Consider the following 144,179-nt stretch of genomic DNA (forward strand, 5'->3'; position numbering starts at 1 on the left):
ATCAGTTTTGATGGAGGAGATGCTGGCTGAAAAGTTTTCCTTCACCTGATCCTGTTAACTCAAATAGCCAGTGTTCCAGGAAGGATGAGCAAAAAGCTACAAAGCTTTCCTTGTCAATGTTGCCACGCTTAAATGACTGGGAGGAGCTTATAGCATCATAGAGGTTTACAGCATAGAAACAGGACCTTCAGTCCATATTGTCTGTACACCCTTTTTTCTAACAATTAAGCAGTCCCACGTGCCTGCATTTGGCCCCTATATCCTCTACCCATGCAACTGAAGACAAAATTGTACCCACCTCTACTACTACTGGCAGCTTGTTCCAGACATTCACCATGCTGTGAAAAGAATTGCCCCTCTGGACCCTTTTGTGTAGCTCCCCTCTCACCTTAAACCTATGCCGTCTCGTTTTCGACTCCCCTAGCTTTGGGAAAAGATGTTGGTAACCTTATCTATGCACCTCATTATTTTATAGACTTTAAGCCTCCTATGCTGCAGGGAAAAGAGTCCAATCTATCCAGCCTCTCATAACTTAAACCATCAAGTCCCAGTAGCATCCTGGTAAATCTTTTCTGCACTCTTTCTAGTTTAATAATATCCTTTACACTTGGAATACTGTATACAGTATTCTAAGTGTGGCCTTCCCAATCTCTTGTATAACTTACAACAAGATGGCCCAACTCCTTAGTACCAAATGTTCAAAATGCTTATAACATGACACAGTAGCACAGTGGTTAGCACTGCTGCTTCAGTGTCAGGGACCTGGGTTTGATTCCTGGCTTGGGTCACTGTGTGGAGTTTGCACATTCTCCTCATGTCTGCATGGGTTTCCTCTAGGTGCTCCAGTTTCCTACCAGAGTCCAAAGATGTGCAGGTTAGGTTGATTGGCTATGCTAAAAATTACCCCTTAGTAGCCTGAGATGTGTAGGTTAGAGGGATTAGTGGGTAAAATATGTATGGATATGGGGGTAGGGCCTGGGTGGGATTGTGGCTGGTGCAGACTCGATGGGCTGAATGGCCTCTTTCTGTACTGTAGGGATTCTATGATAACTTGCTTTGAGTCACAATGTCTAATTACCTGATGGGCTATTCTGTGCCATGAAATCAAAGAGCTGTGGGCTGAGTGTTGACCTTGTCAATCTCAAGGCACACGTGGCAGAAATATATGACCAAGTAAGATCATCTCTGAATTGCAAAACAACTGATTTACTATTTGTATGCCTTTGGAACACTTGAATTTCCCTTGCAAGTTGCTTCTCATACTCTTGGTTCACTCATTTTCATTTTCACTGCCCCATTCACTTTCTAACCTGGTTCTCACTTTTATATTATCACCTTGATGTTTATATTAGGCTTCCTTTTTCTGCTTTATCTTATCCAGCAAGTTGCCCTATCTGCTTTATGACAATACCTGAACCCAAAATCCAAACCATCATTGTGTTAAGTTTTCCTGTCATTATTTCAGTCCAGTTTACCTAGAATAAATCTTGTCAACCCACTGAAATTTGCTCTCCTGCAGTAGTTATAGGTTTCTCCATTTTCCAAAATGGTCTCAAGCTTAATTGTAACAAAATAAAGTCAGGATTTCCATACATAGCTGGTGACTAGCTGTACATGTAAGAAAAAGATGAGGGGTGGAAGGGAAGGGTGTGGGAAATTGGAACAAAGCAACTGAGTATGATCTAGTTGGCCCTGTGATTCCTGGCATTGCATTTGTTAGGTGATCTGGTCCATCATTCATCTTTGCACCATACTTCTCCCCTCACTTAAGGATGAAGAAAATTGAGCATTCTTCAACTTATTAAATATGATCCTAATGAAACCTGACATGGTTTACCGAGGTCAGCAATTTACCGCACTGTGATTTGTCATTGCATTTGCTCAATTACTTTAAGAAAAGCTACATGGAAATCACAGCAATTGCACATTTATTACCTGACTGCATTCATGTTGTCGACTAGTCTGACGCTTCTCAAATGGAACTTTCAAAGTAGTTCGCTGTAAATTGTTCCCAATGTTTAAGGAACTTCAAGGACGTTAATGTGAATCTCAGATGTGTGGAGGAACGGACATGGTGAAACGCAATCAACATTTTGTGAGCTGGAATCAACCATCTACTTGTACAGATAACTACACTGGTAAACAATGCATAGATAGCTACACAGGCTCCTCTGCCAGAATACTGTGATGATCACAGGCAGCTTTGTTTTGAAACTCAGTGCAAGAGGCCAGCTCCTTGAAAGAGCTATCCAATTATCTCTGATCTTTTCCTGCAAATGTTTCCCCTTTGTGTAAAATTCCGTTTCTGTCTTAACTTACTGTGGAAACAGCTTCTGCTATTCTTCCAGGCAGTAGATTCTGGATCATAACCACCCCTCCTCTACATTTAAAAAACGAAACTTATCTCTCCCCTAAATCTTTGTTCCTTGGTTAACAACCCTCCAGCCACTGGGAAAGACTTCTCTCCACTTGTTTTGACTTTATTTGTTTGAGCCAAACTCAATTGCAGCAGACAAAATAATGGTCACGCCCTCAAAACGTAATGGGACTATGGAAGTATAAAAATGTAGCAAGCTGTAGTTTAAGCTGAAAGAATGCAGATGATGTTCAAGGGTTGTGGTGCTTGTCTCAAGCTAATTGGAAGTGAGTAATCTTAGTCTCAACATCACTAATTAATTTACTGAGATGTAAAAATAAACAGTGGGAGTGGCATGACATCGTAAGAACCTAAGAACTAGGAGTAGACCATCTGGCCTGCTCCGCCATTCAATAAGATCATGGCTGATCTTTTCATGGACTCAGCTCCCCTTACCCATCTGCTCACCATAACATTTAATTCCTTTACTGTTCAAAAATGTATCTATCCTTGCCTTAAAAACATTCAAGGTAGCCTCAACTGCTTCACTGGGCAGGGAATTCCACAGATTCACAACCCTTTAGGTGAAGAAGTTCCTTCTCAACAGGAACCCGGGTCCCTGGTGTTGTGAGACAGCAGTGCTAACCACCGTATGGTGTACTGGCCTTCATCAATTGAGGGATTGAGTTTAGGAGTCAGGAGATACCGTTGCAGCTTTATAAGACCCTAGTCAGACCTCTCGGAGTACTGTGCTCAGTTCTGGTCGCCTCATTACCGAAAGGACGTGGAAGCTATTGAAAGGGTGCAGAGGAGATTTACAAGGATGTTGCCTGGATTGGGTGGCATGCCTTATGAGGATAGGTTGAGGGAGCTCAGTCTTTTCTCCTTAGAGAGAGACGAAGGATGAGAGGTGACCTGATAGAAGTGTGTAAGATGTTGAGGTATAGATCAGGTGGATTCTCAGAGACTTTTTCCAAGGGCTGGAATGGTTGCTATGAGAGGACACAGGTTTAAGGTGCTGGGGAGTAGGTACAGAGGAGATATCAGGGGTAAGTTTTTTCGGTCAGAGTGGTGGGCGGCTGCTGTCAGTCGTGGTGGAGGCAAATTCAATAGGGTCTTTCAAGAGACTTCTGGATGAGTACATGGGACTTAATAGAATCGCGGGTTATAGATAAGCCTAGGTGTGGATATCATCGGTGCAACTTGTGGGCCGAAGGGCCTGTTTGTGCTATAGTTCTTCTATGTTCTATAAAGGAATCTATGCTAGTTCCCTCAATTACTCCCAGGTGACAGTGAATTTCACATTCGCAGCACTCTTGGGGTAAAGAAATTTCTTCTAAATTCCCTATTGATTAGTTAAGTCTTCTCAAAACTCTCTATAGCATGTGCGGTTGTGATAGCTGATCCGATCCAGCAGATGGAACTAGTCAGTTTTAAATCAGCAAGTTTGCAAATGGGTGGAATCTGAACAGAACTCCCACAATTATTACTGTCTACAGAAAACACTGGTTCAAAATTTACCGGTTACAAGGAGGATGTACCCTCACCCCAGTAATACTTTCTCATCAGACATACGCAATAAGATGCACAGCATTTCACAAAGCTTTTCTCTCGAGTTGCCTTAACCTGAGATTATTCACGAAAGATGCTGCAGCTGGCAAAATATTTAATACGCCCATCCCAGTCCAACCATCTCAAATAATTTCATTCCTTGGTATGTGCTCAGTCTGCAGCAATTACAATAACTCAGTAGTTGATGATTACAGGATGTATGTGTTCAATGTAACTAAAAGGATAGCTACTTTAAAAAAATTATCAGTGTCACAAGAAGGCTTACATTAACACTGCAATGAACTATCCCGTCGCCACATTCCAGCAGCATCTGTTTGGGTACACTGAGGGCAAATTTAACATAGTTAATGCTCTGTTCGTGAGTTTCAGACTGTGGGACGAAACCGGAGCACCCGGTGGAAACCCATGCAGACATGGGGAGAATGTGCAGACTCCTCACAGACAGTGAGCCACGCCAGGAATCGAGCACCTCGACTACTAGTGTCGTACGTTTCACATTCTCATCCCAATTTGGATAAATTTACTAATCTTGTTAATCTTTTATTTATGATTGCTAGTTTTGTATTGCACTGCCCTCACTGAAGCAGTTAAATCCCACTTCCTGGGTTGAATTTGCAATTTGTTTTACTTATTTGTTCATAGGATGCAGGGCTGGACAGGTTAGATGGTGAGATGGGGATCGGATGAAGCTAAGCAGTAATCCACTGGAGGGAGATGCAAGGAAATTCAAAATCTAAAATTAACGTCCACTTAAAACTCAGACTTCTGTGAAGATTTTAAAAGATTCTTAGTTTTAGATCAACTGGACCCCAACAAATGGTGCGATTAGCTGCAAGGGTAATTAGGGATGGGTAATAAATGTCAGTCTTACCAGTGAAACACAAGAAATGGAAGCAGGACAGACCACCAGGCTCTTCAAGTCTGCTCCACCATTCAGTGATCCATGCTGGCCTCAAATCCTTTTGTGCCATTCCTCCATAGCCGTCTATTCCTCGATCTATCAAACATTTATCCACCTCCACTTTAAATACTTATAATCCTGCCTCCACTACCCTTTGGGACAGGGAATTCCAAAGGTTCACTACCCTTAAGAAATCTCTACACACCTCAGTTTTAAAATGACCAGTTCTTTAACTTGTAGCTATATTCTCTTGTTCGATTCTCCCCAACTAGTGAAAACATCTCACCAGCTAACCTGTCAAGCCCTGCATCCTACGAACGAATAAGTAAAACAAATCATAGAACCCTACGGTGCAGAAAGAGGCCCTTCGGCCCATCAAGTCAGCACCAAACACAATCCCACCCAGGCCCTACCCCCCATTGCAAATTGCAGTGCTAACCATTGTACTACTGGATATATATGTGTTGTCAATGCTTTTAGAAAGGGCTTTCTTAATGCTGAACAGTAAACTTAAGTTTTAGAGTCTTTTTAATGTGATGGTTAGAAACTTTTTCAACAGTAAAATTTGAAATATGCAGTGGAGAGTTCTGCAGCATTTTATAATTCACTGTGACATGCTTATTTATGTAGTTTGGCTTCTCAACATGTTTTATAACAGTGCAGTGTGTTATAAATGACACGTGTCAGCCATCTGTAAATTGATGTGAGCTATCACTTCACTGATACTCAATAGTCCTATCACTGTAAAAGGTTGAGAGCATGAGGAGGGCACAGGGACCATCAGGACAGACTCAGGCAACACGTCCATTTGCTGAACGGTTTAGGAGGAGGTAACGGCCCCTTAGTGGGATTTAACTGCTTCATCCAGGGCAGTGCAATGCAAAACTAGCAGTCATAAATACAAGATTACCAAGATTGATAAATTTGCCCAAATTGGGATGAGAATGTGGAACCTACAATACTATAGTTGAGCTTGGATGCATTTAAGGGAAGCTTTCATAATATTAAAGGAATAGCAAGATGAACAGGTTGGGTTTAAGGGTGGCATGGCCCAAGCCAGCTGAAATTACATACTTATTTGGCCCAACTGTTCTGTGGTGAATACATAAAACATTAAAACATAAATCATAGGTACATAAAACATAAATCACAGTAATGATAGTGTTGGCAAATGAGTGAGCAAATTAAATGGAAGCTCAATAAACTGTGGGAAGCGACTGAGGGATTTAAATGGGAGAGTTGATATTGGATATTAAGTTTTATCACCAATCGGATGCAATACATTGTGTCTTCAGCAGCAAAAAAAAACAGCGCTAGCCAATCATTACAAACAAAGAACAAAAATTACAGCACAGGAACAGGCCCTTCAGCCCTCCAAGCCGGCACCAAACATGCTGCCTGACTTAACTAAAACCCCCTACGCTTCCAGGGACCATATCCTTCTATTCCATCTCATTCATGTACTTGTCAAGGTGCCCCTTAAAGTCACTACCGTATCCGCTTCCACTATCTCCCCCGGCAACGAGTTCCAAGCACACACCACTGTATAAAACATCTGCCTCGTACGTCTCTTAAAACTTGCCCCTTACACCTTAAACCTGTGCTCCCTAGTTAACTCTTCCACCCTGGGGAAAAGCTTCTGACCATCCAATTACAATTAAAGGTCCCCTCCCATATTTCACTACCCACCACCCCCGCCCCCCCCACTCCGATCCCTGTGCAAATCTGAACAAAAATGGTATGGCACATTGCTGCCTCACAGTGCCAGGGATCCAGGTTCAATTCCCAGCTTGGCTCACTGTTCGTGCAGAGTCTACACGTTGTCCCCCTTCTCTGTGGGTTTCCCCCCCACAGCCCAAAAGACATGCTGATTAAGTGCATTGGCCATGCTAAATTCTCCCTCAGTCTACCCAAATAGGCACTAGAGTGTGGCACGGGGGGATTTTCACAGTAACTTCATTGCAATGTTAACGTAAGCCTACTTGTGACACTAGTCAATAAACTAACTAGATAAATTCTGCACCTAGACAGTCAAATGGTTCTGTGCAAATACTGTGTGGATCAATCTTGTTTGGGGTGGGAAAGAAACAGTTTAAAGTGATTTCAAAGCAAAATTCAGATTTACTGTAATCCATTTTATTTCAATTTTTAACTGGATAGCTTTTATTGAATTACTATGTCCTTTCAAAAAGCAAGTTCCTTCACTTTGCAGAACTCAATTTTTTTTATACATTCCTTACATTTTCTTTTAAAGTGTCAGTATTGTATTAAAGCATAACCTATTATAGGATAGAAATAGGCAACACATGTTCCTCTGCTCCATTATGTACATTATACCCTCATATAAAAATATACACAGTATCTGCCAAATATATCGGCCATTAAATAGAGATGCTCTCAAATGAGAGTAAAGATTTGCAAAAAAAAGGAAAAATCTGTGATAGCATATTGTGAGCAAACATCACAAATCCCATGAATAATCTGTGGCTTAACAGACAGCAGTGAAAGACTAGAATCCAAGGAGTATTAATTCTATGCTTTGCAGCAATTACTCAGTGCCTTTTTCCCATCAGCTGCCATTAGCTTTGTCACTGGTTCAACACTGTCCCTGATCTTTGCATTCTTCTTGGCTTCTCTGCATGGAGAGAGAGAAAGGAATAGATGCAAATTATGTCCTTGTGTACTCCGCACTGATTATATCCAGTCAGCCACATAGTGCGTTACTCTTCAATTACCCACATTAATTGGTGCTACAGAACAGCTTACCGCCAGCCTGAGTTTTACACTTCAGCTATTTCAGTTTGGCAACAAGGCCTGGGATTCAAAGTCAAGGGGCAGGATTTTCCAGCCAAGCTCAGCCCAAGGCGAGCACGGTGGCACAGTGGTTAGCACTGCTGCCTCACAACGCCAGGGACTCAGGTTCGATTCCCGCTTGGGTCATTGTCTGTGTGGAGTTTGCACATTCTCCCCATGTCTGTGTGGGTTTCCTCAGTCCAAAGATGTGCGGTTTAGGTGGATTGGCCATGTTAAATTGCCCCTTAATATCAAGGGAACTATCTAGGGTAAATGCATGGGGTTATGGGGATAAGATCTGAGTGGGATTGTGGTCGGTGCAGACTTGATGGCCAAATGGCCTCCGTCTGCATTGTAGGATTCTACGATTCTATTCTAAGGTCAAAAATTCCCACCCGAAGTCAACAACTTTGCATGCTCCACCCAATTTGTCTCACCCACTATGATTCCTGTGGCAGGCAGGATAGGAAATTTCCACCCAAGATGATGTCGCAGCTTGGAATGGGCTGTGTTGTTGTTGATAAGTTTTTGCAGCTTGTCTGGTGACTTTTTTTCTCCTCTTGCCGAGGGGTAGCATTCAACCTCAATGCAAAAGAAGCCACCTGCATCTCACGACAAAGCCCCATTAAAAAATCTCAGGAAATTAGGGATGAACCGCTGACGTCAAGGGTCATTCAAATTGTAGCAAATCCCTCCATATCTCAATCCTCCTAATTAGCAGGTGAGTCAAGTCAGGAAAAAGTCAAGTTTCTCATTCCTGATTGCAGACAGGACAAGAATCACTGATCATCATTGCCCACTGGATTAGTGGAGCGTAGGGCCAATAGACCAAAAATACTTGTATCAGTGAATCTGAGGCCCTATTCAACACACACACTTCCATTTTGTAATCAGCGTGCAATTTAACAATTCCATTATCTTTGGCACTTTCTTCCAGGAAGAATGATTGTGAATATACATCTCAAAGCAGAAAGGCCTTCCCAACACACACAGATCAATATAACAGAGCGCTATCCAAAGGAGCATTGAGTACTCTCATTAACCAGACCTACAATCCTCTTAACCAACATCAGATTATCCGCTCATTTATTTGTTTTGTGGAACTTGTCATACAGTATGCCTGACATTAAATAAATCTCCAAAGTTATGTAGTGGGTTGTAAAGTACTTTCGAGTCTAGAGGCAGCAAAAAAGGTGCCATTTAAACATGCAAATTCTTCCTTTTTCTTTAAACTGTATACATTCCATTACCCACATAATTAAAAGGAGGTAGAATAGACCATTTCTGCTCAGTTTAGTGCCCCAGATCTCTATGACTAACAGTGACCTTACCTGGCCAAATGCAGAACTGCCTCCACCACATTGGTTCCATCTTTTGCACTTGTTTCACAAAACAATGCGTTGTAAGTCTAGAGAAAGATGAATCATAGGACAGTTACAGCACAGGGAGAGGCCAATCAGTTCATCAAGTCCACTTCAGGTCTCTACAAAAGCAATTCAGCTAGTCCCATTCATCTGCCCTTTCCCCTCAACCTTATAATATCTCCTCTCTTCAAGTGCTACCAGCTTGCTATTGAAAGCCACAGGCGAATCCACCTCCCCAACCCTCAGGAAATGGGTTCCAGACCCTAACCACATGCTGGAAAAAAAGTAGTTCCTTCACATCAACTTGGGCTTTTTTGACAACCATCTCGAACCGTCATTCTCTGGTTCTCGGCCCTTTTGCCAATGGAACATTTTCTTACTACACTCTTTAGGCCTCGCATTATTTTTGAACACCTCTATCGAATTTCCTCCTACTTGCCCTAAGGATTACAGCGCAGTGGCACAGTGGTTAACACTTCTGCCTCTCGGCACCAGGGACCCGGGTTCAAATCTGGCCTCGAGTGATCCTGTGTGGAGCTTGCATGACTCCCCCCAATGCATACGTGGGCTTCTTCCTGATGGTCCGATTTCCTCCCCAGTCTAAAAATGTGCAGGTTAGGTGGATTGACCATGCTAAATTGTCCCAAGATGTGTGCTTAGATGGATTAGCTATGGTAAAATGTATGGGGTTACAGGGATAGGTTTGGGGAAAGGCCTGGATAAGATGCTCTGTCAGAGAGACGCTGCAGACTCAATGGCCTGAATGGCCTCTTTCTGCGCTGCAGGGATTCCATGAAGGAAAACAGACTCGCAGCTTCTCCAAACTATCCTTGCAACTGAAGCTCCTTATCCCTGGAACCATTTTCTGATATCTTCTATGCCCCTTCCCTCATGCCTGGTTGAGGAGATTAAACTTTCCAACAGTTTTATATAGCTTCCCTAGTCCCTTGTGATGCTCAGAATGGGACACCGAGGTATGGTTTAACTGTGTTGATTTATGCACAGGTTAGTCTACAATTTACATGATAACCACCCTGATGGATTAACTAATAGGCTAACATCTTACAGACCAACCATAGCCATGGTTAATGTGAACTGCTTAAAAAAAGTTATTTACTTGTGTTGAGAGAAATGAGGAATACAGTTTATTACAATTATTTCTTAGGGCAAATAGCAAGTTTGGGTAATTAAGCAGTTTCTATAAAAGGTTAAATGTCTCACCACGAGGGACGAGGGAAGCTATATAAAACTGTTGGAAAGTTTAAGTTCCACAATCAGAGAAAAAGAACATGTTAATATAAACAAAGACTGTTTACATGGGTGAACAGCTGGCTAGTATGCCTATTGACCTCTGTACTACCTCCAGCTGGCAGTGCAAGGCTAAAAGGTTAAGACAAGATTCCTGGAGCAACAAAATCTGGTGTCCGTAAATTGTTTAACGTGAATCTAAAGTAGGCAATGCTAGAATTCAAAGCAATATACTGATTGCGTGATTTTTCTTTTACTATAAACATATGCAGCCTTCAAATAAACATCAGAGTCTGCTTCAGAGATCTTTGAAGCAGTGCTCATCCTGCATAAAGTGATCATAAAGTAAAGTAATCCGGAGTCACCTGTGATTAACTCGTAAGAAATCAGCAATAACAGCTGAAAATGGCACTATATTAATGGCACCTTCTTTACATAGTGCATTTATAGGAAGTTAGTTTTTAAAACTTTGACAGCATATATAGCGTGATGAATCTTACCATAGCTAGTTTCTCGCCATGGGCAGTCAGCACAGTGCCGCGCTTTGCATAAGGCATTTCGCTTCTTAAATCTATTTTATTCCCAATTAAGATAATTGGTATTGGGACGTCTGTAGAATTCTGAAAAAAAAATTGTTGATGTTACCATTTTACTGAACAAATGGTTTGTCTTGTTTTTAAAAGAACCATTTCTGATTGAACCGGAATACTGTTAACATTTGGGAGAGTTTTTTTTAAAATTTGGTTGTCCTTAATGTTTCAGGATAATGAGGCGTTATTTACCCAGAGTCCATAGCAGCAGAGAAAACACCCAATCCCACAGATAAAGCTGTTTCTGCACGGCTACGGAAGCTGGGGAAGAGTTCCCCAATCCACAGAAGGATTGGGGCAGCACGGTGGCACAGTGGTCAGCACTGCTGCTTCACAGGCTCCAGGGACCTGGGTTCAATTCCTGGCTCAGGTCACTGTGTGGAGTTTGCACATTCCCCTTGTGTCTGCATGGGTTTCCTCCGGGTGCTCCGGTCTCCTCCCACAGTCCAAAGATGTGAGGGTTAGGTTGATTGGCCATACCAAAATTGCTCCTTGGTGTCCTGAGATGCGCAAGTTAGAGGGATTAGTGGGATATATATAGGGATATGGAGTAGGGCCTGGATGGGTTTGTGGTCGGTACAGACTCGATGGGTTGAATGGCCTCTTTCTGTACTGTAGGGTTACTATGAGAAGGAATGTCTTTCACAGAAGCTCCCCCTCATGCTGACCTGCTTGGCCTGTGTCTTCAGCTGTAAAGTCCAAGTCATACATTGAAATCACAGACATTACAAATTATGCGTGGCCTCTTTGTATCTTTTACCACACACATCATTAGGGTGTCCCAGTAAGTATCCATTTATACAGATTTCACTGTAAAGGACGATTCCCTCTGATATTATGGTATTGATATTGTTCATAAAGAACAGATTTATAATTGTTTTCTTACACCTGGAGCAATGGCCTAGTGGTATTATCACTAGACCTATTCATTCAGAAACTCAGCTAAAGTTCTGGGGACCTGGGTTCGAATCCCACCACGACAGATGGTGAATAAAAGTAGATTACTGCAGATGCTGGAATCTGAAAGCAAAAGAGAAAATGCTGGAAAATCTCAGCAGGTCTGGCAGCATCTGTAAGGAGAGAAAAGAGCTGATGTTTTGAGTCCAGATGACCCTTTGGCAACAGATAACGGAATTTGATGTGGACATTTTTCCACAGATAGTGGAATTTGAACTCAGTAAAAAAGTATCTAGAATCAAGAGTCTACTTATGACCATGAAACCTTTTCAATTCTCACTAATGTCCTTTACAGAGGGAAATCTGCCATCCTTACTTGGTCTGGCCTACATGTGATTCCAGAGCCACAGCAAACGAAACTGCCTTTTGCAACTAGGAGTGGGCTGTAAATGCCCATGTCCCCCAGATGAATAAAAAAAGGGCAGAGGGTGTTGTCTTCTTGTGCTGACAATGACATTTTGAAAGGAAGTAATTCAAGCTCAGCATAGTGGAGTGCAGTGCTCCACACGTACATCAACACATTGGGCAAGAAATAGATGGGAAATCTCATTATATCTGCATCCTCAGGGCATTCTATAGCACTTCACACCTAATGGGTTACTTTTGCTACGTAGGCAAACTTTGCAACCAATTTGTGGAATGCAAAAATAATCAGATAAATGTAGCTTTTTAGCCTTGCGGATCAGTAATAACTCTTCCCAGAGCAAGAACGTTATGGGGTCAAACCTTACTTGAGCATGCAATCTAATCCAGCATGTGAGTTGGGACCCCACCTGCCCTCCAATTGGATATACAAAAAGGACCTGGTGGGAAGGTTATGAACCAGAGGACAGAAATTGAAAGTGATTGACAAAGAACCAAAGACCACATGAGGAAAAGTGTTTTTATACAGCCAGTGGTTAGTATTAGGAACGTGCTCCCGGTGGAAGCAGATTTGATTGTGGCCTTCAAAAGGAATAAGAACATAAGAAATAGGAGCAGGAGTAGGCCATCTAGCCCTTCGAGCCTGCCCCGCCATTCAATAAGATCATGGCTGATCTGAAGTGGATCAGTTCCACTTTCCGCTTTCTCCCCACAACCCTTAATTCCCCCGTCTATCAGAAATCTATCTACCCGTTACTCAAATATATTCAACGAGGTAGCCTCCACCACTTCAATGGGCAGAAAATTCCAGAGATTCACCACTCTTTGAGTGATGAAGTTCCCCCTCAACTCCGTTCTAAACTACTCCCCCCCCTCTTATTTTGAGGCTGTGCCCTGAATAATTGAATAAATACCCGAAGGCAAAGGAATTTGCAAGACTATAGGGAAAGGGAGTTCCACTCCACAGCATTCCGCACTGCTTTTGTAGCCACAACATTTATATAACTATTCCAGTTTGGCTTCTGCTCAATGGTAACGCACGCACCCCCCACCCCCCTCCCCCCTCCCCCAGGATGTTGTTAGTTGGGAATTCAGCAACGGTAACGCCATTGAATTTCATGGGGAGATGGTCTTTGCCTGACACTTGCGTGGTGTGGGGTGAATTTAACTTGCCATTCATCAGCCCCCAACCTGAATGTAATCCAGGTCTTGCTGCATATGGGCCTGTACTACCTTAGTGTTTGAGGAGTTGCAAATAGTGTTGGATACTGTGCAACCGTCAGTGAACAACCCTACTTCTGAACTTACAATGGAGGGAAAGTAATGGAAGCAGCTGAAGATGGTTGGGCGTAGGACAGTACCCTGAGGAGCTCCTGCAGTGACCTGGAACTCGGGTGAATGACTTCCAACAACCACAACAATCTTCCTTCGTGCCAGGTTTGGTTCCAACTTGCCCTTCTACATTAAAACGTTTGCACATATACCCCCAGATCGCTCTTTGGAATTACAATTTATTTTCTATTGTTTGTCTTCATCCTTGCTATAAAAATCCATTATTTTGCTCCATTAAATTTTATCTGCCAAATGTCCACCAGCCTGCATATGCTCCCTTGAAATCTCTCAGCTCATCATACTCAGAAAATTTTACATTTGCAAATTTTGAGATTATTCCTGGTACACTCAAGACTAGGTAATTATTACATCAAGAAAAGCAGTGGCCCTGGTTCCAGCTGTTGCAGAACCCCTGAAACTGAATGGCAGGGCAGACTCAAAAAGGACCAAATGGCCTCCTCCAGCTCTCAAATCCTATAGGAAGGTCACCTTTTAGACTCTGCACAAGTCTAGACATTCTCTCACTGTCTCGGACAACATATATTAATAGAATATAGATAGAACACAGCAGCACAAACAGGCCCTTCGGCCTACAAACTGCGCCAATCATATCCCTACCTACCAGGCCTATCTATAACCTTCAATCCCATTAAATCCCATGTACTCATCCAGAAGTCTCTTAAAAGACCCCAGCGAGTTTGCCTCTACCACCACCGACAGCAGCCGATTCCACTCACTCACCACCCTCTGAGTGAAAAACTTACCCCTGACATCTCTGTATATATTCTGACATATCCCTCAATCAACATCATTTAAAAACAGGTTAGCTGGTCATTTATCTGACTGCTGTTTGGTCAGATCTTGCAACTATTTTTGTGGTGCGGTGGGTAGCATCCCTGCCTCTGAGCCAGGGACTCCGGATTCCATCCCTTGATGGCCAAGGAAGATGCATTCGTAACACGGTCAAACGTGTCAATCTGCAAACACTGCCTGCCATTGGTGTGTTTGGAAGGAAGAGCGGAAGAGACTCCTGGTCAGCCATGTTTGATGTGGAGCACCACCCCTCAAAACATAAAGCCCGCTGGCGAAAGAATAGCGGCCTGTTCCTGGAATTACTAGCTATGGAGACAGACAAAAGTCTGCCTTAGATGTGGACAAAGAATTGGTTAAAACAAATTGTTCAAAAAGCTACAATTTCATTCATTAACTGTGACATCCCAAAGATCTGACAGGCACAATATAAATGCAAGCCCTTTCCTCTCTTTGGGATGTCCAATAATTGGTTTTTACAATATTGGATCATCTGTAAAATAGCAGCTACTGCAAGTGAAGCAGAACTGAATGGAAATGGATTCAATATTTGTTGGATGGTTTAGGAGATGCTTTACAACTGAAACTAAGAAGAAAAAAATTCAACTCCAGATGAAATCAGTTTGATTATTCTCTGCCTGTAATGCATTGTTTGGACAATTCTATTCTACGTCATGCATTATGTTTAAATTCTGTGTTTTTATGCCCCTTATCGTATACATTACCCTACTCCCCTGCTGTCAGGGTGCAGTCCAGAATGATAAGCTCTGAGGAAACTACATTTAACATAACATTGGACGCTGTGTCTTGTCACCTGGTCCCCCAAACCATGGAGACACCTTTGTGGCACAGCACAGTGGCACAGTGCTGCCTCACAGTTCCAGGGGCCTGGGTCCAACTCCAGCTTTGGGTGACTGTCTGTGTGGAGTTTGCACATTCTCCCAGTATCTGTTTCCTCCAAAGATATGCAAGTTAGGTGGATTGGTCATGCTAATATTACACTTTGGCGTCCCAAGTTGAGTAGATAGATTAGCCGTGGTAAATATGTGGGATTTACAGGGATAGGGCCTGAGTAAGATTCTCGATGGGCTGAATGGCCTATTCTGCACTGTAGGGATTCTATGATCTTTTGCATGATAGTATTCCATGAGATAATCTCAGGAAATGCTGTCAGCATTTTCAGAAAGGCAAGGTTTTATGGTCTTCAGCCTCAAGAAGAGTAAAGTTTTGTGCACTAAAAAGCACATTATGTGAAAGAAATTGAGAAACACGCAGGAGGGAAAATTCCCTGACATAACGGAGACAAGGTCAAGAATTAGCCAACTACAGATAAAATGTTATCCGAGAGGGAGCCAGATCACCACCAACACGGTTCAAGTGAAGGGCCGCGTGAACTGGAAAGTGTACAATGCCAGATGAACCCATTGAGAAGCACAATAAACCACTGACAAGGTTGAGCGAGCTGGGTTAAGCCAACAAGATGATTTGTACCTTAATTTCATCAATCCACTCTCGGACATTCAGAAAACTATTCTCTGAAGTCACATCATACAGTAATAACACACCGTGAGCTTTTCGGAAATAGGACTTGGCAATACTGCGGAACCTACAAGAAGGAAAAAAAGATATGCTGTTGTCATTAATGAGCATTAGAACTGTTTATTTGGAAATAAGGGGAGGTGATGGCCTAGTGCTCGACTATTAATCCAGAAACTCAGCTAATGTTCTGGGGACCTGGGTTCAAACTCGCCACGGTAGATGGTGGAATTTGAATTCAATTAAAAATATCTGGAATTAAGAATCTACTGACGACCATGAAACCATTGTCAATTGTTGGAAAAACTCAGCTGGTTCACTATTGTCCTTTAGGGAGGGAAATCTGCCATCTTGCCTGGTCTGGCCTAAATGCGACTCCACAGCCATGTTAACTCACAACTGCCCTGCAAGGGAAACTAAGGATGGGCAATAAATGCTGGACAGCCAGCGACACCCATGTCCCACAAATGAATAAAAATAATGAGAAAAGAATTGCACAGTTTGAACACAAATTCTAAACATTAATCCAACTTATCCATGTGTGCTAAGAGATACTGTTATAAAAATGAAGTTAAGATTATGTCTTTTTGGGGACTGTCTCTTTAATTCAAGGTAAGATAATGGAATAAAGGTATCGTGCGTCTTGCGCTGGATTCTGCCTGATAACAAAGCTTTGGTTGTTGTAGGTTAGAAGGTGGCCTAGGTCGATTTACTGGGAAGATAATGCAAGATTTGCCTCAGAGACAACTTTTGAACAGAGAGCAAATTTCTTTACGAATGCAGATTTAAAAAGATGCACCTTAACAGAACAGGAGGCCATTCAGCCCATTGAATCTGCACTGAATCTCTGCCAGAGCATTTTACCCAGGCTCACCCCATGCCCTGTCCCCATAATCCCATGTATTTGCCTCACTAATCCCCCTAACCAGCATGTTGGGCTGTGCAAGGAGATTGGAGCACCCAGAGGAAACCCACGCAACACAGGGAGAACATGCAGACTCTGCACAGACAGTGACCCCAAGACAGAGTTGAACCCAGGTCCTTGGTGCTAACCACTGTGTTATCTGGAAGGCAGGGATGCAATTTTCACCTTTGACACCTGGGCACTCAAACATTAGTGAGCGGAATCACTCACATTCCAGGACAGTAACTTAGTGTGGTTTTAACTCCCATTTATTGCCTCTGATGGAAGACCCCATGGTTCTGGGTTGTGTCAGAAGTATTGTGAATCACAATTCATAGAATCATAGAAACAGTGCAGAAAGAGGCTATTTGGCCCATCAAGTCTGCACCTAACACAATCCCAGCCAGGCCCTATCCCCATATCCCTACATATTTACCCACTAATCCCTTTAACCTACGCATCTCAAAGGGGCAATTTTAGCATGGTCAATCAACCTAACCTACACATCTTTGGAATGTGGAGGAAACTGGAGCACCTGGAGGAAACCCATGCAGACATGAGGAGAACGTGCAAACCCCACATAGTCAGTGACCCACACAATTATTTGGAACAAGCTGGAACCAGTATTCTCTTGTCATTTCCTGTACATGTTATAAAAAAATTACATGCATCTCCAATAAAGTTTTTCATTGCATCAACCCTTTGACAGGTCACAAATACCCTGCTTTCATGGAGCTAAAGTCAATACTGTCAGTGTAATTAACACTAAATCACACCATGGAGTAAGGTTCTGGGCAGGAACGCATGTTTCACATTCCAGACCATACAAAATATATAGAGTAAACAGCAGCTTTATCATTTTAAACAGTCACCTTTACCTCTCCTGCCCAGCAGTGTCCCAAATCTGTAACGTGGCACTCTCACCATCCACCAATAGTTTCTTCATTTGAAAATCAACTCCTAGACACAAACAGATTGCATTCAGCACTGGGAGTTCACGAGGATCATTACATTTGAAAAACGAGGATAATTAAAAAGTTAGCTAAAGATAGATGTGTGGGTTAGGTGGATTGGCCATGCTAAATTGATCCTAGTTTCAGGGGGATTAGCAGGGTAAATATGTGGGGTTATGGGAATAGGGCCTAGATGGGATAGTGGTCAGTGCAGACTCGATGGGCCAAATGGCCTCCTGCGCTGTAGGGATTCTATGTGGTCGTTAACACGGTCCATCAATAGAATCATCCATTGACTCCATCTACATTTCACATTACCTCGGGAAAAGTAGCCAGCATAATTAAGGATCCCACACACCCTGGGCATTCTCTCTTCCACTGGGAAAAAAGATACAGAAGTCTGAGATCACATACCAACTGACTCAATAACAGCTTCTTCCCTGCTGCTATCAGACTTTTGAATGGACCTACCTTATATTAAGATGATCTTCCTCAACACCCTAGCTATGACTGCAGCACTATATTCTGCACCCTCTCTTTTCCTTCTCCTCTATGTACTCTTTGAACGGTATGCTTTATCGCACACAAGAAACAATGCTTTTCATTGCATTCTAATACATGTGACAATAATAAATCAAATAATGAAATCACATATAGAATCATACAATGCAGAAGAGACCCTTTGGCCCATTAAGACTGTACTGACAACATTAATTATAATTGGGTAAACATTATTTTTGCATTTTGAGGTGACGGCATAATGTTATTGTCACTGGACTAGTAATCCAGAGATCTAGACGAATGCTCTGTGAAAAATGAATTCATTAAAAAATATATTTCTGGAATGAAGAATCTACTCGTGACCATGGAAATATTGTCGTAAAATCCAGCTGGTTCATTAATCTCCGTTTGGGAAGGAAATCAGTCTTCCTTACCTAATCTAGCCTACATGTGACTCCAGACCCACAGCAACTCTTGAACGCCCTCTGAAGTAGCCTAACAAGCCAATAGGTTCAAAGGCAATTAGGGATGGGCAATAAATCCTGGCCCAGCCAGTGACACCCAGATCCCATCAACAAAATAAATGGAAAGTGTATTCATACTCTTGAGGGTGTGATCAGCAAATTTGCTGATGACACTAAGATGGTTGGATTGGCGGGTACTGAGAAGCAGTGCCTGGCAATGCAACAGGACATAGACAGGCTGGTAGATTGGGCAGATAGATGGCAAATGGAATTCAATCCGGAGAAATGCGAGGTGATGCACTTTGGCCGGAATAATGTGGAGGGGAGTTATACGATAAAAGGTAGAACTATCCGGAGTACAGATACGCAGAGAGACCTGGGGGTGCAAGTGCACAAGTCCCTGAAGGTGTCGGTGCAGGTGCAGAATGTGATGAGGAAAGCGTATGGTATGTTAGCCTTCATAGGAAGGGGTATAGAATATAAGAGTAGGAGTCTGATGTTGCAGTTGTATAGAACGTTGGTTAGGCCTCACTTGGAGTACCGCGTCCAGTTCTGGTCGCCGTACTACCGGAAGGATGTAGAGATCCTGGAGAGAGTGCAGAGGAGATTTACCAGGATGCTGCCTGGTATGGAAGGGCTGTCTTACGAGGAAAGATTGAACGAACTTGGGCTGTTTTCCCTTGAGAGACGTCGGCTGAGGGGGGATCTAATAGAGGTTTATAAGATTATGAAGGGGATAGATAGAGTAAATGGTGGTAAGCTTTTTCCGCTATTAGAAATGGATAGAACGAGGGGTCACGGGCTTAGGGTGAGGGGGGCTAGGTATAAGACAAATATTAGAGGGCAGTTTTTCACGCAAAGGGTAGTGGGGGTGTGGAATGCACTGCCGAGTAAGGTGGTGGAAGCAGACACGCTAGGGTTGTTTAAGAGTCACTTAGACAGCCACATGAGCGGGCTACACATAGGGGGATATAGCAGGCCTTACTAAACATTATAGGCTTGGGATTACGTTTTTGCCTCAGGGATGTTACAGTCTTTGCCTGTTTAATAATGAATTTTTTTTCTCTCACACAGGCATTTAAGTCCAGCTAGGGGCATGCATGCGGCAGGTTGTGGTGGGCTGCTCTTGGACGTTGCTTCGGGAGTTGCCTATTGCTTCATGTCGTTAGTGTGCTTAAACTGGACCATCTCGAGGGCAACATGACAGCTCAGAGACTATCTCTGTCGCTGTGCGGACACATGGATTTGGGCCTGTGTCTGTGGGAGTTTGCACGTTCTCCCCGTGGTTGCGTGGGTTTCCTCCGGGTACTCCGGTTTCCTCCCACATCCCAAAGATGTGCTTTTAGGCTGATTGATTGGGTACTAAATTATCCCTATATTGGACCTCCCTGATTAGGCGTAGACTAAAATCATGAATAGGTCACTGAGACAGTGGGACGGCGGCGCGGGCTCGTTGGGCCGAAGGGCCTGTTTCCCGTGCTGTGTTGTTCTTTGTACTCAGGAACTTTCGAGGCCAGCATACAGGCAGAGCTATGGATAGTGTAGAAGGTTGTCAGAGGAAAAGGTTCAGCTGCAGATATGGGCGGAGAAATGACAGATGGAGTTGAATCCAGGAAAGTGAGAGATCCTTTGAGAGATCAAATGTTAAGGCTAAGTATAGAGTTAACAACAGGACCTTGAATAGTTTTGAACTGAGGGATCTTGGGGTTCAAGTCCATAGTTCCCTGAAAGTGGCCACAGATGAAGGCGGCATCCTACCTTGATTGGTCGCAGCATTGAGTAGGCAGCTTCATAAAACTCCGGTTAGACCACACTTAGAGTATGCATTCAATTCTGGTCACCACATGAAAGGAAGGAAGTGGAGGCTTTGGAAAGGGTGCAGAGGAGGTTGACCAGGATTAGAGGGTCTGAGCTATAAGGAGAGGCTGGACAAACTAACGTTTTCTCTGGAGTAGCAAAGGCTGAGGGGAGACCTGATAGAAATCTATAAAATTGAGGGGCATAGATAAGGTTGACAGTCAGAATCTCTTTCCCCCAGAGTTGAAATACCTAATACTTGGGGACAGACACTTAAAAGGGGAGAGAGAGAGAGAAGTTCAAAGGAGATATGAGGAGCAATTTTATTTTTAAACAGAGTGGTAGGTGTCTGGAATGTGCTTTCAGGAGTGGTGATATAGGCAGATGTGAAATGGGCATTTAGATGAGCCATGAATGTGCAAGGAATAGAGAGATATGGACCAAGGGAAGGCAGAAGGAATTAGTTTAATATGGCATCATGTTCGACACAACATCATGGGCCGAAGGGCCTGTTCCTCTATTGTTCGATGTTCTAGAGCAGGGGTCTCCAAACTACGGCCCCGGGCCACATCCGGATCGGAGTTTGGACACCGCTGTTCTAGCCCATTCCAGGTAATCACAAGGTGGTGGTGAATGTACTTCTAGAGCCACTTTTAAAGAGCCACAGTGGCTTTGTTAAGGGTGACGTTTTAAGAGTTGTATAGGGCTGGAGTCCCATGTGGGTCAGGCACGCAAGAAAGGTTTTCTCTGTCAAAAGAGTTCTGTTTTTCGTTTCAACAACAATAGATTCATGGTTAATGTTACTGATGGCAGCTTTCTCCATGAAAAACAAACTTTATATTCACACAGGGATTTAGAATCGTGTTCTGCTGCTTGTGTGCTGTGGTTATGGAACAACACTCCAATGTCCAAGTAAAACACACATGGTGGGGATCCACTTCTCTATTTTTGTCCCTCTTGTGACTGAATCCAGTCCACCCCTCTGGTGTTTCTAACTCTCAGTTCACTTGGAACATAGTCTGGATGCCGGATTTATTTGAGAGAGGTAACTCATCCCATTATCACACTGTACCCGCACTCCTTCACATCAGCAGAATGATCACTCGGGGCTTAGCCCTTTTGAGCAAAAAAAACTCTCAAAGCTGGTGGCCATTCAGCTTGTTCACAAAGTAGGACCATTGTACAGGCCTGAACTAAGTCAAGCAGCATTTTATATAGATCATAGAACCCTACAGTGCAGAAAGAGGCCCATCGAGTCTGCACCAAACAAACACAGTCCCACCCAGGCCCTATCCCCATACCCCTACATATTATACCCACTAATCCCCTCTAACCTACGCATCCCTGGACACTTAAGGGGCAATTTCTTAGCATGGCCAATCAACGTAACCCACACATCTTTGGACTGTGGGAGGAAACCCACGCAGACACGAGGAGAATGTGCAAACTCCACACAGACAGTGATCCGAGCTGGGAATCGAACCCAGGACCCTGGAGCTGTGAAGCAGCAGTGCTAACCACTGTGCTACCGTGCCTCCCTTTGTAAACTACTTAAACTATATAAAACACTTTCAGACTGGCAAAACATTCAGAAAGTAGCAGAGTAGAACACAACAGGAAGGCTGAATGTCCCAATTTCTAGCCTCGAGTTCATGATCGCCAGGAGCGGAGTGTGAATCTGAAGAGGTTCTCATTTCTCCGCTGAGAAGTGGAGGAGTTTGGGGTGACATTCTCCACTTTGTGCCTGGGATATGCTGATTCCCCAGCAGGGGGCAACAAGTCCTTCTTGATCACTTGCATTTTGACATTGAGGGGAGGTCAGGCATTTTCTTCCAGGACCCCAGGAAGCTGGTTAATGTTACAATAAGCAGCAGGGTGGCACCAAACCAGCTGCCTCTTTCCCCATTCTTCTCTGGTTGCAAAGGCTCTTTGCCTGCAACCAGCTTACCTCAAGCAGAGGATCAGAAAATAAGCTGGCAGCAAACTTGTGCAGACATTGTAGAGGGTGGCACATGGCACAGTGGTTAGTTTAAAGTTTATTTATTAGTGTCACGAGCGGGCTTATATCAACACTGCAATGAAGTTACTGTGAAAATCCCCTAGGCGCCACACTCTGGTGCCTGTTTGAATACACTGAGGGAGAATTTAGCATGGCCAATGCACCTAACCAGCACGTCTTTTTGGACTGAGGGGAGTCCAAAGCACCCGGAGGAAACCCATGCAGACACAGGGACTACATGCCGGCTCTGCAAGGTGATGCAAGCCAGGAATCAAACCCAGGTCCTGGCGCTGTGAGGCAGCAGTGCAAACCACTATTCCACCATGTCACCCTAACACTGATGCCTCATAGTGCCAAGGACCTGTGTACAATTCCAGCCTTGGGTGCCTATCTGTATGTTCGTCCCATGACTGCATGGGTTTCCTCCAGATGCTCCAGTCCCTCCCACACTCAGAAGATGATGTGAGGGTCAAGTTGATTGGCTGAAATTACCCCTTAGTGTCAGAGAAATTGGCAGGGTAAGTACATGGGGTTATGGGGATAGGGCCTGGGTGGGATTTTTGTCAGAGCATGCTCGATGGGCCAAATGGCCTCCTTCCGCACTGTCAGGATTCTATATTTAGAAAAATAGGTGACTGACCTTCCATCAGCACTAGGACAATCACCAGAGCTCTCTTGCTTTAGACTGCAGGGAAAAAGGTTCCAAAATAGGCAGCAATTTGATTTGGGCAAGAGTCTTTACTGCACTTTTAGCAACGTACGGTCTTTATAAAGCAGAAATTATTGATTGGTTCCAGTATCTTTGGGCACAGTATGTTCCGGATGTGCTCTACCCTACTTGTACTGTGGCTGGGGAAGAAGTTGAAAGGAAAACTGGCCCCAATATATTTGTGATCAGATGAACACGCTGAAGGCAAGCCCACTTCTGAATGTGCGGACAAGTGGGTAGGTAGCGTGGGATAATTATCTTACCCAACGTAGTCGGAATGTGTCCTTTGAACTCGTTCATACACAGGCGCAGTAAAAAACTGGACTTCCCTGAACCAGCATCTCCTGCCAGGACAAGTCTATAGAGTGGTCCATCTGCCTGGGAGTTGATCCCTGTAACGCTCATGTTCTGAAAAGTAAAAAAAAATTGATAAACCCATTAACATGGAATAAGTAACAACGTTAAAACTCAATTTAGTTCCAATCACAGTGAAATTGCCTTTCAAAAAGAAAGCTAGAATTTTAATGAGATTGATAGACTAAAGATTAGGTTGGGCATTTAATCATAGAATCCCTACAGTGCAGGAGGAGATCATTTGGCCCATCAAGTTTGCACCAACCACAATCCCATCCAAGCCCTATCAGCATAACCCGAGATAGTCCCTCTGACACTCAGGGTCAATTTAGCATGGCCAATCCACCTAACCCACAAATATTTGGAGTGTGGGAGGAAACCAGAGCACCTGGAGGAAACCCATGCAGACAATGCGCAAACTCCAAAGACAGGTGACCCAAGCCAGGAATCAAATGCAAGTCCCTGGCGTTGTGAGGCAGCAGTGTTAACCACTGTGCCACCCAGCAACCAGCACAGTGACCTACTGGGCCAGCAGGGATGTACTTCTGGGGCTATACAGGGCTCTGGTCTGACCTGATTTGGAGTATTGGGAGCAGTTTTAGGCTCTACATTAAGGAAGGACGTGCTGGCCTTGGAAAGGGCTCAGGGCAGGTTCACAAGAATTATCCTTGGAATGACGAGCTTGTCATATGAGGAACGGTTGAGGACTCTGGGTCTGTACTTGTTGGAGTTTAATAGGATTTTTGGTGGGGGGGGGGGGGGGGGTGGTGGGTGGTGGTGGTGGTGGTGGTGGTGGTGGTGGAGGAGGGGGGGCGGTGTGGAGAATCTTACTGAAACTTACAGGATACTATGAGGCCTGGATAGAGTGGACGTGGAGAGGATGTTTCCACTAGTAGGAAAAACTAGAACCTAGGGCACAACCTCAGGCTAAACACAGATGAGGAGGAATTTCTTCAGCCACACAGTGGTGAAACTGCGTAACTTTTTAACCATAGAGGCTATGGAAGCTAGGTCATTGAGTGTCTTTAAGACAGAGATAGGTAAGTTCTTGATTAATAATGGGATCAGGGGTTATGGGGAAAAGATAGGAGAATGGGGATGAGAGAGAAAAAAAAAAGCCATGATTGAATGGTGGAGCAGACTCGATGGGCTGAGTGGCCTGATTCTGCTCCTAAGTTTTATGGTCTAAAGCTACTTTCTCCAATTCATCTGGATCCCAAATCAAATCAGCATGGGTTACAAAGATATATGGACATGCCATGGGTTATGCATTGTGTGTTATGCTGGGATATAGGTGTGATGTGGAGATGCTGGCGTTGCACTGGGGTAAGCACAGTAAGAAGTCCAACAGGTTTATTTGGCAGCACAGGCTTTCAGAGTCCTGCTCCTTCACCAGGTGAGTGAGGACTTGTGTTCTTGTGAATAAAAGTCCTCACTCGCCTGACGGAGTGACACTCTGAAAGTTTGTGCTACCAAATAAACCTGTTGGACTTGAACCTGGTGTTGAGAGCCTTCTCACTGGGATATAGGTACACAGTGGCTGAAGATGCTTTCAGGATATTTTACAGTAAGCCTATATAGTGTCTTACATGTTTTTGATTTATTAGTCACATGTATTAGTATACAGTGAAAAGTATTGTTTCTTGCATGCTATATAGACAAAGCATAACGTTCATGGAGAAGGAAATGAGAGAGTGCAGAATGTAGTGTTACAGTCATAGCTAAGGTGTAGAGAAAGGTCAATTTAATTGGAGGTAAGTCCATTCAAAAATCTGATGGCAGCAGGGAAAAAGCTATTCTTGAGTTGGTTGGCACGTGACCTCAGACTTTTGTATCTTTACCCCGAAGGAAGAAGGCGGAAGAACGAATGTCCGGAGTGGGCAAGGTCCTTAATTTTGCTGGCTGCTATTCCGAGGCAACAGGGATGGAATTGTAGAGCTTCGTTCATCCTAAAACCATAAAATCCCGCCCAGGGTCTACGGTCCTTCCCATTATCCACCACTCGCCTGCTCCGATTCCCGTGGCGGGCCAGGCAGTAAAATTCTGGCGAATAAGCCCATTTCTACTGTGTCTTTAACATCGTAAGCATGTTCCAGGGTTTCAGACAAAATTTCACACAGCTGCATTATGACAGGCAACCAAAAGCTTGGTCAAAGAATTAAGTTTTGAAGGAATAAATTCTAAGAAAGTGATGGAGGATAATGTTTCACTGAGCAGCTGTGAGGCAGCTGTGCTGAGCACTGAAGATTCTACACCTAATTTCAATTCAAATCACTACAGGGTAGATTTTACAATTTACCATTCCCTGTGTACAGCTGCATTGAAGACTATATTATCTTCAAAATCAGAGGTTTGCACATCATAACAATTCTCTGTCCACTGAAATGAGTATTGACAAAATAATTAATCTTAAAAACAGTTCTCTGGAAGCTTATTTTGCACCAGAAGTGCTATGTCACATAATCAATATGTTTATTCTGTTTAACAGAAGTCAACTTAGAACGAGAAGATAACTTAAAATTGACATTGAGGCCCTTTTCAGTACCCATGCTTCAAGGTAACACTTGACCTAAGGTGAACTGGAAAGCAAACAAAGTGCTGAAAGGTCTCACTGCTCCATATAAGCCCAAACATAAACAACATTCCTGTAGACCTTAAGACTATTCACAGGGACATCTTGTGATGCAGTGATAACACTCCTATCTCTGGGCCAAAAACTTCCACTTCTGGACTTCGATGGCCATGTTCACAGAATGGCCAAACAGGTTAATTATCAGCTTGTAAATCCTCCCAACACACCCGATGGCAAGTGCCAAGGAGCAGGAGAGTCTCCTGGTCTGCCATACTGCAGAAGGTAATGGCAAACCACTGCAGTACTTTCACCAAACAAAATCACGATCCAATTGAATGGAAATCCACGGTCCTGAAGACGACGGAGATTCAAATAGTTGGATCTTTCAATACTGGGATAGGGAGTGGTCAGTAAATGGAAGAGCAAATTGAATGGTGAAGCAGGATTGATGGGCCGAACGGCACCTCCCCCGCTCTGTATATACCGATTGTACATCAGGCTGATCCTTCTCTATGCCCTAGCTCTGACTGCAACACTGTATTCTGCACTCTCCTCTCCTACTCAATGAACAGCATGGATTTGTTTATAAGGCACAAGAAACAGCCCTTTTCACAATGTAAGGGACAATAATAAAATCAAAAGATAAACTATTTGCAAGCTCCATACCAATGAGCACAAACCACACCTTCCTTTGCCACCCCTGTCCCACCTCAATTATACACACTTCTCATCGTGACATTTTCTTTCCCCTTTTTGATTCGGTCACAGTCGTTTCTTGTGTTCTACTCAGGATGTCCCCCAGCAATGATTCTTGGACAAAAGAAGAAACTGTCTAATTAACTGGAATTCCCCCAGATTTGTTTTCTTCCCACCTAAGTAGCCTTGGATTTAAAAACAAAAATCTGGTGTTCCTGTCTGGGTTTGATAAGGTATAGAAACAAGGAGTGGGTGTAGGCCATTCGGCCCTCCTAGTCTGCTCTATCTCAATGCCGTAATCCCGCTTTCTCCCCTTGATGCTGTTAAAAACAATTATCAATCTCTCTCTCGGATACGTTCAGTGTCTTTGCCTCCACAGGTTCACTTCCCTTTGAGCGAAGAATTTTTTTCCCCTCATCTCAGTCACAGAATCAGAGAATCCCCACAATGCAGGAGGCGGCCATTCGGCCCATCGAGTCTGCACCGACCACAATCCCAAACAGGCCCTAGTCCAGTAATCCCACACATTTACTCTGCTAATCCCGACAGAAGCAGTGGTGGACTAACTGCCACCCGGATCCCTAGGGTGAGCTTTAGTAAGGCCCCCTGACCTTGCCCGCTGCCGTAACCTTCATTGAATAAGGTGACGATAGATAACTTATATCGTTCTACTATGTATAATATCAAAGTTATATGAATCAGTTACAGCCCTTTCATTTATTCTTCATTTTCTTTACATTTGTTCTTTAAAAAGCTTCCGTGTTTTTTAGTTTACGTGGGATGACAATAAATACAAAATAAATGCAATAGAGTTTATTTGCATGGGGCTGAATCTCCTCTATTTATAGGTATTATTAATTCACCCACGGGGAATAGTTATGAAAATTTATTCACCCTTAAAAAGGGTTAAACCAATTTCTTTTTGCTTTTGGGTCCCCCTCCCTTCTAGCCCCTAGGCTTAAGTCTCCTCAGCCTAATGGTTAATCCGCCACTGGACAGTCGGGTCAATTTAGCATGGCCAATCGACCTAACCCACACACCTTTGGACTGTGGCAGGAAACCTGAGCGCCTGGAGGAAACTCATATAGACACAGGGAGAACGTGCAAACTCCACACAGTGAACCGAGGTTGGAATTGAACCCGGGTCCCTGGCGTTGTGAAGCAGCAGTGCTAAGCACCGTACCACCCCAAATGGTCCTAAATGGTCTAACCCATATTCTGAGACAGTCTTCCCCTGGTTTTAGATTCCACAATCAGAGAAGACACCCTTCCCTGCATCTAATCTGTCCAGCCCTGTTAGAATCTTACGTTTTAATCAGATTTCCCCTCAGTTTTCTGAATTCTAGTGAATACTGGCCCAGTCAAACCAATCTCTCCTCGTAGGACAGTCCCACCAACCCCAGCGTCAGCCTGGTGAACATCTATAGCAAGTGTATCCTTTCTCAGGTAGGGAGACCAAAACTGCATTCTGTGGAAAGATGGGTCTTTCCCTGTCGGTCGGTTGTTCGTGTGTTACCTTTGCCGGGAACGCGGGCAGACGCCTCCTGGAAGATGCTGTGGAGCTGCAGCGACTGACAGGCCGCGATGGTCTCCGGTTCCCGTACACTCCTTCCACGTCCAATCTCAACTCCGGCATCTAATAGAAACACAGCCATGTAAATTCCCTGCTTTTCTCCAATCCAAGACCACACCAAGTGGACAGTAATTAATACATCCATTGACAGCAGAACAGAGGAGATACGTTTTTGTAAAAGCAAATTACTGCGGATGCTGGAATCTGAAACCAAAAGAGGAAATGCTGGAAAATCTCAGCAGGTCTGGCAGCATCTGTAAAAGGAGAGAAAAGAGCTGATGTTTCAAGCCCAGATGTCAAAGCAGGAGGAGATACATTTATCAAGATCACAGGCGTATTTTCTGGTCACACTCACCCCAAACCCCACCCGAGTTCAATGGATCTTTGCATGGTCTACTCCCAACCCGCTACGATTCCCATGGTGAGCAGGATGGGAAAATTACCTCCCCACATTTTTTCCTGACAGATAGAACATTAACTCCACTGTTTTCCCTGACAGTTCTTTGTCTCCTTCAACCAAAGAATTCCTGGTTAAATTATTCAGAATTAAATGTTCAATAAAAACCGACGTTTACAACACCACCTTCAAAGGTTGTAAAAATGACAAACTGCTCAACACGTGTGGAACAAGGGCCAAACCTAAATGTATAATTACAAAGTAAAAAAGCCAAACGATACAACTTTGTTTAAAATTGCAGGTTTCAGTTACCTGCAAGTGTTCTTCACCCTGTGCTCAGTTCACCTGAACAATAAAGAGCAATTGCTCATTATAACCAGGTCCCACAAATGCAAACTGATCACAAATCTGACCTATAGCTGGCAGTACACCCTACGTTATTGGCACCTTTGCTGAGCCAGTTTACATGGATACTATTGTATTATTCATTTTATGGTTTGCGGTTGCTAGGTTTGGACCTCGGACGTGTGTTATGAAATTTTACAGAAAGGGGAATGTGGAACAACAAGTTTTAATCTCGAAGTGATTAGATGATTTGGAAATGCCAAAGCAGGCAACTAACGATATAAAAGCAGCAGATTGACCTTTCATTTGCATCAAATGTCACCCAGACTGAGAGATTCAATGAAAAAAATGTTAATATTTCCTGACAGAATCAATCTACAGAAAATAAAATTCAAATCTAGGTTCCAAAAATTAGATTAACTAGTACATAGCAACAGTCCGCAATTTGCCCAAATGTCGGAGCATCAGATCTGTGCAGCTTATGGCTACTAATGATTTTTAAAATTAATTCCTAGGGTGTGTTGCTGGTTGGGCCAATATTTATTGCCCATCCCTGACGGCATTTAAGTGAAAGACACGATAGAAAATTCTGAACAGGCTTTGTATGAAAGCTGCTGGCTGCATATTGGATGATTCATTTACTGGAGTGGGACACCTCAAGACAAGTCCAATTAGTTAGCCTTTTTCCCATTCCCTTCAGTTGATTTTATTTTTGACCCTGTTTAGTTGCAGTAGCTAAAAAAAAGCATCATAGACCTTGCTAAATAACGGGACAGAATGTTACTTTGTAAGAGAGGATTTTGAATAACAAAAAAACCTGAGAAAGAGGATAAATTAACAGGAATTAATTCAATGTCAAACCAGATGTGGGAAGAGAAATAAGTTGGGAAAGAAATATTGGACCAAGAGATAGAAAACAAGACTTCATGTAGCGAATTGGCCTAGAAAGTGGGCAATTAATGTGCAAATCCAGCAACCTCAAAGCTCACAGGGAGATTAAATGCGAGATTACACTTTCCTAAAGGTAATGATGGGATTACAAAAATTTGGCACAGTAGTTAACACTACTGCCTCAAAGCGCCAGGGACCGAGGTTCGATTCTGGCCTCAGGTGACTCTACATGTTCTCCCCACATCACGTGGGTTCCTCCAGGCTCTCCAGTTTCTTCCCACAGATGAAAGATGTGCACGTTAGATGAATTGGCCATGTTAAATTGCGCAGAGTTATGGGGAGAAGGCAAGATGCTAATTCCTGTTGTATACATATTCTATAACTAAAGTTTTACTACATTAAAAATGCGCTACAACTCCAAACTGTTGTTTGACCCATTTATTTTGGAACTCATTTGAAGGAATTAAATGGCCTTCCCTTTGTACGATGTGGAGATCTTAGCATTGGATTGGGGTGGACAGAGTAAGTTCCCTTCCCTTTGTAAATCAGGAGCAACTGCTATGAATTATTTTGCAGTGGTCAGCTAACATTTTATGGGAGATATTGGAAATGAACTTAAGGTGACAGACAGTGGAAGCTACGTGGAATTGGAAGGGGACTAGATAGATCAACACCCGAACAGAATCAATGTGCGATTCACCAAAACATCTAAGTTTGGTCATCTAAAAACAAAGTTTAACAATCCAATAGCTAGCTAACTTCAGTAAATTAACTGAGCCCTGGTAGAATGGCATTGCCACATATAACAAATTTCCTTCCACCGTTCACAGTAACATACATTGTTCAAAGCCCATTATTTAACCATGAAGGTGCCATTAGCTGAGCGTTAAAAACATGCCACAAATCTTTGGGAGGACATCATGACACCTCGAGCACATTTACCGTGACACACTGGGAAACAGCAAGGAATAGAAAAAGAAGCTAAAAGTTGTTTTTCATAGAATCTAACATTGGATGAAAAGATTCCATTGAAGAATTTCAGGAAGGCGAATGGGATGCTGGCCTTCATAGCGAGGGGGATTGAATATAAAAGTAGGGAGGTCTTGCTGCAGCTGTATAGGGCATTGGTGAGGCCGCAGCTGGAGTACTGTGTGCAGTTTTGGGCGCCGCACCTACGCAAGGATATTTTGGCCCTGGAGGGAGTGCAGAGGAGGTTTACTAGGCTGATACCGGAGTTGAGGGGATTGAGCTATGAGGAGAGGCTGAATAAACTAGGCTTGTACTCGTTAGAGTTTAGAAGAATGAGGGGAGATCTCATTGAGACGTATAAGATGATGAATGGGATGGATAGGATAGAGGTGGAGAGACTCTTCCCGCTCAAAAAAGACAGTAGGACTAGGGGGCACAGCCTCAAGATAAAGGGGAGGCGGTTTAGAACGGAGTTGAGGAGGAACTTCTTCACTCAAAGGGTGGTGAATCTCTGGAATTCTCTGCCCGTTGAAGTGGTGGAGGCTGCCTCGCTAAATATTTTTAAGACGCGGGTTGATGGGTTTTTTGATAAGAGAGGGGATTAAGGGTTATGGGGAGAGGGCGGGAAAGTGGAACTGAGCCACAACAGATCAGCCATGATCTTATTGAATGGCGGGGCAGGCTCGAAGGGCTAGATGGCCTACTCCTGCTCCTATTTCTTATGTTCTTATGTTCTAACACTCACTTTCTGGGTCCAAGTGATAATTGTAAATTAAAAGACTCATTCTCACAACTGACATCATTTGGAAGCAGCTAGATTATGAAACCTTGTCAAAGTTACCCCAGACTGGCCTGCTATACTCCAGAAACCGTCTCTAAATGAACTCACCTCAGCGTCTGATGCCACATTTGAATAGCTGTAATGCATTGTTTCACGAGAATCATCACTTCCTTCACTGTTGTAATCATCTGAGGAATAATACACCATGTCTTGAGACACGGATACTCCGCTGTCCAGGTATCGGTCTGCCCAGTTTGCCACGTCAGATATTCTCTGCCTGGATTTATGAGCATAAATGCATTTACCATTTCAAACTGTACAATTATAAATAATATACAGCGCAGAAACAAGCATTAGTTCACCCAGCCTAATACGCAATCTCAGTCTCCGTCCATTTAACCTACCTCACTTCATTCTTTCAGCCTATCCTTTTATCCCTTTTTCTCACACTTACTCATCTTGGGGATGGTTCTCCCATCCTGAGCTACAACTTTTCTGGCAGGTCGGGGTGGGAGATGCGTGCCACCGGCCTCGTTCCGGGATTTGTACACGTGCCGGGAACGCACGCGCATCTCTCGGAAGCAGAGAGCAGTCGGAGACCAGGCCACACTGGAAACCGGCAGGAAGTCAGGCAAGTAATTTGAATCTATTTTTAAATGTCATTATTGGGAACTTGCCAGTTCCAACTGAACCTCCCACCCCAACTGGAGTACCTCATTCTGGCAAAGTTTGGAGGAGCTCCCCACGTTCAGGGAGCTGGCAGGAGACCCTGCCAGAATGAAGGGGGGGGGTCAATCGGGGGCCTCTAGGGGGTTGGGTGGCAGCTGTTGCCCCCTGGGCACAGGCACCCTGGCAGTGCCAGCCTGTGCCCCCAGCACTGCACAAGGGGCAAAGTCACAATGCCCAGGGGACACCTTGGTATTGCCCACCAGGCATCGGAAAGTGCCAAGTGGGTGGGACCTAGGGACGAACAGTCGGGGTGGGGGGGTCCCACGGCCAATCTGCATGACAATCAATCAATCTGGAATGGAGGGAGGGCAGTGACAGGGGCAGGCTGGGCATTGGGGCGCTCCAGGACACAGTGGGGACGGCGGGGGGTGGGGGTTCAGGGCTGGCCCAGGAATTGGTGTGGTTGGGGGGGGGGGGGGGGGGGGGGGGGGGCGTCTGGAGGGGCAGCACTGCAGAGGTCCCTCGGGCTGGCTAGTGATCGAGCTGGCCAGCAAATGGGGAGACCGACAGATCGGAGCCATTGCGCATGTGCAGAATTCCAAAACTGTCAGACTCCAATGTGACTAGGCCCCGCCTTCCTGGGACCTTTTGCAGTGCACCAAGTGCGGAGATTCAAGTGAGAAGTTGATCTGAGAAAACAGTCGTGATCTAGAACAGTTTTCCCACCAATTTGGCACTTTTGGGAGAATCGCCCCTCTAGTTTCCACTAAGAAAACATCTAAACCAATTGTCTCAACCACTTCCTGTGTCAGTCAGTTCCACAGTCGAATCACACACACACACTGAATCCCTACAGTGCAGAAGGAGGCCATTCAACCCAGTAAGTCTGCACCAACCACAACTCACCCAGGTCCTATCCCACTAACCCCATGTATGTATCCTGTTAGTCCCCCCAACGCTATGGGCCTTTTACCATGGCCAATCAACCTAACACTGAGTAAGCAAATTTATCCCCCTTCCTGCACACTCCCCCCAACTCTTTATTGGATCTCTTCACATTTTTATTTATGTGTGTCACAAGTAGGCTTACATTGACACTGCAATGAAGTTACTGTGAAAATCCCCTAGTAGCCACGGTCCGGCACCTGTTCGGGTACACTGAGGGAGAATTCAGCATGGCCAATGCACCTAACCCGCAAGCCATTGGACTGTGGGTGGAAACTGGAGCACCCAGAGGAAACCCACACAGACATGGGGAGAATGTGCGCTCTCCGCACAGACAGTGACCCAACGCTGGAATCGAACCTGGGTCCCTGGTGCTGTGAGGCAGCAGTGCTAACCATTGTGCCACCAAGTGGCTTGCTGGGGTGACATTTTGCATCGTGTGCCAACAACTATATAAAGAAGTTCACTGCTCATTCACCCTTTCACCTTTTAAACTTCATTCCGTATCGCAGTCTGCAAAGAGACTTGCTTATCTTTCAGTTCTGAAGGAGGATAAGCCCCAGGTCATTAACCCATTTCTTTTTGAATGAAGGTTGACAGTGCTGTTGTGGCTGGTCCAATATTCTCATTGAGATAGTGCCGATCCCTGCAGCGTACCTGTTGTAGCCAGGTATTCCATTTTGTACTTCTGACTTCACTCCTCTTTCTGGGACCAATCCATTTAAGGTATACTGTAATCACAAAGATATGTTTGAGAAAACATTTCTTATTGAGGTGCCCGTCACCCAGCAATAAACAGTTTTCAATATTTAGACAAAGATGCAGTTATTCTTTTCTCCCAGCCTTTAGATAAATTGTACCGACTGCCAGAATTTTAATGCTCCAACACCCACTGTCAGGTTTGGGGGGTGGTCTGCAGTGGGGTGAAGGAGCGTGAAACTGGGTTCGCACAGGGCTCCCGCCTGCCCTGCAGCCATTTTACACTGAGCTGGGCAGGGTCATTTATATAAATAGTAAACAGTTGCGATCCCAGCACTGATCCCTGTGGCACACCACTCATTACATCTTGCCAAGCAGAAAAAAAACACCATTTATGTGTACTCTGATTCCTGCCAGCTAACCAATCTTCCATCTATGCCAATGTGTTACCCTCTACACCATCAGATTTTATTTTCTGCAATAACCTTTGATGTGGCATTTTATCAAATGCCTTCTGGAAATCCAAATATAGCTGGTTCCCCTTCACACATGGCACCTGTTACTCGCAAGAATCCAATAAATTGGTTGAACACAGGAAGAAGTCTCACAACACCAGGTTAAAGTCAAACAGGTTTATTTGGTAGCACGAGTTTTCAGAACACTGACCCTTCATTAGGTGAATCAGCTGAGGGGCAGTGCCCACCCCAGTCCAATGCCAGCATCTGCATATCTTGGTTAAAGATGATTTCCCTTTGACAGAACCATGTTTGCTCTATCTTGGATTTATCCAAGTGTCTTTAAAAATAGCTTCTACCATTTTCTCTTTGACAGATGTTAGACTAACTGGCCTGTAGTTTCCTGCCACCCTCCCATTTTGAATAAAAGGGTGTTACATTGACTATTTTCCAACCTAATGGAACCTTCCCTGAATTTAAAGAATTTTGGAAAATTAAAACCCAACTATCACACCATCCACTTCAATTAAAATGAAGTCCACTGGGGAAGCAGTGGTGTGTTCGTCTCATCACTGGACTAGCAACCCCAAAACCCAGGGTAATGCTCTGGGGGACCCGGGTTCGAATCCCACAGCAGATGGTGAAATTTGAATTCTATAAAAATACCTGGAATTTAAAACTAACCACAAAACTATTGTCAACTGTTGTCAAAACCCATCTGGTTCACTAGTTTCCTTAAAAAGGCAGCATGGTGGTTAGCACTGCTGCCTCACAGCTTCTGGGTTCGATTCCCAGCTTGGGTCACTGTGGGTGTATTTTGCACATTCTCCCCGTGTCTGCATGGGTTTCCTCTAGGTGCTATGATTTCCTCCCACAATCCAAAGATGAGCTGGTTAGTTGTATTGGCCATGCTAAATTACCCCTTAGTGTCCCAGGATGCATAGGTTAGGCGGACTAATGGGGTAAACATGCAGGATTATGGGGGTAGGACCTGGGTGGGATTGTTGGTGCAGACTCAACGGGCCGAATGGCCTCTTTCTGCACTGTAGGATTTCTACAGGTTTCTAAATCTTACCCGGTCTGGCCTACACGTGACTCCAGACTCTCAGCAATGTGGCTGACTCTCAAATGCCCTCTGGGATGGAGGATGGTAAATGCTGGCTCAGCCAGTGGTTCCCACATCCCGTAAAAATGCTTTTTTTTGAAAAAAAGGACCGAGGACTTGTTAGCCCAAAGCTCCAACAAGTTGCTCAGTACCATTTCCATGGTGATTGTAATTCTCTGGAATTCCTTCTTCCTCACCATTTCCTGGTTGACATACCTGGGATATTACTGGCATCCTCTGTGGCGAAGACCGATAATCTGCTAACAAAGTGACTACTGGCTCAGAACAAAATCTCATCTGATTTCCCTTCCATTGAAATGCATGATCCAACCAAAAATCAGCCTTTATTTTATATTTTTTCTTTGACATCTTATCACATATTTGCCATGTTATTGTTGGTATTCCTGATTAATTATTCTGATTTAAAGAGTTTGAACATTCTGCAGTGATTGAAATCAGGAGGGGTGGCCATTGTTACCCAGAGACAGAGCCATTTGCCAGTCGCAAATTTCTTTCTTCAAAAAAACTTACCTTGCTTTTATTTGAGTTGTGATTCCTTTCCAGAGCAGTTCTCAGTCCATTATTGCTATCGTAAAGAGCCTTATTGGCTTCTCTAAGAATGAAAAAGGAAGGGAAAGTTAACAATGGACCATTCAAATCTTAGTAATTTACTAATCCATTCTAAAAAAATTACTTCAGAACCCCGGGAACAACAGCATGCATTTATATCAATTCTGAGTTATCTATTCACTTAATTAAAACCCTAAAATGAAGTCCATAGGGGAAGCAGTGGTGTATTCATCTTATCACTGGACTAGCAACCCAAAGACCCGGGGTAATGTTGCTCCCGCATCCATAGACGTTAGCTGACCCTGCTGACTATTTCCAGAATTTTCTATTACGTAGGAACACAAGAAACAGGAACAAGAGTAGGCCATTTGACCCCTCAAGCCACTCAACCAGATCATAGTTGATCAAGGCCATTTCCCCCAAACTATCCACATATTCCTTGATATCTTTAGCATCCTGTAGGATATCATAGAATCCCTACCATGCAGAGGAGGCCATTCAGCCTGTTGAATCCGTACTGACTCTTAGCTAGGTCCTATCCCCATAACCACCCCCCCATCTATATATTTGGGGGCACTAAGGGGCAATTTAGCATCAACCTAACCTGCACATCTTTGGACTATGGGAGGAATCCGGATCTATCGATCTCTGACTGAAACATACTTAAATCATGGCGCCTCCACAGCCCTGTGGGTAGAGAATTCCAAAGATTCACCACTCTGTGAAGAAATGTCTCATCTCAGTCACAATGGCTGACCCCTTATTCTGAGACTGTGACTTCTGGTATTAGACCACCTCCAGCTAGATGGAACATCCTTCCTGCATCTATCCTGTGGGTATGCTTCACATGACATCAACTCATTTGTCTAAACTCTGGAGGACACAGGTCCAGTCTCTTCAAAGGACAATCCAGCCATCCCGATAGCACCTTTAGTAGTGAGGCGCCTCAAGGTGTTTCATTGGAAGATTGTGAAATAAAATTTGATATCAGCCACATAAGGAAGTACAGGGAGAGGTGACAACATTTGGACAAAGTGGTCAGTTCTGAAGAGCATCTTGAGCAAAAATGTGCAGGTTAGGTGGATTGGCCATGCTAAATTGCCCCTTAGGTGTCAGGGGGACTAGCTAGGGTAAACAAGTAGGGTTGAGGGGATAGAGCTTGGGTGGGATTGTGGTCGGTGCAGACTCGATGGGCCAAATGACCTCTTTCTGCACTGTGGGGATTTATTCTATGAAGAGAGAATGAGGGGCTTCAGGAAGAAATCCCTGAGCTTAGCTTTGACAGCTGAAGGTGGAGCGATGAAAATTAGGGATGCATAACATTTTGTTGGGAGATTCAACTCGCCTGTGACCCTATTTAGCCTGTCCCAATTGGAGCAGATTTTACTTTTAGTAGCAAAACAGTGCTAGAAATTTTTTTTTAAGTGATGTAAGTTGAACAGCAGGATTAACGTCTACACGTTATTAAGCAGTCACCTCCACATCATGAAGCAATGTCTATTGCATCAATACAGAGTAATGGCCATAGATTAACAGGGATGCACAATGTGATTGGAGGCTGGGGGGCCGGGGAGTGCAGGAATTTAATAGAACACAACAGCACAGTTTACAAGGGAGGAATAACTTTCATCTTTCATGAAAAAAGAACATTTTTCAATGCGCAGTATGACCCAGTATACAGTAACTCGCCAACTCTCATTAGATAGCATCTTTCATACCTGTGACTGTTACCATCCAGAAGGACAAGGGTCGCAGATACATGGGAACACCATCACCGCCTGCAAGTTCCCCTCCAAGTCACTCGTCATCCTGACTTGGAAACGAAGGCCAGGAGTTTACCGCCCTGCCTGCCGTGGGAATCGGAGCGAGCGAGGGGCGGAGAAATTAAAGGTCGGTTGACTTCGGGTGGGATTTTACAGTTTTGGGAAAAGCGAGGCCATAAAACCCCATCCACAGTCTTCATTCCTTCAGTGTCGCTGGATCAAAACCTTGGAACTCCCTCCTTAACAGTCCAGTGGGTGTCCCTACACCAGATAGACTAACAGTTCAGGAAAGCAGCTCCACACCACCTTCTCAAGGACAACTCAGGATAGGCAATACATGCTGGCCTAGTCAGTGATGCCCACATCCCAGCATTGAACTTTTAGACTGAAAATCATTTTTAAATACGTAAAGATAACCTACTGAAGCATCTGTATCTGATTGGTAGAAATTTCATTCTCTTCAGTTAGTTTCTTTATGGCATCCTTTGCCCTATTTGAAAGAAATGGAATTATTAAAGCAAAGCTTCTTAGACTACCTTTATCCTGCAAAACACATGCACATGCACACGCGCACACAATCCAGGGGCAAGGTTTCAGAGACAGCTGACTCCCACACCTTGTGATTCCGGCTCTCATCTCCTGCTAGTCGGGTGACAGATCAGCATGTCTGCTGAGTGGACAATTGTGGAAGAAGTAGTTCTTAATGCAGTTTAACACCGACATCATAGAAACCCTACAGTACAAAAAGAAGCCATTCAGCCCATCAAGTCTGCACCAACTATAATCCCACCCGGGCCATACCCCCCCATATCTCTACATATTTACCCACTAATCCGTCTAATCTACGCATCTCAGGACACTAAGGGCAATTTTTAGCATGGCCAATCTAACCCGCACATCTTTGGACTGTGGGAGGAAACTGGAGTACCCGGTGGAAACCCTCGCAGACACGAGGAGAACGTGCAAACTCCACAGACAGTGGCCCAAGCAGGGAATCGAACCCAGGTCCCTGGAGCTGTGAAACAACCACTCTGCTACTGTGCTGCCCTGTACATGTTGGCATGACTTCTGTGAATATAAATGTATTCTATTCCTGATGTGATTCGCAATGATACACACCAATATCCTTTTTAAAAAAAAAACACATTCAATTTGCGAGTCCTAGTTCTGGATTCTGTTAAGGTTAAGGTGCAGGGTCAGTCAGCAGTTAGGAAGGCAAATGCAATGTTAACATTCATGTCGAGAGGACTGGAGTGTAAAAGCAGGGATGTACTGCTGAGGCTGTATAAGGTTCTAGTCAGGTCCCATTTGGAAAACAGCAATTTTGGGCTCTATATCTAAGGAAGGACGTGCTACTCTTGGAGAGGGTCCAGAGGAGGTTCAAGGGAATGATCCTGGGAATGAATGGCTTGATGTATGAGGAGCATTTGAGGACTCTAGGTCTGTACTCAATGGAGTTTAGAAGGGTAAGGAGGGGGATCTCATTGAAACTTACCAAGTACTGAAAGGCCTGGGTAGAGTGGACGTGGGGGAAGATGTTTCCATTAGTTGGAGAGACTAGGATCCCAGGGCTCAGAGTAACTGAGACAGAGGAATTTCTTCAGCTAGCAGGTGGTGAATCCATGGATTCATTGCCATAGAAGGCTGTGGAGGCTGGGTCATTGAATGTCTTTAAGACAGAGATGGATAGGTTCTTGATTGGTAAGGGGATCAAACGTCACAGGAAAAAAGTGGGAGAATGGGGTTGAGAAATTTACCAACCATTATCAAATGGTGAAGCAGACTCAATGGGCTGAATGGCCCAATTCTGTTCTTATATCTTGTGGTCTCAATTTATACAAAGTAAGGCTTTTAGCAGTAGGTTAACTTATCTAGAATATAAAAGCAGGGCTGTACCGCTGAGGCTAAGGGCTCTAGTTAGACTCCATTTGGGGACATTTTGTGCATTTTATAATGCCCTGATTTTGACAGCAAACAGAAGGATACTTCCTATTAAAAAGGAGAATGGTAAGGCAAATACAAGTAAAAACAACATTCGACAACCTGCATTTTAGTAAAATTTCCCCGAGACAATGTAGTGATTCCATGATTACGTAGAAAGGGTGAGGCTAGGTGTTGGGTCCATTCATTCGTTTGAATGGACGAGGTGATAGCATTGATACAAGTTTTAAAATTGTTTTCTTTTATCGAACAGAACTTAAAATATTAACATGACAGAAGCAAAAAGAAAAAGTGAGTTGGAGACTGACTTTTCCTGCCAGCCCCTGTACTGAACTTGAACGCACGGAACTGGAAACAAACTGAAAAAACACACACTAAAATCGAAACTATATTTTAACCGTTATCGGAACTGTTTTTCGCAGTCTGCCTCCAGCTTAGAAAAGTTATCCTCACAGCTGCGGATATGCTGTTGTTTGCCTGCATTGTGTACCCTTCGGGAATGCAGTCAATTTTTAGCTCATCTTTAGCCTTCTGATTTGACATACAGGCAAGTTAGCAATTGATTGTTAAGCTTAGCCAAGCTGGTTGCATAGATAGAAATATCTTAAAATGAAGTCCTTGCATAAACTGAAGCAAACAGGGCTAAGCGTACCTAGAATCTCTTATTAGGCCATGAAGGCATCAGTTTCAGAATTTGAAAGTTGAGGTATTGCTGGACTGGGGGCCCCAATATAGGCCATGGGTCACAGGGAGACAGGATAGAGGCAGCAGGGTTTTGGATAAGCTTGTGTTTGTGTAGCATGATTAAATGCTAAAATAAAAAGGTGTCATGAATGTGCCAGCAGGTCCAAAGTCACCAGTGTTTCAAATGGTATTTTCACAGGATCTGAATCCAAATAACGAGATTAGCGTTGTACACAGACTGTAAGGAACACAGCGCCCTGCTAATAGGAAACACTTTGGGATGGATGATTGCACAATCCAGGGAAGACATACATCTGTTAATCTGAGAACTAAAAAGCCAAGGGACAAACAGCCAAATACACAGACAGAATCTTCAAAAGGGAAAAATAATTATCAATTTTTTCATGGAAGGAGGAGGCAGATTCCATCTCGCGGCCTGTAAGCCAGTTCTAATCAGCAGACAAGAGTGCAGAAACCTTTGTGGAGACAGTTAAAACCCATCTCTTTACAGAATCAAGAAGAGACATTTCTCAGAATAACTATTCAATCATATACATGTACATATGTAGGCATATATGGTAGCTATAAAGTAAAGTTGTCATTGTCCCAGATGACCACAGGCCTCTTTCATATGCTTTGAGGAAGAGCGCTGACTTGTAGTGATTTAACCTGAGGATCACACAGGTGAGTGGCAAGATTGAGAAGGCAGGGCCTTCGCGAGTAACCGGAGGAATTGAATGGGAATTGAACCCATGCTGTTGGCGTCACTTTGCATCATCAACTAGCCCTCCTGCCAACAGAGCTAACCGACTCAACTAGAAGCTGGCCTTTATTTATAGGCCTATTGGATATTGTTTGGAAAGTCCTGGAAGAGTTCTGATGTTGGAAAGGGTAATTCCTACTTAAACTAGGAGTGTGTGGGTTTAGTAATCTTGTACATAACTATCTTGGATAGTTAGAGTCCTGTTCATGTACATGTTGTACTACGAGGGGGCTGGTTACTGTTCTCACTGGATATCACATGTGGTTCCTTACACAGTTCCTGTAGACAAAACCATACACCATCATGAAGCAGTGTTTCCAAGTCAGGACACCCTCACAGATAAAATCAGCTGCTTTTGTGTCAATAGAGGTGGTCTAAAATATTACAAATCAGAGCAGATAATTCCAACAGTAGTTTTGAGGGTCAACTCTCCAAGTCAAATATGAAGATTGGACAGAAAAATATATTGTAATTCAGATGTCAGAATGTTTATTTGGTAGAAGGGTTGCTTATTTACCGTTCCTGGTCAAGTTGGTGGTCAGCGAGTTCATTTTTGTACTTGTCTAGTCTGGCTTCGAGAATGGAAATCTCCGTCTGGCTCTCAAGGAGGGAACTTCTCAAATGCTCGTTCTCCTGCAAAAAAAAACAAACATAACGCAACATTAAAAACAGAAATACCCAAGAGTTGCCTGTCAGAAGGCTACAGATTCACTCCAGCCATTGAGCACATAGGCTGACATTTCACGATGTTGTGGACGGAGTGCTGCACTGTCAGAGGGGCTGTCTTTCAGATTAAGCGACAATCAGGAGGTCAGTTTAGTTCAGTTGGCTGGTTAGCGATCAAGAGCGACACCAACAGCCGGCCAGATCTCAATTTGAAATCTTCCCCACTACCCCCACCCCGCTCAGTTATTTCTTTGCACCGTAAAGTAGGCTAGAAATGTGGCATCTAAAATTATTAATTATGGGTTTTACCAGGAAGAAAAGCTGAGTCTTAATTCAGGACATTCAGCTTATCACACCCGGGGCCAGTTATCAGAAAGAGCCATCCGATTTAGTTCTGCTCTCCAACTCTTAACCCACGAACCCTGACAATCTAAGCACAAATCCAATTCCCTTCTGCAAATTAACCTGCTTGTTCCGACCTTGCAGATCATCGTAACTAATTGTATAAAACTGATTCTCCCCCCGTTCCCTCATAACATTACCAGCGTACAAGTTATTCCAGATTCATAAGCCTCATTGCTAATGTGAAGCCGGCAAGCCTAGTTTACATTGGCTCCTGGCCAATGACAAGCTCTGCGAACTTGTTCTAATCAAATATTGGTTTTGTTCTTCACGGTGTGAAATAGCTCCTCCAGGGACTGCAACAATAGACTCGCCACAAAACACGCTCACACATTCTTCCTCCATTTATCCCTCGGGTTCAAAGAATTTTAGAAATCCAAAGAGGTTGCCAAGGCAACAGAATATCAATGCAAAGACACCAGAGTGTTAACAGACTAATTCCCATTTGCTCAGGAGAGGAATGAACACTCCAGATCATTGTTTGGATAACATTCACTTCAAAAAAATAAAAATCAATAAGGTTTGCAGCACCCACACATACCCGAGTCAATTCATCCAGTTGCTCCTTCAGTGCCGAGATATCTCCTTTGGAATTTGAATTCCACAGCTCTTCATTAAGCTGGAGAAACACAGCAATGATAGACTTTAGTGCGTAATCAATATCGGCAACTAGAAGCTCCCACAATGTTTCCCCAGCTAGCGAGGGATTATTACAACTTAAAACAGTATCAGGCAATTCAACAAAAACATTTCATGGAACGTGGGCATCGCTGGCTAGACCAGCGTTCATTGCCCATCGAGAAGGGTGGCGGTGAGCTGGCTTCCTGAACCGCTGAAGTCCATGTGGTGTAGGTACACCCCCGATGCTGTTAGGGAGCGCATTTCAGGATTTTGACCCAGTGACAGTGAAGGAACGGCCGATACATTTCCAAGGCGAGTGGCTTGGAGGGGAACTTCCAGGTGGTGGTGTTCCCAAATATTTGCTGCCCTTGTCCTTCTAGATGGTGGTGACCATGGGTTTGGAAAGTGCTGTCCTTGGTAAGTTCCTTGAGCTTTAAAGAATCTCCGCAATGTGTACTTCCCCTTTTGGACATTCCTGAGGTCATGAGAGGTTGGAGAAACGCAGTTCAAGAGGCCATTCAGCACCACATCCCAGTGCTGGCTATAGGGGAAAGCATTCCAAATAGTCTCACTTCCCTGCTCTTTCTCCATTACCTTGTAATTTCTCTCCCTTCTAGTATTTATCCAATTCCCTTTTGAAAGTTACTATTGATTCTATTCCTACTATCTTTGAGCATAGATTGTCAGAACACAAGTGAAAAAAATTCTTATCTCCGCTCTAACTTTTCAGCAAATTATTTAAACCCATGTTCTCTCGTTACTGACCCTCCCATCAGTCAAACAGGTTCTCATTATTTACATATCAAATGCCCTGCTGTTTACCACTTCCACTGCACTGGTGGAGAACAATCCCAGCTTTAGTCTCTTCACATAATTTGAGTCCATATCCCTGATGCTAACCTAGTAAAATGTCCTCTGCACCATCGGAAAGTGCAGAGTCCAAAGTCAGATCCAATACTCCAGCTCAAAACAATCCAGTGGTCGATAAAGATTCTTTTCAGATATGGAAACATAACTGGTCAGAGTTGAGTAATGCCTTGAAATGTTAAGGTTGCCATTGTGGGATTTGGGGAGTGGGAGAAAGAAGTCAGCTAGGTGTTTGGAAGTCTGGAGTTGTAGTTACTCCCTCCCTACTGGTCCCTCCACCTCCTTCGTGTACCATGCCCTAAGAGGGCATTGGCAATCATGAACTTCTATTGGATTGGTCCACGATTATGCTCAAAGTACTGCAGTGATTTGCCATTGCCTCCTGCAGTGTGGCTGGCCAGGAAACACTCACACTCTTTAGCACCTGCTATTGGGTGTATTGGATGGGCTTACAGGCTGATGATCAACCTGTTTGACCACATTACCTGGGCACCAAGTCCTGAAGTGGGACTTGAACCCACAGCTTCTGGCCCAGAGGTAGGAATGCTACCCACTGCACCTCAAGATCTCCCAGTGTCAACTTGTATGTATTCTGCACGAGCGGAGAGCAATCCCACCTCTTTAGTCTCTTAACAAGTCCACATCCCTGATACTAATCTAGTAAAAGATCCTCTGCACTGTTGGGAAATGCCAAGTCCAAAATTAGACCCAATACTCCAGCTCAAACCAAACCAATTGTTGATAAAGATTCTTTATCGATAAAGCAAGCTGTTTTGTCTTGCTTGCAAACCAACAATGCCAAGATAGAATGGGGAGAAGGTATTTGTGTAACAGTATAAATGACTGATTTAAAGTCTTCCCACAGGATGATGGAACACATTGTCCTGATATAATTCTGAATTAATTTTGATGTACACTTTGTCAAGGTAGAAAGTTGCACGAATGCAATGGCAAGATTGTATAACAGAACTTGTTTTAATTTGACAGAGGTTCGCTATTGATGGGGTGACATGACTTTTTTTGTACAATTCCACGTGCCTCAAGCTTGGAGCTGTAAAACTTGGGAGGGTGAAGGCACTCAAGAATTGACACTGTAGAAATTTGTGCATCGTCGCAGTAACAACTAAGAAAATTTGGGTTGAATTTAGGAATGCTGAAATAGGCCACACTAATTAAAAAGTGTGTGTAGATTAACTTTTTAGATGTGCCTTCCAGAAGTTAAACAGTATTATGTCGGCACAGGAAAAATAGTACTAAAGTACGTTGATTAGCTGATACTATTGTGTTTTATAAAAAAAAAGGTATTTTTGTAGAATCTCTACAGTGCAGAAGGCCACTCAGCCCATTGAGCCTGCACCAACAACAAACCTACCCATGTCTGATCCCAAAAACCCCCTTATTTACTGTGCTAATCCCCGACATTAAGGGTCAATTTAGCATGGCCAATCAACCTAACCTGCACATCTTTGGAGTGCGGGAGGAAACCCACGCAGACATGGGGAAAACGTCAGTGGAGTCTGTACAGTCACCCAAGGCCTGAATTGAACCTGGATCCCTGGTGCGGTGAGGCAGCAGGGCTAACCACTGCACCACCCAACATTATTTCAGTTCAAGCAGCGAAAGATCATTCCCTCGCTTTCATTTTACTGCTGCCTTCTTTTAAGATCCCCCCCCCCCACCAAAAAAAAGGATTTTCAACATAAATAAGGTTTATTTTTAATTCTTCAGGAGCGAAAAAGCCTTTAAACCAGGCTTAACCGATAACAATTTTTTTTTGAAACTTGATGGTTTTAAATACCTTTTTCATTCGGTCGATGACAGCCTGTAGATCCGCTACCTCGGTTTCATGTCGTTTCTGCATTTCTGCCACTTTCGCCTCAAGTTTCGACTGTTCCTGGAATGGATGAAACTTGAACAGTGAGCTTTTGTTCACCAGGGTGAACAAGCAACCTTTGTCGTCAAAAAGACCCGTTTTGCAGCACACTGCACCGCGCAACTACAATAGAAAGAGCAACCTATTGAGCTACTGAAGAAACTTGACACTGTCTTCAAACTGGAGCAGTACAGGACTCAATATCTTCAGGACAATTTATGGCCAAGTTCCATCTCCTAAACAGTTCAACAACAACAAAGCAGCATTTCTGTTTCAGATTTAACATGGAATTTACTTGTTTTAAATGCTAACTTGGCCCAACGAGGGCTGGAATTAACTTCATTTCATTTTGAAACAAAAGTTGAAACAAACAATAACTCAGGTTCTCTCTCCACAGTTGCTGCCTGACCCGCTGAGCATTTCCAACACTTTCAATTTCAGATTTCCTAGCATCCACTGTATTTTGCCCTTCTTGACAAAGTTCTGCTTTGCTCTCAGACAGATTTTCCATACGTCTTCCACCCCTCTAACAATATTTCGGCACTTGCTTACAAACTTTGCCTCTCCAGACAACTTCAGTTGTCACACGAGAGGTTGAGCTTTGGGTTTCCACCAGGTCTAGAATCAGAAGTGGGCAGGAGTGAAAAATAGCCCCACCAACTATCATGCCAATTCTCCAGCTTCTCCCTGTCTCGAGGTGGGAGCAAGGATCTGTAGGGCAATCTATTCACATGTGGTGATAGCCAGTCACGTTACAAGCTTAATTGAAAAATATCTTTTGAAAAAAGAGACCTGGAATTTTGCAGCTGTTTACAAGGTTACTTCCAATGGCAGGGAGGATTTAGGTACTGGTTGTGAGAATGGGTACAAGGGCAGTCATAGTCTACCCTATAAAGGGGATCTTGCCACCCCTCCACTCCCCGTCTCCCGCTCTGCCAGGTTCATTTACAGCAAGCTGTGGTTGCAAATTTCCAAGATCACAACCTACTGAAACATCGGTTCCCATAGGAATTAAATATTAAAAACAGAAAATGCTGGATAAACTCAACTGGTCTGTGGAGGGAAACAGAGTTAATGTTTCAGATCTGAATGATCCCTCTCCAGAAAGTTCTGTTGGGCCTTCCTTTTTTAGAAAAAATAAAATATTAAAACATTAGGAAGCTCTCGCTAAATTCCTATTGATGGCTGGAACAATTTGAGAAATACATGTATTGTAGTTCAGCACTCCTGCACCATCGGGACATCCATTTCCACAACGTTGGAGTTCTGACTTTGATCAGTGTTGGAACTTGAACGGGAAGCTGTAGACCAGAACTGAACATGTGACATTTTCTCAGGCTGTGTCAAGTGAGCCATTATGGAGCTACTATCCTACCACTAAAATGACATCTCGGAGTTGGAGTTTCAGTGAGAGGGGTAGATGGTAAGCCACAACTCGGAGGCTGGGAAGCTGGTCCCAAAATGGCACCAATGGGGCCACGTGGGAAATGACACCTTGCAACACTCAATGGGATTACAGGACGCAGTCACTCACCAAAAAAGTGGAACATGTTGAACAGGGCAATAATATAAAAGCAAAATACTGCGGATGTTGGAATCTGAAACAAAAACAGAAAATGCTGGAAAATATCGGCAGATCTGACAGCATCTGTGGGGAGAGAATAGAGCCAACATGTCGACTCTAGATGACCCTTTGTCAGAGCTGAACAGAACAACATTAACAAGGAATGTTGGCCATTAGGCACGTGGAAATAATGTTCAATTTTCTTCAAAAGGTCATAATCAGCAAGTGCAATGATGAAACTGTGCTGTAAAATGAGATTTTGCAAAGATATGTTACTGTATCTTTGCAAAAGATGCAGTAGAGACAGCACATACTGTCCATTAATCTAGGTTAGATAGCACAGGTTGGAATACACCTGATCACTGTGCAAAATAACATGTTGGTTTATGCTATCTTGAAATGTTCCTGAGATGGAAGATGAAAAGTGTGATTACTTATTCTACAACAATGACCGCAAGATATGTTCATCTATTTCCTTCTTGGAATATACAGACAGGATTTGCCAAGCCAGACAGAAAGGGAGACAGAGAGAAGTCGCCAAAAAGATCTGGAAAAAGGGCTGGAGAGAGCAATAAGGAATCCCTTCCTTTCTTTCTCTGGAAAGAAGATGTTTCCAAAGTTCAAACCTGAACTTCAATTCAACTCCAGGATTATAAAGAAAGAGCTTCCTTCAAGAGCAAGCAAAGGATTTAATCACGTATTCCTTTAACTTTCATTTGGACTTTAATTCTTCCTACTCTAATCTATTTGTGCATGTATGTGCCATCACATCTTTTATTTTAAATTTTCCTCCTCAGGTTTAGTAATTAATAAAGTTACTCCTATCCAAAACAACCAGGTTTTATTGGATCCTTACTTAAAAAATATGTTGGGATTGAAAAGGGCCTCTGTGGGGAAGAGAATTTTTCCTTTTTAAAAGCCTTTGTTTGTTTGTTGAGGGGGCCAGTTCATTCCTCCTCACTGGGTGGTAACATGCTGCGACATTATTTTAGGAATATAGGAATTAGGAGCAGAAGTAGGCAAATTCAGCCCTTCGAGCCTGTTCTGCCATTCAATCAGATCACTGCTGATCTCTCCCTGGTCTCAAATCCACCTCACTAACTGTTCCCCATATCCTTTTAACCTGCTTTGTTTCTTTACTTAAATTAGATGCATTAATATATTTAGCTCCTTGAAACCATTCAATGACTTAGACTCCACCGCAGCAAATTCCACAAGTTCACCACCCTCTGAGTAGTTCTGCCTCATCTCGATTTTAAATCTACTGTCTCTCAACCTATACCTGTGACCTCTTGTTCAAGATTGCCCCATAAGAGGAAAGGTGTGGTCTACATTTACTCTATCAATCTCTTTTAGGATTTTTTTAATATCTTGATCAGAACCCCCTCATACTTCTAATCTCGAGTGAGTATAAGCTTCATACATCAACCCCTTCATCTCCGGGATCAATCTGGTGAACCTCCTCTGAACTGCCTCCACATCTTTCCTCAAATAAGGAGATCAAAACTAGACACAATACTCCAGATATAGTCTCACCAACATCCTGCACAATTGCAACAACACTTTGCTACTTTTATACTCCAGTCCCTTTGCAATAAATGCCAACATCCCATTTGCCTTTTCCTTGGAGCGATTTCACATCGTCCCAAAAGGGATACTGTTTTAATTGCAGTCCAGGGAAAGTTTATGCAACAGCATTCCTGCACATTTTGCACTTGGAGGATTTGAAGAATGCAGAGCAGGAAGTAATTAATAATTACCCAACAATTACACAATAGCACAGGTTTCATATCAACTCCCACACTCTGATCTCACCTCAGCTCGGAGCTTCTGCTCGAGTTTTGTTGCCTGCTGTTGCATGTCTTCTTCCATTTCAGCCAGTCGCATGTCAGCCATTTCCTCCGTCCTACAACAAGACAATAAAAGTAGCTCGTACAGTTATTTACTGCAGGTTAAAATGATCTATTCTCTCTTAGGCAAGTAGCATTTCAACACAGCTTCTGGGCGTTGAGATTTGGGTGAAAACTTTGGCTCGCGTCCTCCACCCCGGTTAACTCAGCAAAACATTTCCCAAATCCATTCCCGCAAAGAAAGCGTTTCATCATTTCACTGTGCTAATGCGATTTGATGTCGATCGAATTTTTTAAATTCCTTCAACACAAACTAATGAAAGGCTTGATCGTAGGTGACAGCTATGGGCGATCTCTCCACTTGGGCAGCACAGTGGTTAGCACTGCTGCTTCACAGCGCCGAGGACCTGGGTTCAATTCCTGGCCTGGGTCACTGTCAGTGCCAAGTCTGCATGTTCTCCCCTGTGTCTGTGTGGATTTCTTCTCACAGTCCGAAGGATGTGCTGGTTAGGTGCACTGGCCATGCTAAATTCTCCCTCAGTGTACCTGAGCAGGCATTGGAGTGTGGCAACTGGAGGATTGTCACAGTAACTTCATTACAGTGGTAATGCAAGCCTACTTGTGACACTCAAACTTAACTCGTTCCCAGTGTATAGTGAGCGCTATTGGGGATCTCCAGTGTAGCACTGATTTTCCAGTCTTCTACACAAGCAGTTTGAGAATAAATGCATTCATGCACAGAGGAATGTGGTGAACCACATACTGCTCTAGGAACATATATTGGTGACAAGAATATTAGAAACATAAAAAAAACTACAGCACAAACAAGCCCTTCGGCCCACAAGTTGCGCCAAGCACGTCCTTACCTACTAGGCTTATCTATAACCCTCTATCTTACTAAGTTCCACGTACTTATCCAAAAGTCTCTTAAAAGACCCAATCGAATCCGCCTCTACCACCACTGCCGGCAGCCGATTCCACGCACCCACCACCCTCTGAGTGAAAAACTTACCCCCGACACCTCCTCTGTACCTACTCCCCAGCACCTTAAACCTGTGTCCTCTTGTGGCAATCATTTCAGCCCTGGGAAAAAGCCTCTGAGAATCCACTCGATCAATACCTCTCAACATCTTATACACCTCTATCAGGTCTCCTCTCATCCTTCGTCTCTCTAAGGAGAAAAGACCGAGCTCTGTCAACCCATCCTCATAAGGCATGCCACCCAATCCAGGCAACACCCTTGTAACTGAATTACAACATTATTGTTAAGTTTCGATACCTCAAATAACAATTACTACAAATCTCAGCTCTAGATAGTCTCTTGGCTTTAGCATCACAGAATGTTGTAAACAGATCCTATGTACGCTACAAATCAGCTTAGCTTCACCTCCTGAAATGTAGTCAAGTGATAGCAACAACGAAACACCCTAAATCTCACAAACCTGATAGCGTTAACTCACACGTGCCTCCACATGCACTGCCCCATTCTTTCAGAAAGCCAGCAGATTAACCGAGCACTGAGAAGGTGCCAAATCCAAACCCTCTCACGGTTTGAAGCCAACAAGTGAACATGAGTATTAGTTACCGCAGACCTCACCTTTCTCCAATTCATTTCCTCCTCATAACAACAGAACTGAAAATAATGACCGTGCTCTCTCAAACATAGCAGGAGATCCATTCCTCGCCTGCCTGACACCCAACCAGCCACGTGTTTGTTGCCTCACCAAAAGACAAAGTCAACAATCCAACTATTGACCTCCTTATTCACCAGCGGAGCTCCCAATCCATCTGGCTGTGGCCAGTGGAAAACCTACACTGTTTTGATTGATTTGGTCTACTCTGGGTGAGTGTCTGGAACAAGCTGCCAGAGGCAGTAGTCCGAGGCAGGTCCAATTTTGACTTTTAAAGAGAATTTAGACAGTTACTTGGGTAAGATGGGTATACAGGGATATTGACCAAACGTGGGCAATTGGGACTAGCTTAGCATTTAAAGAAATGAGCATGGCATGGGCAAGTTGGGCCAAAGGGCCTGTTTCCATGCTGTAAACCTCTATGACAATGGGATGCATTTTGAGTTTAGAATGGGTGAAAAGGAACACAATCACCAAGTGGAGGGATCTCGTGGCATCATCACCCAGATTACCTTCATGGGCCGAAGGAGCTTACCTGCTCCTGCAAAGGCTGAGAACCATTCAAGACTTAACCTCTGCTGAGTCTCTATCGTCCATGATCGAGGCCTGCACTATGCCAGCTTTGACTAGTTCTGAATTCAACTGGGATCCAACTTACATCATAGAAGCTTGATTTCCATATTAGAAGGGTCTATTGCCAAACTAAATCAAACAGGCCGAGGGACAAAGTCAAAGGGGCAACCTATAAAAGGGAGGGACCGCTCGAAATAAAATAAAGTTTCAAGGAAACTTAAAATATCAAACCAAAATATGATTAAAGGGGTCATTGCAGAGGCCAAACACAGAAGGCCTCAACGGTACCAATGGACACAGCATGCTCCCTCCCCAGGGACACCTGGGCATGAATGTAGCAGGGGTTAGGGCAGACAGTTGGGTTGGAGACTCCCACAGTTGCCTCCTGCCTGGGCCTGTTTATGGTAAAGAGATCCTCCTCTTCCTCCTTCCCTATCCCCCTCCAGACTGGGTGAGAAGGGTCTATTGCCTGGAATATTGGGATAGGCTCTTTTCAAAATGATTAGACAGGTTGTTAAAGAGTCTTACATGTGAAATTTATTTTTGTAACATAAACAGTGTCACATCGTCGTAGGATTAAACTAGGTTGTCAAAGTTTGCTGGAAACATAAATGGGAAAAATAAGCTTCCAAAGAACATAGAGGCTGCAAAGAGATATAGGCAGGTTACATAATTGGAAAAGAAGTTGGTAAATGGAATATAAATGTAAGAGAAATGTGGATTATCCAGAAGAATGGGAAAGGCAGAATATTGTCGAAGTGGTGAGAGACTAACAAATATCAGCCCTCAGAAGGGGATTTGGTTCTCTTTGTAAAAGAGAAACAAAGTCAACATGCAGTTCCAGCAAGCAAATAGGAAGGTAAATGGTATGTTAGCCTTTATTGCAAAGGGATTGAAGTACAAGAAAGAAAGTGTTCTGCAGTTGTATAGAGCTTTGGTGAGACCACACCAGCAGCAGTCTAAATCAGTGCTGGGCAATCTGCAGGCCTGGAGGCCACGTACAACCCATCAGAGCTCTGAGTGTGGCCCACAAAACACTTTGCTGCCCACGTGCAGGGTTATCACATTCCACATTGACCGGAGTGACATGCACATAAATTACATCAAAAAAATAAATCAACGGCAAGTGAAATGAGGTGCATGCTGATTGCTTACAACATCAAAACTAGAAGCAGGAGTAGGCCATTCAGCCCTTTGAGCCTACTCTGCTATTCATTTTGATCGTGGTTGATCATCTGGGCAGCATAGCGGTTAGCACTGCTGCTTCACAGCTCCAGGGACCTGGGTTCAATTCCCGGCTTGGGTTACTGTCTGTGTGGAGTTTGCACATCCTCCTCGTGTCTGCATGGGTTTCCTCCGGGTACTCAGGTTTCCTCCCACAGTCCAAAGATGTGTGGGTTAGGTTGATAGGACACTAAGGGGCAATTTTAAGCATGGCCAATGCGTAGGTTAAGGGGATTAGTGGGCAAAACATATATAGCGTGCAAGAAATAATTTTCATTGTATACTAATACATGACAATAACAAATTTTTGGGCGCCGCACCTGCGCAAGGATATTTTGGCCTTGGAGGGAGTGCAGAGGAGGTTTACTAGGCTGATACCGGAGTTGAGGGGGTTGAGCTATGAGGAGAGGCTGAATAAACTAGGCTTGTACTCGTTAGAGTTTAGAAGAATGAGGGGAGATCTCATTGAGACGTATAAGATGATGAATGGGATGGATAGGATAGAGGTGGAGAGACTCTTCCCACTCAAAAAAGACAGTAGGACTAGGGGGCACAGCCTCAAGATAAAGGGGAGGCGGTTTAGAACGGAGTTGAGGAGGAACTTCTTCACTCAAAGGGTGGTGAATCTCTGGAATTCTCTGCCCGTTGAAGTGGTGGAGGCTGCCTCGCTAAATATTTTTAAGAAGCGGGTTGATGGGTTCTTGATAAGAGAGGGGATTAAGGGTTATGGGGAGAGGGCGGGAAAGTGGAACTGAGCCACGACAGATCAGCCATGATCTTATTGAATGGCGGGGCAGGCTCGAAGGGCTAGATGGCCTACTCCTGCTCCTATTTCTTATGTTCTTAAATAAAATCAAAAACATCATGTCTTTCTATTTGTAGCAAAAGAACAGTCTTCAAATTTTGGGAACCAATCTTATGATCCTTTGTAACAAAGAACAGTACAGCACAGGCCCTTCGGCCCTTGATGTTGTGTTGAGCTATGTCCTAATCCAAGATCAAGCTATCCCGCTCCCTATCATTCTGGTGTGTTCAATACGCCTATCCAGTAACCACTTGAAAGTTCCTAAAGTGTCCGACTCCACTAGCAGTGCTCGCTTCGACAGCACGTGTGTGGGGGGCCTGGGTGAGATTGTGGTTGGTGCAGACTCAATGGGCCGAATGGCCTCTCTCTGTACTGTAAGGTTTCCATGATTTCTATGATCAAATTCAATATCCCTTGATTCCTTTAGCCCCTAGAGCGATACCTAATTTCTTCTTGAAATCAGACAACCTCAACTGTATTCTGTGGCAGTGAATTCCACACATTCATCACTCTCTGGGTGAAGAAATTTCTCCTCATCTCAGTTCTAGAAGGTTTATCCCTGATCTTCAAACTATGACTGTGAAAGCTCTGCTCTGTGTCCAAAGTGTAAATTTTCTTTTGTTTTTATCATTTGAAGTAGATGATAGTTCTATTGATATAAGTGATTAAGCATTTCCTGTAACTAGTTATGAAATATTCAGGTGTATTAAATGTACTTAATCTTATTCACAGGGTCACAGTTAGTGAACAAGCCTGATTTCAGCCCACTGAGATGAAGGGGGGGGGCCCTCACGTGACTTGGGGGCATAAAGGTTCATGGTGGGAGATATAGGAGAGATGTCCGAAGTAGATTCTTTACTCAAGAGTGGTTGGGGTGTGGAATGCACTTCCTGTTATCCCCTTTTAAGGAAAACTATGGAATGCTTCACAAATTTGTGTGTCATCCTTGTGCAGAGGTCATGCTAATCTTCTCTGTGTCGTTCCAATTTTAGTATATGTGCTGCCGAAGCGAGCACTGCTAGTGGAGTCGGACACTTTAGGAACTTTCAAGCGGTTACTGGATAGGCAAACGGAACACACCAGAATGATAGGGAGTGGGATAGCTTAATCTTGGGTTCAGATGTAGCTCAGCACAACATCGAGGGCCGAAGGGCCTGTGCTGTACTGTTCTATGTTAGAAAGGATCATAAGTTTGCTTCCCAAAATTTGAAGACTGTCCTTTTGCTACAAATAGAAAGACATGATGTTTTTGATTTTATTTATTATCGTCACATGTATTAGTATACAGTGAAAATTATTTCTTGCACGCTATACGGACAAAACATTCAGAGAAGGAGAGAGTGCAGAATGCAGTGTTACAGTCATAGCTAGGCGTAGAGAAAGATCAACTTAATGTGGGGTAGGTCCATTCAAAAGTTTAAGAGAAATGAGATGGTCTTATTGAACCACAAAATTCTTAGAGAGGTTGCCAAGGTACACCCTCCCCTGGCTGGCAAGTCCAGAACTTGTCACAATCTCAAGGTTAGACTATTAAAGGACCAGATGGAGGAGAAATATCTTCACTCGAGGGTTGCTAATCTTTTGCAATATCTACCCCTAGGGAGTTGTGGGTGTTCATCTTTATTTAATACTGAAAGACAGATTTTTGTGAATTGAGAGATATGGGGAGAGTGATGAATAAATTCAGTCAGCAAGCTTGAGGGGCTATATGGACTGCTCCTGCTCTCATTTTTTAAAAATCCCATTGAATGCAATGTTTAATTTAAATTCCACTGAACACAATATTTAATTACAGAATGGAATTGTGAAGAGGTGATTCTTGTCATGAAAAATGCCTGAAATGACGCATCATAGACATTCATCCGCATGCTTTCATTTCATTCACGTACTATTCAAAGCATGCTGTTTGACATATTTCCTTCAAATTTACGTTTGCTTAATTTTAATGTATTTTTTTCCACTTCAGATAAAACTGCATCAAAATATTGCAAGCAGGAACTTGAAGGGAACACGATAAACAGTATGGCGAAAAATAGCGCAGAAAGTTGAATCCACGGAGTCACAAGTTTCAAAAATCAAACAAAATCTGGATCTTTTTTACATTGGGGTGAACAAATCAAATTTGGGACGGGGGGTGAGTCATTAAACAGGCTGCTAATATTTTACACATGTTTTGTAGCTCAACGAATTTACACCTGTACATTTGGCCATTTATAGCCAAGCAGGGTGCAGTAAAGATCAGCGGCACAACTTTGATCATTTCACATTTTTTGGTCAATTGGATTCGTGTTGGTTCGATTCCCATTTGTGTGTCTCAGATTCTTGGTTATAGAGTGTCCAGCTGTTCTATCAGCTTCAAAGCTTTTCCCATAAAGGATCCCTGTGGATGACATTTACACGGCCATTTGAAGCATTCATCATTTTCTCAGGATTTAAAGTTACTTTGTCCTGGAAAGAACAGTGAAAAGCCACACGCCAGCTTCAATGGAAAGTGACTTCAGAACATCATGCAATGGCCACTCTTAAAAAGGCTAATAGAATATTTTTTTCACCATTAATCTTTGAATTGAAGAAATGACAAGATATTTCCATTCTTCCAACAAAAAACGAGAGGCTTTTGGTCCCAGTTTGTAGGGATTCTATGAATAACACAATGCAGAAGGAGCTCATCCAGCCCATCGAGTCTGCGCTGACCACAATCCCACCGTTAACCCCATGTACTGACGCCACAAGTCCCCTGACACTAAGGAATGTTTAACATGGCCACTCAACCTAACCCACACATCTTTGGACTGTGGGAGGAAACCAGAGCACCTGGCGGGGAAATCCAAGCAGACACTGGGAGAATGTGCAAACGCCACACAGTGACCCAAGGCTGGAATTGAACCCAGGTCCCTGGCGCTGTGAGGCAGCAGTGCTAACACTGCACCACCGTGCCACGAAAGGAAACAGATGCAAAACCAAAAGGTAACATTTCAAAAATCACGCAAATAAAATTTCCAAGGGAGCGGCCATTTGGCCCATCAAGTTTGCACCAATTTTGCGACATAGCTTCTTACCTCCTCCATCTAATACCACCTCCTGCCCCATTCCCTCAACCCTGCTAATCTGCCTAACCTACATATCTTTGGACTGAGAGGGGAAACCAGAGCACGTGGAGGGAGCCCACACAGACACAGGGAGAATGTGCAAACTCCACACAGTTTCTGTTTCACTCCAAATGTGATTGTGATATAGATTTTATATTAAAGGAACTGGAAATCTACATAACATCAGGTATCACTATAGTCTCCACGTCAATAGACCTTTAACCTTTACAAGACCATAAAGTTTTTAAAGTTTATTTGTGTCACAAGTAGGCTTACATTAACACTGCAAGAAGTTACTGTGAAAATCCCCTAGTTGCCACACTCTGGTGTCTGTTCTGGGTACAGAGAGAGAGAGAATTTAGCATGGCCAACGCACCTAATCAGTGTCTTTTGACTGTGGGAGGAAACCCATGCAGATACAGGGAGTTTGTGCAGACTCTACACAAAGTGATCCAAGCTGGGAATCAAACCCAGGTCCCTGGGGCTGTAACAGCAGTGCTAACCGCTGTGCCAACATGCTGCCAGCCCAGGCAACTTACTCCAAATTGCTCTGTTTCCCTCCAGTTTCTTTTAGTTGAATTTTGTAGGTCCAGATGTTTCTCAAGGGTCTTTCCCGACTCACCACCACCTTCGAGGGCAATTGGAGGATTGAGCAACAAACACAGCTCTCACCAGTGCCATTTGCTTCTCATTAAACACATTTAAAAAGATTCTTGATGCTGGCGACCTTTTGGTGGACTACTACCTTGGGATCTATTAATATCAACAACTGCAAATATACACTTATTAATGGAATCATTCATTTGAATTGTATGAAGCTGGAGCTTTGGAAAACACTGTCACATTTATGCAGCAGTAATCAGAACACCAAGATTAGTTTCACCAATATCTGGAAATATATGCTAGTTAACGAGAGTATATAAATTTTACATTTTGTTTTAAATTCATTCACGCGATGTGTGTGTTATTGGTTGGGCCAGCATTTATTGCCCATTCCTGAGGGCAGTTAAGAATCAGGCACATTGTTGCGGACCTGGAGTCACATGTAGGCTTGACAAGGATGGCAGATTTCCTCCCCTAAAATGACGTTAGTGAACAAGATGGGTTTTTATGAAAAATCAACAATGGTTTCATGGTCATCATTAGACTTTTGAATGAATTCAAATGTCACGATCTGCCCTGGTGGAATTTGAACATGTGTCCCCAGAGGGTCTCTGGATTATTAGTCTAGTGACAATAACACTACACTACTGCCTCCCAAAGCCTTATAACAAATGCAGGTGACCTATAAATACAACCACCTAGCTATGCCAGATCTCCAGTTTGTGGAGTTAATTTTGACAGATTACATTCTTATGGCTTTAACAGAATGTGAAATATACTATTCCAAAAAGGAATACTTTTAGCACTTACAGGCATCACAAAATTTACTCCAGTTCTAAACTATATTGCCAAATTCTTTTAAGCTCCATTGCAAAGAAACATTTTCTTACCCACACTTATCCTCCAATAACCGTGTTAATTTGACACATGGAAAAATTGAGAAATTAAATCAAATCAAGTCCTTAAGTTCAATTATTCCCTTGCTTTAATGTAAATGCAAAGGTAGAGCCTCATACAGAGATGAGGAGCCATTTTCCAATTTGAAACAGGATTTCTGGAACACTTCTGTCTCACACTGCCAGGGACCCAGGTTCAATTCTAGGCTTGGGCGATGCTACACAGACACCGCCTCCGTGGGTTTCCTCCGGGTGCTCCAACTTTCTCCAAAGATGAGGTTTAGACTGATTGGCTATGCTAAATTGCCCCTTAGCATTAGGAAGATTAGCAGGGTAAATACGTTCGGTTAGGGAGATAGGGCCTGGGTGGGATTGTTGTTGGTGTAGGCCTGATGGGCTGAACAGTCTTCTTGTGCACTACAGGGATTCTTTGAAAGGAGGTATGAAAGGGAAGTTGTTTGAAGCCTGGGAGTTGGTTTTGGTTATGACAGGCTAAGTGAAAACAGTCCTTCAATAATCAGCTGCCACGCAGTAAATTAATCCTAATTAGTTAACAGCCTCCTGTGCTGACTCCTAACTCAGGAAGCAAGGCAAACCAGGAAATACCATTGGTCACAGTTGATTAAGGTCCTTATCAGCCAGTGTCACATGGGGTGAGTGACACCTTAAGGCATTCTGCTCTCTTTTAGGCTAACTGGAGGCCAGATCAGAAAGTGGAGACCTAATGCCAATTTCCAAATCCACCTGTCACTTTCCCAAACATTCCCTAGTTTTCTCTTCCAACTGAAATCGGTTTGTCCAATGATGCTCCAGTGCCTTGCAAGCAGCATACAGTCCAAATGAAGTGCTGGTTAGGCACATTGGCCATGCTAAATTCTCCTTCAGTATACCAGAAAGAATTCATAGAATCCCTACAGTACAGAACGCTGCCATTTGGCCTATCAAGTCTGTACTGACCACAATCCCACCCAGACCCTATTCCCATAACCCTACGTTCGCCCTGCTAATCCCCTTTACATTGGTCATGCTAAATTGACTCTAATCAACCTAACCCACACATCTTTGGATTGTGGGAGGAAACCCACAAAGACACAGGGAGAATGTGCAAACTCCATACAGTGACCCGAGGCCAGAATTGAACCCAAGTCTCTGGCGCTGTGAGCAGTAGTGCTAACTACTGTGCTGCCCAAAATTTATTAGTCACAAGTAAGGCTTACATTAACGCTACAATTAAGTTACTGTGAAATTCCCTTAGAGGCCACACTCTAGTGCCTGTTTGGGTCAATGCACCTAACTAGCACATCTTTCAGACTGTGGGAGGAAAATGGAGCACCCGGAGGAAACCCACGCAGACATAGGGAGAACATACAAACTCCACTCAGTGACCCAAGCCAGGAATCAAACCCAGGCACCATGCGCTGGGAGGCAGCAATGGTAACCATTGTGCCATTGTACCTAATCCCAAAACAGGTGCCGGAGTGCAGCAAGCAGGGGATTTTCACTGTAACTTAAGTTTAAAATTAAATTTACTTATTAGTCACAAGTAGTCTTAGGTTAACACTCCACCGAAGTTACTGTGAAAATTCCCTAGTTGTTACACTCCAGCATCTGCTCAAGTACACCGTGATAGAATTTAGCATAGCCAATGCACCTAACCAGCACATCTTTCGGACTGGGGGGAACCAGAGCACCCAGAAGAAACCCACACAGACATGGAGAGAACATGCAGACTGCACACATACAGCGACCCATGTCAGAAATCAGTACCTGGCACTGTAAGGCAGCAGTGCTAACCACTGTGCTGCTTTTGCAAGCCTACTTGTAACACTAATAAATAGTTAAAACTTTATTACAAAAGGGTGCTACATAAATGCAAGTGGCTGCTGTTGTTGAGATGGATTAATCAGTCATAAATACATTTTAATACAAGCTGGCAAAATTAGCACCATGCATTTAACAGTAGAAGGGGGAAAGGGATGGGGGTTTGGCTAGAGAACAGCCACAGCACTATACTTGAAGTTAACGAGTCCACTTTTATCATTCTTGTTGAAACAGTCTAGAATAAAGGTGAAAAAAATTGTTTGGGGAGAAGGGACAATGTTCATAAGAATGTAAACAATTGGAGGGGTGTATAGATTTAGCTCTTGTCCAAATGAAACCAAAGACTTGTTTGCGCCCTTCAATATCCCAAAACTGCACTCAGATTACATTCAATGCACAGCACAGAGTGTGAAAGCTTTAACATTGGTGAAACACCGGACACAAGCCCTTTCCTTACCTTCTGAGTGTCTGTTCCAGTTTCCCTGTCTCCATGCTCTGAACCTGGCTGTCTTTGATGAGTTCCCGAATCAGTTTCTCATACTGCTGGTTCAGATCATAGTCTGAAATCGCACGGACATGCTGGTAGAAATCGAACAGTTTCTCCCGGCTGTAGAGGGAGGAAAGAGCGTTAAATCCAGTCGCTTTAACTCACGTCCCGTTCCTGAACACAGGGTAAGGTTTAACAGTCATTAGGAGAAATCCCGCATCAATATTAACCCATATAGACCCGGGGGAACCATCGGATTCCGATCGGTTTAAACACGCCGTCCAAATAAAGTTTCCCAGTTCCAGAACAAATTTCCTGATTGTAGACGGATAAGAGTGAAGGGGGAATGGAGGTGGTTTGAGAAGGGCGACAATAAAGTTACAAATAAAAGCACCAAGTCCTCCGCCACTCTCTAAATGTCCCGCTCAGTATCCCAAAACCCAACTGAGAGGCAGTTTCCCCGCCTCTAGGACAGGATGCAATTAGCGAGGAGAGAGGTGAGACCAGCCCAGCCATTCTTTACTCAATCGTGTGCAACCAGCCACTAAAGTATGTGTGACTCGCTCCCACGCCCTGACTGAGTGGAGGCAGAGACAAGATTACAGCTGGAGTTTGCTCTCAATGTGGGCTGTACACAGAAATGAATGGGTTAAATATATGAATGAGATAATGAAGGGGATGGATAGGGTAGAGGTAGAAAGATTCTTCCCGTTTAGAAAGGATAGCAGGACTAGAGGGCACAGCCTCAAGAAAAGGTGGGGGTGGGGGGTGCAGTTTAGATCAGAGTTGGGGAGGAACTTCTTCACTCAAAGGGTGGTGAATCTCTGGAATTCTCTGCCCGTTGAAGTGGTGGAGGCTGCCTCGCTAAATATATTTAAGTCACTGGTAGATAGGTTTCTGATAGACAAGGGAATTAAGGGTTATGGGGAGAAAGCGGGAAAGTGGAACTGATCCACTTCAGATCAGCCATGACCTTATTGAATGGCGGGGCAGGCTCAAGGGGCTAGATGGCCTACTCCTGCTCCTATTTCTTATGTTCTTATATTTCAATGTCAACCTTCATACTCAGTTACAGAACACGTGTGTCACTGTCATTTGTCTCTTCCACAATGGGTTTTATCTGATTAGTAAAAGGTGTCACACTTAAAATGTTTATTTGTACACCTATTGCCACACAGGAAGGTGGCACAGTGGTTAGCAGTGCTGCCTCACAGCGCCAGGGACCCGGGTTTGATTCCTGGCTTGGGTTAATGGCTGTGTGGAATCTGCACATTCTCCCCAAAACTGGAAAATTCCACCCGAGGTCAATGGACCTTTGCTTGGTCTGTCCCCCCCACCATGACAGGTGTAACAGGAATTTCCCACGTAATGTGTGCGTGTGCATCGATCTTTTTTCATTCATGGGATATGGGCACCAACTGGTTGGGCCAGCATTTATTCCCCATTTCAGAAGGCATTTAAGTCACATTGCTGTACCTCTGGAGTCACATGTAGGCCAGACCAGGCAAGGATGGGAGATTTCCTTCCCTAAAGGACATTAGTGAACCAGATGGGTTTTTATGGTAATGATTTTCATGGTCATCATTAGACTTTTAATTCCAGATTTTTATTGAATTCAAATTCCATCAGCTGCAGTGCTGGGATTTGAACCCTGGTCCCCAAATCATTGACCTGGGTCTCTGGATTACTAGTCCAGTGACCATACAATTGTGCCACCACCTTCCCCATAGGAAACAGTTCTCTGTCCATTCTTAATAAACAGCCTATTGAGAACAGGAAGAGACCATTCAGTTCTTCAAATTGATTCTGTTATTCAATGAGACCATCATTAATTTGTATCTTAACTCCATTCAGTTGCCTTAATTCTAAATCCTCTTGACACTTTGGCCACACAACAATTTATCCATCTCCGTTTTGAAATGGTTAATTAAGCTGGACGTCACACATAAGCTAGGGAGCCAGGGCAATGTTCCTTGTGTTGGGTAAATCCTTGACCTTCCCATCGCCACCTTGGTGGTCCAGGAGTTGATGCAAAAGAAAGGTCCTCTGACTTATCCAGCTCCTACCAAGTGGCCAAAGATTAGGTGTATTGGGTGAAAGTGTAACATAGTGCGAGGAGCAAATTCTACAAGTAACAAAGTAGGAGCTGTAACCTATTGCACTTAATTCAAATGTTTCTTCCTTTATCAACATTTGCACGCTGCCCTCAGCTTACTGGAATTCCCCAGCTTACTATGACAATATTTAGTAACTAGCTGATTTTTGAATGGAAGTCATGTGATGCTAGACTAAATGTTTTTGTTGAAAAAGACAAAGCTTTAGGAGAGTCAGACAGACCATGAGTGGCTAACAGCAAGAAGAAAACTCACTGTATCCACACCCCTGATCCTCTCTGCAAGTGTGTATCTGACCATAGAAATTATACAGTGTAGAAAGGGGCCATTCAGTCCATCAAATCTGCACTGACAACAATCTCACCCAGGCCCTATCCCTGTAATCCCACATATTTACATCATTAATCCCTCTAACCTATGCATCCCAGGACACTAAGGGGCAATTCAACATGGCCAACACACCTAACCTGCACATCTTTGGACAGTGGGAGGAAACCAGAGCACCTGGGGGAAATCCACGCAGATGCGAGGAGAATGTGTAAACTCCACACAGACAGTGGCTCAAGCCAGGAATTGAACCCGGGTCCCTGGAACTCTGAGGCAGCAATGCTAACCACTGTGCCGCCCTTGATATCAGCCAAACACATTCTTCAATGTAAACTAAACAGATGGGATTGGGGGCACAGGACATTTTCATGGGACACCTGCGTTAAAAACTCTGCACTTGGCTCGAACTCCTGGACGTGGGCTACTTAGCGCATTCATTTACCACCCAAGTTTCCCTTATTGTCATGTGTCTTATCTTGTCTATTGCAAAGCTTTGATAAGCTAAACACCTCACACAGGGTAACACAATTGTTCTGTCACTGACAGGTCCAGAACTGATTTAATGCCACTTTTAATACCCAAATCAACAGGTTGTCATGTGTTTTATACTCTCAGTTTCATTCTAGACTTGCCCTGTTGTTCTATATCATTGTCTTTCTCCTCCACACTCTGTTCAAACTAGTACAGACAAGAATTCACCTTAGTCATTATTTCTTAGGCTAGGTGGAGCACCCAGACTTCTCATCACAAAACACTGTCTTAATTACAAACACTCCCAAGCTATTTTCTTAGTCAATAAAGATAAATAAATAAGTGAGATATTTATTGAGAATACACCCTATCCACGTGATTTAGAATGTCGGGTGCTGGGAAGGAGAAACATCTGTAATGATGGGGTTATTACAATTAAGCATTGCAACAAGTGTTACACAAGCCATCTTCTGTAATAGAATCCCTACAGTGCAGAAAGAGGCCATAGAGCTTGCATCAACAACAATTCCATCCAGGCCCTACCCCCATAACTCCACGTATTTACTCTGCTAATCCTTTTAACACTAAGGGGCAATTTTAATATGACCAATCCACCTAATCTACACATCTCTGGAGGAAACCAGAGCACCCGGAGTGAAGCCACGCAGGCACCAAGGAGAATGTGCAAACTCCACACAGACTTGTCACCCATTGGAACTGAACCCAGTTCCCTGGTGCTCTGAGGCAATAATGCCAATCACAGCGCCATCTTCCATAATGGCTGTTTTCAGTGACACGTTATGAAGGGGATATATTCAGTTGGTCTTCTTCCAGAGAGTCACAAGGTACATATAACCAGACATTTTCAAAAGATTTGAAAAATAAAACTGCTGCCCTTCTCAAACCTTTTTAATAGTCAAGAGTGCTCTACACGGGCATTGGGTTGAACCCAATGAGATTCCTCTATAACCGCACCATGGTCTCTAAGAATTGTTCTACTCTTTTCACTTTTGTCCCCTTAAAAGACTTGTGGAATTCACTCTTATTTCCTGGACTGTGCAAGTTTGTTACATGTGAATTCCTGGTACCATATCTGACATCTAGATAAACTCTTGCAATTTCTTTGAAATAGTAAAAGGCTGGCAGCCTGCAGATTTTGATTCCTGCTATTAAGTTGACAAAGTAACTGACTTAAATTAGATACAAGATTAGCGCTTAAAACATTTGAAGACAAAAGTCTTCAATGACAATGACAATGACAAAAAGAGCTCCAACTTTTAACTATGTTAATAGGTGTTGGCCTCTTGGCTCATTTAACAGTGATGCGGAGATGCCGGTGTTGGACTGGGATAAACACAGTAAGAAGTCTCACAACACCAAGTTAAAGCCCAACAGGTTTATTTGGTAGCAAACACCACTAGCTTTCGGAGCCCTGCTCCTTCATCAGGCAAGTGGGACTTCCTTTCACAAACAGGGCATATAAAGACACAAACTTAATTTACAGAATAATGATTGGAATGCGAGTCTTTACAGCTAATCCAGTCTTAAAGGTACAGACAACATGAGTGAAGATAGCATTAGCATAGGTTAAAGAGATGTGTATTGTCTCCACACAGGACAGTTAGTGAGATTTTGCAAGTCCAGGCAAGTCGTGGGGTATTACAGACAATGCGACATGAACCCAAGATCCTGGTTGAGGCCGTCCTCATGTGCGGGGAACTTGGCTATCAGTCTCTGCTCAGCGACTCTGCGCTGTTGTGTGTCGTGAAAGCCAAGGGATAAGCATTCTCCGAGGCAGTCTTCACGACACACGACAGCGCAGAGTCGCTGACCAGCACTGATCTCCCAACCTTGGGCAGCCCTAACTGCACCCCCCCCGCCCAACAATCCTTAACGGCCTCTCATTCCCTCCCCCACTGATCCTATTGTAAGGTGGCAAAAGGTTTCTTCCCTCCCCACCACCAATCACTCCACAGTTTGGCATGCCTCTCTGACCTCACCCCTTGGCACTGCCCACTGGATACTGCCAGGATACCAGGCTAGCACAGCCAAGCAGCATCCCATCTTGCCCCTGACCTCCTGCGGGGGCCTTAATGGCCTCTGTCCCCACCAAAGGGGTGAGTATGCCTGTTCCTCGATGTTGGGGTACAGTTGTAAACCCCACTGGTGGGAACCTCTCCTCGAGCAGCACATCAGGTTGGGAGAATCCCGGTCTACATCTTCTATTGGTTTGTCGAAAGGATGTGAGTGATGTTGACAAGGTTGTATTTATTACCCAATCCCTAGTTGTCCTGTAGAGGTAGGCCCTGATTGAACGGCTACAGTCTTTCTACTGTTGTCCCAGAATGGATAAGGAGCACAAAATTTGGACTCAATGTCCATGAAGAACCACCAGTGTGAAGTCCAAGTCAGAATGATGTGTGACTTTGAGGAGACCTTAGAGACAATGTCACCATCACCTTGCTGGTTCTTAATGGTAAAGGTTACAGGGTGGGAGTTGCTGTCAAAAAAAATTGGGGACGCCCCTGCAGTGTATCCTGTACACCAGCAGAGGAGGAGGTCAGTGTTGAATCAACTGGCAGATTGCTTTGTCCTTGAGATGTCAAGCTTCTAGAGTGTTATTGCAACTGCAGCCATTCGAGCGGGTACTGAATTGTCCATGACACTCCTGATGTGCCATGTTCGATGGAGTGGCTTTCAGGAGTTAGCAAATGAACCGTCCGATCTCCACCCTATGCCTGTGGCCATGATGCTGAAATATCTGGAGCAGCTGGGTTTCTGTTCAATATTAACGACCCCAGGATATTGATCACAGAATCCGACAATGCAGAAGGAGGCCATTCGGCCCATTGAGTCTGCACTGACCACATTCCTACCCAAGCCCTATCCCCTCAACCCCATGCATTTACCCTAGCTAGTCACCCTGACACTGAGGGGTAATTTAACACGGCCAATCCATCTAACCAGCACATTTTTGGATATGCTGATGGTGGGGAATTTGGCTAACATTGCTTTGTTGAAAGAAAAGAAGGGGTGTTTGGGGACTTTTTATGTTTAATTGGAGATGATCCTTGGCTGATACTTACGTGGCTCAAATGTTATTTGCTTTTTGTCAGCCTCGGTCTGAACATTGTCTGGCTCCTGTTTTAGAATAGCATGAAGTGCCTTGTTAGAGTTGTGAATGAAGCTGAATGTTGTGGAGTCATCAACAAACAACCCACCCCTGATCATTGAACAGAGCAGAGATCATTGATGGAGTACCTAATGATACTTCAAATTTAATTCATAAGCATTGCTGTTCATAGACACAAATCGCTGCTATTAAATCTGCAAATGGAAATCAAGAAACCATTTACACAGTGTGGAGCATTGATTACAGTCTGATATGTGATTGGTTAATTTCATAGAATGTAATGGAATAGCAAGGTATGGTATGATGGCGCCAGGGACCCAGGTTCAATTCCCAGTTTGGATCTGCGCAAAGTCATCCCGTGGTTGCGCGGGTTTCTTCTGGCGTCTCCGGTTTCCTCCCACAATCCGAAAGGCGTGCTAGTTAGGTGGATTGGCTATGCTAAATTCTCTCACAGTGTACCCGAACAGGCAGCGGAGTGTGGCGACTAGGGGATTTTCACAGCAGCTTAATTGCAGTGTTAATGTGAGTCTACTTGTGACATTAATAAGTAAACTTAAACATTCTTATGAAGCGCCTTGGGATGCTTCACCATCTCAGAAATGGCACATAAATGCAAGTTTTTTTTTTAGAATAAAACTTTAGCCCAGTTGGACATTAATCAACATGGCAAAAAGAGGGAGCATCAATTTTATAGTCTACCTTAAAGAAATCGAGAAGCAATAATGCTTCCGCTATGTCATTGTTCACCAGACAGAATTTTTAAACTTGAAGCAATGGGGTCAGTGGACTATTGTAGATTCCACAAAGACTCGGGCATGGGGTGAGCAGGATTCAGTGCATAAATGCAGCAAAGTTATAAGGAAGCTTTCAGACTTGAAATGTATCCAATTAACCTCAAATTAATCTGGCAAGACAAACTGTCTCAAATTTGAGCAACAGGTTAAACAAGACATTTCACAGCGTTACCGTGCAGTGGGTGATATTTCCCACGAGCAACATGTTGCCGTCATTTCAAAATGACATTCCGCCTACCGCACAAAAAGTGATAGAATTTCAGCACTGGTGCAATGTCAGGTATGTAAGCAAAATGCCCCAGTGACTGACTGGCTGATCGAACCAAACAGCATGTTCCTTGAGTTATTAATAGGCAGAGTACAGCAACACACAAAACGTTTCCTGTCAGGCATGATTCCCTGATTGGGCAGCACTTGTTAAATAATCCTGAGTGTGCTACTCACTACACTGACAACGAACGGTCAGTTATAGAGTCGTAAAGTCATAGAGATTTACAGCATGGAAGGGGGGAGGGGGCCTTCTATTGGTCTGGGTGGCAGAGGGGGTGGGGGGATAAGTGGGTCACTAATGTTATGGGGGGGTGGGGCAATGTCTGTGGGAGCCGGGAGAGGCATTATCTGGCCCGGGACCGACGTGGCAGGGGAGCCGCACTCTATCATTTCTGTGCATGCGCAGTTGGAGGTATCGATCAGAGCTGCAGGATTTTGGGCATGTTAATCCCCGCTCACAGGCTTCTGGGACGCAATTCGGAATTGCTGATACTTTTTCAGGCAGAGTGCATATGGGAGCACCTCAGAACGGTCCAAAAGTCAGATCTGAAACACTCCCAGTTTCAAGTCTGCCCAGCACTCAGGATCAAAATAGTAGAACAGGGCCCACAGAGTATAGTGTAGAAAAGACCCTTTGGCCCATTGAGTCTGCACCAACAATAACTACCACCAAAGAAGCGCTATCCCTATTGTCCTGCACTTGTCCCATGTCCTTGAATGTTATATTTCAAGTTTAAGTTTAAAGTTAGTTTAGTCGTGTCACAAGTAGGCTTACATTAACACTGTAATGAAGTTACTATGCAAATCTTCTAGTCGCCACACTCCAGCACCTGTTCGGGTGCACTGAGGGAGAATTTAGCACGGCCAGTACAGGAAGCTTTAAGGAGCTAAGACTCTAATTGAATTGTGCGGCTTTGTTACATTAATAAAAATAATTTGTCAAACATCCACACCTGACAGCTGAGTAAACGATGGACAGAATTAAATGTTTTCCTTGATACATAGTTCAGTCAAACCACAATCACCTGTTTGCTTTGGATTATCCATACATTCAAAATTAAATAATTTAAGTAAACCAGTGCAGAGGAAAGGACATGCATTTATATAGCACCATTTTCCGTAAATCCCAAAGCACTTAGTTCTTTGTTCTCTACCGCCAATAATGTATTTTGAAACAGTGATCAGTATTGTAATGTAGAAAAACAAGCAGCCAGTTTGCACACAGCAAACCCCCACACACAGCACTGAGATAAGAGACCAGACAATCTGATCCAGCCATCTCGCTTGAGTGATGAATATTGGTCAGGACACTGGGCAGAAATCCTCGGCTCTTCAAAATGTGCCCCGGGATCTTTTATATTCTCCTGAGAGTTCATAGAATTCGACAGTGCAGAAGGAGGCCACTTGGCGCATCATGTCTGCACAGGCCACAATCCCACTCAGGCCCTATCCCCATAACCTCATGCAATTATCCTAGCTAGTCCTCCTGACACTAAGGGGCAATTTATCATTGTCAATCCATCTAACCCGCACATCTTTGGATTGTGGGAGGAAATCCACGCAGACACGGGGAGAATGTGCAAACTCCACACAGACAGTGACCCAAGCCGGGATTTGAACCCGGGTCCCCGACGCTGTGAGGCAGCACTGTGCCATCGTGCTGCCCGATGACAAATGGGGCTTTGGTTGAAGATCATCAAAAAGATAGCAAAAGACAAAATGCTGGAAAATCTCAGCAGCTCTGGCAGCATCTGTAAAGAAAGAAAACAGCTAGTGTTTCGAGTCCAGATGACCCTTTGTTAAAACATTGTCAAAGGATCACCTGGACTCGAAACGTCAGTTCTTTTCTCTCCTTACAGATGCTGCCAGACCTGCTGAAATTTTCCAGCATTTTGTTTTTTGGTTTCAGATTCCAGCATCTGCAGTAATTTGCCCACAACAATATTGTGCTCTGTCTTCGCCAAGGTAATACGCTCATCTTTAAAGTTTATTTATTAGTCACAAATAGATTTACATTTTTACTGTGAAAACCCTCTAGTTGGCACACTCCAGCATCTGTTCGGGTACACTGAGGGAGAATTTAGCATGGCCAATGCACCTAACCAGCACAGCTTTGGACTGTGGGAGGAAACCAGAACCCCTGGAGGAAACCCACGCAGACACGGGGAGAATGGGCAGACTCCGCACAGACAGTGACCCAAGCAGGAATCGAACCCGGGTCCCTGGCGCCGTGAGGCAGCAGTGCTGAGCGCTGTGACACCATTCTGCAATAGGACTTGAACTCATAGCCTTCCAACTCTGAGGCAGGATTATTGACACTGAGCCAAGGCTGACACCTACAGGATTTCAATTTGGATTAACAGTAGACTCTAAGGTGTGATCCACAAGTTTTGATTCCGTTCAATTATTTGCACATTCTGATGTTGAATGTCTCAAGCTGCTGCAATGAAGTAAGTGACTGTGCACAGGAAAGGTTTGAATTTAGAGCTACACCCATCGCAAATCACCCAAATGATCAAGACCGCGAGACTTGATGTAACTTAATGCACCTGTTAAGATTAGTCATAGTTTCTGTTCTTTATAATTGCTCTCTTCATCAGAAAGAGGACATTGTTACTTCAAAGTGGGCGAGACATTCCTACCAAGTGTACTCACAGCCCAAGAATGCAATGGTAATAATTAGGCAGTTGTGTTGTCAAGAGGATACGACAGGAGCTATATAGAGTGATTCTTAAATCTACAAACTTTGCAACAGCTATATGGAACTATGCTGCCCTCTATCATTCACACACCAATGGCATAATGCTCTAAATCACCTGACCTCGATTTGCAAAAAAGAGCTTTCTTTACATTTAACAAATGTAGAGTTTGAGATGTGAAGCCAGCCCAAAAAATTGTAACAACTGAGCGTGACTTCAAACTGGGTGTGGAAATTTGGTGAATGAGGAAGTTCGGTGAGGAGGGGAGGGGAATGCAGAATCAGGCTACTGAGTCGGATGATCAGCCATGATAAGGAAGACAGAGCTGACACAAAGAGCCAAATGGGCTACTCCTGCTTTTCTATGTACTTAGGGCAGCAAGGTGGCACCGTAGTTGGCACAGCGCCAGGGATCTGGGTTTGATTCCTGGCTGGGGTCACTGTCTGAGCAGGGTTTGCACATTCTCCTCAAGTCTGCATGGGTTTCCTCTGGGTGCTGAGCTGACTGTTCATGGCACAATGGCACAAAAAGTCATTCAAATGGGAGCAGCACATATGAATGTAATGGTAGAAGGGGACAATATAGTGAGGGGGATTGGCACTGCTCTCTGGGGCATGAGTCCAGACTACTGTGTTGCCTGCCCAATGCCAGTGTTCGGCACATCTACTTGGAGCTGTTTCACCCTGGCCCTATCCCTGTAAGCCCACCTATTTACCCTGTTAATCCCCCTGACACTAAGTGGCAATTTAGCATGGCCAATCAACCTAACATGAACATCTCTGAAGTGTGGGAGGCCATTCGGCCCAATAAGCCTGCACTAACAACAATCCCAATCAGGCCCTACCTTGTAGCCTCAAATATTTACCCTGCTAATTGCCCTGACACTAAGGGGCAACTTAGCATGGCCAATTAACCTAACCTGCACATCTTTGGATTGTGGTAGGAAACCGGAGCATCTGGAGGAAACCCATGCAGACACGGGAAGAACGTGCAAACTCCACACAGACAGTAACTCAAAGTCCAAATTGAACCAGGGTCGCTGGCACTGAACCCACCATGCTGCCCTAAATACAATGCGGACAAATATGAAATTGTCCATTTTGGCAGGGAGAATCAAAATGTTTATTATCTAAATTGTGAGAGATTTCAGAACGCTGATATGCATGTCTATCAGGGTGTCCTAGTGTAGGAATCACAAAAAGCTAGTTTACAGGTACAGAAAGGAATTAGGAAAGCTTAAACAACATTGTAATATATTGTGAGGAGAACTGATCACAAAAGTAGGGGGTAATGCTTCAGTTGTACAGGGCATTTGTGAGACCACATCTGGAGTATTGTGTACAATATTACACCCCCCCCTTCTTTATTTACGGAAAGATGTAAATGCTTTAGACGCAGCAGAGTGAAAGTTTTCTAGATTATTATCAGGAATGTGTGGGTTGCCTTATGAGGAAAGGCAAGGTAGCACAGTGGTTAGCACTGCTGCTTCATGGCTCCAGGGACCTGGGTTCAATTCCCGGCTTGGGTCACTGTCTGTGTGGAGTTTGCGTGTTGTCTGCGTGGGTTTCCTCCAGGTGCTCCGGTTTCCTCCCACGGTCCAAAGATGTGCGGATTAGGTTGATTGGCCATGCTAAAATTGCCCCTCAGAGTCCCGAGATGCGTAGGTTAGAGGGATTAGTGGGTAAATGTGTAGGGATATGGGGGTAGGGCCAGGGGGTGGGATTGTGGTCGGTGCAGACTCGATGGGCTGAATGGCCCCTTTCTGCACTGTAGGGTTTCTATGATCTATGAAAGGTTGGAGAGATAAGGTTTGTATCCACTAGAGTTTAGAAGAGAAGAGGCGAGATGATTGAAATTTTAAGATCCTGAGTGGTATTGACAGGGTGAATGTGGAGGGGATCTTTCCTCTTGTGGGAGAATCTGGAACTCGGAGTGACTGTTTAAAAATATGGTGTTGGCCATGTAAGAGGGAGATGAGGTGATTTTCTTTTCTTTCAGACAGTCAGGAATCTCTGGGAACTCTCTTCAAGGCAGACCTAAATAGATCCTTGATTAACAAGGTTGGGGGGGGATAGTTATTGGGAGGAGGCAGGAATGTAGGGTTGAGGTTACAATCAGATTAGCTATAGTCTTACTGAATGGCGGAGCAGGCTTGAGGGGCTGGATGGCCTACTTCTGATGTATATGTCTGTATGTCTGTGAAACATGAAAGGTTTTCAGTATGTGAGTGTAAAGCCAATGTTGAGACGCATAAAGAGAACAGGCACATGGGGATGGATTTTATATATTGATGACACAAGCGCCCAGGGCTACAACTTACAAATGATTCTGCAGCTGACATTGTAAGGGGAAAGTAACAGTAATAAATAACCCGTCCAATCCATAATTCATTTATAACAAATAGTGCAATTGAGTTTAATCAATTACGCCTTTCAACCTGGCAAAGAATGAAATAGGTTTTCAGCTGGACCAGCCATTCTTACAGATGGTACTGTCCTGGTAATTTATTGCAAACTCTAATCATGAAACAGGTTGGTGAGTTGACGAGCTGTTGCCTTGACGGTGAACTGTTGCAGTAGCTAGCCATTATGTAGGCACCAAAATGGCATTTGAAAACAAACTTAAAATTGGATCTGGGACATTTGTGCTCCTCTAACTCTGGTCTCTTGTGCATCTCCAAAGATGTGCAGGTTAGGTTGATTGGCTGTGCACAATTGTCCCTTCGTGTCAAGTGGACCAGCAGTGTAAATACACGGGGTTATGGGGAGAGAGCCTGGGTGGGGTTGTTGGTGCAGGTTCGATGGGCCGAATGGCCTCCTTCTGCACTGGATTCTATGATTATATGGTTCTATCTCCCATTTTAATCGCTCCACATTGGTGGCTGTGCCTTCAGTTGCCAAGGTTCTAATATCGGGAATTCCCTTCTTGTACCTCTCCGCCTCACTCTCCTTCCTGGAATCTATTTCCTTGACCAAGCTTTTGGTCACCTGACTTAATGCGTGGGATTTTCTGGCAATGTTCACCACTAGCATTGTCCCAAAAGTAAATAGACTTTTGGCTGGGCCACTGAACCTCCCGCAGCGAGTCCCAGCACAATATGGCTTGGTGTAATTTATTGCTATGAAGCACCATGGGACCGATTTTTCTTCATTTTTAGGACATGGGCCAGCATTTATTGCCCATCCCTAGTTGCCCTTGAGAAGGTAGTGGTGAGCTGCCTTCTAGAATTGTTGCAGTCCACATGCTATGGGTTGACCCATAATGCCGTTAGGGAGAGAACACCAGGATTTTGACCTAGCGACTGTGAAGGAATGGCGATATATTCCTAAGTCAGGACGTGAGTGGTTTGGAGGGGAACTTGCATGTGGCGGTGCTCCCATGTATCTGCTACCTGTTCTTCCAGATGGAAGTGGCCCTGGATTTGGATGGTGCTGTTCTAAGGATCTTTGGTGAATTGGTGCAGTGCATCTTATAGATAGTACACACTGCTACTGAGTGTTGTTGGTGGAGGGACTGGATGTTTGTGGAACTGGTGCCAATCAAGTGGGCTACTTTGTCCTGGATGGCATCAAGCTTCTTGAGAGTTGTTGGAGCTGCACCCATCCGGGCAAGTGGGGATTATTCCATCACACTCCTGACTTGTGCCTTGCAGATGGTGGACAGGCTTTGGGGAGTCAGGAAGTGAGTTATTCGCTGCAGTATTCCTAGCCTCTGACCTGCTGTTGCAGCCACTGTGTTTATATGGTGACTCCAGTTCAGTTTCTGGTCAATGATAACTCCAAGGATGTTGACAGTGGGGGATTCAGTGATGGTTACACCATTGAATGTCAAGGGGCGGTGGTTAGAATGTCTCTTTTATGTGATGGTCATTGCCTGGCATTTGTGTGGCACAAATGTTATTTGCCATTTGTCAGCCCAAGCCTGGTTATTGTCCAGATCTTGTTGCATTTGATCATGGACTGTTTCAGTATCTGAAGAGTCGTGAATGGTGCTGAACATTGTGCAATCATCGGCAAACATCCCCACTTCTGACCTTATGAGGAAGGGAAGGTCATTGATAAAGCAGCTGAAGATTGTTGGGCCAAGGATACTACCCTGAGGGACTCCTGCAGAGATGTCCTGGAGCTGAGATGACTGCCCCTCCACAACCACAACCATCTTCCTATGTAGCAGGTTATGACTCCAGCCGGTGGAAAGTTTGCCCCCTGATACCCATTGATTCCAGTTTTACTAGGGCTCCCTGATGACACACTTGGTTCGAATGGAGCCTTGATGTCGAGGGCTGTTATTCTCAGCTCACCTCTGGAATTCAGCTCTTCTGTCCATGTTTGAAGCAATGTTAGAATGAGGTCAGGAGCTGAGTGACTCTGGCTAAAACCAAACTAGGCATCTCTGAGCAGGTTAGTACTTTAAAGGTGCTATATATATACACAAATTTGCCTACAAATATTTTCCACTGTCCACAGTTACGTCCCTGCCAGTTTGTGTCCTCGCTCCTGAATGCTGATCGCATAGCTTTTAATTTTCTTTCCGTATTTCTTTCTTACCCAGTGTGTGGAAACCTTTCTTCAACATTCTCTCTCCTCTTCTCTCTCTCTTTCTCTCCTGTCAAACAAGTTGTGTGTCTGGTATTCTTATTTCTTTTTAGATCATTTCCTCTGTAAACAAAACAACGTGATAACTGTGGGGAATTTTAGTCTGGGTGAACGGGTTGGGAATGGGTGCAGCTGGTGAGGGCATTAAATGGACAAAAATCCCAAGTTGGCTCCAACTCAACAACTTGCAGGTTTTACTGAGGGGGCACTGGGGGGCGGTGTGGAGGGGAGGGGTGTGGTGACGGTGGGGGTGGGGCTGGAAGCCACTCCCAGCTGGGTGGGCTGGCACCTTAAATATGACAAAAATGGCGGAAGCTTCGCACTGAACTGACTTTACAGGTTTTGAGGACTTCAAGGAAGCTTGTAAGTCAAAGTAAAACTAAGACAGCCTTCAGGAACATTCCTGGTGGGGTAGGCAGAGCTGGTGCATTTTCCTCCTGGGCCACAAGGTGCCACCTATCAGACACTATTAGGTACCTCCACCCCTCCCCCACACCTCCAATCCTCATAAGACAAACATTCAACCATCACTAAATCAGACCCTGTCCTCTAGAGTTCAAAGGCACACTCTGGAGGACCAGGCATCAGTGAGACATCTGTGGATTGCATTAGGTTGTGTCCTGTCTTGCATTGTTCCTCACACGCAACCGCACCCTCCTTTCTTATTTCCTTGCTCTCTGTGCTGGGAAAATTGCTGGAGTCAATCGTTAAGGAGAAGGTAACTGAGCATCTGGAAAAGCAAAGCTCTGTTCACCAGTGCCAGCACGGTTTTGTGAAGGGTGAGTCTTGTTTCATAGAGTTCTTTGAGAATGTAACTAGCAAGATAAATAATGGGGATCCTGTGGATGTGATCTATCTGGACTTCCAGAAGGCATTTCTTAAGGTGCCACACAAGAGACTAATCCAGAAGATCCTGGGTCCTATTGCCTGCTAAAGTGGGGCTGCCCCTGCTTTTGGCCCTGGCAATGGGAGCCCTACACCCACACAAAATCCAGCCCGTTGTGTCTAACTACTTACACAAGCCTGGAACACCATCGTGAAAATACCACAAACAAGTCTAAAATACCTTTGCACGTTCATATAAACAGATAAACATTGTGAAATAGGAGCAGGTGTAGGCCACTTGGTCCCTTGAGCCTGTTCCCACTATTCAATAAAGCATTAGCTGATCTGATTGTGGGCTCAACTCCACATTTTTATGATGCCCATGTCACGGGCATTCAGCCCCTGATCGTCAGGTAAACGTTCTCCAAGGCGGCCTTCACGACATACAACAGCGCAGAGTCGCTGAGCAGAGACTGATAACCACATTTGGCACACATGAGGACAGCCTCAACCAGGATCTTGGGTTCATGTCGCACTATCTGTAACCCCCATGACTTGCCTGGGCTTGCAAAATCTCACTAACTGTCCTGTGTGGAGACAATACACATCTCTTTAACCTGTGCTTGATGCTATCTCCACTCACATTGTCTGCACCTTTAAGACTTGATTAGCTGTAAAGGCTCACATTCTAATCAATATTCTGTAAACTGTGTGTGCCTTTATATGCCCTGTTTGTGATCAGAACTCCCCACTCACTTGACGAAGGAACAGCATTCCGAAAGCTAGTGGCATTTACTACCAAATAAACCTGTTGGACTTTAACCTGGTGAGACTTCTTACTAGTAATTATTGTCATTGAAACTCAGAAACTGGAAGCAGGAGCAGGCCATTCAGCCCGTTGAGCCTGCTGCACCATTCATTTTGATCATGGCTGATCATCAAATTCAATATCCTGATCCCTCCCCCGTTCCTCCCATATCCCTTGATCCTTTTAGCCCCTCGAGCTTCATCTAATTTCTTCTTAAAATCAGACAACATTTTGGCCTCAACTACTTTCTGTGGGAGTGAATTCCACACATTCACCACCCTCTGGGTGAATAAATTTCTCCTCACCTCAGTCCTAAACAATTTACCCCTTATCTTCGAACTATGACCGCGAGTTCTGGACTCCCCCACCATTGAGAACATTATTCCTGAATCTACCCTGTTAAAATTTTATAAGTTTATATGAGATCCCCTCTCACTCTTCCAAACTCCAGTGGATATAATGCCAACTGACTTAGTCTCCCCTCCGTTGGCAGACCTGCCATCTCAGGAATCAGCCTAGTAAACTTTTGCTGTACTCCCTCCTTCCTCAGATGCTGTCTGTGTGGAGTTTGCACATTCTCATGTCTGCGTGGGTCTCCTCCGGGTGCTCCGGTTTCCTCCCACAGTCCAAAGATGTGCGGGTTAGGTTGATTGGTCATACTAAGAAATTGCCCCTTAGTGTCCGGGGATGCGTAGGTTAGTGGGATTAGTGGGTATAATATGTAGGGATATGGGGGTAGGGCCTGGGTGGGATTGTGTTCGGTGCAGACTCGATGGGCCGAAGGGCCTCTTTCTGCACTGAAGGGTTCTATGGTTAGGACACCAAAACTGCACACAGTACTCCAGGTGTAGCCTCACCAACACCCTATACAATTGCAGCGAAACATCCCTATCCCTAACTATCCATCCCTAATTACCCTTGAGGAGGCAGTTAAGAGTCAACTATATAGCTGTGAATCTGGGGTTGCATGTAGGCCAGGCCGGGTAAGGTTGGCAGATTTCCTTCGCTAAAGGACATTAGTGAACCAGATGGGTTTTTCAGCAATTAGGGATGGCAATAAACTCTGGCCTTGCTAGCGGTGCCCACATCCCATGAAAGGATTTTAAAAAGACATTCAAGATCCCATGACCTTATTCAAAGAAAATCCGGTGAATTCTCCCATTGTCTTGACCAACATTTATCTCTCAACCCATAACCGAAAACAGATTAGCTGATCGTGTAACAAGTTGCTGTTCTCTTCCTGAGGGATCTTGCTGTGTTTCAATTATCTGCCATGTTTTCTACAATTACAACACTACGCCTCAGAAGTTATAAAGTGCTTTGGGATGTCCTGAAGTCGTAGTGGGCACCATATGAACATCAATTTTTTTTGCTGTCGTCAAAACGGACAATGCCACCACATTGGTATCAGAAACTAATGCAGATTGAGATTGAGGCACTGAATCAATAGCTTGGCATCACTTGTGGAGTAGCAAGCAATATGGAATCTGGAGCGAGCATGGCAAGACAAGATCAGAATCTGACTTAGAATTGCAGAACATTAAAAAATTAATTGCAAAACTTTTCAAACACTTCCACAGCCACTATCACCTGAGTTTTGACTTTCTTACACTGGAGAAATAAACTGGTAGCATATTCCTATGACATTTTTTGTATTTGTATTGCAAGTAGGCTTACATTAACACTGCAATGAAGTTATTTGAAAATCCCCTAGTCGCCACACTCTGGTGACAGTTCAGGTATACCGAGGGGGAATTTAGCATGGCCAATGCGCCTAACCAGCACGTCTTTTGGGCTGTGGGAGGAAACTTGAGCACCCGGAGGACAGAACCAACACAGACACGAGGAGAATGTGCAGACGCCATGCAGACAGTGACCCAAAGCAGGAACTGATCCCAAGTCCCTGGCGCTGTGAGGCAGCAGTGCTAACCACCGTGCTCTGGCCTCCTCTGGTTGTCTTTTGAAACAAAAGTTAAAGAATTAGCCATGGACGTTCTTGGAGCTGCTCCAGATTTGGCAGTAGAACTTCATTGTAACTCTGCCGGAAACCCTGCTTATCTATGTAAATAGAGTTTCCAATGTATTTGCAATGAAATGAGAAAGGGAAGGCGGAAACTGCTTCAAGGAAATTCAAGGCCTTTTTTTTTCCAGATTTGCATATTTGGACAGAGTTTGATGTTATTCTAATGAGCCCGTATCTATGCACAAAAACATCAAACCAGATGTAACCTTTACTACTGTAGGAGCACTCATCCACAACGATCATCTTTCAGCTTCTATCAAGCCTTGCTTCCTTTCTGACCTGTTCCTCTGTGAAGATATTTTATGATTAAAGATGCTTTTCTTCCCCCACCTCCACCTTTATTCTTTCAGGGGAAATTGCTGCCGGGAAGACTGGCATTTGATGCCCATTCCTAATTGCCCTTGTACCGAGTGGTTTGGTAGGCTTTTGCAAGTGTTAAGAATCAACCACATTACTGTGGGTCTGGGGGCACAAATAGACAAGGTTAAGGATGGTAGATTTCCACCCCCGAGATCATTATTAAACCAGATGTTTTTTTTCCACAAGTACCGGTGACAGCTATCAGAGTCACCCATACTAATGGCCAGCTTTATATTCCTGATTTATTAATTAAATGTTAAATTCACTATCTGAACCTGTGTCCTCAAAGAATAAACCTGGGTGTATTAGTCCAGTGACATTACCACTATGCCACCATCTCTCCCAACAGGTATGAAGCTTGGGTATAGTGGTTCAGATACTAGCTTAATAATCATGAATTAAAAACCATTAAAAACCCCAGAAAAGCTAATATCAATAAAATGACAATGAAACTATCAGGAGCGGCATGGTGGCACATTGGTTAGCACTGCTGCTTCATAGCTCCAGGGACCGGGGTTCGATTCCCAGCTTGGGTCACTGTCTGTGTGGAGTTTGCACATTCTCCGCGTGGGTTTCCTCCCGCAGTCCAAAGATGTGTGGGTTAGGTCGATTGGCCATGCTAAAATTGCCCCTTAGTGTCCTGAAATGTGTAGGTTAGAGGGATCAGTGGGTGGATATGGGGGTAGGGCCTGCATGGGATTGTGGTTGGTGCAGACTTGATGGACTGAATGGCCTCTTTCTGTGCTGTAGGGTTTTTAATTTAAGTCATTGTAAAACCCAACTTTTTAGCCAATATTACAACAATACTATGCCTTTAAGAGCTGTATTTTGATCAGAGTTGTAAGATGTTTCTAACAGGCCCTGGATTTTTCTCGGCACCGTATTGTCTGTGACTGGCATCCTATATTGCTGCTGAAGCAGGATAACTGAAGCAATGTTGATTTTGATCTGAGCTAATGCAGTGTTCTGTTGTTTTAATGTGTCCCCTGAGATCAGGGTTGATTGGAGTTGATTGACAGCTCACGTCATGTGACTGAAGACAGCTTTATTTCCACTTAACATTCTGGTTTCAGGTTTGCTTTCAGAAGCTGGTGGCAGAAAGCAGCGTCTCTCTCTCCTGAGGCTTTCTGAAAGTTCCAAGACTGGGGAGTCTCGGAGATTTGACCCAATATTCAAAGGACCAACTCGCGGCAAGTGTTAAAATGCTGAAAATCTAGCGTTGCATGAGTGTACTTGTTTCTGTGCTAAGTCTGAAGAAGAGTGTGTGTCTGTGGGATGGTGTTTAACTTGGAGCAACAGAGATAGCTAGCTGTTAGGAATTATACCGTGTGTTGTTTAAGTTTTGTAATTCTTAAAAGTTATGCTAATTCTTTTTGTTATATTTTTACTGTGTTCCTAAATAAACTTTGATAAAAGCTCCCTAGTGGGTCACTTGAATCATACCTGGAGCAAAACATCTTATGCTCACCAATGCCAAAATCAAATGTAAAACTTCGGGTAGAATCATAGAACCCCTAGAGTACAGAAGAAGGCCGTTCTGCCTATTGAGTCTGCACTGACCACAAACTCACCCAAGCCCTAATCCAAACTCACATAAACACTGCCAATCTCCCTGACACTAAGGGGCAATTTACCATGGCCATTCCAGCTAATCCGCGTATCTTTGGACTGTGGGAGGAAACCGGAGCACCCGGAGGAAACCCATGCAGGCCCAGGGAGAATGTGAAAACTCCACACAGGCAGTGACCCAAGCCAGGAATCGAACCCAGGACCCTAGAGCTTTGAAGCAGCAGTGCTAACCACTGTGGCACAGATTAGGCTGACTTCACAAAACACCTTGGAGCTCCTGGCCTGGGTCTGAACAATATTCCTTAGGGAACAAATCCTGTCATTCTTAGCCGGTCTGGCTAATAATGTGACACTGAGTAAACTACCTCACTCTTATTAAACTGAAAGAGAGATATGTTTGAGTTACAAAGTTGCAGGTTGTGTTGAAAATTAGTTTGACACTGATTAACAACACTGACAAAACCAAAAGGAAAAAAGTGAAATTGCAGGACAATTATGATGGGGATAAAAAAGACAGGCTTTGAACACATTGTTCAGGAGACCCAAGCAACTTCTACTGAGACGTTGATGGTAATGAAGTGAGAGGCAAGCAAAAAGAACGTGGTTAAATAATGCAGTCGAGCAAGAACAGGTATAACATTTCTAAGTTGACACAATCCACTTATGCATTCTTGGAAGAATGATTAACAGCTCCAGCACAGATTGACAGAGCCGGGAGCTGAATCTTGGCAGTCAAATGTGATTAAAATTTAAGTTTAAAGTTTACTTATTTATTAGTGTCATAAGTACACTTACATTAACGCTGCAATGAAAATCCCCCAGTCGCCACACTCCAGTGCCTGTCCAGGGTACACTGAGGGAGAATTTAGCATGGTCAATGCACCTAACCAGCATGTTTTTTGGACTGGAGGGAAACCAGAGCATCTGGAAGAAACCCACAGAGACACGGGGAGAATGTGCAGACTCCGTGCAGACGCTGACCCAAGCCGGGAATTGAACTTCCGTCCCTGATGCTATGAGGCAGCAGTGCTAACCACTGAGCCCCTGTAGCAACCCAGGGAACATCTTAACTGATTTCTTAAAACCACATTTGAGGAAAAAAATAGGGTTTAATATGTTAGATGTTGCTGGTAATTGCTCACAAGGCTGAATCCTACTTAAGATGAAGATCTTCTGCACTGTGACCACAATTTCAGTTCAATACTGTACAAAATATTGTTCACAGAATCTCACAGCCAGCAAGGCAAGTCATTGGGTCAATGTGCAAGGCAAGTCAATTATATAGAAAGAGCTATATAATTATTCCCACTCAAATTTCCTGTGCATGCATGACCGTGCAGGATTCCACAATACCACGCAATGCAATACACAAAAAAAAGAGAAGAGGGATCAAGGGATCTTGCACCCCTGCTCCATCCTCCGACGCCTGTTACATTTAAGATTTGAAATGTCAAAGTATGGACCAAATGTTTAATCAGTGAAGGCCAAACTGTGTGCATTTCTTCCTAGACCAGAATAACATATTGATCAGATTTTCTGGGTTTGTTTCTTTTCCCCCTTTTATTCTTTCATGGGATATGGACATTGCTGGCTAGGCCAGCGTTTGTTACCCATCCCTCACTGCCCATGAACTGAGTGGCTTACACAGCCACTTCAGAAGGCAGGGGGAGCTGTTAAGAGTCAACCATATTGCTGTAGGTCTGGTCAGGTCAGTTAAGAATGGCAGATTTCCTTCCCTAAAGGGAAGTGTTGAACGAGATGGACATTTATAAACATTGAGACTAGCTTTTAACTCAAGATTTATTATTTGAATTTAAACTCTACCAACTGCCGTGGTGAGATGTGAACCCGTGTCCCAGAACCTGGGCCTCAGGATTACTAGGCCAGCGGCATCACCAATATGGCACCACCCAACTTAGGGCATTAAATATAGGAGAAAGAATGGAGCAGATCACCACACATTGTTGCAAAGGACCCCATCTAATTACTTTCTATTAGCTACATCCTGACCCCTAATCCATCCGCTGCGCATTCTAATCAAATATGTGATGCAATGTACTTTAGTTGCTGCTGCATAACTTTAGCACATTTTTCTACAACAGATTATTAACTAGTGAAAATAATTAAAAGATCAATATCAATATTTTCTTCATAAGATAAAAATGAGAGAGTTTTTCAGATCTAGTATCATAGAATCCCCCTACAGTGCAGGAGGAGTCCATTTGGCCCATTGAACATGCACCAACAACAATCCCACCCAGGCCCTATCCTTGTAAACCCACATATTTACCCTAGCTAGTCCCCCTGACACTAAGGGTCAATTTAGCATGGCCAATCAACATAACCCGCACATCTTTCAAGTGTGGGAGGAAACTTGGAAGAAACCCACGCAGAAATGGGGAGAACATGCAATCTTGCACAGACAGGCCAGAATCGAGCTCAGGTCTCTGGCGCTGTGAGGCAGCAGTGCGAACCACTGTGCCACCGTGCTGCCCATCTGTTTTCACTTGGGTTTGATCCTGACTATCCCCACACACAAATATTCCCTTTTTGACCCCATATTTTAATGTACCTCCGTCGGGCGATGAGGTGCTTGTGAGGATTGGAAAGTGTCAAGACCTGTTGCTGCAGTCAGTATGAGAGCGAGGAAAGCTCGATAGACTTCATCTGTTTTGTATGAGATTGTATAATCTGAGATTTGTACGATTTGCATTCTCTCAGGGTTGTCAGTGTTTGATGGTGCTTTGTCCAATCTGCAATTTGGCGTCGAGTTCAGAATGGTTAAGAAACACGAAGACTACCTTTGTGAAGGCGAGGATAGATTGAAGAACTCTTCTGTAAAGAGGCGAATATTAATGAACTTGGGCAATACCACTCCAGTGGGGGAGTGCCACACTGTCAGAGGTGCAATGTTTATAGCTGAGATTTCAATCTGCCTCGACAAGAAATGAAATTAACTTGTTTTTAAAAAATGCCTAATTCACTCTGATAATCACAGTTTGAGTGTTGGCAGTCAATAAGCCCAAATTGCAACTGGAACCCTGACAGAAAGAGTTGGGAAATATTTTAAAGTGCCGTCTTTATTCGCACCCTTACAAACCAAATCACAAACTGCCAGCATTTAGTTTGTATCCACACTGGCAATTTAATCAATTCTCTCTTGTTTGAGTCTGACAGTCTTTAGAGGGTTGTTTTTCAAACTGGAGGTCTGTGATCAGTGGTGTGCCTCAGGGATCGGTGCAGGGTCCACTGTTTTTTGTCATTTGTATTAACGATTTGGATGAGAATTTGGGAGGCATGGTTAGTAAGTTTGCAGATGACACCTAGATTGGTGACATAGTGGACAGTGAAGAACGTTATCTCGGATTGTAACGGGATCTTGATCAATTGGGCCAATGGGCTGACGAATGGCGGATGGAGTTTAATTTAGATAAATGTGAGGTGATGCATTTTGGTAGATCAGACCAGGGCAGGACTTACTCAGTTAATGGTAGGGCACTGGGGAGAGTTATAGAACAAAGACATCTAGGGGTATCGGTTCATAGTTTCTTGAAAGTGGAGTCACAGGTGGACAGAGTGGTGAAGAAGGCATTTGGCATGCTTGGTTTCATTGATCAGAACATAGAATACAGGAGTTGGGATGTCTTGTTGAGGTTGTACAAGACATTGGTAAGGCCACACTTAGAATAATGTGTACAGCTCTGGTCACCCGATTATAGAAAGGATATTATTAAACTAGAAAGAGTGCAGGAAAGATTTACTAGGATGCTACCAGGACTTGATGGTTTGAGTTATAAGAAGAGGCTGGATAGACTGGGACTTTTTTCTCTGGAGCGTAGAAGGCTGAGGGGTAATCTTATAGAGATCTATAAAATAATGAAGGGCATAAATCAACTAGATAGTCAATATCATTTCCCAAAGGTAGGGGAGTCTAAAACTAGATGGCATAAGCTTAAGGTAAGAGGGGGGAGATATAAAGGGGCCCGGGGAACAACTTTTTCACACAGAGGGTGGTGAGTGTCTGGAAAAAGCTGCAGAGGTGGGTACAATTTTGTCTTTTAAAAATCATTTAGACAGATAGATGGGTAAGATGGCAATAGAGGGATATGGACCAAATGCAGGCAAATGGGGCTAGCTTAGGGGTTTAAACAAAAAGGGGCGGCATGGACAAGTTGGGTCGAAGGGCCTGTTTCCATGCTATAAACCTCTACAATGGCAATGCTGCAGAGTTTGAGAAGTGTGTCTGTATCTTTATGGAAGAGCTAGATTTAATTCCCAAAGATTCCCAGCTATTAGAAACAGACTGGATTACTGAAAATGCATTATTTGTGTGTTTCTATGTTGCGGCCGTCTGTTTTCCTTCCTGGTCTCTTTCTCACATGATACTGCCGTCACAGGGAATGGTAAAGTTCCTTCCCTGATGTAAACACTGCGGATGCTGGAACCTGAAACAACAGGGAATGCTGGAAAATCTCAGCAGGTCTGACAGCACCTGTGGAGAGAGAATAGAGCCAACGTTTCGGGTCTGGATGACCTTTTCCTGACAGTTCGAGTTTGGGTAACCCTTTGTCACAGACTCAAAGGGTGAGATTTTCCAGCCTCCCAGCTGTGTGTTTTGGAAGGATTCTCTGGTCCCGCCATCGTCAATGGAATTCCCACTGACGTCACCCCATGCTGGTGGGAAACCCATGGGTGGGGGTGAGCTGCCACTAGACAATCCCACCGGCCTGAACGGCCAAAGAATTCCTGCCAGTATCTTGACTCTCCACAGATGCTGTCAGGCCTGTGGAGATGTTCCAGCATTTTTAGTTTTTCTTCTCTTCGCTGGTGGTCTAGTTTTAGGGTAGTAACTCCAACAATGTGATCGCAAAATCCTATTCAGAACCTCCCATCCGTTCCAACTTGCTGTAATTTCTAATCATCTCATTGTTTAATCTGAATTGACCTATCAATTAGCGAATGACACTGCCCAACTGTTGCCAACATCAGTATGGCTCAGTAGAAACACAGATAGAAACTAGAATCAGGAAGAGGCCATTCAGCCTTTCGAGCCTGCTCCGCCATTCATTTTGATCATGGCTGATCAACAACTACGATATCCTAATCCTGCTTCCCCCCTTGATCCCTTTAGCCCCAAGATCTACATGTAATTTCTTCTTGAAGTAGAAACACACTCCCTTTTGAGTCTGCACTTTTTGGCTTTAATCCCCAGTCAAGAAATGTGAATATATAATGTAGACAATGGGGGGGTGCTGCACTGTCAGAGGTGCCACCTTTTTCTGGCTGAGATGTCAAACTGAAGTTCCATTCTTCCTTCTCAGCAAGACCTAAAAAATTCTGTGCCACTGTTGCGGAGAAGTGGAGTGGCATGGTAGCATAGTGGTTAGCACTGCTGCCTCACCCGGGTTCAGTTCCTGCCTTGGGTCACTGTCTGTGTGGAGTTTGCACATTCTCCCCGTGTCTGTATGGGTTTCCTCCGGGTGCTCTGGTTTCCTCCCACAGCCCAAAGATGTGCGGATTAGATTGATTGGCCATGCTAAAATTGATCTTAGTGTCAGGGGATTAGCAGAGTAGGTACATGGGATTACGGGAACAGGCCCTGCGTGGGATTGTGGTTGGTGCAGACATAATGGGTTGAATGGCCCCCTTCTGCACAGTAAGAAGTCTCACAACACCAGGTTAAAGTCCAACAGGTTTATTTGGTAGCAAATGCCACTAGCTTTCGGAGTGCTGCTCCTTTATCAGTTAAGTGGGAGTTCTATTCACAAACAGGGAACAGAACTCCCACTTACCTGATGAAGGAGCAGCGCTCCGAAAGCTAGTGGCATTTGCTACCAAATAAACCTGTTGGACTTTAACCTGGTGTTGTGAGGCTTCTTACTGTGTTTGCCCCAGTCCAATGCCGGCATCTCTACATCATTCCTTCTGTACTGCAGGGATTCTATGATTCTATGAACAGGCCAGCAGTTCTCCTGCGTTCTGGCCAATATTTATCCCTCAACCATTACTTATTAAAAAAAAGAGATGATCTGGACATTTATTAAATGGCTGTTTGTCTAAACTTGCTGGGTGTAAATTGAAATCTCCTACATTAGAATGGCGACTAGACTCCTAAGTACTTCATTGGTCATGAAACACTTCAGGACATCCTGTGGTTGTGCATGGCGCTATATAAATTCAGGTTATGTCTTTGAATTCAAAAAGCCAATACAAGTGCAGTGGGCTTAATATTGTGAGTTTCTAGGATTTTACTCCATCTTATGTACAGTAGAAAAACCTCACTGGTGTCAATGATCTCAAATACCAAAGGATAAAATATAAATAAATTCTAATGTTTGCTCATGGCGTCCGCAATGGGCAGACAACACTCTCCCCTGGTCAACAAGATCACCACAAAGCTCTCTCCAAGTTCCAACACTCATCCTGTGTGTTAAATATTAACTGAACGGAACTCACTGTGAACCAACATCATTCCTGGGCATTCAAATAGATGGCAATGTCCATAAAAATAAAACAGTAAGAATATAGTGTGTGTGAGAAGGAGAGAGGCGAGGGACATGGGAGAGGTAGACGTAAGAGGCAGGGGACAGAGACACTGAGGAGCATGGGACAGGTGGGCATGAGGGGCATGGAAGGAGGCACAGGAAGGATGGAGCCAAGGGCACAGAAGAGAGGAGTGGCACAAGAGAGATAGGCAGAAAAGGCACAGAAGTGCCAAGGGGAATGGATGGAGAGTGGGACATGGGAGGGAGAGGTGGAGCAGGGGGGCATGGTGAGTAATGCCAAGGGGCATGAGAGATAGTGAGTGAGAAGCACAGGATAGAGAGGGCATGAGGGCATTGCAGAGAGGGAGGAAAGTGAGCTAATAGGGTTTGAGAGACCCCAGGAAGAGAGTGGATAGCACAGGATGACAAGAGGCATGGTAGGGAGTGGGTGCAGCAGGCACAAGAGAAGGACTGAGGAGAATGGGGAAGCAAGGGGCACCAAGAGAGCGGGCAATGAGGGACATGGGAGAAAGCAGACTGGGGCATGGGAGGGAGAAAGATCGAGGGGCACCAGAGGCAACGAAAGGCATGAGGGGGCAAGGGGCACTGAGAGGGAAAGAGAGGAGGTGAGATGTATGAGACACAGGAGCATGGGAGAGGGATATAGGGATGGGAGAAGGGGAAAAGAGGGAGGGGGTGAGAGGGATGAGGGGGGAAAGAGGGGGATGAGAGCGAGAGGGAGGGAGGGGGAGAGGAGAAGAGAAAGTGGGAGAGGGGGATGAGAAATGGGAGAAGATGAAGGGGTGAGAGGGATGAGAAAGGGGGAGAGGAAAGAGAGGGGGATGGGGAGAGGAAAGAGAGGGGGATGGGGGGAGGGGGGAGAGGGGAGGGGAGAAGAGAAAGTGGGAGAGGGGGACGAGAAAGGGGAGCGGAGGAAGGGGTGAGAGGGATGAGAGAGGGGGAGGGGAAAAGAGAGGGGGATGAGGGGAGAAGGGAGGGGAGAAGAGAGAGTGGGAGAGGGGGATGAGAAAGGGGAAGAAGAGTGGGGGGAGAGGGGGAGATGAGTGGGGGAAGGGAAGGGGAGAGTGGCCCGGAGAGCTGTGGAAAAGTTTCCTAACCTGCGCAGATCCTGCAGCCCACTCCCGAAGCGGTCCTCGAACTCCTCCCGGACCAGTTTCTGGCTCTGGGCTGCCTCCGAGCCGAAGGAGGAGAGATCCAGGATCGCGGAGACCTCCTGGAAGCCGGCGGTGAAGTCGTTGAAGTTGATGGAGCCGTCATTATCCACGTCCAGCTTGTGGAAGAGGGGCGCGATCTGGGAGCGAGAGACACTGAGCTCCCGGCACACGCTGGAGAAATCCTCAAACTCGATCAGCCCCGAGCGGTTCAGGTCACACGCCGAGAAAAGTCTCCTCAAATCCGGCCGGGTCATTGCTGCCCTGTCCATCCGGCAACAAGGGCGGCTCTAACAGGGAGCAGGACAGCTGGCTCAGGGGAATACCACCCTGGTTAAGGGCACACTGGTTAGTATCACCCTGGTTAGTACCACCCTGGTTAAGGGCACACTGGTTAATACCACCCTGGTTAGTATCACCCTGATCAATATTACCCTGGTTAATATCACCCTGGTTAATGTCACACTGGTTAGTATCAATCTGGTTAATTTCACCCTGGTTAATACCACCCTGGTCACCTTAACCCTGGTTAAGAAATCTTTGGTTAACTTCACCCCTTCAACCTGGTTAACTTCAACCTGGTTAATATCAATCTGGTTAATTTCACCCTGGTTAATTTCACCCTCTGGTTACCATAATTCAGGCTAACTTCACACTGGTTAATTTCATTCTTGGTTATCTTCACACTGGTTAATATCAATCTGGTTAACTTCGCTCTGATTAACTTCACCCTCTGGTTACTATCACCCTGGCTAACTTCAGCCTGGTTAATTTCGCTCTGGTTAACTTCACTGTCACTCTGCTTCCTTTCACTGGGCTCAGGGGGTGGGGATCGCTTCTTGACGTCAGGTTACCTCTTTGACATTGCTGAGAGTGAGTAATCCCGGTGAAACAGGATTAGCTGCAATCAATTCACATCAAACAGGCCGGGAGCTTCACTCTGTCACTGTCCAGGCTGCAAAGCCACTCACAACAGGACACAGTTTTAAAAGTCTCTGAGTTACAGCAAACACTTCCTGAAAGGTTTTATTTCCTGCTTCAATTAATTGTCCCAGATCAGATTTCACCCCTTTCTCTGAGTCACCTGGAGCTTTGATACACTTAAAGTTTTTTTAAAAAACAAAATTGAAGCAAACTTTAGCATTGTGCTCTGAATGTGTTCACTGTGGTTGGGGAGGCGGTGTGTGCAAGTCCAACTCCAGAGAGTGGAGCATGACAATCTTGGCTGATTCTCGCAGTGCAGCACTGTTGGAGGAACTGCCTTCTTGATGTAAGATTGCCAGCTGTGCTTAAATGGAAGTTTCATCGCACCATTTCCACACCCCTTTCCCCCACAACTCCCTTGCATTAGCAGGGCAACATATCCATCCTTACCTCCCTGCGCTAATTGGAAAACAAAAAGATATATTGCCCTTTTTTTTCGGTTTGACTCCATAGAAGAATAGAAGGCGGCTATTTGACCCATCAAGTCTGCATCCATCCTGCGACAGAGCATCTCACCTAGGACCACCCCCACCCTATTCCTATAGCTCCACATAATTGCCCCATTAATCCCTTGATTCTACACAATTTGGAGTGTGGGAGGAAACAGGAGCACCCGAAGGAAACCCACGCAGACATGGGGAGAACATGCAAACTCCACACTGACAGTGACCCAAGCCGGGAATTGAATCCAGGTGTCTGGCGCTGTGAGGCAGCAACGCTAACCACTGTGCCGCACGTATGGTATGATATGGTATATGTAGTAATTGGAAGGGTTGATGATCACCAGCTAGTATAATGAGCCATATCAGTTTATTTACAAGCAGATTAATATACAGAGTACCTTCACCATGTTAACACTTCTTCGAGGGTGTACTCTGGTTGCAAAAAGCCCTGTTCTGCACCAAGATCCCCACGTTCATTCCCCATTAGGCAATTGGGTCACATGGCCCTCCCAATGTATGCCCCTTAAAGGGGCTACCTTTCCTTACTGGTGGTTGCGTTGGCCTGAACATCTGGCTTCAATCCGCACAGCTGCAAGGTGACCCCACCACAAAATTCAACTGAGGCTGAGGTCTCAAGATGACAGGGGAACCTCTTTGCCATCAGAGCAGGCAATGATCCAGCCACTCCTGGTCAAAGTCGAACCTGCCCACTGCAACAGAAATGAGGATGATTGGAGATTCAGCTTTCTCGAAGGGAGATCTGCAACAGACTGACCTAAGGCACTTTGTTACTACACGAATGTCTTTTACGAATGAACTGGTTTGAGATAGTTTCAGGGCTGGGCATGCTGAGTGAAACTCTTAAAACCCTTGAAGCTATTTAAGGAACTTAAGAAAAGTATTTGCTTATAAGTCAGAGTCATACAGCACAGAAAGAGGCCCTATTCCTGTAACCCCATGTATTTACCCTACTAATCCCCATGAGACTAAGGGGCAATTTAGCACAGCCAATCAACCTAACCCACACATCTCTGGAGTGTGGGAGGAAGCCAGAGCACCCGGAGGAAACCCATGCAGACATGGGGAGAACATACAAACTCCACACAGTCGCCCGAGGCCGGAATTGAACACGGGTCCCTGGCGCCGTGAGGCAGCAGTGTTAGCCACTGTGGCTCCCCTAATATTCTGCTGGAATAATGCTAAACACTGACAGTTTTAGTGACTGAAAGAGGCCCTTCGGCCCACCATATCTATGCTGACCATCAATACCAGTCAAAATTTTGTCAATCATTTATTGCCTTAAATAAATTTTCAACAGTAAAAGGCACTGGCATTTTTATGACAATGTATTACTTCAGGGTGTCCTGAAATGTTTGACAGCCAATAAACTATTTTTACAAATGCGATCACGATTGTTATATGGGGAAGGGCAGCACCTGATTGTGTACTCAAAGTTCCACGAACAGGAAGTGAGATAAATGACTGGAGATATTCATTGAGAGGCACATTTTTGATCAGGGTATAAGGTGTATTCTAATTCAGTGACTCCCAACCTTTTCATAGAGTCCTAGAAATCCTACAGCACAGAAGGAGATCATTTGGCCCATCGAGTTTGCGCCGACTCTCTGAAAAGACATCTCATCCAGGCCCTACCCCAATAACCCCATGGGTGGGATTCTATAGCCTTGTTCAAGTGAGACTGGAAATTTCCCCCTCAGGTCAATAGACATTTCTGTTGTCTGCCCCTCACCAGCTCCATTTCCATAATGGGCAGGAGGTAGAAATAGCATGTATTTACTCTGCTAATCCCTCTAATTTGGGGGACAATGTAGCATGGCCAATCCACCTAACCCTGTACATCTTTGGACTCTGGGAGGAAACCTAACCACGCAGACACAGGGAGAACATGCAAGCTCCACACAGACAGTCACCCAAGACAGGAATTGAATCCGGATGCCTGGTGCTGTGAGGCAGCAGTGCTACCCACTGTGCCACCCAAGCGGCTCACCACTAAAATATTAAAAATGTTTGAGGCACGTCTCCTACTTTCTCTAAATTTCCCTCTAACAGGGGTGATTTTCAGCCTGCGTTCACTATCAGAGAGAAGAGAACGTGGGCAGAGAGTCGAGAAATGCAGATTTCCATGTTTGACTGTACATGCCAAAAATCTGATTCAGAATCATAGAATGCCTACAGTGTAGAAGGTGGCTATTTGGCCCATCGAGTCTGTACTGACTATATTCCACTATAATAATGCTAAGCATTCACAGCATGTGTTCCAAATATCACAAAATCTGGGTCATTGACTTGGAAAAATGTGAACAATGCAATATAAATATAAATTGTATAAAGAGAACCTTGATTTCTTTAAAAACACAAATCTTTCCTCCTGTTCATACAAGATTTAATATTTTGAAATGGTCATCAACATAAATGTTGGCTGTTTTTATCCACAGCTGCTAACACTGACAGTTTAGTTAAAACTGCTTTAGACAGTTTAAACTTAAAGTTTATTTATTAGTGTCACAAGTAGGCTGACAGTAACACTGCAATGAAGTTACTATGAAAATCCCCTAGTCGCCACACTCTGGTGCCTGTTCAAGTACACGAGGGAAAATTTAGCATGGCCATTAGATCTAACCAGCATGTATTTCGGACTGTGGAAGGAAACCGGCGCACCCAGAGGAAACCCACGCAGACAAGGGGAGAATGCGCAGACTCTGAACAGACAGTGACCCAAGTGGGAAGTGAACCCAGGTCCCTGGCACTGTGAGGCAACAGTGCTAACCACTGTGCTGCTGTACTGCCCACACTGATTAACTGAGTTTTTCCAACACTTATCCTTCTTATGTCCTATTTCCAGCATCTGCAGTGTTTTGTTTTCATATTAATATTTTGAGCACTATTTACTACTCAGGTAGAAGTAAGAGAAAAAAGTGGTAACACATTATAAAGGAAAGAGGAGAAATCTGAAGTGCAGGACGGGAGTCTCAATATAATGCTAATCTCACGTCTGGCATGAGCTGAACATAACAAGTTATTGGCATGGTTTCAAAATTGCGATTCTTGGAAAAATGAATGCCATTTTTTTATCTCTCTCGCTTCTTCCAGGGTACAAATTAGACCAAAGATTTGGCCCCCATATCTAAGGAAAGATATACTGGCATTGGAGGAAGCCCAGAGAAGGTTCAATAGGTTGGGCTTGAGTATGGAGAGACCTTCTTATGAGGAGAGGTTGAGTAGGTTGGGCCTGTACTCATTGGCGTTTAGAAGAATGAGAGATGACCTTATTGAGACATATAGGATTCTCATGGACTTGACAGGGTAGGTGCTGAGAGGTTGTTTTCCCTGTGGGAGAGTCCAGGACCAGAGGATATGGGAGGAATTTTTCTCCCTCTCCATAACGTGTTTTGCAGCAGCAGGAGGTGGCATGCCACTCGCTTGCGATGGCATCCTATAGTCCCACCATATGAATCGGACAAGTACAAATATAAGACTACAAGACATAGGAGCAGAAGTAGGCCATTCGGCCCATTAAATCTGTTCCATCATTCAATGAGATCAAGACTGATCTGATATTATAATATAGCCCCGTCGTTGTCGATGGGGTTTCCCATTGAACACACCTCACCGCCAGGACACCCCCGAATGGGTGCGCTATTGGCAGGACCTTAAGATCTTGATGGCACGAACAGCAGCAAGATTTCAGCAATAACCTCAGAGTAAAGGGGTTGCTTATTTAAGACAGAGGTGAGGAGGAATTTTTTCTCAGAGAGTACTGAATCTGTGAAGTTCTTTATTGCAGAGAACTGTAGAGGCTGGGTCATTAAGGATGTTCAGGGCTGAGATAGACAGATTTCTAATCAGTAAGATGGAAAGTAAAACTGGGGATTATCAATTAATGGGATTGAGAGTTATAGATAGGCCTGGTAGGTACGGATATGATCGGTGCAACTTGTGGGCCGAAGGGCCTGTTTGTGCTGTAGTGTTCTATGTTCTATATCAGATCAGTCGTGACTCATAGAATGGTGGAGCAGATTTGATGGGCTGAGTGGCCTAATTCTGCTCCTATACCTTGTGATCTTTCATCTGTACTCGTCCAATTCTGGCCTCTTGCATTCCCAGTTTTAATCACTCCACCATTGTTGACCATGCTTTACGTTAACAGGGCTCCCACCACTGGAATACCCTCCCCATTCTTCTCCAGCTCCTTACCTTACTTTCTTCCTTGAAGCCACTTCTATAAAATCTACCACTTTGATCAAGGTTTTGGTCTTTTGGCTTAATATCTCCTTATGTGTCTTGGTCATACTTTGCTTTATAATGCTTCTGTGAATCATCTTGGGACTTTGGTTGCATTCAAGGTGCTATAATAAATACACGTTGCGCTGCCCATTCTCTGCAAGGAAAATCAGTAAACCACTAGCCACAAACCCATACCACTACACCTCTTTGCAGTGATTGTTATAGATTCCTCGCTAAGCAAACATCAATACAGAAACATACATTGTGGTGAATATTAGTGTGGATGAGGTTAGGGTGAGGATTCACTATGACTCAGCGACTTGGTAGAAAAGGTGACCAATGATGAACTAGCTGGATGTCACAGGTTGGTAGAAAAATGATGCAATTGATTTTTAATGAGTTTTTAAGTTGTTCATAAGATGTGGGCAAGACAGTATGTATTATTCATTTGTTTCTCTCCTGAGGACAATAAATGTCAACCACATAATTCCCTAAAAGAATAAGACTGAATCAGGTAGTCTTTTATCAATATCTGGCAGCTTTTATGATCATTTTCTGATGTGAGTTACACGAAGATGGGCATTTCAATGTGTCTGCTTTCAAATGGACTCTGTTTCAGCAGCAGAACTAAATCCCTAATGCCACCTTCTGTAGTTTATCATCCACTTCTGATACTCAACATATTGGCTGCATTATGAATAAATCTTCCTTGGCCATTGAGAAGTGGGATGGGACTCAGGCCCAGAGTTTCTGTCTCAGAGGCAGGGACACCATCCATTGCATTACAAGTTACATCTAAGATGTGTAAGAGGTGCACACTCCCATTAACCCTTACTGTTAGTTCCTGACTTTAGGATTTTATAAAGGACAACCCTACGTGGATACTGGCTTTGGTTCAACCCCAAACTTACTTGTTCAAGTTTTGTATAAGGGTGGCTCGGTGGCACAGTGGTTAGCATTGTTGCCTCACCGCTCCAAGGACCTGGGTTCGATTCCCGGCTTGTGTCACTGTCTGTGTAGAATTTGCACGTTCTCCCTGTGTCTGCATGGGTGTCCTCTGGGTGCTCCAGCTTTCTCCCATAGTCTAAAGGTGTGTGGGATAGGTGCATTGCCCCTTAGTGTCCTGGGATGTGTAGATTAGCTGGGTAAATGTGTGGGGTTATGGGGATAAGGCCCCAGTGGCATTGTTGCCAGTGCAGACTTGATGGGCTGAATGGTAACAATTCTGCACTGTAGGATTTCTATGATTCTATTTATTAAACTACTGCTAATGCTGTATCACATGAGCTCCAAACGAGTGAACATGACATTGCACCATATTTGACTGTTGGCCTTATTTAAATCCCTCTACAATTCAACTTTACCTTCCTGTGAACATTAAAAAGACACAACTTATTAATAAAATCCCCAACTGAAAAATCTCAGGCAAAACCCCACATTTCTGCCCAAAGTGTTGTTCAAATGAACCCAAACCTCCCTGGGATTTGATTGCCTACCTTAAATTATCCTTAAATCTCAGCCCAATATGCTTGGATTTGGCTGATAACTCATAAATCCTCACTGTTTTTCCTGTGAAAGTTGTCGGAAGCACATTGACCATTCCGCAGACAGGCCAATATCACCGGGCTATCGCTGCAAATACTTATGATCCCCAACATGGTGACTCTTGTCCAGTGTTGAAAGTAGGCATAATAAATGCGGCCGGCCCTTACCCACCTTCCAGCGGCAGTGCCTACGGTCTCAGTCTTTTTATTACAAATCTTACCAAAAGTACCAAAACGCATTTCCCAAAGATATTCTGCTGAATGGTGGACATGCTTCCTGAGGTCATCCTGCTGGATGGTCCGTGCTTAGCACCCCTTTAATCACCAAAGATTGAGTTGGTTAGGATTCTATTTGCTGGAGTTTATCAGAATGAGGCGTGAGCTCACTGAAAATGATAACATTCTAACAGGACTGGACAGGGTAGACACAGGAAGGATGTTTCAATGGTGTGTTCAGAACCAGGGGTCATAGTCTAAGGATAAGGGTAAACCTTTAAGGGCGGAAGTGAAGAGAAATTTCTTCACTCAGAGTGGCAAATGTGTGGAATTCACTACCACAGAAAGCAGTTGAGGCTAAAACATTGTGTGTTTCCAAGAAGGAATTAGAAGGGAGGGGGGCTAAATGAATCAAAGGATATGGGGGTGGGGCCAGGAGACAGGATCAGGTTATTGAATTGACAATCAGCCATGATCCAGATGATGGGCGGAGCAGGCTCGAAGGACTGAATGGCCCATTCCTGCTCCTATTTTCTATGTTTCGATGTTTCTTTAGTCTGTCCCATGCTTTGGTTCAAATGATATTGTTTTCAAGCTAAAACATTGGACCACATTCACATAAGATGCCTTGAGCTCCCAGGTTGGTAAGCTTGTATCAAGCTCCTTTCCTCTTAGCCACTGTCCGTGTTGTTTGTATGGTGTGTGTTGTCAGAGGACATGATGGTCTTCCCAGCTTCTTTAATTAATTGAGTTGGCTGATGACAACTTATCTTCTACACTCATGATGATAACGTCCCAGTGCCTGTACATCGTATCTGCTCAGTTTCGAATTGGCATGCTTTGAAGGTTAACACCTGACTGTATGTCTGCCTGTGTGTATTGAGGCTTGGCCTGTATATTTGCAGTGTTTATGCCCACGGATTTGAAGGTTTTTATATTTAATAAAAGTTCAATTGGAAGGGATTCTAATCCCACAGATGTGTGAGGCTCATCATTTTAACTCCTTTAGGACTTCACTTAAAAAGTACTGAACCTTTGAGCTAAGGGATTAGTCTTTGGAGAAATGTGTTTAGATGTGTTTGCCCACTGCACATATTCCAAAAATGGAAGCTTAAATCGAAGCAGAGGGGATGGTGCAGAGAAGAGTTACAAAAATGGTCCAAGAACTGGGGGCTTATAGCTATCAGGAAAGGCTGAGTCAGCTGGGATTCTTTACTCTAGAAGACTGAAGGATGAGGTATTTTGAAATTTGTATAGACGTGGAAGTGGTCCCACTGGGAAAACTGGGGCCACAAATAAGAATTCAGAAGAAGCACATTTACCCAGAGAATGGTGAGAATTTAGAAGGTGCATTGACTGTTTGAGACAATTAGTATAGATAGGAATAGTTGACCCTATATCTCCTCAAGCTTGTCCTGCTACTGACTGTGATCATGTCTGATTAATGATCTAAATCCACATACTCTTTGCCTCATATCCCTTAATAACAATGGTTCATAAATGTATTAATATCAGTATTAAAATTATCAATGTAAAGAGAACCTAAAAAACACATGAGAGAGAAAGCAATGAGAAGTTATGTTGATAGGGCTGGATGAAGACTGCTGGGAGCAGGCTTATGTGGTCCATAAACATTTTACAGGCCAGTTGGGCTGATTACACTACAGAAATGAGCCAATTGTCTGCAATTCAAAAAAAATTGTCTAAAATTAAATACTAAATCACAAATGGTTAAGAAACAAGAGATAAGAATTTAGAACTGTTCAGCCTGAAACAGGACAACATGATGGCACAGTGGTTAGCATTGCTGCCTGACAGCACTAGGGTCCTGGGTTCAATTCCAGCCTTGGACCACTGTCTAAGTGGAGTCTGCACATTCTCCCTGTGTCTGCGTGGGATTCCTTTGGGTGCTCTGGTTTCCTCCCTCGTATTAAGGGGCATGAGGCAAAGAGTATATGAATTTGGATCATAAATTAGACATGATCACATTGAGTAACAGGACAAGCTTGAGGAAATATAGGGTCAATTATTCCTATCTATGCTAATTGCCTCAACTAGTCAATGGTGTAGCACCTTCTAAATTCTCACCACACTCTGGGTAACAGCACTTCTCCTGAATTCTTATATTTGTGGTCCCCATTTTCCCGTGGGACCATCTCCACGTCTACACTATCACTAATTTCAAAATACCTCAGTCTTCTAGCGAAAAGAAGCCCAGCCGACTCAGTCTTTCCTGATAGCTGTAAGCTCCTAATTCCTGGACCTAATTCTTGTAAACCTTCCCTGCACCTTCCTCCCTGCTTCAATTTAAGCTTCCATTTTTGAAATATGTGCAGTAGCCCAGCCAGTGATGTCCGCAACCCCTGACATGCTGGTTAGTTGCATTGGCCACGCTAAATTCTCCCTCAGTGTACTCGAACAGGCACTGGAGAGTGACAACTAAGGGATTTTCACAGTAACTTCATTGCAGTGTTAACATAAGCCTAATGTGATATTAATAAATAAACTATAAACTTTAAACTTGATTCCAGCTTTGGGTCACTGTCTGTATGGAATCTGCACGTTCTCCCTGTGTCTGCATGGGTTTCCTCCGGGAGCTCCAGTTTTCTCCCACAATCCAAAGACGTGCAGGTTTGGTGGATTGGCCATTCTAAATTTCTTCTTAGTATCTGAAGATGTGTGGATTAGATGGATTAGCCATGGTAAATGTGCAGGGTGATAGGGAGGGGGTCTGGGTAAGATACTCTGTCAGAGAGTCGGTACAGACATGACAGGCTGAATGGCCTCTTTTGCAGTGCAGGGATTCTATGAAAACCAAAAAGGCAGGTTGGAGGTGAAGAATTCAGGTAGTCACTGATGAAATTTTCCTCTCTTGGGTAGCCTGATATTGAACTGGTGACGTCAAAAGGGTGTTGTGAAGAAAGCATGTTTGGTAAAGTAACCACTCCCAAGTTGTAGCCATGGTTAAATGGATAAATACTGAAATATACTGAGGTGTGTCACTGCCAGGTTTCCAGTGAAACTGGTTGGTGCTGTCAGACAAAAGGAAAACGGACATCATGAAGCCCAAATATATCGTATGAGAAATTAAATAGTAGAGATTTTCTTTTAAACTGAAGGCATGTTGATTCCTATTCATCTGTCACCACAATCATTTAGTGCACACGGACTTGATGTGTGATCCCAGCCACCTTATCATCATTACTATGCAAAGCATATCAGCCACTGGAGAGTTTATTTAGTGACTTTGATCCCAGGATGGGGGACAAAGTTTGCCTTTGTCCGCAAGGACATTTGTTCTCATCACAAAAGACACGGAGGTGAAGATGGAGCCGGCTGTGCCTGTCCAGTTTGAAATGGGTTGAGAAGCGTTCAAGTACAAGGTGATTAGATGTGAAGAGGTGGTGGCGTAATGGTAGATTATTAGATTAGCAATCCAGAGACCCAGGGTAATGCTCTGGGGTTCGCAATCCCACCATTGGCAGATGCTAAAATAATTTAAATTAAATAAAAATCTGGAATTAAAAGTCTAATGACGACCATGAAAAGCTGTGATCAAAACCCTAATTAGGTTCGCTAATATCTTTGAAGGAAGGAAAATCTGCTGTGTTTAACCGATGTGGCCTACCTGTGACTCCAGACCCACAGCAATATGGTTAACTCTGAAATGGAGGGCAGTTAGGGACAACCAAATGAATGCTGGGCCCAGCCAGCGACGTGGGCAACCCCTGAACAAATTATAGGGTCTTAGAGGTTTTACAACATGGAAACAAGCCTTCAACCCAACTTGTCCATGCCACCCAATTTTTTTTTCACTAAGCTAGTCGCAATTACCCGCATTTGAGCATATCCTTCTATACCCATCATACCCATGCAATGGCTAAAAGCTTTATAAAAGACAAAATTACACCCATCACTACTACTAACTCTGGCAGTATTAAAAACTAAATCAAAAAAAATTGAAAAAAGATGAATCCTGACTGGAAATAAAACGGCAATTTATAGAAATCACATCTGCCATCAACCCTTCATTCCAGTGAGATGGTCAAAAAAGAATTTGGAAAAGTTGAGCGCAGCTCAGTGTCTCAAAGATAAAACTGGGGGAAATCTTACAGCACAGAAGGAGTGCATTCAATCTCTGGTGCTCAAAATGATTCACTGACGGAGTGTTACAGATCAGTCAGAGTTCAAGCATTAACATGTATGTTATAGTCTGAAGCTCTGGATGGTAACAGGAGAGGCTCCAGTGTCTTTTCCATCACATGACTGACCAGGAATCTCTCCCACTCTTCCCATCTACTATTCATGTTGTTGGGCGGATTTACAGATCAACACTCAACCTGCTTGATTATAGAATCCCTATACAGAAGGAGGCCACTCGGCCCATCAAGTCTGCACCGACCATATCACCCTCACAACAGACTAAACTCACACATATCAGCCTCGCTGAAGGTTCAACTCACACATATCACACGACAGGCTAAATAACACTGCAAAATACTGATTTAAAAGGCCTCTGTGCAGCATTTTCACTCGAGGACATTCTCTGTTGCAATGTGACATTGGAATTGAATCTTTCCTCTGAAAGTCCAGCTTCCATTGTAACCAGTGAGGTTACAGTTGTAAAAATATTAACAATATCCAACCCAGCATGCTTTCTGTTACCATGGTGACCAAAGTGCTGAGCAACTGCTGGCTATATCGAGTTAAATATTTTTATATGGACCCATTTCACTTCATTCCAGATAAAATCTGAAATGGTGTGCCCATGTTTGGATTCCAGTGAATATTTTGCACAGTTTCTTAACCTTTTACTTTAACAATAGAAAACATGACTTGCCCCATTTCACATTCTCAGGACATTGCTTCACAGCATTGCTCAAAGTGTTGTAAAACATGGCAACCAACCTGTGCGCAGCATAACCTCCCAAGCAGCAAAGAGGTTAAGGTCCAGATAGTCTGCTTTGGTGATTTTTTGGTTGAGAGAAGGAAGTTTGTCCAGGATTCCAGGATGAATGTCCCTACAGTAGGGCAGCACAGTGGTTAGCACTGCTGCTTCACAGTGCCAGGGACCCGGGTTCAATTCCTGGCTTGGCTCACTGTCTGTGCGGAGTCTGCATGTTCTCCCCATGTCTGCATGGGTTTCCTCCCATTGTCCGAAAGACGAGCTAGTTAGGTGCATTGGCCATGCTAAATTGCCCCTCGGTGTATCTGAACAGGCATTGGAGTGTGGCGACCGGGGTATTTTTCACAGTAACTTCATTGCAGTGTTAATGTAAACCTACCTGTGACAATAATAAATAAACTTAGATGTAAAACAGTGCCATGGGATCCACCAGAGAGTGAGTTTGGTGCTTTTATTTAATGTTGATGGACCAGTCTTGGTCTTGCTCCCGTCAGGGAGAGACAAAGAATCACAGAGTCATAGAATCCCTGCAGAAAGAGGCCATTCAGCCCATTGAGTCTGCACTGACCACAACCCTCCCAGGCCCAAACTCCACATATTTATGCAACTAGTTTACGCTACTAGTCCCTCTGACACCAAGGGTCAATTTAGCATGGCCAATCCACATAACCCCGCACTTCCTCAGACTGCAGCACTGAACACAATGAAATGTGTGAGATGTGCTTTGGACACTTTATTTCCCTCATTGCAATGATGTTGCGGATGACATGTGAACACCGTCTCCAGTTGCAGTAAAGCTTTGGGCTCGTGGCTGTTGTAGTGTCAGATAGCACCAAACAACATTTCAAAGTATCCAGTATGACTGATGTCTAATTCTACTCTGCAGTTCTTGGCCCCCATGGTGACGATGTGATAATCACGATGGAATGTTCCTCCTGTAAAGAGCAAAATATACTCCCTGACCTACATAGACTTTAATAATGATGCTCCTATTGTGTCCCTCAGGCTCATTACTGTTGTTTAATCAGACGGCCTTTCAGTGTAAAGTTGTTCACACGTACTTGATTAAAAACTTGTTGAATTTTTTTTACATCAAGTAAGAAATTCTCAAGAACCACCTCCAAGCCCCTCCCGCTCTGTAACATCTATAAGATAAAATCATTAAATCTACAGTGCAGAAGGAGGCCATTTGGCCCATCGAGTCTGCACCGACAACAATCTCACCCAGGCCCTACCCCCCGTAACGCCATATATTTACCCTCTTAATTCCCCTAAAACTAAGGGGCAATTTTAGCATGGCCAATCAACCTAACCCACACATTTTTGTCCTGTGGGTGGGAACCAGAGCACCCGGAGGAAACCCATGTAGACACAGGGAGAATGTGCAAACTCCGCACAGACGGTGACCCGATACTGGAATTGAACCCAGGTCTCTGGTGTTGTGAGGCAGCAGTGCTAACAACCATGCCAATATAGGAATCGAATTAGGTCTTTTGGCCCATCAAGTCTACTCCACCATTCCAGCATGGCTGATATGTTTCTCAATCCCTTTTGTCCTGCCTTTTCCCCTTAACTTTTGATAAGACCATAAGATATCGGAGCAAAACTCAACTGTTCGGCCCAGCGAGTCTCTGGAAGAGAGGCGGAAAACCAACCGCTCCCAGGGAAAGTTATGGCTCTGAGGAAATTCCAGGCCAATTGTTGGAGCAGTTCTCTACAAATGGGGAGACCTTAAGTTAAGCTGAAGTTTGTTTCTTAGTGTCACAAGTAGGTTTACAATAACACTGCAATGAAGTTACTGTGAAAATCCCCTAGTTGCCACCCTCTGGAGCCTGTTTGGGTACACTGAGGGAGAATTTAGCATGGCCAATGCATCTAACGAGCACATCTTTTGGACTGTGGGAGGAAACCAGAGCACCCGGAGGAAACCCATGCAGACACAGGGAGAACATGCAGACTCCGCATAGGCAATGACCCAAGCTGAATTGAACCTGGGTCCCTCGCACTGTGAGGCAGCAGTGCTAACCACTCTGCCACTGTGCGACCTCTATTACTGGAGGAGTTTGCTGCTGGGTTCAGCAGAATGTGCTAATTTGTAACCTGCCTATTGTGGCTTTAAAACATTCGTTGCGACTAATGATTATTTATTTGCAATGTAATCAATATGGATGGAGATGATTGAAGGATAAATGTTGGTATCTGAGAACGTCCTGTGCTTTCTTCATATAATGCCATGGGATCTTTTATATCTAACTGAGCTTCGGCTAACCACCTCATCAAAATGGGCCTCACCTCTAACAATGCAGCACTCCCCACAATACCGTACTGAACTACCAACCTGGAGTCCCTGCCCAAGACATGGATGGAGATCTGAATGCTTCAGAGCTCTGACAGACAGTCATGACAAATTCAGCCATGTTCACCAAACTCAATCTGGCCCTTCTCACCGGGACCTTCCAGTCCTGCCAATGATGACTGCCCAGCCCCCATCCGCGGCATGTTCCCCAGTGGCACAGCCAGTGAACAATGCAAAATGCCATTGACATCAGCAGGACCGGAGGATCCCGCAGCATGCCAATGGCGGGCCACCTCCGCCCAGAGAACATGCCATGATAGGGGTAGAGGGTCGGGTGGGTGGGGGGGAGGCGGGGGGTGGTGGTGGAATCCCACCTAGAATTATTATTTTAAAGGTGTCTTCTGGATTTAACGGGTGATCACCGTAAATATACGAACAAGAAGCAGGAGTAGGCCATTCAGCCCCTCAAGCCCGCTCCATCATTTAATAAGATGAATTTTGAAACATAATACGTGGAAAATAGAAGCAGGAGGAGGCCATTTGGGTCTTCGAGCCTGCTCTGCCATTCATCACAATCATGGCTGATCGTCCAACTCAATAGCCTAATCCTGCTTTCTCCCCATTACCTTTGATTCCATTCGCCCCAAGTGCTGTATCCAGCTTTGATAGTAACCTCAGTTCTGTATCCGGCCTACGCCCAATAATCTATCACCCCCTTTCTTACCAAGAATCTATCCACCTCAGCCTTAAAAAATATTCATAGATTCTTGGCGAAATTTTCCGGCTATTCACACCGGTGGGGTTTTCTGATCCCGCTGCAATGAACGGATTCTCTGTCCTTGCTTGCATCTGCAGCAGGAGCGTAAACAGCTGGAAAATTCCAGCCTTTGCTTCCAGCGCCTTTTCAAGAAGAGTTCCAAAGACTCAAAAATCTTCACCCTTCAAATTGTCAGCTAATATTAAGAGCTCTCAGTGATATTCTTACTTCATTGTGTTTTTGTGTAGATCATAGAAACCTTACAGTACAGAAAGAGGCCTTTCAGCCCATCGAGGCCACACTGACCACAATCCCACCCAGGCCCTATCGCCATATCCCTACAGATTTTACCCACTAATCCCTCTAACCTACGCATCTCAGGACGCTAAGGGGCAATTTTATCATGGCCAATCAACCTAACCTGCACATCTTTGGATTGTGGGAGGGAACCAGAGCACCCGGAGGAAATCTACACAGACGCAAGGAGAAGATGCAAACTCCACACAGACAGTGACCCAAGCCGGGAATCGAACCCAAGCTGCTGGAGCTGTGAAGCAGCAGTGCTAACCACTGTGCTACCGTGCCACTCATGTACTGTTTAACACATGAAGATTCTCCGTATATTGATGTTGTCGATAGGATTTTGATTTGATTTGATTTATTATTGTCTCAAGTATTAGTACACAGTGAAAAATATTGTTACTTGTGCGCTATACAAAGCGTAGCATTCAAAGTACATAGGGGAGAAGAAAAAGAGAGAGTGCAGAATGTAGTGTTACAGTCACAACTAGGATGAAGAGAAAGATCAACTTAATGCAAGGTAGGTCATTCAAAAGTTTGATGGCAACAGGGAAGAAGCTGTTTTTGAGTCAGTTGGTACGTGATCTCAGATTTTTCTATCTTTTTCCCGAGGGAAAAAGGTTGAAAACAAAATGTCCGGCGTGCAAGGGGATCCTTGATTCTGCTGGCTGCTTTTCCAAGACAGCGGGAAGTCTAATCGGAGTCAGTGGAGGTAAGGCTGGTTTGTGAGATAGACTGGGACCTTCATGACCCTTTGTAGTTTTTTTGCAGAGGAATTAGGACAGGTTGTGGATGATCTGTTGTTGGATTTCATTCTGTGCATAAAATAACATGAAAAATTGAACACAAGTGCAACTCGAATGCATTTGTATTTCAGAAATGAACATTGAGTGAAATATTCACTTGGGATATTGTGTATTTAACATCAAAGGCACACCATAGAATCTTTACAGTACAGGAGGCGCCCATTTGGCCCATCAAGCCTGCGCCAACAACGATCCCGCCCAGGCCCTATCCCAGTAACCCCACATATACATCCTGCTAATCCCCCCTGACACTCAGGGGCAATTTAGCATGGCCAATCAATCTAACGTGTATATCTTTGGAGGGTGGGAGGAAACTGGAGCACCCGGAGGAAACCCACGCAGACACAAGGAGAACGTACAAACTCCACACAGACAGTGACACAAGCTGGGAATTGAACCCAGGCCCCTGGCACTGGAAGGCAGCAGTGCTAATCACGGTGCCACCTGTAGGTGTGAGAGGTATAAGACCTGTTCTTTCATTACTCCAATGAAGTTTTTCTTTCTTTCACTGCCATTCTGGCTTTCCTAGCTGAGCTGTGAGTTTGTCGCTGTTCTTGGTTCGGTATTTCCTGCCTGCCCGTGCCCTGCAGTTTTAATCTGCTTTACTGGGCTGAGCCAGTTGCCTAATAGCAAATAAAATGAAGGTGGTGGCTAGAAGAATTGCAATGAATGAACACAGCTCCCCAAAACCACACTCATTTACATTGCAGCCATCCACACAAAGGCAGATTGACATCTCTCTGTTCTCTTATCATTTCCTGCACCCCCTGAAACATTTACATATTTGTTCAGAATGATATTGCCCAGAAGTCACATTTAACTCAAAGGTGGATGCCTGCATTTATCGAGCCAGAATCTCACTGTTCCAGGCGGCACGGTGGCACAGTGGTTAGCATTGCTGCGTTACAGCGCCAGGGACCCAGGTTCAATTCCAGGCTTGTCTGTGTGGAGTTTGCACATTCTCCCCGTGAATGCGTGAGTTTCCTCCAGGTGCTCTGGTTTCCTCCCACAGTCTTGAAAGATGTACTGGTTAGGTGCATTGACCCGAGCTGGCATCAGAGTGTGGTGACTACAGGAATTTCACAGTAACTTCACTGCAATGCTAATGTAAGTCTTACTTGTGACTAATGAATAGAGTTTTTATACATGGCAAAATTCATTAACCAGCACATGGACAGGAATATCAAACTCGATGCAATCTGATGACTGACGCACAAGATTGCAGAATGATGTGTATTTGTTTTTATTCATTCATGGGACATGGGCGTCGCTGGCTGGCGAACATTTAAGGTTAAACTTAAAGTTTATTTTATTTGTCACAAGTAGGCTTGCCTTAACATTGCACTGAAGTTACTGGGAAAATCATCCAGTTGCCACACTCCGGCAGTGAGGGAAGATTTAGATGGCCAGTGCACCCGACCAGCACGCCTTTCAGACTGTGGGAGGAAACCAGGGCACCCAGAGGAAATCCATGCAGACACAAGGAGAATGTACAAACTCTGCACAGACAGCGACCCAAGCCAGGAATCGAACCCCGGCCCCAGTGCTAACCAATGTGCCACCGTGCTACCCATTTATTGCCCACCCCGAGTTGCCCTTGTTCAGAGAGCAGTTAAGAGTTACCCATATTTCTGTGGCACCAGATTTCCCTGAAGGAAAAAGCAGTTGACGTGGAAACAGGAAAGGCTCGAAAATCTTTACTATGAGGGTGGGAGTGGGCTGTTGGTTTGGGATTGTAATCGCTAGGAATGGCATAGATAAAAAGACAAAGGGAATTTAATGGAGATGATAAAGATTAGGAATGGTGCTAAGAGCACCCATTAAGAGATTGGAATGTGTAAATGGAGGAACAAAGGTGCAGAGTGAACTTCCTTCTCTAAAGGATATTAGTGAATCAGATGGGTTTTTCCAACAATCGACAATGGTTTCATGGCCATCAATAGATTTTTAATTCCAGATTTCTTTTATTGAATTCAAATTCCATCATCTGCTGTGGCAGGATGTGATCCTGGGTCCCCAGAACATTAGTTGAGTTTCAGGATTAATGCTCTAGCGATAATATCACCGCTTGGTGCAGTCTGATGTGACACACAGGTCTGGGAATGAACTGACAGACAAGAGGGTAGAAGCAAACCTTAATCAGTTCCCAGTTCACAAGTCAGCCAGTAAATTACAACCAGCCGCAGGCAGAGTGAGCTGACAAAATAGGATGCCAAGTGATTTCCGATTAGATTTCCCTTTGTTCAAGTTGCTCTCAACACATACTCTTTATTCCGATTAGAAACTGGGTTGGCTACAGTCTTCAACCAGTTTCAGCTGGTATTTCCCACCCTGCTCTGCTGTCCACATGTCCGTCCTTGGCCTTTTACAATGTTCAAGTGAAGCCCAGCACAAACTGGAGGGACAGCACCTCATCTTCCGATTGGAGCACTTTACAGCCTTCTGCACTGAACATTGAGTTCAACTGCTTCAGAGCATGAACTCCACCTTCACCCCATTTCCATCAATTTATTTCATTTCTTCTTTTCATCTTGTTCAAGCATTTTTATTACTTTATATTCTTATTTTTATTTTTCCACTTATAAAATCTCGCTTTCCATTTTGTCTTTCAAATTCTCTCCCCACCCCATCACATTCCTCAGGTCCTTTGACGCTCTTCACCTTTGTTCTTCCATTTACACATGGATGCTGTTAGCACCATTCCTAACCTTTATCATCTCCATTAAATTCCCTTTGTCTTTTTGTCTATGCCATTCCTAGCGATTACAATCTCAAACCACCAGCCCACTCCTACCCTCATAGTATAAATTTTGTCCCATTTTCTTTATCTTCCGCTCCAAAAAAAGTGTCATCCAGACTTGAAACGTTGGCTTTACTCTCTCTCCACAGGCGTTGTCAGACCCGATGAGATTTTCGAGCCTTTTCTGTTTCCATGTCAACTGCTTTTTCCTTCAGGGAAATCTGGTGCTCCTGGCCAAACCCCCAATCCCTGACAATAAAGGACACTGGCTACAGACAACATGGTGCCGACAAAAAATGCACTGTAGGAAGAATGTTAGGGTCTTGTGAAGGTGCAGAGGAGATTTACCGGAATGTTCCAGGGATGAGGGATTTTAACTCAAGGTTAGGGTTGGAAAAGCTGCCCATTGTTCTCCCTGGAGCAAAGGAGATTGAGGGGAGATTTAAATTGAGGTGTAAAATGGGTGTAGATAAGGTGGACACAGACATTAGCTACTGGCACAACGTTTTGGGCAAATGATGTAGGGGTCGGGTGGAGGAGGCGGATGTGAGGATAATTATTTTTTAATGCAGTGAGTAGTAATGATCTGGCACTCACTGCCCATCAGGAAGCGGATCAATGGTTTTAAAAGAAAATTGGATGAGCATTTGAGAGAAAGAAACTTCCAGAACTATAGGGATAGAACTAGAGAATGGGACTGACTGGATGTATTACATTAGGGAATGAAAGGTTTGATGAATGAGGAGCATTTGAGGACTCTGGGTGTGTACTCAATGGAGTTTAGAAGGATGAGGGAGAATCTCATTGAAACTTACAGAATACTGCAAGGCCTGGATAGAATGGATGTGGGGCAGATGGTTCCATTGGTAGGAGAGACCAGGAACCGAGGGCACAGCCTCAGAGTAAAGGGACGACCCTTTAGAATCGAGATGAGGAATTTTTTCAGCCAGAGGGTGGTGAATCTATGGAATTCATTGCCACAGAAGGTTGTGGAGGCCAAGTTATTGAGTGTATTTAAGACAGAGATAGATAGGTTCTTGACTGGTAAGGGGATCAAAGGTTACGGGGGAAAAGCAAGAAAATGAGGCTGAGAAACTTATCAGCTATGATTGAATGGCAGAGCAGATCCGATGGGCCAAATGGCCCAATTCTGCTCCTATAGCTTAAGGTTTAATGATGACTCTGTGACTATATAAAAACAGCGTTAAATCTCTCAACAGTCAATCTTACTATATAATATAACCTTCAATTACTAAACTATTTCATATATCATTTTGTATTTAAAATCAAAGCAATTATTTCCCCTGGAATTCTTCCTGTGGCAAACAATTCAACATCGTGAACATTTATTTCCTAAGTCAGATTCCACACCCTACTTCTTTATTTACACACAATAAATCAAAATACAGCAGGACAAAGCTTTCGAATTTGTTCCTCATTCCTCATTGGTAATTCCAAAGGGACTGAACCAGAGGTTTTGGCAATGTTCAATTCTTATCACAAAGGAATGTGACTTGGTTTTTTTATGTATCTGAAATGGTGTGAGAAAGCAATCACTGAGCTATGCAAATACCAGCTAACATACTGCAAATAAAGCTTACTGTCAGCATGATGTCAGGCACAACGCTGAGAATCACTCCAGTTTTTTTACTTCTTGAACTTACATTCTTCATTTTCCAGTTATACCATTATCCCAGAGGTTGCAATTGACCAGAAACTGAATTAGACCGGTCATATCAATACTGCGGCTACAAGAACAGGTCAAAAACCTTGCAGGGAATAACTCGCCTCCTGATTTCACAAACTACATGGTACAAATCAGGAATGAAGTGGAATATTCTCCACTTGTCTGGATGAGTCCAGCTTCAACACTTGAGAAGCTTGAGACCATCCAGGACAAAGCAGCCCACTTGATCGACACCCCATCCACCACCGTAAACATTCACTCCCTCCAACACCAGTGCACAGTAGTAGCAGTGTGTACAATCTAAATTTGCATTGCAGCAACTCACCTAGGTTCTTAACAGTATCAACAGGGTGGCACGGTGCCACAGTGGTTTGCACTGCTGCCTCACAGCTCCAGGATCTCAGGTTCAGTTCCTGGCTTGGATCATTGTCTGTGTGGAGTTTGCACACTCTGCTTGTGTCTGCAAAGGTTTCCTCCGGGTGCTCCAGTCCAAAGATGTGCGGGTTAGGTTCATTGGCCATGCTAATTTGATCCTAATGTCAGGGGGATGAGTAGGGTAAATGCTTGGGGTTGCGTGAATAGAGCCTGGATGGGATTGTGGTCAGTACAGGCTCAATGGGCTGAATGGCCTCCTTCTGGACTGCAGGGATTCTATCTTCCAAACCTGCAAACTCTACTGCCTCGAAGGACAAGGGCAACAGACACACGGGAATACCATCACCTTGCAGGTTCCCCTCCAAGCCATGCAGCAACCTGTCTTGGAATTATATCAGCATTCCTTCGCTGGCGTTGGATTAAGATCCTGGAAGTCCCTCCCTAACAGCACTATGGGTGTACCTACACCACAGGGACTGTAGTGGTTCAGGAAGGTGGTTTGCCATCACCTTCTCTAGAGCATTTAAAGATGAGGAATAATTGTTAGTCTTGCCAGAAATGCACATATCTCAAGAATGAATTACAAATACAACATGTTGCACAATTCACTTCTGGACTCTATACCAGCCCCTTCCAATATCTCTCCTCTATGTTGCAACTCAGTGGGATTACCCTCTGTTAATTCCACTTTTATTGATCTAATCACAGCCAGAGCATCTCCAGAAATGGCCTCTCCCTCTGTCCCCACACTGTTACCCCCAGAACCCTCCAAGGATCTATATTTGGACTCTCTTCTTCCTCACCTGATGGCTGTCCCTTGGCAATATTTTCATGAACCAATGTTAAAAACACATATTGGGCAGGCTTTTCCGAGATTGTTAGAAGTCGATTCGGGATGAGAGGGGTGGGACAATCCCGGAAATTGGTATTATGTCAGGATCCTATTAAGAAACCAATTATTAACTGTTTTAGTACATAATCCTAAAGTTATCAGTCAGGTGGCACTGTGGCACAGTGATTAGCACTGCTGCCTCACAGCGCCAGGGACCTGGCTTCGATTCCCAGCTTGGGTCGCTGTCTGTGTGGAGCCTGCACATTTGCCCCATGTCTGCATGGGTTTCCTGATACAGTCTGAAAGACGTGCTGGTTCAGTGCAATGGCCTTGCTAAATTCTCCCTTAGTATACCCGAACAGACACCAGAGCGTGGCGATTTTCACAGTAACTTTGTTGCAGTGTTAATGTAAGCCTACATGTGTCGCTAATAAATAAACTTTAAAAACTTTTTATTTCCCATATTTCCTAATTGCAAGTGTCATCAAGGTGAGTCCCCAGTGGGAAGAGCTTCAGCAGTGAAACTACCAGGCTGGGAATGCTTTGATTATAGTTACACTGAAGAGCTCCAACATGGACAGATGAGAGACTGCTGTTTAAAGCATTTTTTTCTCAGTGAGTACTACACTGCTTGTCAAGCGCTTGCCAACTTCTTAGAAGGCACTTCACCTGTCTATGTCTTCTTTGGCTGTACTTGCTTGCTGCCAGCTTTCATTGTTTGTCTGGGAGCAGTTTATGTGACTCCATCTTTCACCTGTGATGACAGTCAAGATGTGGAGATGCTGGCGTTGGACTGGGGTAAACACAGTAAGAAGTCTCACAACACCAGGTTAAAGTCCAACAGGTTGATTTGGTAGCAAAAGCCACTAGCTGTCGGAGCGCTGCTCCTTCAGCAGGTGAGTGGGGAGTTCTGATCACAAACAGGGCATATAAAGGCACACACAGTTTACAGAATACTGATTAGAATGCGAGGCTTTACAGCTAATCAAGTCTTAAAGGTGCAGACAATGTGAGTGGAGATAGCATTAAGCATAGGTTAAAGAGATGTGTATTGTCTCCAGACAGGACAGTTAGTGAGATTTTGCAAGCCCAGGCAAGTCATGGAGGTTACAGATAGTGCGACATGAACCCAAGTTCCCGGTTGAGGCCGTCCTCATGTGTGCGGAACTTGGCTATCAGTCTCTGCTCAGCGACTCTGGGCTGTTGTGCTCCAAAAGCTAGTGGTGTTTACTACCAAATAAACCTGTTGGACTTTAACCTGGTGTTGTGAGATTTCTTACTGTGACAGTCAAAAGCAGAGGCCACACATCACCAGATACTTCTGCAGGAGCAACACCAGCAGCAACAATGGCTATCTTCTCCTCAGCCGCATACTCCTCTACAGGACAGAAGGAATGGACACCAAAGTCTAGTTGGAACGAGGCAAGGTCCCTCAACACAAGCTCCACAGATGGAGTATCAGTTCCCTCAACATATTTGCACACCAGTTCCTCAGGAAGCTCAGGCTCCCACAACAGGAGATAACTGCAACCTCCCAGTAAAGCTTGTTGGTATTTATTGTTTGTCATTAGAGGGCTGATGCTGAGCCAGAGGTGGAGTTAACACACTCACCTGCCATAGCCATGGGAGGCAATGGCCAAGTAGTATTATTACTCGACTATTAATCCAGAAACCTAGCTAATGTTCTGGGGACCCAGGTTCAAATCCTGGCAGGTGGTGGAATTTGAATTCAATAAAAAAAAAGTCTGGAATTAAGAATCTACTGATGTCCGTGAAACCATTGTCAGAAAAACACATCTTGTTCACCAATGTCCTTTAGGGAAGGAAATCTGCCATCCTTACCTGGTCTGGCCTACATGTGACTCCAGAGCCACAGCAATGTGGTTGAGTCCCAACTGCCCTCGGACAACTAGGGATGGGCAATAAATACTGGCCCAGCCAGTGACACCCATGTCTCACGAATGAATAAAATAAATTAATTTTTAAAAAGGTCTCCTGAGGCCCTGGATTCTCTCGGTTCACCATCTCCAGGTGGGAGGTTCCACACTGCCATCCCTCAACCACTTCCATCCATCCATACCTGCTGCATTGGGAAGGTAGCCTTTCCTTCCATTCTTTGTAGATGTCTCCATAATGCTGGCCCTTCATACATTCACAGGAAGATAAGTGAGAAACCCAGTAATGGGGGTGAGGGGGTTTTGATTGGGTGGGTGTTTTGGGCGGACAGGGGGTGGAATTTGCCCAGCATCAGTGTCTCCATTCCTGAGGTTGCTGCAACTCGTAAATGCCGAGTGCTGGTGAACTTTTCCAGAATATGTCGCGATCCCTTTCATTAGGAATCTTCCTTTGACAGACTGGAGCCTACCCTCTGTCTCCAATTGATCAGGGAGGCAGGGTAAGGATCAGGCATCTAGTTCAATGATTTGATTTCCAGATCTGACAGTGGACCCATTGTTCTGGCAGGGATGAAAGGGGGTAAGATTCCCATCCACTGTCTCAGATCCAACCACATTGTTACAGCCCTGAGATAAGCCTCCAGCCTCACTATCACAAAGGCTGGCCATTTCTACCTCCGTTACATCATCCACTCCACCCAGAGTCAGATGATTGCTTGCTGAAACCTTTGGCGTGTCTTTGTACCCCCCGCAGACTCAAGTATTCCAATGTTATCCTGGCTGACTTTCCAACCCCCACCCTCTGTAAATTTTCTCTTATCCAAACTCCCTGTTTTCTCTTCCACACCCAGTCCTATTCACTCTTTACCTTTGTCCTGGTTAAGGCAGTTCATTGCCTCAAGTCTCACAACTCTAGAGACCTGGGTTCAATTCTGGCCTTGGGTAACTGCACATTGTCCCCATGTCTGCGTGGGTTTCCTCCCCACAGACCAAAGATGTGTGGGTTAGGTTGATTGGCCATGCTCCCCCTTAGTGTCAGTGGGATTAGTAGGGTAAAAACCTGGGGTTACAGGGGTAGGGCCTGGGTGTGACTGTTGCCGATACAAGCTGATGGGCTGAGTGGCCTTTTTTTTGCACTCTCAGGATTCTGTGATTTTATGAAGCTGCCCTTCTCTCCCTGAACTCTCCCTTGCTTTGACTCTGTCCTCTACATTCATCTTTCCCTCTGCCCCACCACTGATGGCTCTGCCATCTACTATCTGAATCCCACTCCGTGGATTTTCCTTCCTAAACCCGTCCACCTCCATTTCCTTGTGAAAACTTGTGATTCCAAATAAACCTGTTGGGCTTTAATCTGGTATTGTGTGACCTTTTACCATGCCCACCGCAGTCCAATGCTGGCATGTCCACATCATGACTCCCTCTTCTCAGTTAACACCCTCAAACCCATTTCTTTGAGCAACCTGTTAAGGATTTCTCCACATCTCCCCTTCGGTTTGGTTTCCATTTTGATAAAAACTGAAATTGCTTGTGAACGTTTTCTACATTAAGGGTGCTATATAAATGCAAGTTGGGATTCATAGAACCCCTACAGAGCAGAAAGAGGCCATTTGGCCCATCGAGTCTGTACTGACCACAATCCCACCCAGGTCCTACTCCCATATCCCTACATATTTACCCACTAATCCCTCCAATCTACACACCTCAGGACTCTAAGGGGCAATTTTAGCATGGCCAATCAACCTAACCTGTACATCTTTGGACTGTGGGAGGAAACCCGAGCACTTGGAGGAAACCCATGCAGACACGAGGAGAATGCGCAAACTCCACACAGACAGTGATCCAAGCCAGGAATCGAACCCAGGCCCCTGGTGCTGTGAAGCAGCAGTGCTAACCGCTGTGCTATCGTGCCACAGGATTGTTGTAGATAGAACAGAAAAACATCAGGAGTGTCTGACTATGGAATGTACATGGCATCAGAGAATATACACCTCGAGTTATTGGCTACAGCCCCAAGTGCATTCCTGAAGCTCTGGTTGGTTACCTTATCTCTCCGTAAACATTTCCCCAATCTTGAGGCCTTTGATTATTTTTATTTAACAGTGGAGATCCCAAGAGTTTCAGACACCTCCTTCTGTATTTATCCAATGAGTCACAAAGATATGACCTGCTTGCTGCAAACACCTAAACATGGGCTTTCACCGCAGACGTACTCACTTTGAAATATGGTGTAAGGTTTGAACCAATTCAACAAAATACAGAGCGAATGGGAGGTCATGCTAGCAAAAGAATTATTGACCCTATGAAAACATCATATCCAAAGATGTGCAAGTTAGGTGGATTGGCCATGCTAAATTGCCCCCTTAGTGTCGGGGGGATTAGCAGGGTAAATATGTGAGGTTATGGGGATAGGGCCTGTGTGGGATTGTTGTTACAGAATCATAGAACCCTATGGTACAGAAAGAGGCCCTCTGGCCCATCGAGTCTGCACCAAACACAAACCCAACCAGGCCCTACCCCCATATCCCTACATATTATACCCACTAATCCATGCATCCCTGGACACTAAGGGGCAATTTCTTAGCATAACCAATCAACCTAACCTGCACACCTTTGGACAGTGGGAGGAAACCAGAGCACCCGGAGGAAACCTACACAGACACGAGGAGAACATGCAAACTCCACACAGACGGTGACCCGAGCCAGGAATCGAACCCAGGATCCTGGAGCTGTGAAGCAGCAGTGCTAACCTCTATGCTACCGTGCCTCCCCATGTCAGTACAGGCTCAATGGGCCATATGGCCTCCTTCTGCACTGTAGGGATTCTATGATCCTATGTGACCTGGACCATGTTCATGTAAGTAATTACTGCAATGCTATTTGTATATTACAGATAAAATAGGCTTGCCTGTCAAATCCCATTCATAGGATTTAGCTTGGTATGGTGTCTGCTCTGACCAAGACCAGTCCTCACCTGATGATGAAGGGGCAGTGCTCTGAAAGCTAGTGGCTTGTGCTACCAAATAAACCTGTTGGACTTTAACCTGGTGTTATGAGACTTCTTACTGTGCAGACCAAGGCCACCAGAAGCTACAAAAGCTCATGAATGAAGCCCAGGCCATCATGTAAATCAGTCTCCCATCCATTGACTCTGTCTACATTTCCCACTGCCCCGGAAAAGCAGGCAGATAATCAAAGACCCGACGCATCCCGGACATACTCTCTTCCACCTTCTTCCGTTGGGAAAAAGATACAAAAGCCTGAGATCATGTGTCAGGGTACATTGGAGCACTGCTCCTGTCCAGCACTGGGTGAGGGGGTGGAATGGGAAGTGGGGAGGGTCTGGGGAGGGGTGGTTGGGGGCGAGATTGGAAGCAGGGTACACAGTGGTTGGCAATGCTGCCTCACAGCGCAAGGGACCCGAGCTCAATTCCAACCTTAGGTGACCATCTTTGTGGAGTTTGCACGTTCTCCCTGTGTCTGCATGGGTTTTGTTTGGGTGATCCAGTTTCCTCCTACAGGCCAAAGATATGCAGGTTCGGTGGATTGGCCATGATAAATTGTCCCTTAGTGTCCAAAGATGTGTAGGTTGGTGTGGGGGGGTGGGGGTGCAGTGGCGGTTAGCAGGATAAATGTTACGGGAATAGGATGGGGATGAAGCTGGATTTGATACTCTGTTGGAGAGTCAGTGCAGACATGATGGGCTGAACGGCCTCTTTCTGCACTGCAGGGATTCTATGATTCTATGACATACGGCACAATTATGATTCTACAGTTGAGTGGAGATCATTTAATCCTGATTGACACAAACACACTTCTGTAACAATGGATTCTTTTCAATGCAAGTGGAAGGTGTGACCGACAATTAGATTTATTTGAATCTGCCAATGTTTTCTAAAACTATTCCTCACTGTAGCACTCTCCTTATTTGTTACTGTCCTGTAGATTTAAATGCACATTAAAGATATGAAAGTTTACCAACAGAATATGTTTCTGTCTTCACGTTTTCAGACCTGAGAGTCAACCATGCCACAGTTTATCAGTTTGAAGATTCTGAGCAACAATCTTCCTTGCACTTGTAACAAAAGGTACTGATTATTACACTTCTCCTTGTGCTGATTACTACATTTCTCCTTGTGTTAACGTAAGGAGAAAACTGATAACACGGGGAGGAATTTTTTTCCCAATTCCACCTGTCACGGGAATTGTAGCGGGCAGGATATGGACCGTGTGAAGGTCTGTTGACCTCTGGTGGGATTTTTTGGTCTTGTGGCCAGAAAATCCCCCCCCTCAGAGAGTTCCCAGTTCCTAATTGCCCCACATTGCCCCTGCTTTAGGCCCCGGTTCTCACAATTTCATAATGAATCTGCAAGACCTTTCAAACTGGCGGAGAGTTGGATCCATAACTCTTGTGTTCCGGTAGACTGCATTTTCACCCGAAGGGAGAGGGGTAACTCACACATGAGGGCTACTTAAACTTAGTGCTGAGGTCAAACAGACTCTATTTTTGCTGTTACGAGGACCTTCAGTTTCAGGGCCCTATTTTTACCATTTCGATTCTAAGTGCTGGGTGGACTTGAATCTGAGGGTGTTTCAGATCCGATTTTTAGACCCATTCTAAGGTGCGTCCGTCTGCCTGACAAAATATCAGCGAGTCCGCATCGTGCTGCAGAAGCCTGTAGGTGGGGCTTAACCACCCAAATTCCTGCAGCTCCGATCAGCGCCTCCGACTATACACGTGCGGAAAAAATTGATAGAATGCTGCTCCCCTGCTACGTTACTCTAGGCCCAGGAAAATGTCTCCCCCCACTGGCCCCCACAGACACTGCTCCACCCCCCCCCCCCTACAATATTATTGACTTCCTTACCCCCACCCCCCCCATTCCCTCCACCTCGCACATCTCCTCCAAACTTTTCCCCACCCACCTTAAACCTATGTCCCCCAGTACTTGACTTTTCTACCCTGGGAAAGACCATCTGACTGTCCGCTCTGTCCGTGCCCCTTATAATTTTGTAAACCTCTGTCGGGTCACCCCTCAACCTTTGTTGTTCCAGTGAGGACAGGCCCCTCTCCCCGCACTGATCAGAGGCAGAGTGGCAGCAGACCACCCCTTCCTCCCCACCCCCCGATCTCAAACTGAGAGCCATCGAACGCTCAGCACTTACCTCCTGACTAACCCTCGCTGATGGAGGACCTGAATTGTGCTTTTATGGAGCCTGTCTGTCTTGCGCCGATTCCGGGTGGGCGAATGTGGGGGTAGTGGGGGAAGGTTGGGTGTACAGCCCACTAAGTCAATGTAAATACATGCAAATGCATTTAAATGGCCGTCGCGCCCGTTTCAGGCGTGGTCCCGATTGCGGCCATTTTCGGGCCTTGGTAAAGGGGGAATTGGCGCGGAGGTGGGCACGGATCACGCTACTCACCTCACGCCTGACTTTACCAAATTTTTGCTCCTGAAAATGGGTGCAACGTGATTGTAAAGTTGAGCCATCAGTGTGGAAAATATGAATTATTGGAGTAGATGTAAATGCTCTTGAAGGGTGGAATAAATCAGTAAAACTGTCCAGATATGAAGTTAATTAAATGCAACAGGGATTTAATCTCATTCTCTTGGATACCATTTCCAGGCCCAATAGTTATGTTTAAAAAGGAGCCAAATTTAATCAGGCTGTATTGAATTAAGATAGAATAAGTTTATTAATTATTAAAAATAAGGATTGAGTTCAATAGTAAATTCATCTTTAAAAAAACGGTTAAATGGAACAGTCCCTGCATTGTGAGGAGTAGATCATGAGCATTGCGATTGATGCAGTTTGATTGCAATACTTGACTTCAGTGGGTGAATAGTTGATTCTCCAATTTAGGTGTTTGGTGGTTTGGTACAGATTTCAATTCTTTGTCCAGCTGCGGTCCTTCTGTTGGCTAATTGACTTTCACAGAAAGAAAAAGTGTTTCAGATGCTCCTGTAAAAGTTTACTATTTTTGCAGGGACCCTGCCTTGGTCACAGTATCATCTCCAGAGCATGGCAAACATCCCTCTGCTTTTCTCACAGCAGACACACACACACACACACACACACACACACACACACACACACACACACACACACACACACACACACACACACACACACACACACACACACACACACACTATAGGCTTGTAGCAAACGGACTTTTAACCCCCAGATATGTGTATTCTAAGAGGAATAGAGTATAATGGCCTGTCTCAGCCAGTATGTGATGTGGAGATGCCAGTGTTGGACTGGGGTAAGCACAGTAAGAAGTCTCACAACACCAAGTTAAAGTCCAACAGGTTTATTTGGTAGCACAAGGCACAAGCTGTCAGAATGCTGCTCCTTCATCAGGTGAGTGGGAGTTCCCAGAAGGAGCAACGCTCTGAAAGCTTGTGGCTTGTTCTACCAAACAAACCTGCTGGACCTTAATCTGGGGTTGTGAGACTTCTTACTCAGCCAATATACCCACAGTCTTTGAGATCATTGGATCATGGAATCATTGAATCCTTACAGTCAGAAGGGGGCCGTTCAGCCCATCAACTCTGCACCAACAACAATCCCACCCTGGCCCTATACCCATAACCACACATTTTAACCCTGCTAATCCCCCTGACACTAAGGGGCAATTTGGCATGGCCAATCTACCTTACCCACATATCTTTGGGCTGTGGGAGCATCTGGAGGGAACCAACGCAAACACAGAGAGAATGAGCAAACTCCACACAGACAGTCACCCAAGGCCAGAATTGAACCCAAGTCCCTGGCACGATGCTAACCACTGTGCCACCATGCTGCAATGATGAGATGGTTTTAGAAGCACCTTGTCTGGAAGCACAGGGAGGGGTCCCATTTTCCCTAACAGAAATCTCCTGCAGCCTTTGCTGTCAGTGGCAAATTGCACATTCTCAGCCATCTTCAGCGTTTGGTTTGAAAATATACAACTCGGGTCTCTTTAAAGCTCAATATTTCCCTGTATAATTCCAGCACTTGTTTTCTCCATTGCCATAAAACTTGGGGTCAACACTTGGCTCCACATCATAAAATTTATAACATTAAACTTCAAATAAAAAGTGCACTGAGTCCAAATTCCAACACCTACCTGAACATCCTGTTAATCTGTCAGCGTTTAGTGTCCTTAAATGGGGGAACTGAAATCGGTGTTGGGTGGGAGGGTCTGAGTGTACAATCAGATAGAACCCATTTGTACAGAATAGCTGACACCTGCCAGTGAGAGTGGAAATGGATCCCAGCAAGAGACAGGAACCTCAGGACACCGAGCATAGCCTGCAATATTTCCAGAGGGCCGCTCACCACCACCATCTCAAGCGCAATTCCAATCTTATCCAATTCTCTTCTCACACCGAGTGGTGAACTAAGGCAGGACTTTCATCTGTTTCCATTGCTAGTGATTCCTGGAACAGGTCACGGGTCTTATATAAAGTTTGGATGCTGGAATCTGAAACAAAAACAGAAAATACTAGAAGATCTCAGCATCTGTGGGGAGAGAATAGAGTCAATGTTTTGAATCTAGATGACCTTTCATCAGAGTTGAGAGCAAAGAGGATCAGCAGAGATTTATGCTATGAGGGTAGGGTACCTTCTTAGCCTTCTGTAGCCTTATTTACAGTCCCTTTGTCCCATTCCATCTCTTCCGTCTCCCCCCCATAATATAATCTCTGCTGCTTCTCATTGCTCTCAGCTCATTTAGACTTGAAAAGTTGGCTCTATTCTCTCCCTGTCAGACCTGCCGGAATTGTCCAGTATTTTCTGTTTTTATTTCACTACTCTTATAGCTTGAGGGGAGGGGGCGGGCGAGGAGGGATGGCGGGCAAGGGGAGAAGGCAGACAAGGGAGGGCATCAAGCGTGGTTGACCAGGAGTCTCTCCTGCTCTTACCCGCAGCCACTGGCATGTTTGGAAGGATTCGCAGGTCGACTCTTAATCTGGGTTGATTGCATTGTGAGCACATCTTCCTTGCAACACTGTGGGCGCAGTCTCAGGGTAACGCATCAATCACTGAGTGCTGAAATGCAGGGAAATGACTTCACCCATGGTTGGGGATTTGGGATTTTCTGTCCCAGAGGGTTGTAAATGCTCCATCGTTGAGTATATTTAAGGCTGAGATGGACAGAGCTCTTGGGAAAGTGCAGCTGAGCAAATGATCAGACATGATCGTATTGGAGGCGGAGCAGGCTCGAGGGGCAATTAGGGATGGACAATGAACCCTGGTCTGGCCAGTGACGTCCACATCCTGTGAATGAATGAAAAACAAAAGCTGGGGTGGTGGTGGGGATGGAGTGAATTGAAAAAGAAAGAATCACTTATCTTAATAGCAAGTTGGCCATTTTAAACATGATTCCCCTGTGCGTTATTAACTGACACTGACACGATATCATATATCCAAATTAAAGGACACAAAATACTGCAAGATTAACAGGATGCCCAGATAGGAATTTGGACTCAGTGTACTTCTTATCTGTTATAAAATTTGATGTTGTGAAGTTTATGATGTGAAGCAAATTGTCCATCCCAAATTACAAACAGACCAAGTGACACACGTGGCGATAATGAAACATGTTTGCTGAAATCTCGTTCCCATCCATGCCACTGACGCACTCCCACTGCAGGTTTCCTGGCAGTGAAGGGTGCATTCAATGGGAAACCCCATTAAAAGGGGCAGGACCATAGGATTCTGCCACCAGGGAATAGAGTTATGTGTCCTCTCCTGATGCTGCGAAACATGCTGTGGAGAGGGAGGAAAATCCTGCCTGTCAGCAGTAAGAGGGAAGAACTACACAGGGATGGTATCAGTAGCTGACTCACATTGCCACCATCTTGTTCTAGTCCATTCCAGGAGTCTCCATGCATCCTTTAGACCCTGGCTTGGTTCCGATACATGATGGTATTTTTTTGATCATACGATTCTCCAGAGGGGATTTTCACAGTAACTTCATTGCGGTGTTAATGTAACCCTTACTTGTGACTAATAAATAAACTTTTCTTTAGCTGCTTTTGTGTAGAAAACCAAAATTGACTGTTTTGATCTTGTAGTGCCAAGCTTTAACATCAACTTCATTACAACGGAGACAATGCCAGTTTGTCAGCCTTACTCAACACAGAACAAACAAAGTGGGTTGGAAATTCCAGGCATGGACTGGGATTAAGACGGAAACCTGTGCACAGCTTTGGTCTCCATTTCTGAAAAATGGTGAACTCACCCGTGAAGGTTCATTAGGTTAGTCCCTGGGATGAGAGGCTTGTTCTATAATGAGAGGTTGAGTAAATTGGGCCTATTCTCACTGGAGTTTAGAAGAATGAGAGGCAATCTCATGGAAACAAGATTGTGAAAGGGTTTGCTAGGGCGGACCGTTGTTTCTCATGACTGGAGAATCGAGAACACTGGATTCAATCATGGTTTGGGATTTGGGATTTTCTATCCCAGAGGGTTGTAGATGCTCCATCGTTGAGTATATTTAAGGCTGAGCTGGACAGATGTTTGGTCCTTCAGAGGATGAAGGGTTATGGAAAGTGGGTGGGAAAGTGCAGCTGAGGCAGATGATGTGATGATAGTATTGAAGGTGCAACTGGCTCGAAGGGCCAATGGTCTATTCTTGCTCCTATTTGGTACATCATGTTAGATCTTGTTGTAAGAAAAATGGATTGTGTTTTGTCAAGATCTTCCCTATGACCACACAATTCAGTTGAAATTTAGTAGATCTCCTTTGGTGTTGCTCAAGGTGAAATTGCAGTTAGCTTGAAATTTGACAGATGAGATATGACAAGAGGAAAGTGTGCAATTTGCTGAAAGTGTATGCTACATATAAGAGCTTTAATAAAATCTTTACTCCCCTAAGTGAGAACATGATGTATTTTTTTTATTTGGGAAATGAAAACCATTGAAATGTATAAACAGGTAGCTGATCTGGTGTTACCTTGCTGGTAATGTCATTGTCCTAGATGACCATAAGCCGCTCTCCCCATTGAGGGGGAGAGCTGACTGGTGGTGATTTAACCTGAGGATCACCACACCTCAGGTGAGGGGCAAGGCTGGGAAGGTGGTGCCCTCATGCATAATGACTAGCTTAGTGCGTAAAACACAGGACTTGTAATCTCAGGGTTGTGTGTTCGGGTCTCACACTGGGCACCATTGGTTTCTATAGATATAACCCTTGGGGCTAAAGGGGTCAAGGGATATGGGGGGGAAAGGGGGATCAGGATATTGAATTTGATACAGAACGGGAATTGAACCTGCATCGTTGGCGTCGCTCAGCATCACTAACCAGCCATCCACTCAAGCGGGCTAACCAACTATCAGTAAAGATCAATATTATAATGTGTTTGCAGAACGGAAACAGTCTTTTAGCCTCAGGCCTGGGTCAGTGTTTAAGCTCCGTATAACCCTTCATCCATCCGATTTCATTGAACCCATCAGTATTTCCTTCCTCGTAGCTTCACCTAGCGTGATTTACTGTGGAAGGAGGTGACACATTCTAACCCCTAACATATCCAATTTAGAGCTTGGAGTATTGTTGTGATTGTTGGTTACTTTAAGAGCATCAGTTACACATCTGATTGCCATAGCAACATTGAACAGCTAATAATTTAAGACAATCCTTTAACGGCAATGATTTTCTGGAGGCTTCAGTATTGCTAAGAGCACAACAAGGCCTAAGAGTGCACAAGGTGTAACTCCCTGGTTTTCTACATATCAGGCTGCCCATCTTATTTTAGTTTTGTTTGTTCTTGAGATGTGGGCTATTGCCCATCCCTAATTGCCCTAGAGAACGTAATGATAAGCTACCTTGGTACCATAGAATCCCAATAGTGCAGGAGGAGGCTATTTGGCCTATCATGTCTGCACTGACACTCTGAAAAAGCATCTTACCCAGGCATACCACCATCACCACCGCCCCCTCACTCCCCACACCCCCTCCTGCCCCCACCCCCCCCCCCCACATTAACGCACACATTTACCATGACTAATCCACCTAACCTACACATCTTAGGGCATTAAGGACCACCTAATCCGCACATTTTTGGATTGTGGGAGGAAACCCACACAGACGCGGGGAGAATGTGCAAAATCACAGCGAGGCTGGAATCTTACTGCCCCAGCCGCCACGGGAATCAGAGCGGGCGAGGGCGGAGCATGGGAAGGTCCGTTGACCTCAGGTGGGGTTTTACGGTTTCAGGATGAGCGAGGCCATCAAGTCCAACCCACTGAGTCACTCAAGGCCAAAACGAAACCCATGTCCATGGCGCTGTGCGGCAGCAGTGCTAACCATTGTGTCATTGTGCCTCCTACCTTCTTGAACCATTGCTGTCCATTTGATGTAAGTACATCCATTGGTTATAGGGATGCTAATCATGGTGCCACAACGCTTCCTTAGCTTGTTGACTAAGCTACTTGATTAGAGTCACTTTCCTTTCCTCAGAGCTGTTGATTTCTGGTGTGTGCTTCCTGACTGACAGATGAAATGGCTTCAGGTTCTTCCAACACATCTATAAGTCTCAGGTTGCTTCCAGTTCAAACTGAACTTATGTTATATGCCTACAGTGAAATCTGTCACTGAAAATCATGGGACGAAGATTTTTCCTGCATTTTCCTTCCCACTTCTATGAGATTTATTTGCTTTTAATCTCTGAAAGTTCGTTAAGTGGGAAAACTTACCTGAAAGCTTCCCTCCAGAGTAGTTTTTTTTCTAACATGGCCAATGGTTATGATCTGGAATGCGCCAACTGAAAGGCTGGTGGAAGAAAATGCAATGATAACTTCTAAAAGAGAATTGGATCAGAGTTCAAGGTGGAAAGATGTGCAGGTTTAGTTGGGGGGGGAATAGTAAAGGGAATGGGCCTAATTGGATCACTTACTTAAAGAGCTGGCATAAGCATGATGGCCCGAATGACTTCCTTCCGTGCTGTATGATTCTCTGAAGCTACAATAGGACATTGGTTCACCCCTCCATAATCATCAGCTCTGGCTTGGCTTGGTAAATGCAATGGTCATTTTAATAGTGTAGTGCACTGCCACTCTGAGATTTGACACGTTCAACTTGCAGACTAATTTGGCAATGGATGCCTCAGTCTCGCTGCCAAAGTGGCTTGCGGTCCGTACAACTGATACGGAAGGGGAGGGAAGGTGAGTGTTCATTAACCTTTGGTTTCACCATTTTACATACAACTGCTGGGCTGCAGGGCACTTCTGGTCACCAAGCGGATCCCATCCGTCACTGCCAGGGACTGACACGGGCAGGAAACAGTCAAGGTTGACCTCTCCAATGGGGAGAGTCAGCGTCCATTCCCATTGGATGCACGTGTAGTGATGGAGACAGTGAAATGCAGCGGAGAAGGGAAACCCTTGCTTTAAAGTGAATACAGATATAGAGATAATGCCAAAAGAAGCAATATTGGGGTGACACGGTAGCACAGTGGTTAGCACTGCTGCCTCATAGAGCCAGGGACCCAGGTTCAATTCCAGCCTCGGGTGACTGTGGAGCTTGCATATTCTCCCTGTGTGCTCCAGTTTCCTCCCACAGTCCAAAGATGTGCGGGTTAGGTTGATTGCTCAGTTGTCCCTTAGTGTCAGGGGCATTAGCAGGGTAAATATTTGGGGATAGGGCTTGGGTGGGATTGTTGTCAGTGCAAGCTCGATGGGCTGAATGACCTCTTTCTGCACTGTAGGGGTTCCATGATTCTATGAACATTAACCTGCCATTAACACAAGCTTAGAGGAGATAAACACATTTGCAGAGACAACATGCTACTGTGCAGAGGAACCTGGGGGTCCTTGTGGATGAATCACAAAAACTCAGTCTGCAGGTGCAGCAGGTGATCAAGAAGGCGAATGGGATGTTGGCCTTTATCACGAGGGGGATAGAATATAAAAGCAGGAAGGTCTTGCTGCAACTGTACAGGGTACTGGTGAGGCCGCAGCTGGAGTACTGTGTGCAGTTTTGGTCCCATTATTTGCAAAGAGATATATTGGCCTTGGAGGGAGTACAGAGAAGGTTCACCAAGTTGATCCTGGAGATGAGGGGGTTAACTTATGAGGAGAGATTGAGTAGATTGGGCCTGTACTCGTTGGAGTTTAGAAGGCTGAGGGGAGATCTTATAGAGACATATAAGATAATGAAGGGGCTAGATAGGGTCGAGGCAGACAGATTCTTTCCACTTAGAAAGGAAACCAGAACTAGAGGGCACAGCCTCAAAATAAGGGGGGAGGTGTGGGGGGGGGGGGGGGATGTGGAAGTGGGGGAGGGCCAGTTTAGAACAGAGTTGAGGAGGAACTTCTTCTCTCAGAGGGTAGTGAATCTCTGGAATTCTCTGCCCATTGAAGCGGTGGAGACTACCTCGTTGAATATATTTAAGTCACGGGTAGATAGATTTCTGATCGATAAGGGAGTTAAGTGTTATGGGTAGCAGGCGAGTAAGTGGAACTGAACCACTTTCAGATCAGCCATGATCTTATTGAATGGCGGGGCAGGCTCAAGGGGCTAGATGGCCTACTCCTGCTCCTATTTCTTATGTTCTTATTTATGTTGATAATGTCTGATCTCCCATTATGGTTACAATGTGTCTCAGTGTTGCTCACTCCATGCTTCTTGTAGGTTAGTGTATATATACACGGTGCTGATCTAAGGGAAGCAATCAGGAAGAGTCACTCACTGGGACCAAGCATTTATGATGAGGGCGACCTCTTCTGGTAACAATAAAAGTAGCATTGTTTAATATTTTAACATTATATTGAAATTTATCGATTTGACAGTAATATATAAGTCCTTAAAGCAAGAAAAAAATTATTTTGTTCAGATTCACAATCTCAAATGTCCCAAAAAAAAGTACTTTTATAGTCTCCATTGTAATGCAGGAAATGCAGCAGCTAATTTCTGCACAGCAAGCTCCAAAATCAACAGTGAAATAAACAACTGGATTATAGGTTTTGAATGTTGCTCTTCCTGCACCCAATGGCGCACAAGACAGATTGTGCCCATAATGAGGTTTTTCCTGGAATAGGTTGCTTGCCTGCTGCCAGAGAATTTAGCTTAGAAACATAGAAACTAGAAGCAGGATTAGGCCATTCGGCCCTTCGAGCCTTCTCCTCCGTTCATTTTGATCACAGCCAATCATTGAATTCAATATCCTGATCCCCCTTTCCTCCATTATCCCTCGATCCCTTTAGTGCCAAGAGCTACATCTATAGGAAACCAATGGTGCCTAGTGTGAGGCCTTAACCTACAACCCTGAGATTAAAAGTCTCATGTTCTACTCACTGAGCTAGCCAAGCATCTCTTCTGTTCTTACCACGTGCCACTGGCATGTGTTGGAAGGATTTTACTCCCTCTGTTGGCCACATTTTGAACGCATCTTCTTTGGCCACCAAGTGTTGGGGTAGGACTTGAACCTAGAGCTTTTAGCTCAGAGGCAGGGACATCACCCAGTCAGCCACAAGACCCCCTTAGACTTTGACTGGGGTATAAATACACCAGGATACCAGGGGAATCCCCCTGACCTAATCTAAGTAATACAATGGGACCTGAGACCTTTGGTTTAACATCTGCACCTCTAATAGAGATGCCCTGGAGCGTGAACCTAGATAATGTGTTAATATATTTGTTTCAATAAATGAGTTTATGCCTTTGTTAAAATAGTGGAATAGAGGAATTTTTAGACAAGTGTGTTTGCACAATGGTATTCCAATGTAGATAGGAGGGACTGAAATACTTCAGGACCTTGTTGACCTTGAGCGGAATTTTCCCAACCTGCCCGCCACAGGAATTGTAGCAGCCTGGGCACAGACTATGCAAAGGTTCATTGACCTCAGGCGAGACTTTCCTGGCATGGGGGTGAGCGCGACCAGAAAATCCTGTTCATTGTCTTCATAACTTGACAGTCTTCCCGGTGCACGGTGGTTAGCATTGCTGTCTCACAGTGCCAAGAATCTGGGTTCAATTCCCAGCTTGGGTCACTGTCTGTGCAAAGTCTTATGCTCTCCCCGTGTCTGCGTGGGTTTCCCCTGTGCGCTCCAGTTTCCTCCTGCTGTCTGAAAGATGTGCTGGTTGGGTTTATTGGCCATGCTAAATTCTCCCTCAGTGTACCCAAACAGATGCTGAAGTGTGGCAACTAGGGGATTTCCATAGTAACTTCATTGCAGTGTTATTGTAAGCCTACTTGTGACACTAATAAATAAACTTTAAACTCGATGTGTCTCAGTGGCCAGAACTGGATACATTACCTAAGTTGGAGCCTGACCAGACCACTGCACAGATTGAACAGAATGTTCTTGTGTATAAAATAGAAACAGAAAATGCTGGAAAGACTCAGCAGGTCAGACAGCATGGTTAGTAAATTTGTAGATGACACTAAGATTGGCGGCATGGTGGACAGTAAAGAAAGTTATCTCCAATTGCCACGGGATCTTGGTCAATTGGCCCAATGGGCTGACAAATGGCAGGTGGAGTTTAATTTAGACAAATGTGAGGTGATGCATTTTGGTAGATTGAACCAGGGCAGGACTTAGTTAATGGTGGGGCATTAGGGAAAGTTACAGAGCAAAGATATCGAGGGATGCATGCCCGTAACTCCTTAAAAGTGAACAGAGTGGTGAAGAAGGCTTTCATCAGTTAGAACATTGAATATAGGAGTTGGAATGTCTTGTTGAAGTTGTAAAAAACATTGGTAAGGCCACACTTGGAATACTGTGTGCAATTCTGGCCATCCTATTATAGAAAGGATGTTATTAAACTGGAAAGAGTGCAGAAAAAATTTACTAGGATGCAACCGGGACTTGATGGTTTGAGTTATAAGGAGAGGCTGGATAGTATAGGACTTTTTTCTCTGAAGTGTAGAAGGCTGAAGGCTGATCTTATAGAGGTCTATAAAATAATGAGGGGCATAGATCAGCTAGATAGTCAATATCTTTTCCCAAAGGTAGGGGAGTCTAAAACTAGAGGGCATAGGTTTAAGGTGAGAGGGGAGAGATACAAAAGTGTCCAGAGGGGCAATTTTTTCACACAGAGGATGGCGAGTGTCTGGAACAAGCTGCCAGAGGTAGTAGTAGAGGTGGGTACAATCTTTTCTTTTAAAAAGCAGTTAGATAGTTACATGTGTACAATGGGTATAGAGGGATGTGGGGCAAATGTGGGCAATTAAGACTAGCTTAGGGGTTTTAAAAAATTAGCAACATGGACAAGTTGGGCCGCAGGGCCTGTTTCCATGCTGTAAACCTCTATGACTCTGTATGTGGAGAGAGATACAGAGACTGGGATTTTCCAGTCCCGCCTGTCATGGAAATCATTGCGAACAGGATGGAAAATTTGACAGATCAGGAAAAGTTGCATTGAATTGGAGTGGGAATTTCAAGTCACAGGACAGAAAAATCCCAGCCAGAGTCAACAGCCAAAATGTTCCGACCTCACCAGGATTCCCCGGTCCCGCTCAGTGAACGGAGATTTGGCTGAGCATTTGGGGTCTGCAAATGCACTGCCTGGAAGTGTAGTGGAGGCAAGTTTGATTGAGGCATTCAAGAGGGTACTAGATGACTATTTGAATAGAAACAATTGCAGGGGATCAGGGAAAAGGTAGGGCAATGGCACAATGCCATGACGCTTCTTTGGAGAGCTAGCACAGATAAGATAGGCCGAACGACCTTTTTCTGCACCCTAACAATTCTGCAATTCCTATTTAACTGACAAAGTGAGGATTACCTCACTGCTACTCAACAGCGTGACTCAATGTTACGCACTACACACTTAATCCTCAACAAATCCATAGTCGCATTGCAGTATATGTCTGAAAGGTGTAGGTAAAGCAACAAAAAAAATTGTACATTCATAAAAAATGTATATAACGCCATTAATGTGGTAAAACGTTCCTAGGTGCTTTGCAAGAACATTATCAGACAACACCTAACAATAAGCCTGGTATGGAGGGTATTAGCTTTCAGGAGAGATTAAATAAACTGGGATCGTTCTCCCTGGAAAGACAGAGGATCGGGGGCGACCTGATAGAAGTTTATAAAATTATGAGGGGACTAGATAAGGTGAACAGTTGGAAGCTTTTATTCCTCCAGTTAGCGGTTCTACATTATTCCCAGACCCCGGCTGATTTGGAAACCCCTCTTTTTGAGGATGTGATATTCTCACTGAGTTTGATATGGAAACAGAATGACAATTTCAAAGGGGCACAAGTTCAGAGTAAGGGAAAGAAGGTTCAGTGGAGATGTGCGGGGGAAGTTTTTTTTTACGCAGAGAGTGGTGGGGGTCTGGAATGCACTGCCAAGTGAGGTGGTTGAGGCAGATACGTTAGCGACATTTAAGGATTATCTGGATAGACACATGAACAGGCAGGGAATAAAGGGATACAGTCGGTATAGATAGGACAATGTGATCAGCGCAGGCTTGGAGGGCCAAAGGGCTATACTGTTCTTTATTTTTTGACACATCATGATAAAATCACAGATTTGTTACAGCACAGAAGGAAGCCATTTAGCCCATTGCGTCTGTACCAGCTCTCCAGGTGGGCAACTCAGTGAATCAAAGAACCCTACAGTGCAGAAAGAGGCCCTTCGGCCCATTGAGTCTGCACCGACCATAATCCCACCCAGGCCCTACCCCCATATCCCTACATATTTACCCGCTAATCCCTTTAACCTATGCATCCCTGGACACTAAGGGGCAATTTTAGTATGACCAGTCAACCTAACCCGCACATCTTTGGACTGTGGGAGGAAACCAGAGCACCCGGAGGAAACCCATGCAGACATGAGGAGAATGTGCAAACTCCACACAGACAGTGACCCGAGCCGGGAATCGAACCCAGGTCCCTGGGGCTGTGAAGCAGCAGTGCTAACCACTGTGCTATTGTGCTGCCCCTCACCGTCTCCCCATAATCCTGCACATTCTTCCTTTTCAGATAACTGTCTAATTCCCTTTTGAAAGCTTTGATTGAGCCTGCCTCCACCTCACTACTCTCAGGCAGTGCATTCCAGACCTTAACCACTCACTGTGTGAAAAAGCTTTCTCCTTATGTCGCTTTTGCTTCTTTTATCAATTAAATCTGTCAGATATGTTTAAAAAATTCTAACTTGTCAAATTTATCTTCATAACTGACATTCTTCATTCCTGGAGCCATTCTTGTGAATAAAGAACAAAGGAAATTATAGCACAGGAACTGGCCTTTCGGCCCTCCGAGCCTGTGCCGATCATGATGCCATAATTAAACTAAAAAAAACTTTGTGCCCTTATTTGGTCTATATCTCTCTATTCCTTTCCTATTCATGTACCCATCCCGATCTTTCCTGCTCTCTCTCCAATGCCTTCACATTCTTCCTAAAGTGCAATGCTCAGACCAGATGAAGCACTCCAGCTGGGGCTGGACTAGTGTCTTGCTTCAACTGCTTACTCTTGTACTCTGTACCCTCTGTACCAATTAATAAAGCCTAGAATACTATACGCTTTATTAACTGCTCTTCTATACTTACACACTCAGGTTCCCCGACTCCAGCACCCTGTTTAGAGTTCTACCTTTTATTTCATATTCTCTCTCCATGTTCTTCCTACCAAACTGAATCACCTCACATTTCTCTGCATTGAACTTCATCTGCCTCCTGTCCGCCCATTCCATCAACTTGTTAGTGTCCTTTTCAAGTTCTACACGGTCCTCCACATAGATCGCCATGCTTCCAAATTTTGTATCTTCTGCATATTTCAAAACTGAGTCTCTTCCTTTGTGAGTTTCCTCCAGTACTTCGGTTTCCTCCCACGGCCCAAAAGACGTGCTGATTAGGGTGCATTGGCCATGCTAAATTCTCCCTCAGTGGAACCAAACAGGTGCCAAAGTGTGGCGACTAGGGGATTTTCACAGTAACTTCATTGCAGTGTTAATGTAAGTCTACTTGTGACACCAATGAATGAACTTAAAACTTATCTCAGCCTTGAAAATGTTCAAGGACTCTGCCTCCAAAGCTTCCTGGGATAAAAGATTCCAAAGATACACCACACTTTGAGAGAAAATATTCTTCCACAAATCCATCTTAAATGAGCAGCCCCTTATCCTGCGACTATGCTGTCTGGTCCAACGTTCCCCTGTGAGTGGAAACATCCTCCCAACATTTACCCTGACTAATCCCCTAAGAATATTTCAACCTTCTCTCAACCTTTTAATGAGTGTCTGAATGGAGAAGGCAGAGGCAGGGAGATTTAGCGAGGGAATCCCAGAAGATAGGGCCAAGCACTTAAACATAATGGACAATGGAAATTGAGGATGCACAAATGGGCACCATTGGACCAGTACAAACAGCAAAATAAATATTTGAGATTTATGCTCAGTCTCCCCATTGTTTTTAACTAAAGCTGAAAGAATGAGACTTTTCCCTAATTCTTCCCGTGTTTGTTTGGTAACAAGTCACAGCAAGGTTCACACCATCCCCTGTCTTGACATGTTTGTAAAACTCAGTGCTTTCGAATGCAATCTTGCTGAACAGGATTTGCCTTTGCAGAGTGATGTTTTGTTATCAAATCATTCATACATAAATAAATATGCTCTCGTATCTCTTAAAGATTGAAAAAAGCCCTAACTTTCAGGATATCCAAGGTAGTTTGGGTCTGAGAAGTTCGAGTTGTCTTTTTGATCTCCGTGGAAAGTCCATCATTGTTCAGGACAAGACTGAAAACTATTTCCTTCTGCCTCTCAAGAGAAGCACATGGCCTTGACTGTGGCTGGAATCTTGTCAAATGTGTGGCATCGCAAACTCTTGTGCATTAATCATATTGCACAACTTTCAGTAATTTACAATTCTTCCCTTCTTCAAACATCTATAAAGATGACAGAATATAGGAATATAGGAATTAGGAGCAGAAGTAGGCAAATTTAGCCCTTCAAGCCTGCTCCGCCATTCAATCAGATCATTGCTGATCTCTCCCTGGTCTCAAATCCAGCTCTCCATCTGTTCCCCATTTTCCTTTAATTTGGTCTTTTTAAATCAGAAGTATACTTATGTCCTCATTGATACCATTCAATGATTCAGACCCCACCACACTACAGACTTGTATTCATGCAGCACAGGCTCATGGTTTAACTTTTGCTTTGTAAAATAAAACAATATTCTTTTCCAGTTGGCTTCCTGAGAGTTTTAAAATGAGAAATTGTGGGGTTATGACCTCCCTGCAGTTGCCTTTCCCCAGTTGGAAGGACTGGCTGATGGAGTGTGAGTGGGATTACTATCAAATAAACTGGTTGGACTTTAACCTGGTGTCGTGAGACTTCTGTGAGTGGCACAGTGGGAAGCACTGCTGCCTCACAAAGCCAGCGACCCAGGTTTAGTTTCCAAATTTGGGTCACTGTCTGTGCGTATCTGTAAGTTCTCCCCATGTCTGCATGGGTTTCCTCCCACAGTCAGAACTGGAACAAGACAGATTTCTGAGGGATGTGAAAGAGGTTCGTGAGGGAGAGAAAGTCGAGGTCAGGATGTTATTCTGCTGTGCAGGCATCTGGTAAAGATTGAATCTGAAGCTAATCTGATTGGTTACAAACCCACACGGTGGTAAAGTGGTTAGCACTGCTGTTTCACAGCGTCAAGGACCTGGGTTTGATTCCCAGCTTGGGTCACTGTCTGTGCAGAATCTCCACATTCTCCCCGTGTCTGTGTGAGTTTCCTCTGGGTGCTCTGGTTTCCTCCCACAGTCCGAAAGACTGGTTGGGTGTATTGACCATGCTAAATTCTCCTTCAGTGTACCGAACAGGCACCGGAGTGTGGCAACTAAGGGATTTTCACAATAATTGCATTGCAGTGTCAATGTATGCCAACTTGTGGCACTAATAATTTAGACAAAACTCACATGAAACAGTATCTTCCCTCTTCTTTCCTGAATGATCACTTTATGCCATCTGTATACAGTTTTGGGGTTCACTCCCACATCTTCTTCTGGTGACTTCAAAGGGTGGTGAATCTCTGGAATTCTCTGCCCGTTGAAGTGGTGGAGGCTGCCTCGCTAAATATTTTTAAGGCGCGGGTTGATGGGTTTTTGATAAGAGAGGGGATTAAGGGTTATGGGGAGAGGGCGGGAACGTGGAACTGAGCCAAGACAGATCAGCCATGATCTTATTGAATGGCGGGGCAGGCTCGAAGGGCTAGTTGGCCTACTCCTGCTCCTATTTCTTATGTTCTTATGACTTGGACTGGAGGATTCCCAAAACCCTACCCAGAAGAGAAAAAAACCCAGTAAAATGGGGAAATAGGAAAACTGGCCCAAACTGTTCTTTCCCCCGCTGGGTACTCTATGAAGTGGCCATTTCCCTAATGCGATCCATGGTGTTGCAAGTTAAGGCTTGTAAAGAGGGCTTGGTTTTCTTTAGCAATAAATAAAACCAAAGAGTCAGCAGAACTGCTCAATGCAGTCCAAGGCACTTGCAATACATTGGGCTGTTTTCTGCCAATTCAGTGTGTTTATGCACAGATCACACATTAGCTCATAATAAAAAAAACACCAAACCTGGAATGCTACTAAAAATAATGAAGGCACAAACAGGGAGATTTACGCATCGACAGTCACAACGAAACAAAACCACTTTTCTCTATTTCTGTGCATTTTCCCACTATATTACTTGTGTCTACATGAAAATAATAACTTCCTCTTATTTATTCAAATGGTCCAAGGTGCTTCACGGAATTAACCAACCAAAGATGACGCCAAGCCAGATAGGATGCGCTGCAGCAACTCACCAAGGAAGAACGGTGGCACAGTGGTCAGCACTACTCACAGCGTCAGGGACCCAGCTTCAATTCCGTCACTGTCTGTGCAGAGTCTGCACATTCTCCCTGTGTCTGCGTGGGTTTCTTCCGGATGCTCCGGGTTTCCTCCCACAATTCAATGCTGTGTAGTATAGGTTGATTGGTTATGATAAATTGCCAATTAGTGTCAGAGGGACGAGCAGGGAAAATAAGTGGGGCTACAGGGATGGAGGCTGGGTGGGATTGTGGTCAGCGCAGACTCAATGGGCCAAATGACCTCCTTCTGCACTGTAGGGATTCTATGACAAGGTCAGCAGATGCATGGGAAAACCATACCTGTAAGTTACCCTTCAAGCTTGTGCTCTGTAGAAGGGTCATATGGACTCAAAATGCCAACTGTGTTTCTCTCTCCACAGGAGCTGCCAGACCTGCTGAGTTTACCCAGAGTTTTCAGTATTTATTATGCACAATCTTGATTTGGAAACATATCACCATTTTGTCTCTGTCACTGGGTCAAAATCCTAGAACTCCCTCCCTTCCAGCACTGTGGGTGACCCTACACCACATCCAGTGCAGTACTTCAAGAAGGTACCATCTTCTTAATTAGGGATGGACAATAAATTCTCGCCAGTTACACCCACATTCCATGGATGAATTAAGAACAACACAGAAATATTAGAGCAGGCTATATAAAAGCTCTATTCAAGAAATAGGTTTTAAGGAGCATTTTAAGTGTGGAGCTAGGGGGAGAGTATAGTAAGAAATCTCACAACACCAGGTTAAAGTCCAACAGGTTTATCTGATAGCACAAACTTTTGTATCACTGTTCTTTCATCAAGTGAGTTCAGGATTTGGTTCACTAACAGGGCATATGTAGACACAAACTCAATTACAAGATAAGGGTTGGAATGCGAGTTTTAACAGGTAATCAAGTCGTTACAGGTACTGACAATGTGAGTGGAGAGAGGGTTAAGTACAAATTAAAGAAGTGTGTATCGTCTCCAACCAGGACAGTTAGTGAGATTTTGCAAACCCAGGCAAGTCATGGGGGTTACAGGTAGTATGACATGAACCCAAAGATCCCAGTTAGTGAACCAAATCCTGCATTCACCTGATGAAGGAACAGTGCTCTGAAAGCTTGTGCTATCAAATAAACCTGTTGTACTTTAACCTGGTGTTGTTCCTGTGCCTACCCCAGTCCAACACCGGCATCTCCACATCACAGGGAGAGAGGTTAAGAGATTTAGGGAGGACATAAGTGGCAATGTTGCTGGATTAGTAATCCAGAGAGCCAGGGTAATACTGTAGAGAGCTAGGTTCGAATCCCATCAAGGCAGACGCCAAAATTTGAATTCAATAAAAATCTGGAATCAAAAGTCTCATGGTGACAATGAAATCATTTTGACAGTTGTAAAAATCCATCTGGCTCACTGATGTCCTTTAGAGAAGGAAATCAGCCATCTTTACTTGGTCTGGCCTACATTTATCCATAGCAATGTGGTTGACTCCTAATTGCTCCCCGGGATGGACAATAAATGACAACTTGACTCAATATTTAAAGGGTTCATGCCAATTTAATTCATGAACTAATCGGTAAGATTGGTCCTTGCACATTGTTAGTTGAACACTAGATGGCATTATGACGGGAGTGAGCCTATCGGAGCACAATTGTCCTAAAGACTCATTTTGCATTTTTGTTTTTTTATATTGACAGATTAATCACAGTGGTCTGAAAATAAAAGTAACTTCTTATTGCCTCACCAATTTGAGTGCTTATTTGGATATAGCAACCTCCATGGAAACTGATTGCAATACCAATCAAACCAGTCACAAACTTCACTAAAGCTATTGGGCAGCACAGATTTAACCAGCTTGGATACCCGTAATAATTTTTGTTAAGGGAAAACAACACTTTTATTTACAGGTTAAATGTTATACAGAGGCTCGCAGCATCATGGCTGCAGCCAACTCCCAAGAAAGTTCTGGAACAGAAACCCAAGCTCTTCAGTGTGATTCCCCACCCTGCTCCCCTCTCCGCAATAGGTCATTCCATAGTTACCAGGTTACTGAACTAATGGGAGGGGCTGCCAGTCACACAGATCGGATCTCCAACACTCTATCCCACTGTCCCACCCATAGAGAATAACTCCGACTGGAAGCTGTGTATCAGTAAGGCCGGTGCGAGTTTACAAAAGATAATAATTAATCCAAGTGTCTCACACAAATACAACACCATGGCACACAAGAGTTAACTACCTTGTGAAGCTCAAGAAAACAAAAGTCATTACTATAAAATAGATCCAGTCTTGTTCTGACATGTAGATCTGTCTTCCTGTGCATTATAGCCAAGGATTTTATCATTGAACATAGCTGAAAACAAGAAATTACTTCTAAGGAGAAGAAGGAGGAAGTAGACTGAAGAACACACTTGAGAAAGTAACCTCTGTTTTGCTGACTTTAGCATTGCCAGAAGTCCTTGTGAAAAGATGGAGGGGGCCTTCAGTCTTGGAAGGGAAGCAGCCTCATTGGTAGGAGTGGGCACTGCCACTGTCAAAGGTGAATGGGAGGATTCCTCCATCTTGAGCACCCTCTGAAGAATAAATTAAGTGATTGGTTGCCATAGCTGTCAAGCCCATTTGCTTGAGGGGGTTAGAAAATGGGCCTAATGGAGCACCACCCCCACCACTCCCCCTTCTCCCCACTCCCCAGGGTGACAAACTGCCTCCAGGCACCTGATGGGCTTGGTGCTGAGCTGAGGGACAGAATGGTGATGGGGTTAGCCTCTGCTGGTGCCCAGCCGCCTTTAAGGAGTTCACCCAGAGATGGAAACCCATTAAGCTGTTGACCTAATGTATTTTCCCCTGAAATTCCTTCTGGTCTTTCCTTGAAATCCACCCACACAGAACTAGGAAGATTCTACCCAGTGTGAATTGCAGAATCTTCAGAATTTTGGAGGATTTAAAAGAAGTGGGAATCAGAAGCCTACTGAGTAGGATATCGGAGACATTATGTCTAGATAGGGAGGTCAAGGTAGGAATTTTTCCAGCAATGAGGTAAGGTATGGCTGGACAATGATTGCTTTATGTATAAGGATTGCAGTCTTATTTAACATCTGGTTCTGAGAGAGACTTTTATTGAATTCCTCCATGATGCCTGTCTCCAGAGGCAGCCTCGTGGCATCATCACATGACAGAAGTCTCACAACACCAGGTTAAAGTCCAACTAGTTTATTTGATAGTAAACCCACAAGCTTTCGGAAATGCTGTTCCTTCGTCAGGTATGTAGAAAGTTCGTCAGGTATGTGGAAAGTTCCCAGTCCAATGCCGGCATCTCCACATCATCATTGCGTGACTACAGAAAGCCAGAGGTGGCAGTCAGACTGGTTACCTTTCGGAACAGTGTGGAATGCCTCCCTCACCAAAATTGTGCATGTAAAAGTTTATTCTGCTCACTGGGAAAAAGGGGATGTTTGAGTTTAGAAACTTTGGTTTTCCTCACGATTAATTGGAAGACAATTGCGTCTGATTCATAATTATTCCCCACCCCGGCCCCAGCTGTTAACTGATGGCACAGGAGTAGATTGGGAAATGACACATTGCCCACCTATACAGCGAACCGGATATAGGGGCACAGGAGGAAGCTGCAAGAAAAGGTACAAAAGCTGAGGTGTTACAATTATCAGGTAAGATTGAGCAGGTGAACTTTTCTCCAGAAAAGAGGTGGCTGAGATATAGCCTGATCAAGGTTTTAAAGTTTATAAAAGGTCTCAATAGAGTGCGCGTAAAGAAAATAGATAATACTTTTGGCCTCCAGTATACCAGGTGGGCATACTTGTTGACATGTCTTATCACTGTATAAAAATATAGATAATTTGGACCACAGAAACAAATCACTTGGCTCCAATGGTCAATGTAGATGATTAAACTCCGCATAAGCCTATCTCCCAGGCTGGATCTTATTTTTATGTTTTGTGCAAGGACTTTTAATTTTGTGATTAAATTCCCCAGACGCTGGGGGTAGGGGGTGGCAGGGAGTGGAGGGGGGAGGGTCAGCCAGTCAGCTTGTAGACTACCCATGGTGTTGCAGGCTAGGCCAACTACCCAGAGGTCATCTCCCACTGGTAGACTGGGGGAGCCAGAACTCCAGGTAGGGTTAGAGGCCATCCTCTGGCTGGTTGGTTTCAACTGCAGCCGCAGGCTTTCCCTGTGGTGAGCATTTATATTTAATTATTAAGGAGCTTAAAACATTAACAAGGCGGTTCTTCCTTCTCTCTCTCTTACCTATTTGATAACCTGCTGTTTTTTTAGTGGCAGAGAGAACCTCCTATTGACCCTTCAAAGCCTCCTGTTCATCTTTAGTTGTACAACAATTGCAACTATGGTCGCTGGTTGGCTACTTCAGGGGAAATGGGTGACTGCCTCCCACATACTGTGAGGACCTGACACAAAGGACAAAATCCCACCCAAAGTATCTATTTGTGAGGGAAATGTAATCTAGGGACCATAAATATAAGGCAGTCACTAATAAATTCAATAAGGAATTTAGGATGAACTTCCTCACCTGTAGAGAGGCTAGTATTTGGAACACAAGGAATGATTAAGGTGAATGACAGTGGATGCACTTAAGGCAACGCTAAATAAACATGAGGGAGGTTGAAATTGAAGGGTTTATAGAAAGATGAACAGGGATAGGAGCAGGTTTGTATGGAACAGTTGAGCCGAATGACCTGTTTCTGCCCTGTAAATGTTATGTGATTCTATGTTATTCCACAACTTCCCATTTATATAATGGATGGATAATTACAGCCACAAAAAAGTGCAGTTTCCCAATACATGCACCCCACATCAAAGAATTAGAGAAACAGACAGCACAGAAGGAGGCTATTCGGCCCATTGTGCATCTGCCAGCTCTTTAAAAGAACACATTTTCCTTTTTTCAAGTATATATCAATATCCTTTTGAAAATTATAACAGAATTTGCTTCCGCCACCCTTTCTGGCAGTGTATTCATGACCCAAACAAATCACGGCAGAATTTCTTTTGCTGGTTCTTTTGCCAATTTTCTAAGATTTGTTACCTGGGGTTACCAATCACCAGTTTCTCCTTGCCTATTCTATCAAAATCCACTCTTGGAACTGTACCTAAGTCTCAGAGCTAGAATCTGACAGTACAGGGATGAGTCAGAGTGGAGCTCTGAAATCCTACAGCGCAGAAAGAGACCATTCAGCCCATCGAGTCTGCACCGACTTTCTCTGACAGAGTACCTTGCCCAGACCTTTTCCCCCATAGTAACCCCACAAATTTAACATGGACAATCTCTCTAACCTACACATTCCTCTGGGTACTCCGGTTTCCTCCCATACTCAAAAGATATGCGAGTTAGTTTGATTGGCCATGATATATTGTCCCTTAATGTCAGGGAGACTAGGAGGGTAAATATGTGGATTACGAGGGATAGGATGTGTGTGGGATCGTTGTTGGTGCAGACTCAATGGGCCAAATGGCCTCCTTCTACACTGTTGGGATTCTATGATTCTAATCTGCGTATCTTTGGTCTGGGGGTGGGGGAAGGATGTTATTGGCGGGGGGGGAGGGTCAAAAGGAGTGTTTATGTTTATTTCCTGAGGAAAAGAAATGACCTTTAGCTCCAATTTGTGACTTAAACTGAATTTGTTCTCAGAAAGCTCATCAACCCCTTACCCCCTAGGGGAGGGTATTCTCAGATTCTCTGGTGTCAGTAGATCACTGGCCCCTCATGGACCAGGAGCCCACAGAATCATTTTTTTTTAACCTCTAACGTGGAAATGCAGCTAAATTATTGAGTACAGACAGTGCGCATCTGGAGTCCAATCCCTTGCCTATGGATAGTGTCAGCAAGGGGCAGTGATGAAGAAGTGGGTGAGGATGGATATATCCCTGCGGACAGCATTGATAACCACATGGGGCAGGGAAAGAGGTCATCACTGGGACTGTGTGAGCTGCAGTGTGATCTGCAAGAGTGGAATCGTACAGGAACTTTCCATTGACGATGGAAGGCAGTAGCGTAGGGAGATGGTATCAGATGCTGCACTGGTGAGCCAAGGAGATGAAGGGATAGGTAATATGTTACAGTCACAGAGGATATCACCGGCAACGTCAACTGAACAAATGTCAATGTTGTGAGCAGGGTGGAACTGGTATAAATGGGGGCATAAACTGGTGATCATAGAAATTGAAAGCAATTGAGAGAGGAAAGGGATTGTAGAGAAGAGACAACATCTGGAGTGAGCAGATCAAGGCAGCCTTTAGTGAAAATGATCATTATTAAAGTGTCTGAGTGAATGAAGGGAACCATTAACAAAACAAAGATATAAAAGCAAAATATTGCAGACAGTGGAAATCTGAGATAAAAACAGAAAAGTCTGGAAATACTCAGCAGGTCAGTTCTGACGAAAGGTGGTTGATTTGAGATGTTCCTCTTGTTTCTCCTTCCACAGTTGCTGCCTGGCTTCCATCATTTTCTGAGCCATTAGCAATGTGGACAAGTATTGGAGTTGAACAAATGGTTTGAAGCAGGGATAATGGAAGAGATTCGCTAGCAGTGGCACTGCACAGGGAATTGAGCCGGAATTTTACCGGCTCGCCCACCATGGGAATTGGAGCACGGGAAAGTCCTTTGATCTTAGGTGGGATTTTACGGTTTCAGGATGAGTGAGCCATAAAATCCCACCCATGGGTCAGGGACTAGTGCTTATTGAACAGTGATCAGGTGTTAGCGAGAATACAATGGTGGCAACTGAGGAGATTGCATGGACAGTCTAAATCTACTATTTTTAATTAATTCATGGGATGTGGGCTGGCTGGGTCAGCATTTATTGCCCATCCACGAATTGCCTTTGAACTAAATGGACTTGTAAGAGTCAACCACATTGCTGTGACTCTGTCGTCATACGTAGGCCAGACCAGGTAAGGACAGCGGATTTCCTCCCGTAAAGGAGGCTTATGAACTAGATGTATTTTTACAACAATCGACAATGGTTTCAATTCCAGATTTTTATTCAATTTAAAATTCACCATCTGCTGCAATGGGATTGGAACCAGATTCCCAGAGCATTACTCTGGCTCCCTGGATTACTAGTCCAGTGACAATACCACAATGCCATCACATCGCCCCCCAAACAACAATTTACAAAGCTTTCCTCTTTAGCTTATGTATTCCCTTTAATCAAGTTAATATTTAGAAAGTGCACATTTAGAGTGGTCAATTCAGCAATTAAATATTTTAGAATATTTAAGAAGGGTTACAGCATCTAGCCATTGAGATGAACGTGTGTGACAGACATTGATCTTAGAATTCACAAGCTAGAAAACTGCAGGATGTTCTAGTTACAATAAGATTCTGTGAATGTTTCACTTTGTTCCTGAAGTGGTTATAGTTTCAAATTGAGAGATCAAAATGAATTGGATTCTCGGAGGCTATTTCCCAGGGCTGAAATGGTCCCCACGAGAGGACACAGGTTTAAGGTGCTGGGGAGCAGGTACAGAGGAGATGTCAGGGGTAGGATTTTCACTCAGAGGGTGGTGGGTGAGTGGAATCGGCTGCCATCGGTGGTGGTGGAGGTGAACTCGTTGGGGTCTTTTAAGCGACTTCTGGGTGAGTACATGGGATTTAATGGGATTGAGAGTTATAGATAGGCCTGGTAGGTATGGATACAATCGGTGCAATTTGTGGGCCGAAGGGCCTGTTTGTGCTGTAGTGTTCTATGTTCTAACACAGATTAATCAGACAGGTAAATGATTTCTGATGGATATCAAGTTAAGCATACTTTCCTTCTCACTTCCCTGTCTGAAGGCAGGTCTGATCTTTGCACCACCATCTCCATTACAGATAGAACAAGGAGCGAGGTCCCAAATCCACAGGAGCCAGAATGAGGATTGGACCCCGCGCTGTTGGCACTCACACCAGCCATCCATCCCCATAAGGAGAACACATTGCCATGGCAACATATAGTTTTACACGCATGTTGTAGAGCAGACTTAAGAATAATGATGGAAGAAGTACTTTTCTACACATCACTGAGCAGGAATCTCTCCCCTTCTTAATGCCTGCCACTTGCAAATGTTGGAAGATTTTCGCAGATTGATATTCAACGTGTTTGGCTAAACCAACCCTTGGCCATCCTGGGGTGTGATTCAAACTTGGAGCTTCTGGCTCTGGGACAGGGACCCACTGCACCACTTTATGCTACTGGAATTATCTGACTGCAATATTTACATTCAACCACTTGATGGAGTATTAGTGACATACAGTGACTATCAACTTGCCAAAACATGCTATCATTTTCATACAGTTGGGCATTAAAGCACTTTCGGGCAGTAATAACACACAGCCATCTCGAAGGCAGTGGTGCTCGAAGTGGACATCAAGAGAGGTGGATGATGGACAGCTGAATTAATGTTACGTATTTTACACTGACAAATTCAAAATGGGGTAAGAAGTCTCACAACACCAGGCTTAAGTCCAACCAGTTTATTTGATAGTAATCCCACAAGCTTTTGGAAACGAAGACTATGCACAGTCACCCAAGCCGGGATTCGAACCCATGTCCCTGGTGCTGTGAGGCAACAATGCTAACCACTGCACCACCGTGCCATCTGTCTCTCTCTATCTTAAATATACTTAGTGGAAGAATTGCTACCCTCAAAGCGCCAGGGACCCGGGTTTGATTCCAGGCTTGGGTCACTGTCTGTGTGGAGTCTGCACATTCTCCCCGTGTCTGTGTGGGTTTCCTCCGGGTGCTCCAGTTCCCTCCCACAGCTCATAGGTGTGCAAGTTAGGTGGAATGGTCATGGTAAATTGTCTCTTAGTGTTCCAAGATGCATAGGTTGGACGGGGTTAGCCATGGTAAATGTTTGCAGAGATAGGGCAGGGGAAGAGGCTTGGGTAAGATATCCTGTCAGAGAGTCGGTGTAGACTCGATGGGCTGAATGGCCTCTTCTGCATAGTGGGGATTCTATGGTTCTATTCTATGATTCTAAGTATTAAGCAGATACCAGAGCCTGTCTACAGTCTGCCTAAGAAACAAGTCCTAGAGCTCGAGACGGAGGGACTGAACTCAGAACAGCAGTAGAGATATTGATACAGAAGAGACGTTAGTGTTATCGAAGGAACCACAAAAGCAGCTTGAGAAACTTTGCCAGAAGAAGGATGCACACTGAAGAGAGGTAACAGTGACTGTACTTGGTGAGTAGTCCCTGTCCTTGTTCTGCCTATGTGACTGACTCAAGCACCCACAGAGAGGCCAGCTGGGGCGGTTATAGAAATGTTATTTTCTCCAGGATCGAACATGATCATGAAGAGCAGTCAGAGCTTCAAGTTAGTCCTGAGTGTATGCAGTAGATCCATTAGCAGATGACATTCTTCTAAAGATTTGCAGGTAGCCACCACAAACCTTTACTTCATTACTAAAGCCTTTGACACCTGTTTTAGGACAAGGGGACATGGTTATCGAGCAGGTTGTGCAGAGCACAATGTAGGCCCCGAATCTGAGCATCAAATAGTGTTATAGTTTGGGGCAAATCTGAGGCCTTATATGACTCTGTTGATTGGGTAGGCCCACAGGCAGTGGTCCCAACAATAAGAAAGCCTGCGGAGCATTGATATAAATCCATGAACATGCATAGGTGTCCCAATCTGTCTTGTCACCATGGTGACAAAGAAAACTGCAGCACCTGAAGAAATACAAAGCAAGTCTATCTTCAACTTTCATTCCTTGGTCAGCTTGGAATTTAGCTATACTTATCAACATGATGTTGAAAAGAAGATGTTAAAAGCATATTTCTAATGATCATTCCCAGGCAAATCCCAAATAATCGGGAACTTAAATCTTAACAAATTCTACAGTGAATTGGCCAACAGCTAATCAAAAGGTCTCGAGTTTGCCTCAGGTATTGGTGTAGAACACTTGATGTCATTTGATAATGGATTTATGGTTAGGGAGGGACTCAGGGTGGGAGGTAATTCCGAGAGAATAAATCACTGGGAAGATTTCTGGAGAATATACATTTTAGAGTTGTTGTGACAAGCCTCCAAGAAATCCCCTCTGGAGCCCAGAGGAGACAGGCATTAACGCCCTCAGATTGAGCTGAGGGATTCGCTTCAATGCCCTCATTTGCAAAAGTTGTTCAAAAACCTGTCTGCAACTACCTCCTGTGAATATCTAGTTTGTAAGACATCTGAATATGCCCCTGTCTATATCAATGTAGGGGATGAAGTGGAAATAGTCGAGAGCTTCAGGTTTCTAGGTGTTCAGATCACCAACAACCTGCCCTGGTCCTTCCATGCCAACCTGTACTTCTGAGGCTGTATAAGGCTCTGGAGAGGCCCCATTTGGAGCAGTTTTGGGCCCTGTATCTAAGGAAGGATGTGCTGGCCTTGGAAAGGGTCCAGAGGAGGTTCACAAGAATGATCCCTGGAATGATTTTGATAAGAG

General features: G+C 44.4%; 1 protein-coding gene and 1 non-coding gene across 3 annotated transcripts; both read right to left on the reverse strand.

Moving 5' to 3' along the window:
- Positions 1-6,899: 6,899 nt before the first annotated feature.
- On the reverse strand, positions 6,900-88,897 carry rasef2 (RAS and EF-hand domain containing 2). Of its 2 annotated transcripts, XM_080214298.1 has the most exons (18): positions 88,793-88,891; positions 87,885-88,268; positions 60,264-60,413; positions 49,130-49,220; positions 45,676-45,771; positions 42,931-43,008; positions 41,839-41,954; positions 38,355-38,423; positions 36,132-36,213; positions 33,999-34,072; positions 31,836-32,004; positions 28,288-28,407; positions 23,413-23,557; positions 17,605-17,686; positions 15,778-15,892; positions 10,735-10,854; positions 8,954-9,030; positions 6,900-7,464 (listed from the first exon to the last, which is right to left on the reverse strand). In XM_080214298.1, exons 2-18 carry the CDS (start codon positions 88,208-88,210, stop codon positions 7,362-7,364), a joined length of 2,013 nt encoding a protein of 670 aa, XP_080070424.1. In that variant the 5' UTR covers positions 88,211-88,268; positions 88,793-88,891; the 3' UTR covers positions 6,900-7,361. The 2 variants fall into 2 exon arrangements, with proteins under 2 accessions (XP_080070424.1, XP_080070423.1); XM_080214297.1 differs by having other exon boundaries at positions 87,885-88,897.
- Positions 54,307-54,413, reverse strand: LOC145359725 (U6 spliceosomal RNA). Its single transcript, XR_013889630.1, has one exon. It is a non-coding gene; the product is annotated as a U6 spliceosomal RNA (small nuclear RNA).
- Positions 88,898-144,179: the final 55,282 nt, after the last annotated feature.

Source organism: Carcharhinus amblyrhynchos, chromosome 28, assembly GCF_965287045.1.
Source record: "Carcharhinus amblyrhynchos chromosome 28, sCarAmb.v2.hapA, whole genome shotgun sequence".
Classification (NCBI taxonomy): domain Eukaryota; kingdom Metazoa; phylum Chordata; class Chondrichthyes; order Carcharhiniformes; family Carcharhinidae; genus Carcharhinus; species Carcharhinus amblyrhynchos.

Bases quoted from the DNA above. Each gene is read 5' to 3' on its own strand.
- rasef2 (XM_080214297.1), bottom strand. From the start codon at position 88,210: ATGGACAGGGCAGCAATGACCCGGCCGGATTTGAGGAGACTTTTCTCG. The intron at 60,414-87,884 runs GTTAGGAAACTT...CTCCCTCTACAG, and splicing joins GGGCTGCAGGATCTGCGCAG to CCGGGAGAAACTGTTCGATT. The intron at 9,031-10,734 runs GTAAGATTCATC...ATCTTTCTCTAG, and splicing joins ATGGCGAGAAACTAGCTATG to ACTTACAACGCATTGTTTTG.